Source organism: Chelonia mydas, chromosome 2, assembly GCF_015237465.2.
Source record: "Chelonia mydas isolate rCheMyd1 chromosome 2, rCheMyd1.pri.v2, whole genome shotgun sequence".
NCBI lineage: Eukaryota > Metazoa > Chordata > Testudines > Cheloniidae > Chelonia > Chelonia mydas.
The window spans coordinates 48,053,153-48,175,048 of record NC_057850.1 but is presented as its reverse complement, the minus strand read 5'-3'; the positions used below and the strand labels follow the sequence as shown (position 1 = coordinate 48,175,048).

General features: G+C 42.1%; 2 protein-coding genes and 2 long non-coding RNA genes across 7 annotated transcripts; 2 read left to right on the top strand and 2 right to left on the bottom strand.

The window, feature by feature from the left end:
* The first annotated feature begins 7,321 nt into the window (after positions 1 to 7,321).
* Positions 7,322 to 88,510, top strand: LOC122464435. 3 transcript variants are annotated; one of them, XR_006288453.1, is made up of 2 exons: positions 7,322 to 8,628; positions 79,206 to 88,510. It is a non-coding gene; the product is annotated as an uncharacterized LOC122464435 (long non-coding RNA). The 3 variants fall into 3 exon arrangements; XR_006288452.1 differs by having other exon boundaries at positions 79,088 to 88,510; XR_006288454.1 differs by lacking the exon at positions 79,206 to 88,510 and adding an exon at positions 15,081 to 17,576.
* LOC122464434 lies at positions 16,738 to 21,171 on the bottom strand. The gene is made up of 2 exons (XR_006288451.1): positions 20,127 to 21,171; positions 16,738 to 17,825 (listed from the first exon to the last, which is right to left on the bottom strand). It is a non-coding gene; the product is annotated as an uncharacterized LOC122464434 (long non-coding RNA).
* CA1 (carbonic anhydrase 1) lies at positions 26,552 to 39,323 on the bottom strand. Its single transcript, XM_043539402.1, is given in 10 exon segments — positions 26,552 to 27,128; positions 28,073 to 28,229; positions 29,095 to 29,174; positions 32,024 to 32,119; positions 34,080 to 34,198; positions 35,332 to 35,448; positions 35,451 to 35,505; positions 35,507 to 35,523; positions 35,781 to 35,821; positions 39,178 to 39,323. Coding segments are annotated over 9 exon segments (756 nt in total). The 5' UTR covers positions 35,818 to 35,821; positions 39,178 to 39,323; the 3' UTR covers positions 26,552 to 27,050.
* A 637-nt stretch (positions 88,511 to 89,147) lies between the features above and the next one.
* Positions 89,148 to 118,874, top strand: LOC102941459 (carbonic anhydrase 3). 2 transcript variants are annotated; one of them, XM_037892343.2, is made up of 7 exons: positions 89,148 to 89,420; positions 89,996 to 90,193; positions 103,947 to 104,065; positions 106,447 to 106,539; positions 110,938 to 111,003; positions 111,763 to 111,918; positions 117,741 to 118,874. In XM_037892343.2, the coding sequence occupies exons 1-7, from the start codon at positions 89,378 to 89,380 to the stop codon at positions 117,858 to 117,860; spliced, it is 795 nt and encodes a 264-aa protein (XP_037748271.1). In that variant the 5' UTR covers positions 89,148 to 89,377; the 3' UTR covers positions 117,861 to 118,874. The 2 variants fall into 2 exon arrangements, with proteins under 2 accessions (XP_037748271.1, XP_037748272.1); XM_037892344.2 differs by lacking the exons at positions 89,148 to 89,420; positions 89,996 to 90,193 and adding an exon at positions 96,843 to 98,186.
* Positions 118,875 to 121,896: the final 3,022 nt, after the last annotated feature.

Sequence of the window (121,896 nt, the reverse complement as noted above, 5' to 3'; positions counted from 1 at the left end):
CAAATCCTTGTGAGGGAAGCAAATAGGATTTGGTGCAGGATTTTGACCCCTCATTGAACCTTGGCAAACAGGGCGGAAGGTGATTGTGATGAGAGAAGTGCAGGGAGGAAGTCAGATTAAAGGCCTACAGCTTCAGTGTATCTGGTGAATGGATGAAGAGAGAGACAGTAGATCAGGGTTAGTTATACTAGGGAAGGGATAAATGGTGGTTTTATTATCAATATGAATGTTTTGAATGTGTGATTGAAACAAGTGAGCTTTGGAAATGGTGAGAGTTGGGTGGAAATAAATTAAACATTTAGAAAAATGCAAGGGGAACATAAACGTTATTACACAAAGAAACACTAAGTTAAAAGAACATGATTAAGGTTGCAAAATCAAGCACCTAAAAGTTAGGAAATGCCAGAATTAAGGCTGCACAGTCCCCTGGTGCATGTACATTATGATGACACAATCTTTAATGACATCAGCTCATATTGTGTTTTCCACAGGACTCCTTCCTCCCTCAGTTCACAGAATGGACTGTGCTAATTTAATGAGAAGCTATTCACTATTTTGTTTTATCCTCACTGTTTCATGTGTGGCCCTAGGCCGTGTTTCCTGTTCACTAGTCAAACCTTGCTCTGAAGAAAGAATTAATTTCAGCATGGGCTTTTCTATGACACTCATCACCGCAATATCTAATTCACCTTTGTAACACCTCTGTGAGATGAGGGAGTCGTGGTATTCTTGCTTTACATATGGGAAACTGAGGCACAGACAGATTAAAGTCAAAAGCATGCACTACTATTGTATGACAAATTTGAGGCCTATAGTACCTGACTTTTCAGAATCCTTAGCATTATATAGCTTTCTATGTTCAAAGCGCAGCTCCCATTGACTTCAACTGCAGCTGTGAGTACTCAGCACTTTGGTAAATCAGACCCCAGGGTTCAAAGTTGGACATCCGGAAATTGAGAAGCACACAGTTCATGACCACCCGTGAAAAATTTGGTTTAAGTGACTCACCTAGGAACTCTGTGGCAGAGTCAGGGATAGAATCCAGTTCTCCAGGGCAGCACTGGACTGTCTTAAACACGAGGCCACCTTTTCTCCTCCAGCAATCCCCTGCCTGCCTCACTACATAACTTCCAACGTCTGCAAGAAATGAAGCAAGGATCCTTGTGACAGGCTATCTAGACCCCAACCCAGTCTGGAAGGGGTTAACTTGCAGCCAGAGGCTGCATCTGTACTGGCTGTTAGTCTTGGATGCACAACTTAAAAAGGAGAAAGCACAGCACTTGGGAGGAGGAAGGGTAAAATGCAAACATATTTCTTTCTCTTGGGCTGAGCTGGAAGCCTGACTGGACAGGCCCTTTTGAGCTGTAGCCTGCCTGAACCCCTGCTTAAGGGGAGGATTGTGCCAGCCCCTTGGCTGTGGGGTTGACTGAGGCACGGTAGCCTGTGGTTAGACAGGAAGATGTCTATAGCAGTGGAGGCATGCCTGCAATGAGGTGACAGACAGCTGAGCTGAGCCAGCTGGGTGGAAGGTTAGGTTGTTTACACACTTCTGCTGGACTTTAGTAAAGGACTCTGTGACCCTGGAAGGGGCCTGGTCTCTTCAACCTGTCTTGGCCAGAGGGTCAGGTCACTCCTATGACTGGAGTAGGCCAAAAGACAGTGGGGAAAACTGAGGCAGAGTTGCTGCATCACTACATCTAGCCACAAGAGGGAAGATCTCATTCACCACACAACCTTGATTCCTCCCCAGATCAGGTCCATCTTGTGCAATGATGGAGGCAGAGGGTCCTGTGGAAAGGATAGTATGTGATCATGTAATAGTGTGTCAAATGAATACTCGTAAGAGGGCTGAATTAAAGTTGCACAAGCAACCTTAATTTTGGCATTTCCTAATTTCTGAGTGTTTGACTTTGCCACCATAATTGTCTTTTAATGTAATTTTTTGTAATTTTCATGTGTAATTTTCTAGGTTTTTAAAAATAGCAAACTGATAAAACAGAAATTGCATTATGTGGCTTTTATTTGCACCTTTATCAATCATTAGCACTGACCTCTGCCACTTAAGCTAATGGAGCAACCAATAGCAGTAGTAGGATGTCATCCTCTAAGTGGACTAGCATTAAAGGAGAAAGAGACACATACTTTCCCAATGGGGTTTCATGGATATTTGCTGACAGAAGTGGAATGGTGAGAATTGGGAGTCTTGGGTTCCTTTCCAGGGTTTGGAGGGGTGTGCACTGTAGTGGACACAGATTCTTCTCCTGTTGCCCGCAGGTTTGTCCCCTTCTGCCCCATCCAATCCTGTCTCTTCTCCACCCTGGCTCCTTCCCAATCCCATTCTCTTTATCCACTCAATCTCATTCTCCACTTCTCAGCCTTCTCGTCCCAGTCATATTGCCAGCCAATCCTTGTCTCTCCCTCTGGGCTTGCAGTCTGAGTCTCAATCTCCCCCTCCACTCCCATTCTCTCCTCCCTCCTGCCACCCAGCTCCAGCCACTTGGCCCAGCCATTCCCAGTTCTTCTCCCACACTGCAGGTCCTTGTGAAATCTGTCTGCCCCCCTGCACACCGCAGTTCCCTCCAACACTGGTTCCTAGTCCATGTCTCCAGCCAGTCCCAGTCTCCCGTCCCCCCTCTGCTTCTTGTCTGATCTTGGTGGTCCCCTACACAGCCAACTGGCTGCCAGTCCCGCCTTCTCGCTCTGTTTCCTTTACTAGCTCCCAATCCTGAGCTCTCAGTCTCCAGGTGTTTCGCCTCTCCCCTCAGGTCTCAGTCCCAGCCTCCCTTACTCCCAACTTCCCATCTCAGTCGTCTTGCCCAACCACTCCCAGTCTCCCCTCCCACTGCTAACTCCACGTCTCAGCCTCCCTTCCTCCATGGCTCCCAGTCCTATCATCTCATTTCTTTCAGTCCCAGGCTCCTCCACTTGCTCCAGTCCCAGTCTCATCAGACTCATCCTAATCTACTCCTTTCCCTCCCCCTGGTCTAGCTCTCCTCCCTTCTGCATTCAGAATCAGGCAGTGTCCTCCTCCATGCTGCCTGAGTGCCAGCAGGGGTGCGGGAGGGGCATTGAGAAGCTCCCTGCTGTCAGTTCTAGTTTATGGGCCCAATCAGAATAAATTGCTGTTCTGGAGGGCAGGTGAATGTGTGGGTGATTACAGAGGCCCCACTTTTTTCAGACAACTTTAAGCACCAGGAGCATGGGCAGTATAGTTGCACACAGGAGCTGTGGAAGTGTGGAGGGGGAATGGAGCATACTTAGGCTAGGTCTACAATACCGCGGTAAGTTGACCTACACTCCGCAACTCCAGCTATGTGAATAACATAGCTGTAGTCGACGTACCTTAGGTTGAGTTACCGTGGGGTCTACACCGCAGGGGGTCGATGGGAGAAACTCTCCCGTCAACTTATCTTACTCTTCTTGTCGGGGGTAGAGTACAGGGGTCGACTGGAGAGCGATCTGCTGTCAATTTGGCGGGTCTTCACTAGACCCGCTAAATCGACCGCCGGTGGATCGATCTCAGAGCCTTGATCCCGGCTGTAATGTAGACATAGCCTATGTCACTCTGTGGGACTGGCACACACACACAGTCTGGTCAGTGCTAGGAGTTGTGAGAAGCGCAAGCATGCTCAGTAAGGTCAGAATCTTTGGAAATTTTCACTGCTAAAATCAAAGTCTCTACTGAGCATGTACAAATTGCAATTTCGCAGAAGTTTATCATTTGGCTTGGCAGAATTAAATTTTTATCTTTTTAAAATTTTGATGGATAGTATTGATGCTTATTTTTAAGCATTTTTTATTTTTATCAATTTAAAATTTCACAGTAGCTTTTAATTGATTTAAACTTTCACAGGTCAGGAAGGAGTGGGGAGCTCAGACAATACTTATTAAATGACAGGATACACAGGTTCAAAAAGTTAAAACTATAACTGTTAAAACACAAATTGTTAATATCACATGTAAAAATATATCAAGTAAATATCCTTAATCAACTCTAACAAGTTCTCAAGGAACATTTTTCTTACTTTGCCTATCTGTACATTTTTATTATTATCGGTGAAAATATTTTTTCATCAGTTGGTGGGTGTGTACAGTGATATCAACATTTTTTGACATTTACCAATAAAAATCTAATCCTTCGAAGCCTATCACTTGGCCAGATTTGGAAAGCATTTCAGAGGGATGGCAAAAGGCACATCCCTGACACAAAGGCCACCCTCCTCTTCCACCCCTCTCCCTCAAATTCTCTTCTCCAAAGTATGGGGGTGCTAGAAAAGGTCACCAGATTTTTTTTTAACATGAGCAAAACCGTGTATTTTCCTATAGCCTTGTTCTTGGGAACCGCTGAAATTTTCAGAAAAGAATCAGACTGAGGCAGACTTCTGGCAACTGAAACAGTTTAAAGTTTGGCTAAGTTATAAGCAACTGAAAATAGGGTATTATAATGGGAAGCACTGGACAACATTAATAACTGGCAGGGCTTACTAGCCCTATTTATAATACTTTTCCTTTGGAGTGAGCGTATGTATGTGCATGTGCCCATGTGTGTGTATACACACACAGAGAAAATGAAATTGAACTGGCAATAATAAAAATAGAAAATGAACTAGGAATTAATATGAGAACAGTTACCATAAACTGAATTTAATGGCCAAGGACTAAGGTTACTGACTCTATCATGGACTCTTCTGGGAACTTTCCTTAGCAGGGATTGATCCTTTTTTCTCTGTAGAGACTTGTGCACATACAGCATTATTAGATTCCTGCAATTTGTCCTTTGACAGAATGTTTATTTGTAATTATCCTAAAGTTTTAATGGAAATATTTTTTTTTAAAAAGAGAGAAATGAGGGCTAAAAGGCTAAATCAACAAAAGAGGACAAAACATGGGACAAAACAACTGTTTCATCTTTTCTCCCATTCCTTTGTCTGTTTTTAGACTGTAAGCTCTCCAGGGCCGGACCACTCTTATATGGGCTGTGAATTGATTAGTGCACTTTTAGTAGTAAACTGAATAATAATAGTTATTATTTATTATTGATATTTTGGTAGCATCTAGTAGTCCCAGTCATGGTCCAGTACCCCACTGTGCTAGGTGCTGTATGAACACAGGACAAAAAGAAGGTCCCTAATCAGGTCTGAGTGTATTCTATGATTCCATGTCACATAATCTGCTCTGCCTCCATCCCTTGCCTTGGTATCTAAGTGTTCATTTAAAAAAAATGCTTCTAGGCCTCATGACTGTGAAGAAAACCTTAAAAACACGAAACACATGTAAACCAATGGAGTGCTGTGTTCCTGACTCTGCAGACAGATTGAGACAACAGCTGTGGGAGATGTGAACTGCCTTATTCCTCTCAGTGAGTGTTGACTCTGAAACCTAAAGATGATAATGTAAATGACAACTCAATTAACTATTTCACTGCTGATCACTTTAACAGAAATAGCCAACAAATATACTGTTGCACCCCACAATTCTAAACTGCTGCCCCAATTGGGTAGTTAAATGTCAAAGTAATACCATAGTTATTGAAGTAAGTTGATTATTCAGTATCATATTTAATTAGTCAAAACACTCCATTAAAAATATTTAAATAAAGCTGCTGCAGAATTTCCAGTATATTGTGTCAGTGCCCTGCAGAAACCTAGGATCTTCCTGCATAATTTAGGTCCAGCTTGCCACACAATACATGGACCTTGGTAATAACAAGAACAGAACCGAAGGCTAGGGTAGTTTGTATGGATGTCTGCTGTCGGATATTGAGTCCTTGTTTGAATACTACTCTATTGCAATTAGAATGCATGGATGGATGAATAAATAAACCCTTAAGCTGGAATGATGTAGGTGTACTAGGACATGGGATCAAAGTCATCCTCTCTCCCTGCTGAATCAAAGCCAATGCAAAGAGGAGGTAGCCAACTTACTAGCAACACTGACTGGTGAAGCAGAGGCATTTGTTTTCAAAGTGAAAGATATTTATTCCCTGATAGCATTATATACCTGTGACTTCCTTTCCACTTTACCTTCTGATTGAAATACCAATAGAAGAAACAGATAATTCAAGAACATGTTTGTTTTTCTGATCTGCATTAATACACTACAGTGACAATTACTGGGAGTGGATTGATTGCGGAACAAATTTGTTTTGTGCTTAAGCCAATCAGAAAACACCTTATTTATCAAAATGATACTGTTTTAACTGGCTGTACTTTGACCAAAAGGCTCATTTCTAGTTGTCCAGTTATTTTGATTTGATTGGTAGGCAATGGTTGCAGGCTGTGTAATTGATACTTAATAATTGTTGTTAGTCTTTGAATAGTAGATAGTAAAAATAATACACAGTATTCTCATTAGCAAGGCAAGGCAAGTAATTGAACTTTTCTGTTTGGTCTTCATACATTGACAACATTTGTATAGTTTGTCAGGCCAATAAAGTATTATAAAATTGAACTGAAATTGTACCCCATTGCCTGACCTGTGATGGCATGGGCCTCAGTCCCAGGGTGGGTTTTGGTGCCTGGATATTATAATGATGGTTATGTTAGAATTCATAAGATTTCTTCACCAGGCAGTGTGGAGAATGTTAGGGTATGTGTTGTGTTTATATTATTTTAGGTGTGAGGTATGTGGGAAGTAAAATATTTGGGTAGAGTTCAGGTAGTGGCTTGAAATCTAAAGACTCTGTGAGGCCCATTGGGTTGCTATGAGCCACTCCAGAATGTTGGTTCAAAAGTTCATTGGAGGAGTGAGTGTGGAGAATTGCGAGCTGTAGGTGGTTTGGTCTGGGCTCATGGAAGTTGCCAAGAAGGTTCTCTGGCTCCTGAGACTGTCCATCGGGATCTGGGCTGCTGAGAGGGTGGTGTGGAGACCAGATTAAGAGAACACTGGACTCTGTGGCTTATGGAAAGGAAGCCTAAACTGGGGTATGAAATAAGACTTTGGGGGGCTTGAAAAGGACAGTGGGCACTTTCAGATCAGTACCCGGAGTTAATTCATAGATTTTAATGGAAAATAACAAGTTTATTAATTCAATCTGCAGTGGAGCTGTGGTGAAGGGTGATTTCTGCAGCGGCCTTTGAAGAACACTGACCATACCTATCAGAGACCCCTGCTCCTAAGGCCAAGATCCTTGTAAGACGGAACAGAGGGAAGAGTGCCCTGAGGTAAAATTTCCAAGTGAGAAGCTTGATGATGGCTGCAGGTATCTGAGACTGTCTTGTAGGAAACCCAAGGTCATGACAATGTGGACTGTAAGTTCTTCAGGACAGAGAACATGTCTACTTGTTTGTGGGAAGTGCCTAGCATACTTTCAGGTATTCAAAATTATTATTACTAATAGAACAAGATTTTGCAATCACTCCACACATACACTTGTAGTGGCATGGATCATCATTTTTTTCCATGATAAGGATGGTAATGAATCTGCAAAAAGCATAATAAATAGCTTTATATTAACTCAGTGAATGAGAGACTTCAACTGGGCACAGATGCTTGACAGAGGAGTTGCCATGGAAAAGGAAGAAAAACAATAGGTAATGTGATGAATAGAAGGGGCAGCTCTTAGTCTTTGCCGCCTGTTTCTACCAGTAGGTGTCACTGCAAACAAAGCAGTGTTCAGTGTGTCAGACTCTTAATAGCTGGGAAAACATATGTACTACATTAAGTTTAAACCCATGGGGAGAAAATGGTGTAAAATGATCTAAGGACTAAGGATGTACCAGTGGCTTATTTCCTTTCTAAAAGTGAACTGCAAGACCTTTTAAAAAGAAAGGAACGAATGAGATCTCAGATTGTTAGAAAAATATATGTGCAGATTTGATGGGCTGCATTTTGGGTGATTCTTTGTGCAGAATGCACATGCAACTGCTCACTTACTTTGCACGAGCAATTAGTATCAAATGTTTCCCCAAACAATTGCCCATTTAGACCCCTGACTAGCAGACAAATCCCCAATTGCAGTAAATGCGCAAACACACAAAGTTAGGCAAACAATTGCACACACTTTTGTGTACATGAACCTCCAATCTCTCATTCACAGAATTTGACAGACATTCCAATATAGTTCCTGACAAACCCTAGATAAATGATTCAGACACATCTGGGAGCCCATGCAAAATCATTCAGCTGGGGCGCACGTCTGCAAGACCCTAGATTCAGCAAGCGCACATCTTTTCCATCTGCCACATGCTTATGCCACGCATTTTGCTTGAGCTTGGATACCGTTGCAGCTGAAGGTGGAAGAGAATAAATAATACATCCAAGTTGATGCATGTGATTGTGGAGAGAATTAGTGAAATTGAGGATGGAGGTTTCATTTAAATAAACCTACCATCTTCCTCTGTCTCATGATAAAAGAGGCGCAATCCTACTTCATCAGGAGTCACAAGTTGTTATCATCTCAGCCAGCAGGAAACAGTGTTTATCCAACACCACAAAACACTGGAATATGATTAGTAAACTTAACAATAACATTTGTGTGTGTTCTTGACTTGCAGTTGCAGGTTTGACAGCATTAATTGCAATCCTAAACTCAGGGTTTCATGTTTCCTCTGCAACAGTTGCAAAACCTCAAACAACAAAATCAGAGCATAAAAGGAGACATAAGATCCTGAACTCCAGTATTGACAAGTAAGTGAAAGAAATATTTTCAGATTCTGGGTCTGGTTCTCCTCTTACAAAAGTTTCAGAGTAACAGCCGTGTTAGTCTGTATTCGTAAAAAGAAAAGGAGTACTTGTGGCACCTTAGAGACTAACCAGTTTATTTGAGCATGAGCTTTCGTGAGCTATAGCTCACTTCATCGATGAAGTGAGCTGTAGCTCACGAAAGCTCATGCTCAAATAAACTGGTTAGTCTCTAAGGTGCCACAAGTACTCCTTTTCTTCTTACAAAAGTGTAGCTCCATTGGCTACAGTGAGACTTCTCATGGAGTAAGGTAATGTTCAGAATAAGTGAGGGTGGCAGAATCAGGGCCTTTGAAAGCATACAAAGAACCTCATTCTCCACTCAGTTACATCAATGTAAGTCAGAAATAACTCAATGGAAATCCATGAATTTCAAATGATGTAAAACTTGTTTATTGTGCTCAAAGTGTGTTGTTTTCTTAGACCCAAGTGAGCCATGTTCTCCCCATTTAACCATGAAACTTCATGCCCTAATACCTTGCTTACATCTGTGCAGACCTCTTCAATCAGGTGTCACAGTTATAAGCGGCAAGATGAGGATCTTTCAAGAGCTAATTGAGCAGGAGAAAGAGGGGGAAATTTTGTTTAAAATTTTATCCAGGTTAGCAGAGGCATGATACAACACACCCTTTACAATCAGCAGAGAACACTGAGACTTCTCTCTGTACTGTTCATGGTATCAAATACGTGTGGTGTACACCCTGGAGCACTGCTCAGTCCTGATATCATGAGTGCTCCCACCCTGTAATTAGATGTCTATGTTGCAAAGCTAGATTATTTCCTGGTTTTTGTAGTGTAGAAGTTTTTGGAAAGTAGGCGAAGGGGTATATTGTGTCTCCAATACCCACATGCAGCTGACATAAGGGACCATATCCTCAGCTGCTGTAAATCCATGTAGCTCCATTAACGTCAACAGAACACTGACTAAGGATCTGGACCAAAGAATCTGATGAAGATATTCAGGTGTCCAACTCTTGATCCAAACAGGATGTTCTGTGTAAACGGGTTGGTCAGATGCAAATTGCTGAAAGGAAAAATCTTTACTGGTTCACACGACTCCTTTTTTGAAAGCAAACTGTCCACCTCTATTAACTGAAATGTGAACTGAATGCTTATGAAAGATACGCAAATGTATTTGTACACAGCACACACCTCACTCTATTTGTCATGCCTTTTTTTTTGTTTTTGTTTTTTTGGTGGGTAAATAGAGAAATACAGGTATTTAAGCCTGGGATCTTTTCAGAGCATTACACTCACTTTACAATTAAGAAACCCCAGCTCACTTTTAAACCAGGAGTCAAATATGGACTGGTGAAGGTTTTTCTTCTCAACAGTGGACCTGACAGGGCTGATTATATAAACTCCTGTGTGTTTGAATAGTAAAGAGCTAAGTTTGAGACCTGAATGTCTATTAGACGCTTAGGGTAAAATTCAGATCCAACTGAAGTCATGGGGAGTTTTACCACTGACTTTAGTGGGTCCAGGATTTCACTCTTTATGTCAGCTTCATGTGAGTATTGAGGGCATAATATGGCCAGTAGCCTACATTTGACAAAGCTCTACACTAGAATAATTAGGAACCAATCTGGCTTTGCAAGATGGACTTCTAACTGCATGGCAGGAGCAATTGTGATATCAGGATTAAGAAGCACTCCAGTATGCATATTTCACTCCAGAATGTTCACACCACATATCTGATATTGTTTAAAAAAATACAGAAGTCTCATGAGCATGCCTCAGTGTTCTCTGTTGCCTGATGGGGGGCGGGAGGGGTGGGGCGCATTGCATCAGAATGCTGTATGCATTGTGATGGCTTCTATTGCCACGATATCTATAGCAGATGATGAACAAATTCCCCAAAGGCTGAAAATGCATCAGTATTAAGTCTCTGCTAAACTGACTACTTTTAAAAACAGAATCTTTCTCTCCAACATTATTTATGGATGGGCTTATGGAAGAAGGAAAATGTAATTGCCTCAAATTCTTTTGATTGAAATAGCGATGGCCCAGGCTCTGATTTATTTATACATATTGTGGAAGTATAACATTGTATAAGTATAACATTGTATAAGGGGACATGCTGGATACATTGTATATGAGAGGGCATGCCAAAACATGTTACAAAGTATCTGAGGGAGCACACGTAGGGACAGTTAGCTTTTGAATGGAGAAGCAATTAAGATAGAGCCAGCACATCTAAGAAGCAGGCATCAGAATGGAAGGTGTGAAGGTCAATTAGTTAAGTTAACTGGAAGCTGTTAAAAGAGATTGATAAGGGTGGCAGGTAATTGAAGATACGTGACTGGTCTCAGGGATCTCGAAGGGTGGTGACTAAAATCTTTTTCTTCTTTTGTCTGTAACTTCTCTGTAACTTGTTCTCCAAAAAACTGTATAAATTAAAAGACACAGGCCCCACTCGGGGGCTCACTTCTAAATGTATTAGCAGAGCAGCTTTGCTAATAAAACAGAGTGGTCTGATAAATTGTGAGTCTGAGTCAAACTTTGACAATATGTATTGGATTTGGTCTCTTTGTTATAACTTATTCAGTGCTCTCTGGAGTCAGTGGTAATCTTTCCATCACTTTCAGTGGGCGTTGGATCAGGTCTTTAATGCACAGCTGTCTGAGTGTCAGGAAGTTCTTCTGTACTCATTAACAAGCACTTAACACTTTTATAGTGCTCTAGTTTATAAAGCACCAGCCAAACCTATTCAGCCAGAACACAAAAGCCACTAAAATAAAATACAGGTTTCAGAGTAGCAGCCGTGTTAGTCTGTATTTGCAAAAAGAAAAGGAGTACTTGTGGCACCTTAAAATTTTACATGATTAAAAAAATTCCTGAGTTTTATATCCTTGTTGGTGCCATTTTCTATTGCATTTTCAGAGGTTACACAAAGCCACAGCCTACCATCCATTTTTTACTGGAAGTGCCCAGAGAAACTAGTGGAGAGTTCTTGTTAAAAACCGATGGTCCAGTATAGCCCTTAGAAAGGGATTGTATTCATAATAACACAAAGTTAGGATTCAAGAAAGAAAAATTGGGAGAAATTAGAAATCTGGGGCCAAATTCTGCATACAGCTACATTGATGTAAAATCACAGCAGTTCCATGGACTTCAGAGGAAGTACTCCAGAGTTACACTTGTAACTTCTGTCCATGGGGGGCTCCAACCCTTGCAGAAGAGTTGGAAGAACTTTGGCCAACTAGGGCCCCATAAGACTAATGGGTGACTTCAGGTATATTTAGTGTGTGTTTTAAATATGTTGATTGTTTTTTAATATGTGTTCTCTGTAAGGCTTAAGAATAAATGTGCTTGCTTAGAAAGAGCTGTGGGGTAACACGTAACTTTTGGCAATACACTGTTCATAGCCTTCAGCAGGAAAGCAAAGTACAGGTGCTGGCCATTAGGCAGACTGGCTTGCTGGGGATATCACAGTGTGTGGAAGGGGGCTGAGAAGATTTAAGACCACTTGGTCAGTAGGGAGTGGGACAAGGGTCCCTGTCCAGAGACAGGTCATGGCTGAAGACCTGACTGTGAGCTCCTGGAGCAGACCATGGAGGTGGGGAATATAAGTGCAATTATCCTGAAACTGTGACACTGCCAACCTTAATAGTACCTGAATTCAGTTAAATTGAAATCAGTGGGACTAAAGGAGTAAGATACTACTCATTGTGAGTAAAAAGGTCAGAAAGTGATGCTAAATATTGAATTCATTACTTAAATCTGTCTTTAACAAGAAATAAAGGTGTGGCCCTTAGTGTGGATTTCACCATATACTGCTATGAACAAGTCTGCATTAACAGGTAGATAGGAAAAAATCCATCTCTAACTAGTATGATTTTATAAGTTGGCCCAGGACAGTATGCTAGCTGATGCCAACCAGCTGTCAGCTATGCTCTGAGTGAAATGAACACAGAGCTGCAAGACTAGGCTTTCTTCCGAGCTTTGCAACTGACTCTGTGGCGTTCACCAAGTCCCTCGGGGCCGCCATTTTTAAACCTAGGTGCCCAAAGTTAAGCTCCTGAATCTGTATTTAGGCATTTAAATAGAAACAGCCTGACTTCCATGAGAGCTCAGCCCTACGTTTCGCGTTGAAATCACAGGTTGCTGCAGGTGCTCAGTGTTAGGATATAGATATTCAGGTCTGTCTACAAAGGCCTGTACTTTAAGAATTTAGGTGTATTCTTATCACTTGGCTAGTTCTAGAGGTATAAAAGAAAGAATCAAAATCACTGTCTGCTGGTGTAAGGGCCTTCTCTTACTGTGACAGTCTGAGGCCCTGTTCTCAGGCTAAGGCCTTTGGCTAAGCAGCAGAGGCAGCCATAAGCTAGGAAGTGAACAGTCACATCCTCACATTCCAAACTAGTCACATTGAAATAAGGTGCTATTGGGCTGTTAGGCACTATCAGGACAGGATTGTACTCCTATCACCTCCAGAGAAAGGGAAGTGCCTAGAAAATGTAAACGGAAACTTAGTTTGATAGCATCCTGTCTGGCAAGAACTCACTTATCAATAGCTGGGATGTGAAATCCTCACTTCTGTATTGTTTTGTCATTATAGTTCCCACTTTGCTATTGTTTGTCTGTATAATCTCTGTCTGGTTCTGTGATTGTTCCTGTCTGCTGTATAATTAATTTTGCTGGGTGTAAACTAATTAAGGTGGTGGGATATAATTGGTTACATAGTCATGTTACAATATGTTAGGATTGGTTAGTTAAATTTCAGGAAAATGATTGGTTAAGCTAAGCAGAACTCAAGTTTTACTATATAGTCTGCAGTCAATGAGGAAGTGAGTGGGCGTGGGTGGGACGGGATGGGTGTGTGGGTGGGGGGATGGGAACAGGGAATGGGGGTACGGAAATTGGAATCATGTTTTGCTAAAGAGGGGAAATGGGAACAGGGAATAGGGGTAAGGAAATTGCAATCATGTTTTGCTAAAGGGGGAAATGGGAACAGGGAATAGGGGTAAGGAAATTGCAATCATGTTTTGCTAAAGGGGGAAACGGGAACAGGGAATGGGGGTAAGGAAATTGGATTAATGTTTGGCTAAGGGCAGGAATGGGAACAGGGACACAGGTGTAAGGCTCTGTGGTGTCAGAGCTGGGAAGGAGGATACTAAGGAAGGAAACTGGAATCATGCTTGCTGGAAGTTCACCCCAATAAACATCGAATTGTTTGCACCTTTGGACTTCGGGTATTGTTGCTCTCTGTTCATGCGAGAAGGACCAAGGAAGTAAGTGGGTGAAGGAATAAGCCTCCTAACACTCAGCACTTCTGGGATCAAGGTCATTTCTCTATAAATGACTAAATATAGACTTAGGAGCCTAGTGCTAGGCCCCCAGGTTTGAGAATGTTAGCTTCGCCTCTTGTGCCTTAGTTTTCCCATCTGTAAAGGTAGAATAACGACACATACCCACCTTTGTGCTTTAAGACCTACAAATTAAAAGAGCTGTATAGATGCTAAGTGTGTGATGCCTGTGACCATGGTATAAATACTAATCTGTATTATATAATATAACTACGTTGACCCATCTCTTCCAATCTAAGCTATATTGCTTTGGCAACTGGCCCCACCTGCTGTAGGCTTTTGGAACTGGAGTTCCAGGGACCCTTCTAGAATTAGATCTTCAAGGATTGTGACTTCCTGAGCCAGACGTGTGATCTCCATTCTCCTTTTCTAAATCACATATGCCCAAATGAGTTAAAATGTCACCTGAAGAGAGAATGTACATGTAGCAAATGCATGGGGGCAGGACCATCACAAAAGGATGGGAGGATAGGTCCGGCAGCATTCCTACCAGTAAAACTAGGAGGCCAGGCAGGATACAATGAGAGAAATAGGAAACAATTTTGTGTGGATTGGCAAGCCTTTCTGTTGCAATAAATATCTAAAGCAGGCTGGAGCCCCTCCGCTTGTGACACAGGAATCCAAATTGCAAGTTTTGCCCTGGGTGATGTAATGGAAACTGACCCAATTTGACATTATCTGGCAACCTAGTAAAGATCACAGGTAATAGTAACCACAAAGGGGAAGGCGTTACCCTTAATAATATAAGGAGAGTGACTCTGTTCCAGGTGTGATTGCATTTCTCCTGCATGCTTTTCCTTCAAATAGAAGATATAATTGAGCCATTGTGTAATCAAATCTGATGCCCTTGCAGAAGAAGTAGATAATTCAGCCCAATATGGCCCCTTAAGATAATTGGGAAATAAACTCTTTTCCCTGTCTGATGGTGTAAAGTTAGGCTACTTGTCAAAGCAACTATAATCAGAGACAGAGAGCATGCTCCCTTTAATAAGCCTGGCCAGGGCAGTCGGGGAATGAGCTGATTCATTTTCCAGGAGAAGGATGCCAGTAGAGCCTGATTGTTATGGAAAGCTTTTCTCTCTCTCTCAGCTGAAAATTCAGAGGAAGGACAGCAGTGGTCGCACTGTCTGCTCTTTCTCAGGATGGATCCCTCCTTTTAAGGTACAAGCGGCTTTGCTGGCCCACAGAGGTGTAATTTATTGCTCCTTGTGCCGCTGCTAGTGAAACTCACCTCACACATTTTTCAGGAATCAACTCTAAAAAGTTCCAGCCCAGGACACTGAACAAAGTCTTGTTTGCCATGTTGTGTTGCCTCCTTATGATTATAAGAAAGCGTTATTGTTTTAAAGGGAAATCAAATGAATAGATTCTGCAGCCCCTCCGCCCTCTCCTCTGGAAGCAAACTTGACTGTAGTGAAAGGGTCTTATCACAAGCCACATTACCTACACATTTTTGTAGGTGTTTGTTAAAATATTGGCAGCCCGTCACTGTGTCTTTCGTAGTATTTTTTTATTATTTATTTTATACTAGTTATATTATTAATGAATACAGCAATGCTTTCCAGACAGAATAGGAAGTGAATCTAATAGGCATAAAAAGAGAGTCGGGTGTAGATAGTTTCGCAGCGATGAAAGCTTTTGTTTCAGGATACAAGACCAGGGAAGTGCTGCTGCTCTGACTGATCTCCAGATGTCATTAGCATTCTGAAATTTTGTTAGGTTATGGACTGTCTGGACAATGCTTGCAATGTGAGACCCAGTCGCTGGGTTGGGAGCTTGTTCTCTTTAGGCCCAATCCTGCCAGGTACTGAGTATCCTCGACTTTCACCGAAGTCAGTGGGAACTCAGGGCACTGAGCACCTTGCAGGATCAAGCCTTTTGTTGCCAGTGGGGTGAGCTCTTTAACACTTTTCTGAACAGGAACCGTATTCCTTTGGCAGATTAAGTGTTGTAACCGATAGTCTCTAAAAAAGAGCGTCCTCATACACTGGGGTGACATAAACTAAAGTATGTAGATTTATTTGTCCGGTGGATTTATTATTTTAATACATTTGACTACAGTTACATCTAGTGAACCTGGTTGTACTATCTAGTTTGTGCTTTGAAGTGTTTGATATTATCTGGTATTCATTTAAAGCACTGCAAAAGGACCATTAAGGGGAGGTGGGTGGGAGGCTGGTCACAAAACAGTGAATGATACTGTTTTTTGAGTGGTAATAGTCAGGCAGAAAGAATTGAATAACGTGTAAAGTGACACTTCTTTCTGAATCATTCTCCATAGGATCAGCTGTACCATGCCACATAGTTTTGTGTTAGGTGCTCTTCTCTGCAGGATCCAAACATGGCTTGCTGAGTCTTTTTGCATCAGTGTTATCTAGGTTCTTAATGTAAAAAAATAATAAATACAGGGGGTTACAATACTGGTCATGTAAACTGGGGTTGTGAGTTCAAATCTCCCTGGTTTAACAATTGGAAAAAACTACCAAGGGAAGTGGTGGAATCTCCATCTGTTAAAGTCTTCAAATCAAGACTGGTGCCTTTCGGGAAGATATCCTTAGTTAAACACAAGTTACTGGGCTCAATACAAGAATATCTGGATGAAATTCTAAGTCCTGTGTTATACAGGAGATCAGACTAGATGATCTAATGGTCTCTTCTAGTTTAAAAATCTAGGAATAATAATAATTAGCCAGGCCTTGTGATTTTTGCTTCACATCAAAATGCAGACTGTATCCTGAATCCAAGATGTTTAACCTCAGAAATCACATAATTTTATTAAATTTAATTTGATCCAAACAGAGGTGCTGAGTAAAAATATGCATTTTATGAATTATTACTTATATCACATTAACATCCACAGTGTGTGAGGCACAGTACAGATGTATTAGAAGAAACAGTCTTTGGATTGTAAGATCTTTGGGGCAAAAAGACAGACAAAGAGACTGTGTCAGGAAAAGGGTGCAACATACAAGCAAAGTGGTGAAGGGGAGGACTGGCATAGGTCTTGATCATTTCATGTCTTTTAACATAGGGAATGGATCACTTGATGATTCCTGTTCACTTCATTCCCTCTGGGGAACCTGGCATTGGCCACTGTTGGAAGAAAGGATATTGGGCTAGATGAACCTTTGGTCTGACCCAGTATGGCTGTTCTTAAGTAATAATACATGTTGTTTATGCATACTCTCCCCAATCACCTCTTTACCTAATCTTGATTAGCTAATAATGTGTAGATATCACAGTAGAAGTAAATCTTATTTTGGGATTCAAATAAGGAGAGGTTGAATAAAGATACCTACTTTGTAATCTATGCTTAATGTGTTTTAACTCCTTCAAGTATCAGTAATCTTGGGGTTGTACATTATATGATTGTAAAATATATCTTTATACATCTTGCTATGTTAATTTAATCTCTCAGAATATGATCCCTGGTTTCTGTACATTGCTTTCTTCCTTTGCTATAAAGATAACAGATTGTTATGTCATTGGTGATTGAGGTATTGAGACAGAGTGGTTTGCCATTTGCCAGGTGGATTACATTATCAAGTTCATTTAGTCTGCTTTACATTTTATGAGACCATGTGCTATAACAATTTTTCTGTGTCATTTTTGGTTGTCATCACTAGTTCCTTTCGTTTCCCATTTGGTATTTTCCACCTGTTTTCTTTTGGAAGAATTCACTCGAAGAATCTTCTTAGTGTATGCGCAGTGTGCCTCAGGCAGCACATGACCAGGATTCATCACTGAATTTGGTTCACTGGTTGGATCATTAGCTTTCCTGGTTCAGGCCAGTTTCTGACTGGGAGTGTGATGTGAACACTTATTCATGTCCCCCTGCAAGACCAAGAAAACCAAGAAAAGACAGGATCATGTGATTTGTGTTAGAGATGGGCCTGAAGTGAACAGTGGCTTGAATTTCTCCCGTTTATTATCACATATAGACACACACAGGTCCCCAGCCTGTAACTGGATCCATCTGAGTGGACCGTTGCACTTATGTAGAGCATCTGTGACTTCCATAGAACTCTATATTGTAAAGGTTCACCCACATGGATCCAGTTGCAGGATCAGAGCCAAACTTCAGCAAAAATTGGAATCTGGATATAGATCCAAACTTTACAGCTTGGGCATGTCTCTACCATGAGCCAGAATCACAAGTCCAAATACACCTACATTTTGGGAAAGTTTAAACTGTGATCCAAACTCCATGGCTCTGATCCACATTGAGTTTTTAAGAAGGTAGTCATGTTTATTTCAGGAAAATGGGTGGTAATTTGTAAACAGAGGATGATCAAAACCTCTTTTTATGGTGTGCATTAGGGTTATTTACTGGATTTTTGGATGTCTAAAATATACACCCAGCACAATCCCTGTGTGCATTTATAAAATATAATAAACACCACAAAGTTGTTTTACGATCATGATCCCTTCCTCAAAGGATCAGGTAGGTAATACAGTTAATATGATGGCCTTTCCAGTCTCATTTATTCTGTTAAACAAGCAGATTTATTTTTGGGAGAATTGAAGAGGGTAAGCTAAAATGACATTTGACTGCAAACCCGCCCCCCCCCCAAAACCAGATAGAAATGGAGGGCATTATGTCCTACAGTGTTTGACATGCAGGCTGAGAACAGAGCTAGAAGTGCTTTCTTTTTCTCAGAAGATGTATAATTCATATGACAGAAGAAAGCTAAGCCCTGGTCTACACTAGGACTTTAGGTCGAATTTAGCAGCGTTAAATCGATGTAAACCTGCACCTGTCCACACGATGAAGCCCTTTATTTTGACTTAAAATCAATTTCCTTACTCCACCCCTGACAAGTGGATTAGCGCTTAAATCGGCCTTGCCGGGTCGAATTTGGGGTACTGTGGACACAATTCGACAGTATTGGCCTCCGGGAGTTATCCCAGAGTGCTCCATTGTGACTGCTCTGGACAGCACTCTCAACTCAGATGCACGATTGTTTGCCATTGCTGTGACGCAGGGAGGGGCGACTGACGACACGGCTTACAGGGTTAACTTACAGGGAGCTAAAATCAACAAAGGGGGTGGCTTTACATCAAGGAGTATTTCAGGCAGGACTTCACGGAGGGTTCCAATAAGAAATGGTGCACCTAAGTTATTGTTCTTATTGGAACAAGGAGGTTAGTCTGGCCTCTGATTGATACATGGCTAGATTTACCTCACTGCACCTTCTCTGTGAGTGACTGCAGTGTGACCTAGAGGAATGAGTCCCTAGGGGGGGCTTTGCAAATGAGTACAAAACAAATCTGGTCTATTTCTTGTTTTGATACACTCCATCTATCTTTTACATCTTTGGCTGGCAGCAGACGGTGCAGAAGGACTGCATGCCATCCACATCTCATGGCTGCTCGGCAGAAGATGGTACAATAGGACTGCTAGCCATCCTCATCTCTTGCCTGCCCGGCAAAAGATGATGCAATAGGACTGCTAGCAATCCGTATCACCTGCCTGCTCACCATAAGATGGTTCAGTAGGACTGACTGCAGGACTAAAGAGAATGACTTGATCAAGTCACTCCAAATTTAGTCCCTGCGCCCATGTCTGCCCAGGCGCTCCTGATCGACTTCACACAGGCGACCAGGAGCACCTCGGACATGACGATGATGGCTACCAGTCCTATTGCACCGTCTGCTGCCACAAGGCAATGGGTTAATGCTGCTGTGTAGCAATGCAGTACCGCGTCTGCCAGCACCCAGGAGACATACGGTGACAGTGAGCTGAGCGGGCTCCATGCTTGCCGTGGTATGGCGTCTGCACAGGTAACTCAGGAAAAAAGGCGCGAAACGATTGTCTGCCCTTGCTTTCATGGAGGGAGGGAAGGAACGGGGGCCTGACGATATGTACCCAGAACCACCTGCGACAATGTTTTAGCCCCATCAGGCATTGGGATCTCAACCCAGAATTCCAGTTGAGACTGTGGGAACTGTGGGATAGCTACCCACAGTGCAACACTCCGGAAGTCGACTCTAGCCTCGGTACTGTGGAAGCACTCCGCCGAGTTAATACACTTAGAGCATTTTCTGTGGGGACACACACACTCGAATATATAAAACCGATTTCTAAAAAACCGACTTCTATAAATTCAACCTAATTTCGTAGTGTAGACATACCCTTAGAGGAAGAGCCTTTCTGGTCTTAAGGCCAAGTGAACACTGTTCTTAGAGGTCAGGTCTAGCTAGGGTGATGTTGAAGTTGTTGGTGAATGTCAAAGTAACCGAACAGCAGAGCTACTGTCTTAGTTCAGACAGGAGCAGTCAGTGGAAGATCTCTTACTGCAGCACCCATGCTGAAAATGAAATAAGAAATTTACCTTCATCTCTGTTCTATGTGCAGTTCACAGCTGTTTATTGAATTAAATAGTTATTTCTCTGAGGCAGTGACACACAGTGTGGTTTCAGTAACAGTTACTAAGCCACTTCGTTGTTGTTTATTCAGGTTTGTAGCCAGAAATCTAAGATCCATAATGACTTTGTTTCATTTACAGCAGTTAGTGAAAAGTTAGTAGAATCTGGTGCTGCTAATGAAGGTTATAGAACAATCTGACTGCATGCCAGTTAATCATGTAAAAAGAACAGGAGTACTTGTGGCACCTGAGAGACGAACGAATTTATTTGAGCATAAGCTTTCATGGGCTGCAGCCCACTTCATCGGATGCCACAAGTATTCCTGTTCTTTTTGCGGATACAGACTAACACGGCTGCTACTCTGAAACCAGTTAATCATGTGTTTTCTTACAGGACAAAATGTTGTTGATGAGTATAAACATCTACATCCCAAGAGGATTATTGATTTCCCCTTTTAGATATGTTTTCTGTATCAGGCAACTGATATTATTAGGTTTGTAGAAAGGGGGTTGTATGGGGAGGCAGACATGCTTTTTGTTTTATGACTGTTGATAAAGGGCGGTTCTTATCTCCTAAGGTCTAAGTTGAAGGGTAACATTTTTGTAGTTAGGTGCCTATCCACAGGCTGTGCTCCTTCTTGTTCTGAGCAGCAGGGTGAGCTCCTTGTTTCACTAGATTTAAGTTAAGAAGCTAAGGAGAAAAAAACTTCAAAAACAGACTCCAAAGAGAAACTGCTGAGCTTGAATTAATATGCAAACTAGATACTATTAACTTGGGTTTGAATAGAGACCGGGTGTGGCTGGGTCATTACACAAACTGAATCTATTTCCCCATGTTAAGTATCTTCACACCTTCTTGTCAACTGTCTGAAATGCGCCATCTTGATTATCACTACAAAAGTTTTTTTTCTCCTGCTGATAATAGCTCATCTAACTAATTAGCCTCTCACAGTTTGTATGGCAACTTCCAGTTTATCTGTATGTATATATATATATCTTACTATATGTTCCATTCTATGCATCCGATGATGTGGGCTGTAGCCCACGGAAGCTTATGCTCTAATAAATTTGTTAGTCTCTAAGGTGCCACAAGTCCTCCTGTTCTTTTTTTAAGGGCTGAAAAGACTCTCCAGCCAGGAATGTGGAGCCCCTATTGGATGGAATAACAAAGTGCCTTGGCAGGGTTATTGCACTTCCAGGAATTGAGTTCCAGGAATTCAGTTAGGTGTGGAATCTTGCCTCCTGCCAGACAAGCTCTAAAGCAGGGGTGGGCAAACTTTTTGGCCTGAGGGCCACATTGGGGTTGCGAAACTGTATGGAGGGCTGGGTAGGGAAGGCTGTGCCTCCATATGCAGCCTGGCCCCGCCTCCTATCTGCCCCCTCTCACTTCCCGCCTCCTGACTGCCCCCCTCAGAACTCCCGACCCATCCAACCCCCCCCGCCCCGCTCCCTGTCCCCTGACTGCCCTGACCCTTATCCACACCCCCACCCCCTGATAGGCCCCCCGGGACTCCCACGCCTATCCAACCCCCCCTGTTCCCCGTCCTCTGACTGCCCCCCCCCCAAACCTCTGCCCCATTCAACTGCCCCCTACTCCCTGTCCCCTGACTGCCCCTGGGACCCCCTGCCCCTTATCTAACCCCCCCGCCCCGCCTCCCGCTCCCTTACCATGCTGCTCAGAGAAGCAGGACTGGCAGCCGCGCCACCCAGGCAGAGCCAGCCACACGCCACACTGCCCGGCAGGAGCTCGCAGCCCCACCGCCCAGAGCGCTGGCGGCACAGCGAGCTGAGGCTGCGGAGGAGGGGGGACAGCAGGGGAGGGGCCGGGGGCTAGCCTCCCTGGCCGGGAGCTCAAGGGCCAGGCAGAATGGTCGCGCGGGCTAGATGTGGTCCGCGGGCTGTAGTTTGCTCACCTCTGCTCTAAAGTCTTAGAAGCAGTATTGAAGTAGTGCTTAGAACCCCAATCATAGACCTGGATCTCACTGTACCAGCTGTTAGGATATAGATATTCAGGCCTGTCTGTGAAGGCCTATACGCTAAGAATTTAGGTGTATTCTTATCACTTGGCTAGTTCTAGAGGTATAAAAGAAAGAATCAAAATCACTGTCTGCCAGTGTTAGGTCCTTCTCTTACTGTGACAGTCTGAGGCCCTGTTCTTAGGCTAAGGCCTTTGGCTAAGCAGCAGAGGCAGCCATAAGCTGGGAAGCGAATGGTCACATCTCACATCCTCACATGCCAAACTAGTCACATTGAAATCAGGTGCTATTGGGCTGTTAGGAACACAATCCGTTCCTGATAATGCCTATCGCCTCCAGAGAAAGGGAAGTGCCTAGAAAATGTAAAAGGAAACCTAGTTTGATAGCATCCTGTCTGGCAAGAACTCGCTTATCAATAGCTGGTATGTGAAATCCTCATTTCTGTAAAAAGAAAAGGAGGACTTGTGGCACCTTAGAGACTAACACATTTATTTGAGCATAAGCTTTCGTGAGCTACAGCTCACCTCATTTCTGTGTTTGTTCTATCATTGTAGTCCCCATTTCCCTATTGTTTGTCTGCATAATCTCTGTCCGGTTCTGTGATTGTTCCTGTCTGCTGTATAATTAATTTTGCTGGGTGTAAACTAATTAAGGTGGTGGGATATAATTGGTTAAATAATCATGTTACAATATGTTAGGATTGGTTAGTTAAACTTCAGTAAAATGATTGGTTAAGGTATAGCTAAGCAGAATTCATTTTACTATATAGTCTGCGGTCAATCAGGAAGTGGGTGGGTGGAGGGAATGGGGGTGGGGAAATTGGAATCATGTTTGGCTAAGGGCAGGAATGGGAACAGGGACACAGGTGTAAGGCTCTGTGGTGTCAGAGCTGGGAAGGGGGACACTAAGGAAGGAAACTGGAATCATGCTTGCTGGAAGTTCATCCCAATAAACATCGAATTGTTTGCACTTTTGGACTTTGGGTATTGTTGCTCTCTGTTCATGCGAGAAGGACCAAGGAAGTAAGTGGGTGAAGGAATAAGCCCCCTAACACCAGCCTTTGGTATCTGAGTGCCCAGTGGTTAAGATACACACTTGCTAACCAAAAGAGAACAGATGGACCAAGGAATGTGGACAGTTTACTGACTTCATCATTTTGTCCAATATATACTCCTGGAGGAATTCTCCATTATTGCGCATGTGCAGAATTCGTGTCCCCCACAGATTTCTTTGCTTCCCTGCAAAAAATGACTTTCTGATGGGGAAGCAACAAAAGCAGCCAGGTACCCCTCCCCAGTAGTGCAGGAGCATCGTTTTGGGCACCCGGAGCAGCCGACGGAGAGGTAAATCACTGTGGGGTGGGGGACCAGGGCTGGGGACACCCTGGCTGGTGTCTCCTACCCTGTGCCAGGGTCAGCTGCTAGTCCTGGCTTGGCTGGGCTGGGGGAGGGAGGACATAACTTCCTCTTCTCCTGCAAGGAGTGGCTGGGGCTGCGTCAGATTCACTCCTAGAAATCTCCCCCAGCTGTAGGAAACTCCGCACCCCCAGACCCCCACTTCCTTCCCCCATCGCTCCTTAGCCATGGGAGGAGGGGGTCACTGCACGGGGAGCTGTTCCCACATCTGCCCAACCCCTGTGCATCCAGAACTCCACTGCATCCAGATGCCCCTGCCAAGCCCCACATCCCAGCATCCGGACCCAGCACCCAGACCATCCCCTGCTAAGCCCCCCACACTCGAGCCCCCACCACAATGAGCCCCATTCCTCCTGCACCTGGACTACCCTGATGAGATGCTGCACCCAGACCTCCACCCCTCTGAGCCCTAACCAGCTGCACCCAGACCCCCACCCCACCAAACTCCATCCTCCCTCACCCAGGGTCCCCTGCTGAGCCCCAACCATCTTCACCTGGACCCCCTGAAGAGTCCCATTGCCCTTCACCCAGAACCCCTCAATGAGCCCCTGTGCATCCAAATCCCCGCTGCACCCAGACCCCGCACTGAGACGCCCGCTTGTCCCACACAGAACCCTCTCACCCCACACCTGGATCCCACCCACACTAAGCCCCTCCACACTTGGATCCTGCCAGACTGAGCCTGCCTGCCCACACCTGGTGTGCCTGGTGCAGCGGTGCTAGGGTTGCCAACCCTCCCGGTTTCGCCAGGAATCCCTGGAATCGGGCTCTATCTCCCAGAGGCTGTTGCAGCCAATCTGGGAGATTTCAAAACACTAAAAGTCTGGCAGCACAGCAGGGCTAAGGCAGGCTGCTGCCTGCCCTGGCCCCGTATGGCTCCCGGAAGCAGCCCGCATGTCCCTGCATCTCTTGGGGGGAGGGTAGCAGGAGGGTCTCCACGTACTGCCCTCCCCCAGAGCATTGACTCCGCAGCTCCCATTGGCTGGGAATGAGAGCTGTGGGGGCTGTGCCTCTGGGCAGGGGCAGTGCACGGAGACCCCTTTGGCCCCTGCCACCTACGAGCTGCTGTCAGAGGGATGTGCTGGTTGCTTTCAGGAGCCACCTGAGGTAAGCGCTGCCTGGCCGGAGCTTGCACCCCTCCACCACTCCCACACCCCAACCCCTGCCCCAGCCCCAAACCCTCACCCTGCACCTAAACTCCTTCCCAGAGCCCACACCCCCTCCCACACCCCAACCCCTTGCCCCAGCCCAGAGTCTGCAGCCCGCAAGCAAACTCCCTGCCAGAGCCCATACCCCAAACCTCCTCCTCCACCCAAACTCCCTCCCAGAGTCCACAACCCACCCCTGCCCCAGCCTGCTGAAAGTGAGTGAAGGTGGGGGAGAGTGAGCAATGGAGGGAGGGAGGATGGAGTGAGTGGGGGACGTGGCCTCTGAAAAGGGATAGTGCAGGGCTGTGGCCTTGGGGGCAGGGAGCAGGGCAAGAGTGTTTGGGTTTGCGTGATTAAACAGTTGGCAACCTTAAGAGCGGCAGGGCCCCAGAGTGTTTCTGGGGTGGGGCCAGCCCTTGTTCTGTGTCAGGGTCAGGTGCAGCCTCACTGCTGAGTCCATGTCCTGGAGCTGGGAGAGGGCTGCAGGGTGATCTCCCACCTCTGTGCAGCCAGTGGCCTGTGCTCCCCATTGCCATGCTGGAGCCTCCAAATATATTTATTGACAAATAAAATGTGCAGAATTTTAAAATATTGTGCACAGAATTTTTATTTTTTGCACAGAATTTTTAATTTTTTGGTACAGAAATTCCCTTAGGAATGGATCTAGCAGTTGTATTTAAAGTAATACTGCATTTGAATATGTTTTGAGAAAGTGGTTGAAGAAGACAAGACTATGAAACACATTCCTGTTAGCAGTTACAACTGTTTTTTATTGGTTTTGCTGTGTAATGAAACAAAGGAATACAAATGTTAAAGGAGTAGCTATACATACATTGATTTCTGCTTTAAATATTCTAAAAGATAATGGCTGATATTATGTGAGTCTTCAGCCAATTGTTTGTTATGGCTTAGCAAAACCTATTCAGTACAGTCCTGTTCCATATATGGTCCAAGGTGGATGGTACACAATTACCAATCAAAAGAAATGAGATTCTTGATAGGGAAAGGTTCAAAAATTAACCTATCCATGATTAAATTGAATTCTCTAGCTATTTTTAGCACCCAGCAAGGTTTTCTTTAGTACATATTTGTCTAGATTGGCCATTTATGAATATTATGGCAAGCAAGATTCACAGTTGGTGTAAGTTGACAAAACTCCACTGAATTGAATGAAGCTATGCCTATTCACACCAGCTGGATATCTGGCATCTGTTCTTAAGCATAACCCTGTTCCTTCTACAGTCCCATCCTGTCCTGTTTGGCTCATATGTTGCTACCTTTACTATCGCGCAGCAGTATCTTACTGCAATAGTTTTACTGACTCCACTGGAGCTGTTTGCAGGGTAAAGTACTTGAGTAAAAGTAGCAAAATCTGGCCTTTGTGATGAATTTAGTCTCAACTAGCCTGAGAAGCATGTGACTTAAATCTACACTTAAACTTAGATATTTACAGTGTGAAGGAGAGCTCTTTATCTCACTGACTGCCTTTTTGTTTCAATATTGTCGTAATAAGACAAGTGAAAGTAAAGGAAATAAACAAATGACGTATTTTCCCTTGAAAATAGCAATATTTAGCACTTTTACGGTACTGTTCAGTTACAAAAAACTTTAATAATATCAATTAATAAAATAAAGCACCTACCAGGCAAAAAGGACAAATATATTAATTTTTATTGTGCAAACAATTGACAACAGCTAAAATTTGCATTAACAGAAGTGATGCCTTTGCAAAAATTAACACATATATTTATTATAGTTAAATGAAATCTTTGATTAGTTAGCTAAGCATGAACACTGACTGACTTATTTTATTATATTATTCAAAGCATTTTTTTTGCTATTTATCACCACAATATCTAGGTTATTGAATACATTTAGTAAAAATGTGATTATTCCAAAAATATTTTAAAATACTTAAGGTAAAAGCCACACATTAAAATGCATTTCCTTCACAATGCACAAGAAACATAGATTCATTTCAGTAAATACATTACAATCAATGGCAATAGCATCTGGCAGGATATGAGCATTGTATCTTAAACAGAGATTCACTTTTTAAAATAATTTTTGTGAATTCTTATATGGCCTTTTGTTTAGATATAGAAGTTTTGAGAAAATATTTCACTTCTGACTAATTCTTAATTACCTGGAATTAGGTTCTCACTTTTCTGCCCTTCAATGGCTGGGGAAGCTGGTGATTGGTCAATATGAGGCTGTGGAATTGGGCCAGCTAAATGAGGGGGAAAGGGACACAGTTAGCTTCCAACTTAAATACCATATATTAAAAAGGAGAAGCAATATTTCTTAGGCTGGTTCTATAGTTAATATTTTTTGTGCATGCGCTTAATCCAAAATCTCATAATTAAAAAAAACCCTCAACAAATGGAAATAAAGAGTCCACTGCTATAAGTGGAATTGTGACACCATTAAATTGGAGTAACACAGTGATGAGTCAGGAGCTATACTTTTAGATGACTGTTCGAATGATCTGACCACTTCTTGCATTTTATCACCTTTGTCACTGGCAAGTACAAAAATCTATCAAATATTCAGTGATGACATTGATGCATCTGTGTAATAAATCAGTTTGATACAGAAAACAACTTTCTGTGAGTTCCCCTATCCCCCTGCCCCAATGTGGCAAGCATCCTTTAAAGTTTTAGTTTTAAAATGTTGGTAATTATTAGTTAAAACACAGAAGAGTGCCTTTAAGATCAACTTCCTTATTTAATTCAGATTTGGTTTACAAAACTCCTTTTTAGCCAAAATTGTTTGTACCAAGCTTCTATCAAGCGTACATTCTAATGGCCTAGGTGTCAAGATCCCTTACCATTTATTAAGGGATTATTAATAAATGATGTCACACTGCTTTTTATCTCAAAAGATCCAAAAGCTCTTTACAAAATCATATGCAAAACTTACACAGAAAGGACTTCATTCATACCGACATGTAGCCACCTCTAGAATGATAGATGACAACAGTTTAATGGCATAAAATTATTAAAAAATGTAAGACAGTGAAAAATACCTTATAAGGTTTTTTCATGTCTTATATGTTGAAAATGAAAAAAATAAAAATAAACATAAAATAAATAAATCATAGTGCACAATAAAATTATATTGTTCTCCAGTTTCTCTGTGACGAACAGTCTTGTTTCCTTTGTGGTACTGTACCTGCTCTGAACTGATAGTAATGGGCTCCTTATAGATAATCCAGGTGATGCTCTCAAAAAGGGGAGGATGAGTCAGAGAACCATGATAGGTCCAGTAATCCAAGGATCCAGGAAGTAAGGTTGATGGGTCAAAATTGGTAAATGGAGCTTTTTTTACCCTGGGGAAAATGTGTTTCATTTAATGAGAATGATAGTGAGAGTATACATCAGTCAGATATTGTTTATATAAAAGATGAGAATAAGTGTGGAAATTTTTTGCACCAGAATGAAGAAGGGTTCGTTTTAAAATACAGGTGTTTTCCTATGGGCTCAAACCTGCACGGCGCTGAACACTGTGATCGTGATCCAGCACTTAAGCACATACTTAACATTAAGCAGGAATATTCCTGTTGAATTTAACAGGACCACTTGTATGCTTAAGTGCTTTGCTTGGGACCTGACTGCTGAATTCCTCCCAGGGTCAAATCCATAGCCCTTCGTAAATACTGTGTGGGAAATGTAGCCTGTATCTTAAATACAGAGTATTGAAATTCATAGCCTGTTTTACTTGAACATTTGGACAGCATGTATATATGTGATAGGCTGTAGAGATGAGGCAAAACTAAGTCCAGTCAGTAGTTGGATATATGGTGATAAGTGCTAAAGATAAACTGTACATGGATGGATAGATACTTAAAATAACTTAAATTAATGGGAATTGAGAGCTCTTATCATTTTACAGGAGGCCCTGGCAGCTTAAGTGCTGAGAGTTAAGATTGTAAATTATTCTTTTGCACTTTTATAAAGGTCATAAAGTGTACATCTACTCCTAGACTCAGAAAGGCAATTTAAGCAGGACGTTCAATATTGCCGCTACATGAGCAGCTTGAACCCTGGATTTCTATAACAAGTATACAGATGGAACTGCTATGCAATGCAATCTCATCACATTTCAAACTGGCATAAGGTAAGGAGCACAACTGAGAATTTCCAGAGTGAACTCACTAGATTCTAAATTAATACCCTACTCTAAAGTATTGTGACCGTGCTGTGATGTTTACCTTAGTCTTTATCGAACGTCATGCCTTCACAATTTCCTGCACATGTTCATTAGGGGGACCAACCTGCAAATATAAGCATAGTGAGAAAACTGTTGAATCATAAACATATAACAATTAATTTATATGAACACTGAACCTTCTACTCCAAGATCTGAATATGGTTTAGAAATATAAATTAGTTTAGCCTCACAACCCCACTATAAATTAGCTAAGATTTAGAGCTAAGCAAATCATTCATAAAATCAGATTGACACCTATATTTGTGTGGGGTAAGTAATACTTTACTCCCCAAGTTGTGCCACTGAAATGAGTGGAGCTACTTGGTAGAATAAGCTACTACTCAACGTGAGTAATGGTGTTAGAATCTAGACGTCATTAATAATTTATCTGACAAGCATAACCTCTTGTTATTGTGATTTCCTCAAATTTATTCTTTCTTTGAAAGTATTCAATAAAATGTTTTTGCTAATTTATTTTTTGTGAACTGTTCTTTATGGGGTATTCAGTATTTAAACTGTGTTAATTGGTTGTGAGTGGCCAGATAAATCACACGGTATTGCTTCGTCACTTCAGGCATGGATGCCTATGCATATGAGTTTCATGTTTGTTTTCCAGTAATACCAGCAAGTGACTTTGAAAGTTACTTTCCATGAAAGTTCATGTCAGTAAAAGTTGATCACACAAGTCTGTGTGGGAAGGAAACACAAAACGGCGAGAATTTGACCAAAGTAAATCCTGTTAGCTCTACTAAGTAGGATTATATCCCTTTTCACAGACGAGGAAAGCGAGGCAGGGCATAATTAAGAGATTTTTTTCAAGGTGACCTAAAATGTCTGTGGTAGAGTTGGGAACAGAACCTTGGTTTTCTGATGCCTCCTCCAATATAAGCTGAATACAACTTTGGCTCAGTTATTTTTTTAGATTAACAGCGTGAATTAGTTCAGTTACATTTGAAGTCACACACTTCAATACAACAATAAAAGGAGTACTTGTGGCACCTTAGAGACTAACCAATTTATCTGAGCATAAGCTTTCGTGAGCTACAGCTCACTTCATCGGATGCATACTGTGGAAAGTGTAGAAGATCTTTTTATATATACACAAAGCATGAAAAAATACCTCCTCCCACCCCACTCTCCTGCTGGTAATAGCTTATCTAAAGTGATCACTCTCCTTACAATGTGTATGATAATCAAGGTGGGCCATTTCCAGCACAAATCCAGGGTTTAACAAGAACGTCTGAGGAGGGTGGGGTAGGAAAAAACAAGGGGAAATAGGTTATCGGGAAATAGGAAATAGTTCCCAGAAGTCACCTACTACAGGACAGGCCTAACAAAGAAAATAACAGAACGCCACTAGCCGTCACCTTCAGCCCCCAACTAAAACCCTTCCAACGCATTAAGGATCTACAACCTATCCTGAAGGATGACCCAACACTCTCACAAATCTTGGGAGACAGGCCAGTCCTTGCCTACAGACAGCCCCCCAACCTGAAGCAAATACTCACCAGCAACCACATACCACACAACAGAACCACGAACCCAGGAACCTATCCTTGCAACAAAGCCCGTTGCCAACTGTGCCCACATATCTATTCAGGGGACACCATCACAGGGCCTAAAAACATCAGCCACACTATCAGAGGCTCGTTCACCTGCACATCCACCAATGTGATATATGCCATCATGTGCCAGCAATGCCCCTCTGCCATGTACATTGGTCAAACTGGACAGTCTCTACGTAAAAGAATAAATGGACACAAATCAGATGTCAAGAATTATAACATTCATAAACCAGTCGGAGAACACTTCAATCTCTCTGGTCACGCGATTACAGACATGAAAGTTGCTATATTACAACAAAAAAACTTCAAATCCAGACTCCAGCGAGAAACTGTTGAATTGGAATTCATTTGCAAATTGGATAGAATTAACTTAGGCTTGAATAGAGACTGGGAGTGGCTAAGTCATTATGCAAGGTAACCTATTTCCCCTTGTTTTTTCCTACCTCACCCCTCCTCAGACATTCTTGTTAAACCCTGGATTTGTGCTGGAAATGGCCCACCTTGATTATCATACACATTGTAAGGAGAGTGGTCACTTTAGATAAGCTATTACCAGCAGGAGAGTGGGTTTGTGGGGCGGGGGGTGAGAAAACCTGGATTTGTGCTGGAAATGGCCAACTTGATTATCATACACATTGTAAGGAGAGTGATCACTTTAGATAAGCTATTACCAGCAGGAGAGTGGGGTGGGAGGAGGTATTTTTTCATGCTTTGTGTGTATATAAAAAGATCTTCTACACTTTCCACAGTATGCATCCGATGAAGTGAGCTGTAGCTCACGAAAGCTTATGCTCAAATAAATTGGTTAGTCTCTAAGGTGCCACAAGTACTCCTTTTCTTTTTTGCGAATACAGACTAACACGGCTGTTACTCTGAAACCTGTCAATACAACAATGTCTTCCCATGCTCTGGAAGAGAACATTTTGGAAAACAACACAACATAGACTGCAATAATTTAGGTGTGTCTTGTGTAACTTTACAATAAAAACTATTTATAACTAAAGTAAAATAATAGTAATTAATTGGGAGTAGGCCAAACATTCCGACATATAAAATCAGAGACAATCCATTCAAAGATTCAGCAATATAAAATTGTGGATTCTACAGAGGTAGCATGATAAAAATGAGTTTAATAATGACTTGACCATTTCACTGTTTGGGGTTGAAAAGGTAATCAGACTACTGAAATCGAAGACAAGTCAACAGAGATGTATGTCTCTAAATACAGATAATGTTGTGTTGTCTAGTCTCCTTTACTGAATGGATTCTGTGGATAATAAATAGAACAGTTTTTAAAAGGGGAAACAAAAGAGGTAAAAAGGGGGTTTCACTATGTTGTGTAACTGACCTTCAGAAAAACAGCAATGACTGACAAACCATCAGGCTTATCTGAAGCCTCCGCAAAACTTGAATATTTGTCTGAATTCCAGTGAACCAGGTGAAGCTAAAAAGCAATCAACAGAGAAACAGTTATGAAAGCCAACAACATTAGAGACAAACCAAAGCTACATTCTTAGGGCTTGATCCTGCAATTGGCAGTGTGCACATGAACATCATGGAGTGCCACTGACTTCACTGTGCAGTTTGTTCATGCGCTTTTAACTGCAGGGTTGCGACCTTATATTGTAGGCTGCAGAGCTACAGGCTTTTCCTGTAAAATATAGGGGTATATAAATATCGATAAACCCCAAATAGAAAGGGTAGTTTTCTAACCCAGTCTCTAGCTGCCTTCTGAGAATGCCATTATTACTATTTTTCTTTAAACTTTATTCTTGGAAATACTACTTTCTGGGATGAAACCCTTAGTCATACAGGAGGTTCTTACTCAGAGGCGTATCCTATTGATTGCAATAGAGATAGTGGTGTGATTAACAGAGACAGGCCCTAAGCCTGTGATGTGAGCAGGCATATCTAGAGGACCATACATACTAGAAGTAGATATTTCAGTGGTTTTTCCTTTACATATCAGCTGTAAAGGGGCATGGTACCTTTTGTTCAGCACTAATGTTTTTGCCTATTATACCTTATTATTGAGCATTACACCTTAAAACACATGATGACAATATATTTAGAAATCTGGAAGTCCGGAAAATCATATGCTGAAATTCTTAATTCACCTGAAATTATTTTAGAAATTATTAATATTTAGAAACATTTAGAAGTTCCTCAAGTTAGCAACTATGTAACTATAGCAATCGAAACTAGTTTTATTGGTATAGCAGTTTCCTTCAATAGATCACAAAGAGTGGTACAGCGTATTAAAATGGCAATGGAAGATCACTAAAAGCAGGGGCACATTGCAGAAATTATCATGCAACGCACACAATTTTTAAAGAGGGTGGTTTAAAGAAGTAAAAACGGGAAAGATTTTCCCAGCTATGTTTTTTAAGCTAAATTGCAGTCTTTTTTCAACTGCAACAGCTTAATTTTTTAAAAACTATTTTAAAGGGCTGATGCAAAGTGATCCGTAATACAAATTTTATTTCAGTGTTGTTCAAACGCAGTCCAAGTTCACTATCTAATTATAGCAGGAAGCAGTTCTAAAGGGAGGCCCCTTTCACATCTTGGCTGCATAAATTAGATAGCTCTAGCACCATCAACAGCAGAAAATTTCCTAATAGGAAGAGCCTGTTGGTTGTGAGAGGCACTGCCTACTATACAGACAAATACACCAGTCCATCTCATTAAATTCATATGCAATAATGTTCTGAAATATAAAGATTAGCCAAAGATAACATTGACTAAATTGTTCTTGATATGTTGATAATGAAAAGCAAACAAAAGCAGTCAGTTCAGGAGTGGCTTTCATTTCTTGAAAAGTGGGTCTCAGTTAACAACCTTTCCTTCCTTCCTTTCCTTCCATTATTTTCTTCCAGCTTTGCCCGCTCGTGGCTATTCTCCTTAAGAAGCAACAGAAAGCTACATTCCAGCAACAAGCATTAGACTTGATACTACAAGGTGCTGAGCACCTTCAACTTCCACTGTCTTCAGTGGTGGGTAGGGGTGATCAGGCCCTCTGCAAAGCAGCCAGAGTCTGATTCTGTAAAGGGTTACATGTGCGAGTAGTTAGCTCCATTAATGCCAGTACGAATACTCACAAGAGTGTACACACATGTGTTTGAAGCATTGAGCCCTCTTTTGGTGCTTAAATATGGATTTAGGTGGAGTAAATTCAGGCAACCAAGTTTGAAAATGTTGGCTTCAAGTCCTAAGTTTCTCCTGCAAAATCCCCTTTGCACATGCAGAGCAGGTTGTTGCTTGTGCAAACAAATGTAACTAACCAAGCAGTAAACACAGATACAGATGTTATGTGAAAATTTACATGTGCATATCCATTTTTGAGGGTGACATTTATGACTCAAGCTTTGAAAATGGGACCTTTACTTTTGTTTCATTGACTCTACCTCTGCGGCATATTTTGCTCCGTCCACATTGTGCTCAGAGCCATGGTCCTCAGTTTGGCCACAGTGAAAGTGAAACTGATGCAGCCTGTAGTTTCCAGTCAGAGGTCCACTGGTCACCACTGCACAGAAATGAAATAACTTGTTAAAATCAAGTTCCGAGTCCAGCACAGGCATCACAGCATCCCAAAACTTCCCTACCTACAGGTAGACAATTAGAATATTAGATCTATTATTAGTCTATTTTAACATGTAATTTTCATTTGTAAATTAAAAAAATAAGATTGTGCATGGATTAATGCAAGCCCTTAGAAATAAAAATCTTGATATGTGCATCTTATGGCTTAGTTACAGTAAATCAGCATGCCTGTCAAATTCAGCCCTAACATTTATGTCAACTCAACATGAACAGAGACTATTCATTACTTAAACGAGGAAACAAAAGACAGGGAAACATATAGTAGCAGCAGTTTATTGAATACGGGATTAGGATTCCAAGAGTGTCAGATGGAAACTACCTGTTAGAACACTGAGTTCATTCCGTTCCTAGGGCAGGAGAGAATCCACCACTAGAGGACACAATATTAGCTCTTAAAATTGCTTTTCTGCTCTAGAAGAAAAATCAGTAATATGTACAAGATATTCCGAGTCTAGTATATTAGTTTTTCTCATAATATTTTACAGCTAAGCTTAGATGTTCTTGTTAGTGATGTTGTAGGTCACCATCAATGATACATACATTTCTAACACTGAGTTCAGTGTATTCAGTCCTCCTGGCAGATAGGGTCTGCATTTGCTTAACCATCACACTAAGAATTACTTGTCTGAAGATTCATGCAGAAGATGGTAGTAGTCTTTGCACACCAGAACAAGTAAACAATGCCTCAGCCTCCCTTTTTAAAGCAAAGTTAAATCCATAACTCATATCTGAGTAGAGAATTGTTGCTAGGAAATCCACCAGAAAACAGTCATGATTGTGCATATTTTACTACCTGGAAATGTCCAGTAAATGTGGCAAATTTTAAATTTGCTTGTAACAATGGAACACTTGCCAACAAATCCTAATTTTAAAATGACATATTTCAGATCTTACATGGAGTGTAAAGTTATATCACCACATGGTATAGCATGCTAAATCAGTGAGCACATTTGAACTGGTATTTATGCTGCTGAAAGTCCATTTGCCTTTGTTTCTAGTCAAGGGGGTCAGAAAAAAAAAAGATTAAAATCAAACAAAAAAACTCTGCTCACTAACCTGATCGGTTATCCTTGTCCTCAAAGTTCACATGGAAGGAGTGTCCAACGTTGACAATCTCTTTGCAGATGCTCAAATTCCAGGTGATCTTGAGATGCCCCAGAGATGGATCTTTTTCTTGGTTTTAATGTCAATAGGGGACTGATGGTTTCCATTGGCAATAGGGTATAATTTTGTGCCACTGGTCGGGTCCTAGACAGACATAAATTTATGTTTCATTTAATTCTTAATTACTACTTTATTTTTATATGTTAATACTGAACTGTGGTGTTTTCTTCTTGTATAGCTGTAAAAATAATAGATTAGATCGCTTTAAAATAGCAAGAAATATATCATTCTGTATGGTTTGATCACTGATTTATGTCTCCTTTTATCAAAAAAAGAAAAGAAAGATCCCATCTTGGTCAGTTAAATTAAGGAAAGTTGCTATTAAGGAAAGTTATGGTTACTACTGTTGCCTTGATAACTCCAGTTCAGACTTGCCATGTTCATGCTGAGACTCATCAAGCCCTCGGATCACTACCCCTTCCTGCTTCTCCACGTGGGCACCAATGATACTGCCAAGAATGACCTTGAGCGGATCACTGCAGACTACATGGCTCTGGGAAGAAGGATAAAGGAGTTTGAGGCGCAAGTGGTCTTCTTGTCCATCCTCCCCGTGGAAGGAAAAGGCCTGGGTAGAGACCGTCGAATCGTGGAAGTCAATGAATGGCTACGCCGGTGGTGTCGGAGAGAAGGCTTTGGATTCTTTGACCATGGGATGGTGTTCCAAGAAGGAGTGCTAGGCAGAGACGGGCTCCACCTAACGAAGAGAGGGAAGAGCATCTTCGCAAGCAGGCTGGCTAACCTAGTGAGGAGGGCTTTAAACTAGGCTCACCGGAGGAAGGAGACCAAAGACCTGAGGTAAGTGGGGAAGTGGGATACCGGGAGGAAGCACGAGCAGGAGTGCGTGAGAGGGGAGGGCTCCTGCCTCATACTGAGAAAGAGGGGCGATCAGTGGGTTATCTCAAGTGCCTATACACAAATGCACGAAGCCTGGGAAACAAGCAGGGAGAACTGGAAGTCCTGGCACAGTCAAGGAATTTTGATGTGATTGGAATAACAGAGACTTGGTGGGATAACTCACATGACTGGAGTACTGTCATGGATGGATATAAGCTGTTCAGGAAGGACAGGCAGGGCAGAAAAGGTGGGGGAGTTGCACTGTATGTAAGAGATCAGTATGACTGCTCAGAGCTCAAGTATGAAACTGCAGAAAAACCTGAGAGTCTCTGAATTAAGTTTAGAAGTGTGAGCAACAAGGGTGATGTCGTGGTGGGAGTCTACTATAGACCACCAGACCAGGGGGATGAGGTGGACGAGGCTTTCTTCCGGCAACTCACAGAAGTTACTAGATCGCACGCCCTGGTTCTCATGGGAGACTTCAATTACCCTGATATCTGCTGGGAGAGCAATACAGCTGTGCACAGACAATCCAGGAAGTTTTTGGAAAATGTAGGGGACAACTTCCTGGTGCAAGTGCTGGAGGAACCAACTAGGGGCAGAGCTCTTCTTGACCTGCTGCTCACAAACTGGGAAGAATTAGTAGGGGAAGCTAAAGTGGATGGGAACCTGGGAGGCAGTGACCATGAGATGGTCGAGTTCAGGATCCTGACACAAGGAAGAAAGGAAAGCAGCAGAATATGGACCCTGGACTTCAGAAAAGCAGACTTTGACTCCCTCAGGGAACTGATGGGCAAGATCCCCTGGGAGAATAACATGAGCGGGAAAGGAGTCCAGGAGAGCTGGCTGTATTTTAAAGAATCTTTATTGAGGTTACAGGGACAAACCATCCAGATGTGCAGAAAGAATAGTAAATATGGCAGGTGACCAGCTTGGCTTAACAATGAAATCCTTGCTGATCTTAAATACAAAAAAGAAGCTTACAAGAAGTGGAAGCTTGGACAAATGACCAGGGATGAGTATAAAAATATTGCTTGGGCATGCAGGAGTGATATCAGGAAGGCCAAATCACACCTGGAGTTGCAGCTAGCAAGAGATGTTAAGTGTAACAAGAAGGGTTTCTTCAGGTATGTTAGCAACAAGAAGAAAGTCAAGGAAAGTGTGGGCCCCTTACTGAATGAGGGAGGCAACCTAGTGACAGAGGATGTGGAAAAAGCTAATGTACTCAATGCTTTTTTTGCCTCTGTCTTCACGAACAAGGTCCCAGACTACTGACCTGGGCAGCACAGCATGGGGAGGAGGTGACCAGCCCTCTGTGGAGAAAGAAGTGGTTCGGGACTATTTAGAAAAGTTGGACAAGCACAAGTCCATGGGGCCGGATGTGTTGCATCCTAGCGTGCTAAAGGAGTTGGCAGATGTGATTGCAGAGCCATTGGCCATTGTCTTTGAAAATTCATGGCGACTGGGGGAAGTCCCGGACAACTGGAAAAAGGCTAATGTAGTGCCCATCTTTAAAAAAAGGAAGGAGGATGATCCTGGAAACTACAGGCCAGTCAGCCTCACTTTAGTCCCTGGAAAAATCATGGAGCAGGTCCTCAAGGAATCAATTCTGAAGCACTTAGAGGAGAGGAAAGTGATCAGGAACAGTCAGCATGGATTCACCAAGGGCAAGTCATGCCTGACTAATCTAATTGCCTTCTATGACGAGATAACTGGTTCTGTGGATGAAGGGAAAGCAGTGGACGTGTTGTTCCTTGATTTTAGCAAAGCTTTTGACACTGTCTCCCACAATATTCTTGCCAGCAAGTTAAAGAAGTATGGGCTGGATGAATGGACTATAAGGTGGATAGAAAGTTGGCTAGATTGTCGGGCTCAATGGGTAGTGATCAATGGCTCCATGTCTAGTTGGCAGCCAGTATCAAGTGGAGTGCCCCAAGGGTCGGTCCTGGGGCCGGTTTTGTTCAATATCTTCATAAATGATCTGGAGGATGGTGTGGATTGCACCCTCAGCAAGTTTGCGGATGACACTAAACTGGGAGGAGAGGTAGATACGCTGGAGGGTAGGGATAGGATACAGAGGGACTTAGACAAATTGGAGGATTGGGCCAAAAGGAATCTGATGAGGTTCAACAAGGACAAGTGCAGAGTCCTGCACTTAGGACGGAAGAATCCCATGCACCGCCACAGACTAGGGACCGAATGGCTTGGCAGCAGTTCTGCAGAAAAGGACTGAGGGGTTACAGTGGACGAGAAGCTGGATATGAGTCAACAGTGTGCCCTTGTTGCCAAGAAGACCAATGGCATTTGGGGATGTATAAGTAGGGGCATTGCCAGCAGATCGAGGGACGTGATCGTTCCCCTCTATTCGACACTGGTGAGGCCTCATCTGGAGTACTGTGTCCAGTTTTGGGCCCCACACTACAAGAAGGATGTGGAAAAATTGGAAAGAGTCCAGCGGAGGGCAACAAAAATTATTAGGGGACTGGAACACGTGACTTATGAGGAGAGGCTGGGGGAACTGGGGATGTTTAGACTATGGAAGAGAAGAATGAGGGGGGATTTGATAGCTGCTTTCAACTACCTGAAAGGGGGTTCCAAAGAGGATGGATCTAGACTGTTCTCAGTAGTAGCAGATGACAGAACAAGGAGTAATGGTCTCAAGTTGCAGTGGGGAGATTTAGGTTGGATATTAGGAAAAACTTTTTCACTAGGAGGGTGGTGAAACACTGGAATGTGTTACCTAGGGAGGTGGTGGAATCTCCTTCCTTAGAAGTTTTTAAGGTCAGGCTTGACAAAGCCCTGGCTGGGATGATTTAATTGGGGATCGGTCCTGCTTTGAGCAGGGGGTTGGACTAGATGACCTCCTGAGGTCCCTTCCAACCCTGATATTCTATGATTCTATGATTCTAATTGCAGGATCTTGTCTTCAAAAAGAAATTGGTGATGTCTGTAGTAGCTAATTCTGGGATGAGGTCAGCACTTTGCTTCACCACAGAATTTCTGCCTTACGCTAGGGAATTTATATACATCATCAAGTAAGGGATTTGGTAATACTTTATAATCAGATTTTAGGGAGTCACCTGATCTCATGACATGAGAAACGGTTAAAAAAAGAGGGGGGGGAGAAGGTTGGAAGGAAAAAAAAAGAAGTTTGCAGTTGATTTACCCTAACCATTTTGATTCAGTGAACATGTTATGTACTGTAAGAATCAGATAAGATTTTAAAAGCCAGACCTTTTTATTTGTAGAAATGTTGGCAAAAGGTGTTTGCCACATTAAGCCTCGCCAGCCAAACTTTGCCTTTGATTTCAGTGGGAGCAGTGAGGTGCTCTTCACTTTTGAAAATCCAGGCCACTTATTTAGGTGCCTTATTAGTAACAACTTCAGGCATTCATTTTTAAAATGTTGGCCTTGGTACTTTTGGGTGATGTAAAATAAATACTACAAGCAGTTCTAATATTTTGATGTGTTAATTATAAGGTTAAATACTGGCTTAATATTATTCACAACAATATTCTTCTTAGTAATAATTCAGGTCCAGACCATCCCTGAGGGATCCAAATGTGGCAGGGATGGTGCCAGGCTCCAGCAGATCTGGGGGGATCTGCTAGTTTTGGGGATAGGGTCTGTAGTATTTTCCAGGGAGGGAAGATCCTCACCGAGATATCCTTCCCTAAATCCACTTTTGCATGGATTTTCTGAAAGAAAATCTGTGCCATAACAACCAAGATATTTCTCTGAAGCTTTAATCTAGTCATTAAGGTCGCAATTCAGCATCATATCCCTATTCAGGACAGCACTTAAGCAAATGTTGGCCTGAATCAGGATGGATTTTAAGTGCTTTCCTGAATAGGGGCCTATAGTGTCAACCCACAATTTATCAAGTGGTTTCAGATCCAATAAGAGTGACACTCTTTTTTCAGTAATAAAATATTTGGGCCTGGCCCTGCTTTCCTTACTCAGGCTAAATCAGTTGGATTTTGCTTGAATAAAATTTGCAGAATCTGGCTCTTAAATCCTAGCAGTAGAATTTCATGTATAAGAACTTGAATTTCATAATACCACAATATCATTAAATAGTTGTGCAGTTTTTTTGCCAGCTTTTATTAAGCATAGAAAATCAAGGTAACTATTTCTAGGTAAAATAAGGGTCAACATAACATATTTAAGCATTGCCCTGTCATCCTGAGTTGCAAAAATATGAACCTGTTTACATTTTTCTGTTACTGCTGCAAACCGTTCTTGGTAGTAAACTGCTGATATCAGAATCATGCAGATGTTCACAGCTGAGGTCAGGCACATAAGATACTGCTGTGTTATTTTTATTTCATAGCCTGCAGAATTTGTCACATTGATTCCAAGATTGACTGTGTTGTATATTCTAATATGTGAAAATCAATATAATTCCCTGAGAATAATGGAAGAAATGAAAAAATTCTTCACTTGCACTGTAGCCATAGCATATGATCTTGAAAACTGTATACCACAGTCAGTCAGTCAGATTCAGGGTGCATTGACTTCCATTTCACACTCAAACTCTTCCTCTGTTGCATGTCACCTGCATGCCAATGAGAATTAGGTATATGGAGAGATCTATAGAATCATAGAACATTAGGGTTGGAAGAAATCTCAGGAGGTCATCTATTCCAACCCCCTGCTCAAAGTAGGACCAACTCCAACTAAATCATCCCAGGGCTTTGTCAAGCTGGGCCTTAAAAACCTCTAAGGATGGAGATTCCACCACCTCCCTAGACAGGGCCGTCCATAGGGGGGTGCAGGGCCCAGGGTGGAAGTGACAGATTCGTATCTTCCAGGACCATCTGTGCTGGCCAATTGCACCGGCCCGCGAAGCCCCCCAAACCGTGGGGCTCAGAGCAGTCGCCCTGATTCACCCTAGCCAAAGGATGGCTCTGTCTCTAAGTAACCCATTCCAGTGCTTCACCACCCTCCTAGTGAAATAGTTTTTCCTAATATTCAACCTAGACCTCCCCACTGCAACTTGAGACCATTGCTCCTTGTTCTGTTATCTGCCACTACTGAGAACAGCATAGCTCCATCCTCTTTGTAACCCCCCATCAGGTAGTTGAAGGCTGCTATCAAATCACCCTTCAGTCTTCTCTTCTGCAGACTAAATAAGCCCAGTTCCCTCAGCCTCGCCTCATAAGTCATGTGTCCAAGCCCCCCTGATAATTTTTGTTGCCCTCCGCTGGACTCTCTCCAGTTTGTCCACATCCTTTGTATAGTGGGGGGCCCAAAACTGGATGCAATACTCCAGGTGTGGCCCCACCAGTGCCAAATAGAGGGGAATAATCACTTCCCTCGATCTGCTGGTAATGCTCCTACTGTGGTGACCAGATGTCCCGATTTTATAGGGACAGTCCTGATATTTGGGACTTTTTCTTATATATGCACCTATTACCCCCCACCCCCTGTCCCGATTTTCGCATTTGCTATCTGGTCACCCTAGCTTCTACTAATGCAGCCCAATATGCCGTTAGCCTACTTGGCAACAAGGGCACGCTGCTGGCTCATATCCAGCTTCTCGTCCACTGTAATCCCCAGATCCCTTTCTGCTGAACTGTTGCTTAGCCAGTCGGTCCCCAACCTGTAGCAGTGCATATAGCAAAGCCACTGTACCAAAGGTTGAAAACAAGAGCCTCACTCATAACCTGGTAAGCCATTGAAAAAGCAGACAATCAATTGTATCGTATTCTCTGATCTATCAGTTTCTATGGATGTATCAATGAAATAGGTCCTCTGCTCCAACCAGACATCAGGACAATAAGATATTAAGAAATGAAATAATTAAGAACAGAAGAGATTTGGGTGAAATTATTTGTAATTCCTTAATAGATAAAGAAACAAAATTATTAGGAATAAGAGCAAATAGAAACATAAATCTTACCCTGATGACAGATACAGGGGAAATACAACCTGGAAAAGCATGTTAAGGTATCTTTTACTATATCAGATAATTAACAACAATTTTCTGGCTATGAAAAATATTCTTTCTGTGCGAGGTGAGCATGGCAGAGACTCAGTAAAAAGATCTCCTTAGTGGAGCAGCCGATTTTCAGAGGTATGATCTTTCCATGTCTCATCTGCCAACCTTTGAAGTAATCCTAGAACACCCATTTAATGCCATGGGCCATTCATGACTGACAGGACAACTGGTTTGTCTGTTGAAATCCAAAACAACTGGTTCATATTCCCCCAATTGGTCAACACCCTTTTACACCCTCTCAGTGAACTTCAAAACTTAACTCTAACTCTAGCAGTGTTGTCAACCCTTGCGATTTTATCAGGAGTCTTGTGATATTTGGCGTTCATATTAACCTCCCCTTTGCCCTCCCCCAGTTGCTGGGAATCTCAGCTTTTTTTTTTTTTTAAGTAAGTTTCTAGCCCTTATGGCTACAGAAAAAACCTTTAAAATTTGAAGCAAGTACACACTTAAGTCTCAGAAACCAGAAAGCAAACAACCTCCCTCCCCTCATTTATTATTTTAAAAGAAACTCATGATTTTTAAGCCAACCTCATGATTTTGGGGGATCTCATTAATGATTTTTTAACTCTTGAGGTTGGCGATACTGACCTGCAGCCAAAATGTCGACAAACTGTATTTGATTTAAATCAAAGCCATGGTAATTGTGGAGATGTTGTTAAAGAATTGTTTAAAGACAGGGACTGGTAACAAATTGTTGCTTTTAATTTTATCAAGTTTTCCTGTTTGTTTATTTGTTGGTGATTTTTCCTTATTAGGTAGCCAAAGAACACATAAGAATGCCTGATAACAAACAATGGAGAATACTTTCTGATAGGTTATTCGCACCACCATGTTCCCTTAGGAAAATCTATGGCAAAGGGTCTACAAAAAATAATGACAAATGAAGCTTTTTTGCAGACAGAGGCACTACCTTGGAACACAGATAACTAACAACTAGAGTAAGTGTAGCTCTGCCACAAGCCATGTGTATGTGATGCACCAGGAACAGTGCAGGGAAAAAACTGCCTGAAAGGCACATTTCCCTCCCTGCTTCCACCTTGCTCTGGGCAGAGGGTAGTAATTTTCTCCTGGCCTTTCTCCAAGAATTTAAAGATGACACCATCCCAAAACAGCCTGTGTTAGCCCATATGTCAGGGAGGGAGAACCAAAGTTCTACACTTTCCCTTGTGCTTTTCACCCACCTGCTCCAGGGAGAGAAAGTAGCAGAAACAGTTTCTGCTTACCCGTGCACATGTGGACCCATGGTCCATTTAGCTTACACAGGAGTACAAGGGGAGTTCTTATTCTCTGTGAAGCCCTGAGTACGGACACAGTCTAACTCACAATCTAAGCCAAAAACTATTTATAATAATGATGACAGGGATGTGAGTAATGAGATTTGAATTAAAGGGACAGTGCCACATACTTTACCCAAATTAAAAAGGTTTTACAAAAGTTAATATTGATTGAAATAATAATTTTGTAAAAATTACATAATTTAAATAATATACCTTTAAACATATATTTTTTTAAAGAAGCTGTTTTGTGTTTTCACATGTTATCCTGCAGTGTTCGCTGTCCAAATGTTGCAGTATTGTACTATTACATGAAAATCAGAAAAAGAAATTGAGAAGAAACTGGTTACAAATAAATGGAGAACTACAAAGAGTACAAGCAGCATAAATAGTGAAAAGTGCATTCAATTTTGTAACTTCTTTCAAAGTATAGAATCTATGGTAACTTCAGTGAGGACTGGGTCAGATCTGCAGGATTTTGTCTATTGTTTTTATAACCTGATAATAATGATAATTTATGGAGCAACTGAAAGCCACTTACAATTCCACTAGAAAAAATAGCCAGCAGTAGGACAAGAAGAAAATATAATAGAAAAAATAGCATTTGTGAAAATGGTTCTCTCTCTTAATGCAGACAAGTTGTCAGGTGTTTAAAGGCAATCTTTGAAAAAGGTATGGGGCACAAAAAGCTAAGAACCACTATTCCTAGGGAGCTTTCTAGAACACAAGCTTAGATTCCCTCCACACAAATTAATACCTCAACATTTGGGCCTATTTCTACTGTCCAGGGAACCTGTTAGCACCTTTCCAGCAAACTATGATTTAAGAAATATGACATCTTGGCAAAAAACCCATTGATAGCAGCAGAAGCAGACCCATGCTACCCAGACCAGTGTGGACAAGGTCTTAATGGCTAAGACCTTGATCCTGCAAACAATTATGCATGTGTTTAACTACAGTATATCTGTATGATTGACTTTGATGGGACATTCACATACATAAAATTAGACGTGCATATGTGCTTGTAGGGCTGGGACTTAGTAGCATAAAAATTAGTTTAAAATAGTATAGTACTAAGTGGAGTGGCCCCTTCATGTACTGGTTAAAAAAAAACACCAAATATTTTTTGTGAGAAATTGCCACAAAAAAATCTTCATTGAAATTACAAAAAGTCTTCACCAGCTCTTGTATTAAGTTTAATTTTTGTTTATATTTACAATATGATAACACTTTATTATTATTTGTAGTGTTCTGATCAAAATACATAGGTGACGTCAGATGATCCTTCCTTTAGAGCAACTCGAGAATGGCAAGGTGGCAGAAACTTTAGATCCCCTTCTGTAATGTGGCACATGCTCCTACCCCATTAGTGTCAATGGAAGTTAACTTTCACTGAAGCTGGATCAGGCCCTGTTAAAGCATCTGACACTACCTGATCCTGCAAAGCACTAAGTGCCCCCTGCGAAGTGCTGCCATATCCTCACCTTTCACTGACTCTCTGGGCCAGACTTTGGTGGGAGTTAAGGGCACGCAGCATATTTCAGTATTGAACCCAATGCTGTGGGGAAAGAGAGGCACCCTGTTAAAAAATAAAATGTATCTATGAATAATAAAACAAGCCACAATGAAAATATGTATAGAGTCAAATCCTGCACCTCTTTCCGAAAGGAAACCTACTGACTTTACTAGGGAGCTTTGCTTGTGTAAGGACAGCAGCATTAGACCCTTATTATCTGGGCATTTAACTGCAAGAGCTCAGCAAGTTATTGACTCTCTTCATTTTTATTTAGTGGGACACATAGAGAATATTGAACCACCCATGATTCCCTGTTCTGTTGGTGTGTCCCTCACTGGACAGCCAGAATTTGAAGCAAAGGAAAATAAATCATGTGTAAAAATAGTAAGCATTCATTCATTTGTCTGACTAGATTTTTTACTGGCCACATGGTATTCCATTTATTTTCTAGCAAACAGCAACATGATATAATGTGCACCTCTTATCTCTTTTATGGAATTTATTGAATTTAACCTGAACATATTTAAATGCTACAGCAGGTTTCATATAGAAGAAAACAACATAATATGACACACATGGCATAGGAGTCAATACATATGTTTTATTTCATTCAGTGCAAATAACTACACCGATGTGACATTAAAGCATCCACATTAGAATGCATAGGATGATTCTTCCTCTCCAGTGTCCCTTAATTCTACAGAGCATGGGGCCTTTCTATAGAATTAGTGGGTGTTAAATTTATAACAAGTAAAAAGGAAATACTCACACCAGGCCAAATATTATTTGCACTTCTTCATGAGACTTCAGTGAGGGGTAACATGCGTGGTAAATTAAGCATGATTTGGCCAACAGAACGTATACAGCCTATATGAAAGTCAGTGCTAAAGGAGTTTATATAAATAATTACTTTTATGGCTAAGAATAACACTTGTAGTTAAGGAAACTTCAATGTGTAAGCAGATTGCTGCATGTGCCAGGAAGGATATTGCCCCTCATATACAGTGCCAGATAATTAGTCAGGTCACAGGTGTTTTAATCTTCTTCAGAAGCCTCCGGCATTGGCCACAGCTTGAGGCAGGACATCTGTCTTGAAGGACAAATGGAGACATCCAGTATGGCAAATCCTATGTTAGTTTGCCACATTATGAGGCAGACTCTGAAAATTGGTGCTTTAAAGTTTTTCAGCAGCAAACTCTGCCCCCTGCTGCTTGCTTGAATTGTGTGAAATACTGGCAATAAAATGTTGTATGTATCTGTTTTCAAGTCCCTGAAACATCTGTGAAATGGAAGCAATCCTATGACATTTCTAATATTATTTTGGGGTATAATTTTACATGGAAAATATTGATATTATGATGTCTGCAAAAATTTCACAGCATGTTTTCATGTTTCTTTTTCACATTTTAAGCTATATCTGTTCGTTGTGATTGGTCACCAAAGTCCTATTACTTTTTTAGTGGGGAGGATCCTTTTTGGTTGAGCCTACAGATCAGCAAGAACAATTATGAAAGTTTTTTGTCAGTGAGAGGACTGGAAATTGTGTGCTGTCTGTGAGATAATCCCAAAAGCGAATCCATTGCATCAAACAATAGTGGGAACAAAGATATATATATCTATGGTATTTAGAAGGAAATCTGTGTGTATGTGTGCTTTTCTGGGCCATTATTTCATGAATGCCTGCTTAAGCCTTGTCTCAAGCTAGACCTAGAAATACCATTTCAGTCAGGCCACTTTGCCTTTAATATTTATTTGCTGTACCTTTTAATTACATTGCCCATATTAGTTTCATTCACCAAGTACAGTGTCTGTTTGTGTGTTAGAGATGGAGCAATAGAGATTCCTATTGTAAACTGTCTTAAATTTTTCAAACTTCGACAAAAAAGCCCCCAAAAGTATTTCCCTGCAGAAAGATCTGTTGTAAATGAGGTTTAGAATGAGAGTGTTATTTCAACCTTAACTATAGCATTGCTATGTTAGAGGTCAATTTTTCTTTTTATACTGGCGTAGTACTGAAAAAATAAATCAACATGGAGTGTATGTTTTGTGTTACAACTGCACAGTGCAAGTGCCTGCATATGTGCACGCACATGTGTGTGCATTGGGCAGATTGAATTCATGCCATCTGTAGAGAGATTATCAATCCTAGTGATGTTGTCCGTTTCAAATACGGGAATCTCTGAAACTTGTAATATCTCTACACATGTAATGAACTATTAAAGTGCATCCACTGTGCACATCTGATTGTATGTATGAAGGGTGTGTTGGTGAAGGGCACAAACCAGGCACTCTGGCAGTACTGTTCCTCTTATGCTGGCGCTCATTCAAAATCTATTAATTTGGAACATGGCAACAGTAATCTAAGAATCACCATTAGTTAATAAATAAAAATAGCTGCTGGAATTCAAAGCAGTTCATGAGGACAGCACCAGCACTAAATCATCTCTGCCATTTGCAGAAGATACCCCATCCAGCTCTATTTGTGTCTGACCAAAATGTAGTTCTATTTACTGTTTTTGCAAATATGGCACTGATAGACAGCTTACTGCTGTGTGCATACCAATATGCAGGAATGTGATGAACTATTAGGAATTAATGCAATACAAATAGTTGGAAGGAAATGAAGGCATTCATTGGTTCTCTCTCAGTTTAAGAATTGTCTCCACCATTGGAGGTAGATAATGTAAGGCCCTGTAATTAATGCATAGCAAACCAAGGGCTAAACATTGCATATAAGAGATACAGCAACTTTTAATCTTTTAAATCACTGCATCTGTTGCTTTCTCATGGCAACAGTGGGTCTGGTGGAGTTCTGGCAATCTGGATATGCCCAAGCCGGTATGTCAGCCAGATCATGCCAGAAATGAAGACTACTTGTCTTCCCCAGAGTGTTGCAGTTACCAGAAATTGAAAATGGTATGAAGCCTTCCCATCTTGAAATCGCATTTTGTGCCGCCAAGTTATGCTGCTTTGCTCACAGACTTAAAAGAAATCAACTCAGAGGAGCTGGCAGGGGATCACAGAATCTTGTAAGTTTTCAGCCCTTTTCCTTGTGTAGATAGCCTTGAAATGATGTAAAGGGACGAAAGGAGCAAACTACAGACTTCAAACTTCAGCAGTAGGAGCCAGGGTGTATGTATCGGCCCGGGGAGAGATGAAAGATCCTACCCCCCTCTTCCTTTTAGTGTAAAATAAGTCAGTTAACTTTGAGGTGTGTCTGGAAATATCATCTCTCTAGGCCTCCCCCAAAACCTCAGACTACCCTTGTGCCTAACGGGGTAATGATGCTGGATAGGAATCAGTGCTGTTTGTGGTAGGGTGGGATTATTTTGAAGGCCAGTTCCAAAATGCCAGCTCTGCTAACATTTTCAGACCTCTCTAAGGCTGGGCCTGAGCCAGCTGCCTCAAACTCACACAGCTACTAAGATGCAGGTTTGTGCTCACTATTGTTGTGGCCACAGCAGTTGCTGCAAGAGGAACATCCTTCCTGCACTGCCCACCTGTAACCACCAGTGGTAATACAACAGGAATGCAGTGGGCAGCCTCTCACTGCACCTGACCACCGTGCCAGTGGGGCACAGAAATGAGGACCAGATGTGCTGCCAAGCTGCTGTTGCACTGAGGAGGAGCCAGGCAGTTGCTCCTGCTATGCTTGCCTCTCTCCCTGCCCGGTCCCAGCTAGAAGCTGAAGAGCTTTTATGGGAGGGAGATTGAAGCCCAGTTTCTACCCTTATCCTAACACCCTGGGGAGATCCCTTTCCCCTGCCTAACCTCCTCCTCCATCTAGGGAGACATCCCCACTTTCAGAACCCAAAGGGGATTCGTTCACCTTACAGCAAGGGACACACTCCCCAACCATCCCGCAGCAATTTGCACACGACAGCCAACCTGCAGCTGTGAGAAGCGGCCCAATGTGGGACCCTGACACAGCAGAGCTATCAGGTCTCACAAGAATCCAGACGTTGGGTGTTTCTCTGCATTTTATCCCAATTTCACATTGTCTGTGCAGTTTCCCTCATACAACCAGTGAAATAGTTGCATGCAAATTAGCTGTAGAGTAAGAGTGGTGATTAGTTGAGTTACTTTTGATATCACAGTGGTCTAGAACACTTGGCATGGCATGGGTACATGTCTTACTGCAGCTGTACTCTGCACAGGTGTAATTCATAAAGTCAAAATGGCTGGGAATTTAAAAATTGGATGGTAACAGACTGTGAATCCCAGTGGTGATTCAAACTGCTGATATTCCGACAAGAAGAGCCCTCAGCCAAGCTCGTAGCTGTTTCCATTGCTTCACAATGACCCTGCAGTGATATTCCTGGAATTTTATTAGATAGAGGGCTCCTAATTCCCATTACTCCCAAAAGGATAGAAGCCACACAATACCCTCAGTAAAGAGCTCAATCTCCTGTGCTCTGTGGTTTGGTAATTGATCCGGAGACTATGAGTATGTCTACACTGTGAAATTAGGTCGATTTTATAGAAGTCAATCTTTAGAAAGCTATTTTATACAGTCGATTGTGTATGTCCCCACTAAGCGCATTAAGTATGTGGAGTGCGTCCTCACTACTGTGGCTAGCATCGACTCACAGAGCGGTGCACTGTGGGAAGCTATCCCACAGTTCCCGCAGTCTCCGCTGCCCATTGGAATTCTGGGTTAAGCTCCCAATGCCTGATGTGGCAAAAACGTTGTCACGGGTAGTTCTGGGTACATGTCGTCAGTCTCCCCTTCTTCTCTCCCTTCCTCCCTCCCTCCATGAAAGCAACTGCAGACAATCATTTCACGCCTTTTTTCCTGGGTTACCCGTGCAGATGCCATAGCACGGCAAGCATGGAGCCCACCGGTGCTGTTGCGAGCATTGTAAACACCTCGCGCATTATACTGCAGTATGTGCAGAATCTGGCTAAGAGACAGCAGCACGAGGACGATTGTGAGGAAGACATGGACATGGACATTCCTGAAAGCATGGGATGTGTCAATTGGGACATCATGGCGGCAGTGGGGCTGGTTCATATAGTGGAACGCCGATTCTGGGCCCAGCAAACAAGCACAGACTGGTGGGACCTCATAGGCTTGCAGGTTTGGGATAATTCCCAGTGGCTGCGAAACTTTTGCATGCTTAAGGCCGCTTTCCTGGAACTCTGTGAGTTGCTTTCCCACACCCTGAAGTGCAGGAATACCAAGATGAGAGCTGCCCTGACAGTTGAGAAGCGAGTGGCGATAGCCCTGTGGAAGCTTGCAACGCCTGACTGCTATTGGTCAGTTGGGAATCAATTTGGAGTGGGAAAGTCTACTGTGGGGACTGCTGTGATCCAAGTAGCCAATGCAAACATTGACATTCTGTTATCAAGGGTAGTGACTCTGGGAAATGTGCAGGTCATAGTGGATGACTTTGCTGCAATGGGTTTCCCTAACTGTGGTGAGGCGATAGACGGAATGCATATCCCTATCTTGGCACCGGACCACCCTTCCAACGAGTACATAAACCGCACGGGGTACTTCTCAATGGTGCTGCAAGCACTGGTGGATCACAAGGGACGTTTCCCCGACATCATCATGGGATGGCTGGGAAAGGTGCATGACTCGCATCTTTAGGAACTCCAAGCTGTTTGAGCAGCTGCAAGAAGGGACTCACTTCCCAGACCAGAAAATTACTGTTGGGGATGTTGAAATGCCAATAGTTATCCTTGGGGACCCAGCCTACCCCTTGCTCCCATGGCTCATGAAGCCGTACACAGGCAGCCTGGACAATAGTAAGGAGCAGTTCAACTATAGGCTAAGGAAGTGCAGAATGGTGGTAGAATGTGCCTTTGGACATTTAAAAGCTTGCTGGGGCTGTTTGCTGACTAGGTAAGACCTCAGCGCAACCAATATTCCCATTGTTATTGCTGCTTGCTGTGTGCTCCATAATATCTGTGAGAGTAAGGGGGAGACGTTTATGGTGGGTGGGAGGTTGAGGCAAATCGCCTGGCTGCCAATTTTGAGCAGCCAGACAGCAGGGCAATTAGAACAGCACAGATAGGCGCGCTGCACATCAGAGAGGCTTTGAAAACCAGTTTCATGACTGGCCAGGCTACGGTGTGACAGTTGTGTGTGTTTCTCCTTGCTGCAAACCCACCCCCTTTGTTGATTTTAATTCCCTGTAAGCCAACCACCCTCCCCACTTCGATCACAGCTGGCAAAGGAAATAAAGTCACGATTGTTTTGAAACCATGCATTCTTTCTTTATTAATTAAAAAAAAAGGGAGATAACTGATAAGGTAGCCCGGGTGGGGTGGGGGAGGAGGCAAGGACAAGGCCACATTGCTTATTGTAGCCACACTACAAATGAAAACTTTTTGAATGCCAGCCTTCTGTTGCTTGGGCCATCCTCTGGAGTGGAGTGGCTGGGTGCCCAGAGCCTCCCCCCGCTGCATTCTTGGGCATCTGGGTGAGGAGGATATGGAACTTGGGGAGGAGGGCAGGCAGTTGTACAGTGGATGCAGCGGGGGTCTGTGCTCTTGTTGGCTTTCCTGCAGCACCACCAGATGCCTGAGCATGTCTGTTTTCTCCCCCATTAGCCTCAGCATTGCATCCTGCCTCTTCTCATCATGCTCACTTAATGCTTTCCTGGCCTCTGCCACTGAATGCTTCCATGCATTAAGCTGTGCCCTATCAGTGCGTGAGGACTCCATGAGCTTGGAAAACATTTCATCGCGAGTGCATTTTTTTCACCTTCTAATCTGCTATAACCTCAGAGACGGAGATGATGGGGGGGGCCATAGAAACATTTGCACCTGCGGGTGGATAAAAAGGGAGAGTAAAATTTAAGATGATACATTTCTGAGAACAAAAGGGAGACTCTTTCACAGTGAATCAAGCAATTCACAGCAGACAGCACATGTGCTTTAGGTACAAGGTCCCATTTTGCCTTTTATCTTGAGCGCCTGCCGGTATGGTGACACATCACACACGGCTGGGCAACAGAATTCGGTTTCCAGGCAGCCATGGTAAGCCAAAGGGTACCTGGGTTTGGCTTCTAACGCCTTCATAACATGTGGGAATGTTTTCAAACTGCAGCGCCCTCCTTTCCCATAGCAAGCAATGCCGGTTGGGTTTGCCATTTAAAAGGAAGGGGCTGTGGTTTTTGGGTGGATATGCAGCACACATCTCCCCCCACTACTCCACGTGGCTATTTGGGATGAACCCTTCACCCTTCCCCCTGCTGTGTGGCTATTCTCAGGAATGATCTCTTTTAGCCAAACGCAAACGGCTCAGCATGAATGGGGTCCTTTTACTGTTCCCTTACAAAAATGTCCCGTATTTCAACCAGGTGACCATGAATGATATCACTCTCCTGAGGCTAACACAGAAAGATATAGCCTGAATGTTGCTTGAATGTGATCAAAACCCAGGACCATTCACTGCCATGCTTTGTGCTGCAATGATCCAGACTACTTGCTACTGGCTTGCCATGATAAAGTGTCCTACTGTGGAGGAAGAAATAAGGCAGCCCTCCCCAGAAACCTTCTGCAAAGGCTTTCAGAGTACTTCCAGGAGAGCTTCATGGAGATGTCCCTGGAGGATTCCCGCTCCATCCCCAGACACGTTAGCAGACTTTTCCAGTAGCTGTGCTGGCCACGAATGCATCCCAAGTCTTCAGGGCAAATCAGACATTAAACACTATTGCTTTTAAACCCTGTACTGTAGTTACAAATGTGCACTCACCAGAGCTGCCTTCTCCGCCTTCAGGGTCGGGGATCCTGCCTTGGGAGGGTATTGGCTTCAGGGTGATGAAAAGGTCCTAGCTGCCAGGGAGAACAGATTCACCACTTGCCTGCTGCACATTCTCCTCCTCCTCCTCTTCCTCATCCACAAAATCCTCATCTGTGTTGTGTAAGACTCCCCCCTTGCAGGTGTCCACAGACAGTGGTGTGGTTGTGGTAGGTTTCCCCAATAGAATGCCATGCAGCTGATCATAGAAGTGGCATGTATAGGGCTCTGATCCAGAGCTACAGTTTGCCTCTTTTGTCTTTTGGTAGGTTTTGCTGAGCTCCTTGACTTTCATGCGGCACTGCTGTGTGTCCCGGTTGTAGCATCTCTCCACCATGCCCTGTGCGATTTTGGCATATATATTAGCATTTCTTCTTTTTGATCGGAGTTCTGCCTGCACAGATTCTTCTCTCCATACAGCAATCAGATCCAGTGTCTCCCATTCACTGCATGCTGGAGCTCATTCGCGATTCTGGGGGGACTTCATGGTCACCTCTGCTGCTGAGCTGGCCACGCTGACCAAACAGGGAATGAAATTCAAAAGTTCCCGGGGCTTTTCCTGTGTACCTGGCTAATGCATCGGAGTTGAAAGTGCTGTCCAGAGCGGTCACACTGGAGCACTCTGGGATAGCTCCTGGAGGCCAATAACATTGATTTGCGTCTGCACTACCCCAAATTCGACCCAGCCAGGTCGATTTTAGCGCTACTCCCCTCGCCGGGGAGGAGTACAGAAGTCGATGTTAAGAGCCCTTTAGGTCGACGGAAGGGGGTCGCTTGTGTAGACGCAGTCATTATAAAATGGACCTAACGCGGCTACATTCGAGCGAACCCCATAGTGTAGACCAGGGCAATGAGGGAGTAGGGGGATGTAAGATACACAAAGGAGAATGGAGGAGGTGTGGGTGAATATGGGGTGTTGGAGGAGACTGAGAAGTGCAGAGGAAGTTGAGGGGAAGTGGAGGGATACGTGAGGGCAAGTGAATGTAGTGGGATAGGGAGTCCTTTCTTCAAAAAAGTGCAGAATATGTACAGGCCTCAGGGGTCTTGACAAATTGCCTAACGTGGCCCTCAGTGTTGCACAGTTTATGTATCTCTGTTATAGATATAAATGGAAATAATTTTTTACTCTTGTTAGCAATTAGCAATTTAATTTCTTAGTGGTAGTAAATGAACAGGCCTGTCTGTAAGTAATTGATAGTAATACAGAATAATTGCTAGAAATCAAATACTAATGGAGAGAGTGTGGGGCCCTAGTTCTTCCTTGTCTCTGTACTTACCTAGTATTACCTGCTACCTCTCAGCTCACCACAGCAGTCTGCAAGTTTCTGCCCTCCCTCTTCTGCACAAGATGGACGATTTAGGATTCTGCAGGATTGAGGTGTCCAGCTGTTGCATTTGTGTTAAAGCCTGATCTGGCTTTTTGAATTCCTGCCGGAGATGCTGGTTTTGTCCAGTCTGGTGCTCCCAGTTTCAGAGGTTTTCTTTTCCCTCAACCTTTTCTCTGTTACCTCAGGTTGATTTTGTTTTAAGGTCATGAACTGGAGCTGGTCACTTCCTGGACCTCAATATAGTGGAAGGCTTTCTATATTGTCATTGCCCTATGGACAGTAGGCATTTAATCTTCAGAATCTGCAGGAATAGTCTATTTAGCCAGTATATTCTCTCTTTAAGTGGCCAAATATAGAGAGAATGAATTTATTTATTCCAACCAGTGCTCCTCAAGTCACAACTCCTCTGATTCTCCCTAAATGTGTACCAAAAACTGGGGAGAAGCCAGAATGGATTCATTCATGAAGACATTGCTAATTGAACACTTCAGTTTAGTTTGTGCTTTGTTCAATACACTTTACAGACATAAAACCATTTTTATGTGCTAATCACAGAGAAATAGAGGCTGGGTTGAAATGTCTTTGAAAATATGACCTCAGATGCCCTCACAGGGGCATCTAAGGGCCTGTTTTGAGGATGAGCCCAATGCAGGTGAAGAGATTGAGGAAGATCAGGTATGAGGAGGGAGACCTGCTGACTTCTTGGCTAGTTCCCTGATATAGGAAATCATCCCTTTTGAACTACATGCTCAGTGTTCATGGACCTTAGTGGGACTTAAGCATGTACTTAAATGTTGTCCTAAATTGGGATGGACTTAAACATTTACATATGTGCTTTCCTGAATTGGGACCCATATGAATAACCTCCAGCTTTGTTCATTGACATTTCATGGGCATGGACTAAGGTACATGAAAGTACTGGATCTAAAACCCAAGTTAATTCTGAAAGGACTGAAGTTAGATGTGTCTCGTTCTCACACCTCTAATACCTGCTTCAGCATCAGTGAACCACAACTCCTTTGAAAGCAAGAGGAGAAATTTCACCAGACACACAAGTTAGGCTAAGAACAGAAAGATGATCCTCAGACAGAAGCAAGATTTTCAGGCCCAACTTGAAGACACTGATTACATCACTTCCCTTATCTCTGACTCTCTAGCACTCAGCACTAAGAATTATATTTTGAGAACAGCTTCTAAGAAAAGAATCTCTCACTTTTCTCCTTTGCTCTTCCCATTTGTCATTAATTCAGTTCCTTTTATTGTGTGAGTCATGTTACAGATCTGGTCCATAGTTTGGAAGTTTTGTCTAAAATTTTACTATTCCTTTCCTTGTCATCAAGAAAAATATTAATTCTAGGTAAGAATTATTTTGGGATCCCAAAAGTATCTAGATTTCAGTTCACCAATATCCCATAGTTGCTTATTTCCTGTACTTCTTATTTGTATTTGTTTTCTGTAACCAGGCATAAAAGTTGACAGATTCAGATATATGATTCAAAGCCATAGGCACCATCTGTGGAGCTTTGGACGTTGTTGCAGGATAGCTAGCAGATTTTGCAAGATTTTAATTAAAGCTTACATGCACAGATTGTGAGGATGGTTGCATTTTCTAAGGCTACTCTCTGAACAACTATCCATGGAAGAGTCAATAAATAAAACCGCAAATGGTCCAGAATTTATGTCTTTGCTTTTTAAGAGTAATGAGTGGTATTGAGGACTATAGATGTAACCAAAACAGGGAATCCAAGAAGTAAATATATTAGATTTCACAGAACAAAGGGAAATCTCAAATATTTACAGAATAGGGCTAATTTTGAATTGAGAGGGACTTTGTAGGCTGTAATCAGCTGATGCTTCCTACAAAGCACAATCATATTGTTACTTTATTCCATTCCTCAGTCCAACACCAGAGTGAGCTCTTATGTCATGTAATTTATATTAGTACAAATAAGGATATAAAACTTAAAACCAAACAATGTGCTCTGGTGTTATTTTAGATTGGCATTTTTGTTGGTTGACTGAAACAAAGAATCTTCTTTTAACGATGCCTTGATTTATGCGGGATTGTTTACCTCTGCACTTGGAATAGAATAATGACTTGGCACGGAAATGTTTGTTTTCTGCTTATATTATTTTTATATACATGTTTGCAGATGATACTTTTTTATTAAATGTTTCAGCCTGTATGGTGAGTTACTAAAAACAGCTTAATCTGAAAGTACAGTGATTGCTCAAGAAGACAGTTCTCTGACTCTTTTATTTAAAAAAGAGATTTATCAGCCCTCTCAGAGATGGTCTCTTTCTGTTTCATTATTATTTACTATTTATTATTTATCATAATTATTATTTTCTATTTGATGGCGGCTGGCAGTGTACTTGGCGCTGCACAGATCACTGGAGAGACATCATCCCTGTCCCCAAGGAGCTTCCAATCTAAACAGACAAACAACTGACATTGTGAACAAAGGGTGGGTTGGATTCATTACATAAAGGTCCAGCAGGCTTGTGGTGTGGCAACTGACAGGCATTTCTTTGAATGGTGGATTAACCCTGAGAGGCCTCACAGAAGAAGTACTGATATTCATAATGAGGTATTACAGAAGATCAGATAGATGCCTGCCAAACAAGGATAGGGAGCTTGTTCCAGCTGTCAAGGACAGCATGAAAGAATTCACCAATATGAAAGTGGGAGAAGAATACAGAGGGAGCAATTAGCTATGAGCAGGGATCCTAGATATCCTTTTGCAATGGAAAAACATGGAATTTACGTTTTTACAGAGAATCTTAGGTTTTACATTTTGTGAAAAAATAAAAACACATATTAGCTATTAATTAAATTTTATAGTGTCACTTATTCAATGTGCGCAACTGCCCCTTCTTGTGGTTAATTTTTGAATGCACTTTAAATTTACATAGCTAAACATACTCCTATAAACTGCTTCTGGCGTATAAAGGTTACTAAATGGTATATAGGGATTCGTGTTTTAATGCATCTTAAATTTCACTTCAGCCTCCATTTGTGAGCGATTAAAGTTATGAAAAGATGCCGACAACTTTAAAAATCACCCCTAAAGACTGTGTCACTGATTTTGCCAAGGACAAATTTCACATTGATGGTAATGTGCTGTTCTGTATCGTATGCAGCAAGGCTGTCGATTACTTTTGAAGATAGAGAGTTGTAGAATACATGAAAAGTGCTAAACACTGGTAGACTTTGAACTTGCTTAAAAATTGTAAATTTATCAATAAAACATTGTGTTCAACTGATTACTATATATATATATTATGCCTCGGGAAACTAAAGTTCAGTGTTTCATTTTAATCACACAAAAACGCAGATTTTTGTCTTTTTTATCGGAGAATTTTGTTTTTTTTTTAATCACAGAAAACTAGGATAGCCGGTCATGAGGTATGTATGGAGTGAAGAGTGTTAGCTAGGATGGACCAGGATGGGTTCTCAGGAAATAATTTTTTGCACCAAATGATTTTCTTCATAATCTTGTAATTTAACTTTCTATTCAGTAAACAAAGCAAAAATATTGTCGGTACAGTATGTTGCAGGACATGATTACACAGGAATCATTAACACAGTGATTGATCCAGCCATTTACAACTAGCTTAGTACTGTTCAAATATTTTCAGTCTTTCTTCTTTTAAAGAAGAAGCTGGGAAACCTTAAATAGAACTGAAAAGGGGGGCCAAAAAAGCAGGACTTTGATAAGAGAGAAAATTATATAGTGTTTGTAGACCACTGAGTATGACAATAAGAACTAAAGATAAAATTCTCCTTTCAGATTCTGATGGCTGATATGAACTCCAATGTTCTGCACTTCCTTCATGTGCAGAACAGAGTCTATCAGAGTCAGGATCTCCTTTTTGGATCAGAGAGGAGATTTTGCCTTCTGGGAGGTAGAGTACAGCTAGGGGGATTGTCTGGAGGGTCTGGGTGAGATGTTCTTTATCCTCTAGGGCACAAGTAGATGAATAAAGGGCATCAGTACTGTATTTGAGAGGGATACACTGGTAGCCATTTCAAATGTTGTAAAGGATTCTGGGACTTTTTTTGGATAACAATATATTTTGAGGCCCCTTCTAAGCTGCAAATACAATAATGGCCAAGGACTTGTCTAGAACTCAGTTGCCCTCTAACTTGATTACAGACATGATTCTTATTTGTAGTGTAGACTGGACCTTAACTGTGTTTTGTAAAAAGGCTAAAGCTTTGAACTGACATGTCTTGAAATTAGTACAATAATTGACTTGTCCTAGAAGTAGCTTTCCAGGCATCCTGTGATTAGGCAGCATTGAAATTTTCTCCTGTATTTATATGTGCTTTATATTTACATGTATTTCACCCTTTCCTTTCCATTTGATGGCTACTCACTTCTACAACAGAAGCCAAGTGGAGCTAGCGAACAGGAGCGGCTAATAGGGGAGTTTTGCGAGGGAATTCTCCAGGGGCGAGTGTGAGCAGGGGTCAGAACTCAACATTCTTTAAACTTAAAAGCCAAAAATACCCCCTTGATATAAACAAAACAACAACAAAAGAACCAGCTGCAGGAGTAAAAAGAGAATGCAGGCAGAAGTCCAGCAACATAGTTGGGGCTACCCAGTTTATTGCACCCAATGCAGCATGTATGATTACCTGACCGGTGGGCAGGTGGCATATGTGTGCATTTGGTGCAAGGAGCTCCTGGCTCTCAGAGACTGTGTACGGGCTTTGGAGACCAGAGTGGCTGAACTGGAGAAGCTGAGGGAGACAGAGAGGTACATAGATGGGACTTTCCAGGACACAGTAGAATGGTCCCACCCCCGGTCTGACAGCCTCTGTGCTGTTGAGGAGGATGAAAGTCCCAGGGAAGGAAAACATCCAACTGGAGCAGAAGGAAATGATCCCACAGTTGGGACCCTCTTTCCAGATGATGTTGAGGTATCCTCTTGTGCTGAGGATACCTCTCCAGGGGAGGGAATTCCAGTTATTACAAAGACATAGCTATTAGTCCTTCAGTCCCTGGAAAAGTCATGGAGCAGGTCCTCAAGGAATCAATTTTGAAGCACTTAGAGGAGAGGAAAATGATCAGGAACAGTCAGCATGGATTCACCAAGGGCAAGTCATGCCTGACTAACCAAATTTCCTTCTATGATGAGATAACCTGCTCTGTGGATGAGGGGACTTTAGCAAAGCAAAGCTTTTGATACGGTCTCCCCCAGTATCAAAAGCTTTGCCAGCAAGTTAAAGAACTATGGACTGGATGAATGGACTATAAGGTAGATAGAAAGCTGGCTATATCATCAGGCTCAAAGTGTAGTGATCAATGGTTCCATGTCTAGTTGGCAGCCAGTATCAAGTGGAGTGCCCCAAGGGTTGGTCCTGGGGCCGATTTTGTTCAATACCTTCATCTGGAGGATGGTGTGGATTGCACCCTCAGCAAGTTTGCAGATGACACTAAACTGGGAGGAGTGGTAGATACGCTGGAGGATAGGGATAGGATACAGAGGGACCTAGACAAATTAGAGGATTGGGCCAAAAGAAATCTGATGAGGTTCAACAAGGACAAGTGCAGAGTCCTGCACTTAGGACGGAAGAATCCCATGCACGGCTACAGACTAGGGACCGAATGGCTAGGCAGCAGTTCTGCGGAAAAGGACCACCCACCTTATAGTGCAGCAGTTATGCACTATAAGGTGGGTAGAAAGCTGGCTAGATTGTCGGGCTCAACGGATAGTGATCAATGGCTCCATGTCTAGTTGGCAGCCGGTGTCAAGTGGAGTGCCCCAGGGGTCGGTCCTGGGGCCGGTTTTGTTCAATATCTTCATAAATGATCTGGAGGATGGTGTGGATTGCACTCTCAGCAAATTTGCGGATGATACTAAACTGGGAGGAGTGGTAGATACGCTGGAGGGGAGGGATAGGATACAGAAGGACCTAGACAAATTGGAGGATTGGGCCAAAAGAAATCTGATGAGGTTCAATAAGGATAAGTGCAGGGTCCTGCACTTAGGATGGAAGAATCCAATGCACCGCTACAGACTAGGGACCGAATGGCTAGGCAGCAGTTCTGCGGAAAAGGACCTAGGGGTGACAGTGGACGAGAAGCTGGATATGAGTCAGCAGTGTGCCCTTGTTGCCAAGAAGGCCAATGGCATTTTGGGATGTATAAGTAGGGGCATAGCGAGCAGATCGAGGGACGTGATCGTTCCCCTCTATTCGACACTGGTGAGGCCTCATCTGGAGTACTGTGTCCAGTTTTGGGCCCCACACTACAGGAAGGATGTGGATAAATTGGAGAGAGTCCAGCGAAGGGCAACAAAAATGATTAGGGGTCTAGAGCACATGACTTATGAGGAGAGGCTGAGGGAGCTGGGATTGTTTAGTCTGCAGAAGAGAAGAATGAGGGGGGATTTGATAGCTGCTTTCAACTACCTGAAAGGGGGTTCCAAAGAGGATGGCTCTAGACTGTTCTCAATGGTAGCAGATGACAGAACGAGGAGTAATGGTCTCAAGTTGCAATGGGGGAGGTTTAGATTGGATATTAGGAAAAACTTTTTCACTAAGAGGGTGGTGAAACACTGGAATGCGTTACCTAGGGAGGTGGTAGAATCTCCTTCCTTAGAGGTTTTTAAGGTCAGGCTTGACAAAGCCCTGGCTGGGATGATTTAACTGGGAATTGGTCCTGCTTCGAGCAGGGGGTTGGACTAGATGACCTTCTGGGGTCCCTTCCAACCCTGATATTCTATGATTCTATGATTCTATGATTCTATTCGGCATTGGTGAGGCCTCATCTGGAGTACTGTGTCCAGTTTTTGGCCCCACACTACAAAAAGGATGTGGAAAAATTGGAAAGAGTCCAGCGGAGGACAACAAAAATGATTAGGGGGCTGGAGCACATGATTTATGAGGAGAGGCTGAGGGAACTGGGATTATTTAGTCTGCAGAAGAGAAGAATGAGGGGGGATTTGATAGCTGCTTTCAACTACCTGAAAGGGGGTTCCAAAGAGGATGGCTCTAGACTGTTCTCAATGGTAGCAGATGACAGAACGAGGAGTAATGGTCTCAAGTTGCAATGGGGGAGGTTTAGATTGGATATTAGGAAAAACTTTTTCACTAAGAGGGTGGTGAAACACTGGAATGCGTTACCTAGGGAGGTGGTAGAATCTCCTTCCTTAGAGGTTTTTAAGGTCAGGCTTGACAAAGCCCTGGCTGGGATGATTTAACTGGGAATTGGTCCTGCTTCGAGCAGGGGGTTGGACTAGATGACCTTCTGGGGTCCCTTCCAACCCTGATATTCTATGATTCTATGATTCTATGATTCTATTCGGCATTGGTGAGGCCTCATCTGGAGTACTGTGTCCAGTTTTTGGCCCCACACTACAAAAAGGATGTGGAAAAATTGGAAAGAGTCCAGCGGAGGACAACAAAAATGATTAGGGGGCTGGAGCACATGATTTATGAGGAGAGGCTGAGGGAACTGGGATTATTTAGTCTGCAGAAGAGAAGAATGAGGGGGGATTTGATAGCTGCTTTCAACTACCTGAAAGGGGGTTCCAAAGAGGATGGCTCTAGACTGTTCTCAATGGTAGCAGATGACAGAACGAGGAGTAATGGTCTCAAGTTGCAATGGGGGAGGTTTAGGTTGAATATTAGGAAAAACTTTTTCACTAGGAGGGTGGTGAAACACTGGAATGCGTTATCTAGGAAGGTGATGGAATCACCTTTCTTAGAAGTTTTTAAGGTCAGGCTTGACAAAGCCCTGGCTGGGATGATTTAGTGGGGGACCGGTCCTGCTTTGTGCAGGGGGTTGGACTAGATGACCTCCTGAGGTCCTTTCCAACCCTGATATTATATGATTCTATGATTAGTAACCGGTGATTTGATCATTAGAAACATAGATAGCTGGGTTTGAAATGACTGGGAGAGCCGCATGGTGACTTGCCTGCCTGGTGCGAAGATTGTGGATCTCTTGAGACATCTAGATAGACTTATGTGTAGTGCTGGGAAGAAGCCGGTGGTCATGGTACTTGTAGGTACCAATGACATAGGGAAGGATATGAGAAAGGTCCTGGAGGGCAAATTTAGGCTGCTAGGTAAGAGATTGAAGTCCAGGACCTCCATGGTAGCATTCTCTGAGATGCTCCCAGTTCCATGCACAGGGCCAGTTAGACTGGCAGACCTGCAGGGTCTCAATGCGTGGATGAGACAATGGTGTAGGGAGGAGGGTTTTAGATTTATTAGGAACTGGGGAAACTTTTGGGAAAGGGAGAGCCTATACAGGAAGGATGGGCTCCACCTAAACCTAAATGGAAACAAATTGCTGGCACTTAACATTAAAAAGGTCGTATAGCAGTTTTTAAACTAAGGGCTGGGGGAAGCCAACAGGTGCAGAAGACCACATGGTTTTGACATCCCTTAGAGGAGGATCTATTAATAGAGAATCTCTATGTCCTAGTGAGGACAAGAGGATGGAAAATGATAAAATACAGGCAGGGTCTGATCAGAAACAGTCAAATAAAAAAGAATCCCATTCAACTATATCATGTAATGGCAGACAGCTAAAAGGAGACAAGTTTTCAAAGTGTTTATATACCAATGCTAGAAGTCTAAATAATAAAATGGGTGAACTAGAGTGCCTCATATTAAATGAGGATATTGATATAATAGGCATCACAGAAACTTGGTGGAATGAGGATAATCAAAGGGATATAGTAATACCAGGGTACCCAATATATCGGAAGGACAGAACAGGTCGTGCTGGTGGGGGAGTGGCATTATATGTGAAAGAAAGTGTAGAATCAAATGAAGTAAAAATCGTAAATGAATCAAACTGTACCATAGAATCTCTATGGATAGAAATTCCATGCTCTAATAATAAGAATATAGCGGTAGGGATATATTACCGACCACCTGACCAGGATGGTGATAGTGACTGTGAAATGCTCAGGGAAATTAGAGAGGCTATTAAAATAAAAAACTTAATAATAGTAATGGGGGATTTCAATTATCCCCATATTGACTGGATACATGTCACCTTAGGAGGGGATGCAGAGATAAAGTTTCTTGGCACTTTAGATGATTGCTTCTTGGAGCAGCTAGTCCTGGAACCCACCAGAGGAGAGGCAATTCTTGATTTAGTCCTAAGTGGAGCACAGGATCTGGTCCAAGAGGTGAATATAGCTGGACCTCTTGGTAATAGTGACCATAATATAATTAAATTTAATATCCCTGTGGCAGGAAAAACAACCACAGCAGCCCAACAATGTAGCATTTAATTTCAGAAAGGGGAACTACACAACAATGAGGAGGTTAGTTAAACAGAAATTGAAGGGTACAGTGCCAAAAGTTAAATCTCTGCAAGTTGTGTGGAAATTTTTAGAGACTCAACTTAAAATGTACACCCCAAATTAAAAAAAATAGTAAGAAAACCAAAAAAGAGCCACCGTGGCTAAACAACAAAGTAAAAGAAGCAGTGAGAGGCAAAAAGGCATCCTTTAAAAAGTGGAAGTTAAATCCTAGTGAGGAAAATAGAAAGGAGTATAAACACTGGCAAATGAAGTATAAAAATACAATTAGGAAGGCCAAAAAAAGAATTTGAGGAACAGTTAGCCAAAGACTCAAAAAGTGGTAGCAATTTTTTTTTAAGTACATCAGAAGCAGAAAGCCTGCTAAACAACCAGTGGAGCCAGTGGATGATTGAGGTGTTAAAGGAGCACTTAAGGCCGTTGCAGAGAAACCAAATGAATTCTTTGCATCGGTCTTCATGGCTGAGGATGTGAGGGAGATTCCCAAACCTGAGCCATTCTTTTTAGATGACAGATCTGAGGAACTGTCCCAGACTGAGGTATCATTAGAAGAGGTTTTGGAACAAATTGATAAATTAAACAGCAATAAGTCACCAGGACCAGATGGTATTCACCCAAGAGTTCTGAAGGAACTCAAATGTGGAATGGCAGAACTACTAACTGTCGTCTGTAACCTATCATTTAAATCAGCTTCTGTACCAGATGACTGGAGGATAGCTAATGTGATGCCAATTTTTAAAAAGGGCTCCAGAGGTGATCCCGGCAATTACAGGCCCTTAAGCCTGACTTCAGTACTGGACATACTGGGTGAAACTATAATAAAGAACTATATTGTCAGACACATAGATGAACATAATTTGTTGGGGAAGAGTCAACATGGTTTTAGTAAAGGGAAATCATGCCTTACCAATCTACTAGAATTCTTTGAGGGGGTCAGCAAGTATGTGGACCAAGGGGATCCAGTGGATATAGTGTACTTAGATTTTCAGAAAGCCTTAAACAAGGTCCATCACCAAAGGGCCTTATGCAGAGTAAGCTGCCACAGGGTAAGAGGGAAGGTGCTCTCATGGATTGGTAACTGGTTAAAAGATAGGAAACAAAGGGTAGGTATAAATGGTCAGTTTTCAGAATGGAGATAGGTAAATAGTGGTGTCCCCCAGGGGACTGTACTGGGCCCAGTACTATTCAATATATTCATAAAATGATCTGGAAAAAAGGGTAAACAGTGAGGTGGCAAATTTTGCAGATGATACAAAATAACTAAGATAGTTAAGACCCAGGCAGACTGCGAAGAGCTACAAAAGGATTTCTCAAAACTGTGTGATTGGACAACAAAATGGCAGATGAAATTAAATATTGATAAATGCAAAGTAATGCACATTGGAAAGCATAATCCCAACTATACATATACAAAGATGGGGTCTAAATGAGCTGTTACCACTCAAGAAAGAGATCTTGGAGTCATTGTGGATTGTTCTCTGAAAACATCCACTCACTATGCAGCGACAGTCAAAAAAGTGAACAGAATGCTGGGAATAATTAAGAAAGAGATAGGCAATAGGACAGAAAATATTATGTAGATATCACCTAAAGAAAGTTCTGGTCTGTCCTCCCTTGGAGTTGGTCACGATAACCTCAGATTCATCAGACAGTAGATGGGGAACTCACTTGGGGTCTCTGACAGTTCAAGATTAGGAAAGTCAGTCCATCTTGGACACTATCTAATGGAGTCGTTCTCAAAGCCAGTCCGCCGCTTGTTCAGGGAAAGCCCCTGGCACGCCGGACAGGTTTGTTTACCTGTCGCAGCCGCAGGCTTCGGCTGATCGCGGCTCCCGCTGGCCGCAGTTTGCTGCTCCAGGCCAATGGGGGCTGCGGGAAGGGCGGCCAGCATGTCCTTTGGCCTGCGCCACTTCCAGCAGCCCCCATTGGCCTGGAGCGGTGAACTGTGGCCAGTGGGAGCCGTGATCGGCCGAACCTGAGGACACAGCAGGTAAACAAACCGGTCCAGCACGCCAGGGGCTTTCCCTGAACAAGTGGCGGATTGGCTTTGAGAACCACTGATCTAATGCATTAGTGAGAGGGCCTTCTATATACTTTCCCTCCTTTACCATTAATTCGAAGGTGGTGAGGAAGATAAGACAGGACAAGGTGAGGCTGATTCTGGTTGCACCAGCCTGGTGAGAAAGCAATGGTATATGGACCTGCTTCAGCTGTAAGAGGGGATGTACAAACTGCTTCCCTTGTCTCTGGACCTGTTGCCTTAGCAACATGTCAGAATTCTTCATCCAGATCCCCACTCTCTTCATCTGACAGTCTGGGCTATCGGACTCGGACTAACATTGAATAGTTCTGTTCTTTGTTGGTTCAGAATGTACGGCTTACCTCTAGAAAACATTACAAGGAAATGTTAACAATGACTACATCTTTGGATTCTGGGAAAATCTGAGTCACAAGATACAGCTTCTATTCCTTGTGTTTTGGAATATTTGATGTATCTAAAGTCTGAGGGGTTATATAATTCCTCTCTGACAACCCTCTCAGCTTATTTCGTTTTGACTGATGGCAGATCATTATTTGTGCATCTCATGGTTAGAAGCTTTCTGAAGGGTGTAATGGGGGTGCACCTTTGCTCCTGTTTTTTTTTCCTGCAGAAACTGCACAGATTCTGCTCGTTGTGCATTCACAATGTCATTTATTTTGAGTTCCCTCCACCAATATCACTGCAGTCCCCATGCAAGTCTATTTATAATATCTTCTGTGCTTTTGGCCCTCTCATCAGGACCTGAGGGGAACACAGATCTCCCTTCCCTGTGTGACCGGATTCAACTAGCTCTGTTTCTTTTTTTCTGTCAGTCTCTCTCCCATGACAACTTCCTTCCTGTACCCCCATATCAGATTTAGGTTGATAGCTAATTGGCTCTTTATTCCACCAAACCCAACAGCCTGATTATCTAATTACCTCAATCAGCTTTCTCTGGGGAACTAATTGGCCTCCAAGTGATCACCATACATGCTCACCTGTTCACTCCATGCACTATCTAACACAGGGGTTCTTAACCTTTTTCGTTCTCAAGCTCTCCCGCCACCCCTTCCCCCCTCCCCCGTGATGGGTTGGATCACAGAAATCTCATGGGAGCTGCCACCTGATGTGCCAAGACTACTTCTGCTCCTGCTTTCCTGCCCTTGCAGCTTAGGACTTCAGTGCCCTGCCTGGTTTGAGCCAGACCCGCCAGCCTGCTGCAAACCCAGACCCAGGTCTGAACCACATCACCTAACAGTTGTAGGCTTAACTGAAAGCAATTTAAGAAGTGTTCCTGCCTTTAACACTCAAATGCCCAACTCCCATTGGGGTCCAAACCCTAAATAAATCTATTTTACCTTGTAGAAGTTTTATAAACTCATAAATTGTTCACCCTCTATAACACTGATAGAAAGATATGCACAGCTGTTTACGCCCCCCCCCCCCAACCCAGTTATTAATACATATTCTGGGTTAATTAATAAGTAAAAAGAGATTTTATTAAATACAGAAGGTAGGATTTAAGTGGTTCCAGGAAGTAACAGACAGAACAAAGTGAATTACCAAGCAAAATAAAATAAAACATGCAAGTCTATATCTAATCAAACTGAATACAGGTAAAACCTCACCAGTTACAATAAGTTCTACAGTAAGTGGTAGAATCTCCTTCCTTAGAAGTCTTTAAGGTCAGGCTTGACAAAGCCCTGGCTGGGATGATTTAATTGGGGATTGGTCCTGCTTTGAGCAGGGGGTTGGACTAGATGACCTCCTGAGGTCCCTTCCAACTCTGATATTCTATGATTCTATGATTCTCTTTTACAGACTAGTCTCCTTCCAGTCTGGGTCCAGCAATCACTCACACCCCCTGTAGTTACTGTCCTTTGTTCCAGTTTCTTTCAGGTATCTTTAGGGGGTGAGACGCTCTCTCTTTAGCCAGCTGAAGACAAAATGGAGGGGGTCTCCCAGGGGTTTAAATAGACTTTATCTTGTGGGTGGAGACCCTCTCCTCTCTCCTATGCAAAGTCGAGCTACAAAATGGAGTTTTGGAGTCATCTGGACAAGTCACATGTCCACGCATGACTGAGCTCCTTACCAGCCAAACCACATTCCTGGGAAAGCCCAGATGTGGATTGGCATCTCCAAGTTCATTGTTGGCTTAAGGGCTTCTTGATTGGGCACTTACTGAGAATAGTCTTTTCTCAGGAAGCTGACCAACTGCTTCACTAAAACCTACTCAGAATCTAACAAGTATGCAGCCAATATTCGTAACTTTGAATACAAAAATGATACATGCATACAAATAGGATTAATAGATTCAGTAGATCATAACCTTTACAGAGATATGTTACATGGCATATATAGCATAAAACACATTCTAGTTATGTCATATATACATTCATAAGTATATTTCCATAAAGTCTTTTGGGGGGCACCGTCATCCCCCCCACACATGCAATAAAAAATCCACAGCCCCCCTGTGCCACAACAACTGCTTTTCTGCACACAAGAGCCAGGGCCAGCACTGAGGATAGCAAGCAGTTGCCTGGGGCCCCATGTAACAGGGGCCCCCACAAAGCTACATTGCTCAGGCTTTGGCTTCAACCCCAGGGGGTGGGGCTTTGGCTTTCTGCCCTGGGCCCCAGTGAGTATAATTCTGGCCCTGCTTGCTGGACCGCCTGAAACCTGCTTGTGGCCCCCTAGCGGGCCCTGGACCCCTGGTTGAGAACTACTGATCTAACATACATTCTCCCCTGCTTAAGAGATCCAGTTCCAGTGAGTGATCTTAATTTGGTTTTATCTATGTTTATGAAGCCACCTTTTGAATCATTGGCATAGCATACTTTATTTTAATAATCTATTAAGACTTTGATTATTGTAGTCATCAGATAGCCAGAAGACTGAGTGATTTGTATGCATTTATGCAAGACCTGCCTTTTGCTATTTTTTTCAAAAAATAAGGGGGTTCTCAGACCTAATCCCAGGTTTTTACTCAAAATAGTGTCTGTGTTTCACATCAGCCAAACAATAACTTTACCAGTGTTCTTTCCAAAGTCACATGCTAATAAAGGGGAATCTGCTTTCCATACTTTATTTGCTAGAAGGGTTTTAGCATATTATTCAAATCGAACTAAAGATTTTAGGAAGTCTCCAAGGTTATTTGTTTGTTAGACTAAGAATCATATGGGGTATAATGTACCTGCTCATGTTATTTACAGATGGGTAAAACAATGTATCCTTGAATGTTATAAATTAGCAGCAGTTCCTGTACCTTCTGGCTTAAGATCTCATTCCTTTAGGGCAGTGTCAGTGTCTTTGACTTGTCTTAAACATATTCCTACTGGGAAAATCTGAAAGGCTGCTTGGAAGTCACTTTATGTTTACTAAACATATGCTTTGGATTTGGCTTCTAGAGGGGATGCTAGGTTTGGTAGAGTTGTGTTTAAGTCACTGTTTGATTAGGAGCCTGTTCCCAACTCCTGAGTTTTTCAGAACTGCTTGCCAAACTGGCCGTATATTGGAATATGTAAAGCCACTTGAAGACAAAATGAAGGTTACTTACTTATAGCTGGAGTTCTTCAAGGTGGCACTGCATATTCACACCCACCCGCTCTCCCCTCTTTCTCAGAGTCCTATCTTAGTTTTCTTTGGGTCAGCTTTGAAAGGAACTGAGGCAGCAGAAGGCACAGCACCCCCTTATATTACCTTGCCATCAGAGCATTTATGAATACTGAGGGGCTGGTGTGCGCTCCCCAATGGGCACTGCTTGGAGAAAGTTCCTTTGTTAGTCAGCACTGGTCGGTGCATTACCCATAAGTGTGATTATGCAGAGTCATCTGGAAGGACTCTGGTCACAGGTAAGTAGCCTTCATATTTGAAAGATGGAGCTTTGAGGCAGAGATATACACAAAAGTTGTTCAGATGCCCAAAGCTGCAGAGAAGAATACTCACCAGCAGTTGTGATATTGTCTGCAGGACTGGCAAGTATTGTGCATCTGGTGTGAGACTCATACATTAAGCAGCCCTGTCGCACCTGCCCACATCCCATCTGCAAGCATTTGCATTAAGCAGAACTGTGGATCGGCAGCTTCTCCTAGCCACCATAAGCCACCATGGGGCCAGACTAAAAGTGGCCTCAGCTTCCCTTGCTGCCAGAAAAGCTCAACTGTAATGCAACATTTGTTTGTAGGGGTTGTATCTAATTTTACACTTGATATCTAAGATCCTCAGATTTAATGTTTTGTTTGAACACAAGTCTTATATCCATTTGCATGCAGAAAGAACTATATTTTCCTCACACACTTGTCTGCAGGTGCCCAAGTGGCTTTTGGGTGTGCAAATTTATGTTGCTAGAGCCTGAAGGATGGTCCAGCTGGGGTCCTGGGTGCTGTTCTTATAGAATCATAGTATAAAGTGATAGAAGCTAGAGATGGAAAAATCATCTAGTTCATCTCTCTGCCAATGCAGGACTATTCCCTATTGTATTTCTACTAGTGCTTTGTTCAGCCTAACATTAAATGTCAAAGGGAGAAGGGACACATGTTACTTAACCACCATTTTATTCCTAAATATCCCTCTTCTCCATTCAGATAGCATTTTTTTGGCTAGCGTCATAAGACTGAAGTTAATGCCCATGTGTAATTTGTAGACAAGGAAAGATATTAAAGTACCATGTACCTCTCTTCTTTCATAGCCCAAGTGTTGTTTTCTTTTTAATGGTCCTGGCTTCCACATGTAAATCCCAAACGTTATAAGCTTTTATTCTGTAAAGTTTCCTGTCTCTCCAATGAGAGAGTATCAAGAAAGCAAATATTTTCCTCAGTCTCAGCGGAGCTCAACATGGCTATATGCATCTACAGCATCTCTAAATTTATAGCTAAACAAATGCTACTGGCCCTGGAAAAAACAAAGGAAAGTTGCTGACTTGTTGCCCAACAATGTGTGTAAGATCTATAATTGAAACACTGATTTCATGGCAGCTGTAGTAAAAGGTACAGTGGTGTAAGATCAGAAAGAATGCCTTCTATGCCTAATGTCATGGAATACTTTGCTGTACTTTCTGCTAAGTAGCTATATAAAAAAGTCATGCAGCTAAAGCCTATTGCATATGAAATTGAGGGTTTAGAAAATGGCCAGTTAGAAGTGCACAGATGAAAAATTATTAGTGAAGATGGTTATGCAAAATCAAAGACTGAGACTTGTCAACACAGAAGTACCAGTATATATTTCAGGTTCCTGCCAATGTAATGAAATAGCTACCTTTATCTACAACCCAGCACATGATCTGTAGACCATTGCACCACAAGAAAACAATAAGCTATTTGAGAGTTACTGAACCTTGTAGATTTTTATAGTTGATCAACTTTAAGTCCTGCCATATGGGTGTTCCAGTACTAAATAATTGATTCTTAGCACTTATGCATCTCCTGTCATGTGTAAAGCAGTTTTACAGCTGTTATCTAATTAATTCACAATGGTCCTGTGAAATAGGTAAAAAATTATTATCTTCCTTCTACAGGTAGAGGATCTGAGGCACAAAAGAGATTGAGTGATTTGCCCAAATCCTCAGAGGATGTCAGTGTTGGAACTAGGAGTACTTGTGGCACCTTAGAGACTAACAAATTTATTTGGGCATAAGCTTTCGTGGGCTAAAATCCACTTCATCGGATACATGCAGTGGAAAATACAGTACGAAGATATATATACACAGAGAACATGAACAAATGTTCATGAACAACTATAACGAGACTAATCAATTAAGATGAGTTATTATCATCAGGAGAAAAAAAACTGTAGTAGTGATAATCAGAATGGCCCATTTCAAACAGTTGACAAGAAGGTGTGAGTAACAGTAGGGGAAAAATAGCATGGGGAAATAGTTTTTACTTTGTGTAATGACCACTGGGATTAGAAGTGAGGGGTGCTGGTTTTCTGTTCATGCCCAAATCACTAGCTTGTTCCTTTCTGTATAATTATGATGTACTGGGGGAAATCATTGACATCTGCATGGGGTGTTGCTGAAGTGTGAGTAATATATTCTGCAGTAGTCTAAAGGTATTAGCTTTGATTGCTTTAAGATTTTTTACAGGTTTTTCCTCCTTCAGGATTCTTAATTTATTTGTATGTGTTTTTTTTTAATTTCTCCATTCCAATTTAGCACATTTTTAAAGTAGTGAAACAAGAATCAGTAAGGTCTTGTCTAGATTACATTTTATTCAGTTTCTAACTAGTTTTAAAATGGTCAACTCAATGCATAACTCATGTCCTCAAAATTCCCATCCATAACAGTGTAGCTGATCTTACTGTAGAGCAGGGCATGATTGTCAGAAGCAGTCTAGAATGGGTATTTTACTGTGTAGAAAGCAGTGTCTAGCCATGTTCACGTAACTGTGTGAGCCAGTCCTCCTGCTTCCCAGATCTCTCTGGCAGGTCATCAGAAAGTGTATTGTGTCATCAGCTGTACAAAGTAATCTGTATTCAGGTCCTTCTAAAACTCTAACTCCTCCCAACTATCCCACAGCATAATACTGCCTATGTAACAAGGAAGTGGTGTGTTGATTCAAAATGCCAACAACTTGTTTCTGACAGCCATAGCAAGGCACAGGGAGCACCTGAGCATCCATTTTTGCTGGTAGATAAACTGTTGTGCTAGCAACTATCTGGAACCACCTGTCTAAAAATGTCTAAGCCATCAGTGTGCACCAAGTCTGATAGTATCACGATAGTATTGCTTGCTTTCCAGATCAAGGAGAGTAACAAGCAGATCTGAGCTCCACAAAGTGAAATCAGCAGCAGATTTCTGTCACCAAAAGTGACTTTAACTAAAGCATCAACCAATGCCTCATAAAAATCAACATAATTCAAGTTCAGTATCACTGCGTGAAAGACCACAGCCAAGAGTTCAGCCAGGGACCATTTGCCCCTTTTATGAAGAACTGAGCAGGATTCTCTGCACCAGATTTACCTCTGACACTCTTTACACTGTCAAGGGTTTTGTTCCCCTTCTCCTCTGATAAGGGGGATGATGATGACGACTGGGAGGAAGAAAAGGTGTCCACAGCCATAACAGATATCATGATGTTTATTATGGCTGTGAGTGGGGAGGTATAGGAACTGGGGTGTGGAGTGCTGAAGTTTGGGGTTCGTGATAGCTCTTGGGACTATCGATAGAGGCACTCACAGGACAACAACGTAAGTACCTAGTCTGACATATTCATTGCTCATTAATATTGCACTACCACATCCAAACTCTAAGTCCTGTCACTGTTGCCATTGCACAAGTAGAAGCATCAGCTAATAACAGAGGGAGTGTGTTGATGTCATTCCTTGGCATGCTGCTGCTTATTCTAATTTTCCTATTCCTGTAACTCTGTACAAATGCAGCACAAAGAGTAACACCAGTCCCTGCCCCCAGCTATAGTGTCTAGCACAAATTTCCTAGCTCCACATTGATTCAGCACATCAAGACCATCCATACTGTTTGTTCTTATTGCAACCTGCAATTAGGAAGTGTGGTGATGCACTCAGAAAATACTCACTTCCCGTTGTCTGGAACAACTATGATGGCATCCAAATCCAACAAATTTAAAATCACTAAAGCGTCAAAAAGTTAATCAGTATCCTTATGCCTTCTGGGCTCAATCCTGTAAGGTTCTGAGTATTTTGGTCCACTCCCCAAAGTACTTCACACCCTTCACTTTAAGCATGTGGGTAGTCCCATTGAAATTGCAATATTTACAGTGACAGACTGTGTTTGAATGACAGGTGTCCGCTGAAACTTGCTGCCCAGAGAGGTGACAGGGAAATAAACATGTATGAAAATGATTGAATGTAGGTGTCTGCCTCTTGTGTCTGATATCACAGGGTCACATTTGAGGTTAGATAAAGGTCAAAGACAATGTTGATAGACTTTTCCCCTTCTCAGACAAATTAGTAGGGCTGCCCTGTTTTTGGTGTGTTGCAAACTTCCGTTGAACATGTGTTGCATATTGTTATCTTGCTCCACCCAAAATTCTGCAACCTTCACAGAAAGAGAAATGCACTGATAGGCTGGTAGGTATCTAAGACAAACCTGCATTCGCAGCTGGTAGCCAGGAGCAAGTGCCAAGCCCCAGTCCTTTGTGTGTTTGTGTGTATGATGCGCTAAATAATCTTTAGGGAAAGAAAAACTCAAGATGGAAGGAGTTTTTCCAGGATAATCGATATAAAAGGAGGGGCTGGAAGGATGACAAAATGGTGTCCTTCACAGAACAAGAGGATAAAATGTGCAGAAAGGAAAAGTGGATAGAAGAAATGTGGATAGAAGAAAAAAAACCTAGGAGGATAGAGATGAGGGAGAGAACAGACAGCAAAAATGGCTGTGCTCGACTAGTCAAACCACGTTAATTGTTATTCCTCTGGCATGTAATAAGACAGTTAAATTAGACATGGCTACATATATAATGCAGATATGCCCTAAAATCCACAACCTAATCCTGCTCTCAGTTACATTGGAATAAATTGGTAGTAATTCCTTTGACATCAGTGTATTTACACAAATGTAAACTCTGGAGAAACTAGGAGAATGATCTTTGCAACAGCATTATGAATGGATATCAGAGGAGCAAGATTACATTTAGACATAGCCTGAATGTGAGGATTTTGAGAAAAGTATGAAGTAAAGATGATGCCCAGATTATGGGGCTGGGTGAGCAGCAGGATTGGAGATTTTGTCCACAGTAATCAAGAAAGGAGGCTGGGAGGATGCTTTAAGAGGTGGGGGAGGGGGGGAAAGGGGTGAAGATTAAGAACTCTGAATTAACCATGTTGAGCTTGAGACATCCATAGGTCATCCATGGGAATGTGTCAGAGATAAGCAGAGATTTAGCCTGGACAGAAAGAGACACGTCTGGAGGAGAGTGAGAGAGAGAGAGATGCGAGTTGTCAGCATAGAGTTGAATTTGTGTTTGCGGATGAGATTACCCAGAGATAAAGTGTAGAGGGGGAAGAAAACATGACCAAGGACAGAGCCATGTGCAGCCCGCACAGAAAGTTAGAGGGGGAATGAGTATCCTCTAAAGGACATGGTGAAGAAGTGATTAGAGACGCACTGGTCTCCAGCTGAATCTGGAGACAGACATTTGTGGATATCGGTTAAGGGAAAATATCTCATGTGCATGTGTGGGGTGTCAGGCATTTCATGGGAAAGGGGTGTCCCATAAATAGGGAGCATGTATGGAGTGTGAATCTCTTAAAGGTTACTCATTGAGGAGCATTTGTCTCCCAGGGAGAATGTATAGGAAGTGTGTCTCCTAGAAGGAGATTTTAGGGGACCACAACTACCTTCCAACCATAATATTGTTCTCTCTAGAGAGCATGGTGACAGCCAGCCACCATCAGCCTCCCCATATATATTTTAGCTAGAGCAGAAGCTGGGGTTTGCTTCACCTCACATGTATCTCGTTTGGATTTTGTTGTGATACACTTTGTACAACCTTCCCTTTATTGAGGTACTCCCTTTTCATTTACTATCCCCTTATTGAGGTGGTTGGCAAAGGCAAAAGTTTCTAATCTGATGTATCAGTAGATATGCTGCAAAGTAAGATTTTTTCCCTATATTTCCACATGGATAATGTCATCAGTGTGTTTTGACAGCTCTGTCTCCATATTTTATTAGTCTTTCTGGCCTTAGTTGAATGTTTCTGTGATTTGATTTGAACTGTTCTCACTTATTTGAATGTTCTTGTCAGACTGTAGTGTTCAAGGTCAATAAGAGACATAAAGTTGTACCTTGCGAGAGAAGAGTTGCCAGTCTGCTGGAATTTCAGAGCAGACGCCTGGAGCTTATAAAAGGTCAGATTTTCATTCTTGGATTATTTGGAGTCATACTTGGAGTCAGACTGTGCCAGAGTGTATAAAAGTAGATAGCTCAGCTCGGATTTTCATTCTTGAATAGAGATTTGGATTTCAGTGTGCGTGTCATGCAGGCAAATCCCAATGACAAATGTATAACAGTCACCTACTTACAGAGATTATGCTGTTCAGTGTATCAAATCTGGAAGCTGTGCCTTAAATGGATAAAAATGTTATGCTGTAGAAGTCCCATATGTATTAACTGATTCATTGATTAGATGTATACATTGATTCTGATGTTCTCGTTATTATATGCTCATTTAATCAAATTTCACCAGGAAAACTCTCTTATTTTGCCTCCTAGTTGCTCATGCTAAATAAACTCTGCAGTTTATTTTTTTCATGCTAGTTTACATTTCATTGAGTACAAATTAACGTAGGTGATGGACTGGTTACTGAACTATAGCATAACTATGATGGGATTTGGCATGTCCGCTGCTGTGTACTGGGTTGACAGTATATCACTATATGCCTACTGAAATAAAAAGGGATAGAAAAGGTCTGTCTAAGCTTTGTCTATGTGTGGTAGATTCTGCTGTTTGTCAAAAAATGTAAATAAGCTGGCAAATCTCTGTGTGTTATGAAGGCGGCAGAACCTATCACCATATACTGCCCTTTTTGGTTTGGCAGCTCTTCCTACAAAGATCTGATTGTTAATGGGATTTCCATCCACGCCTACCATGCTTTCCATATCCAGGCATGCATCTCAGTGAAGTGAAAGACGGTGACAATCTCGCTCTTTGGCTGTGACATGCCTCCTAACTATGGCATTCCTCAATCAAAAACGCAATGTAACATGCCTTTCTCAAACTGCCAGGCATGCTGTGTGCAACATGCCACGAACTGTCGCAGTCCCACTCCTATTTTGCGTAATCATTTTCTATTCTGTTGTATTCTTTTCTCTCACAAAAGCTGTTACATAAAAAGGATATTTTATATTTGCAATGTGTTTCGAATAATTATGCCCGGATTATTTTATAAGAATATTGGGCTATCATCTGCACTGTAGTACAGTCACTTTGCACCAGTTCATGGTGCAAAATAGCCTTAAAACTAGTATGGCTGATCATGCAAGGCAAGCTCACACCAGTGTAAAGGGATCCTCAAATGGTATACAGGCAGTGTAGTAACTCTTATGCCTCCCCTCTCCTTGCTGCTACAAGGGGTGTAGCCAAGACTTCTCTGTAAATCAACCATCCTCAGCTGCCATGTTGGCCCCTGGAAGCTGTTGGCAATTGACATAAATTTGATCCGAGCAGCCTTTCTTCTGTTTTAATTTATGCCCAGGGACTGGCACAGCATGCAATTGGCTCATGATTGGTGGAGTGTTAAAGCCACCTTTGCACATCCCCTCTCCTCTAGTTGCACTGTGTTCTTTTTGGGTGTAGCCAAGAATCAGGGCCAATATCCATATTGTGTCAAATCCTGTTCACTTTGCTCAAGTGAAAAGCCCCACTGTCCTCAGCTGGGCTACCTGCATGAGAAAGGTGAGCAGGATTTTGCCTATTGCATCTCTCCTAGAGGAGAAAGTTGCATGTTGATTCAAAATCCACCAGCAAGTGTTTCACATCCATGCACTGTTAACTAGTGCTGGCTCTTCTGTTTGGATTTTTCACTTAGATGACAGTTGTGCAAAATCCCTTTTTGACTAGGAGTGTGAGGAGGCTACCATGTGTTATTTATTCCAATAAGCTCTTGAAATATATTGCAGTCCTGAAATGGATTCCTCATATTAAGCCATAAGTGTATATATAACTAGAATGTAGCTAAAACCTCTCCACTTTGGCCAAACTATACCCCATCTTGTTTTTCCTGAAACACAGGAGTGGATGATGTGTGTGTTTGTCTGACCTACTGTATCACACTTTATGGGTGACTGTAGTATTGTAGCAGAGAAGCAGTTTAGCACGAAGGCTTGTGTTAGCATCTAATAATGTACCCAGATTATTCTACCTATTTATGTTTACATGTACAGATATGAGAGCAGAATTGAGCCATCTGTCAATAATCTTCTCAGAGACAGTACATAATTAGCTTTCTTTTTAAAAATATCAGTTTTCAATATCAGTTTGTATTTGGAATATTTTATTGAATTAAGTCTTTCAACTAAAAATGGAGAGCAGATTTATCGACTTGTTAACTCATATTTATATTTTATCATCATTGTACTGACTGTGTTTTGCAGTAAATATGTAAAGATGGGTTATAAGAAGCTATATATTCTATATTTAGCATTTATTCATCCTACAATTTATCTGGTACCCTGTTTGTTTCTTATTTTAAAAACAAAATAGAAATAAGTAGAGCATTCTCCTCTCAGCAAGTAAAATCGTAGATAATAACCTTGCCAACATTCTTTAAACCACATCAGTAGTAATACTGCTGAAATATGTGGTAGTCTTGGCTCTATTTAATTACTTCCACAGTTTTCCTCTCCTACTTCCACTTTCCTGCTTCCTATCCCATTTTGTCATTGTAGCAAATTTGACCTTTCTGGTGAAACAGAAGTTTATCTGTGACCAAAGTCCATCTGTTACAGTGCTATCATTCAGCATTACTGTATGCACATATGTTCTCTAGGAGTAAACATGGCTTTCTAATTAAGGCACTGGACTGGGACTCAGGAGATCTGTGTTTGGTAACCTGCTCTTCCACAGACTTCCTGTGTAACCATGGGCAAATTCATATTTTCAAAAGCACCTAAGTGATTTAAGTATTTAGCTACACAAATCTCATTAGGCATTTTTAAAAATCCCACCTTTAACCTTTCTGTGTCTTATTTCCCCATCCGTAAAATGGTCCATTTACTAATGGTTGTGATATGCCCAGATACTTCAGTGATTTAGGAGTGTGAGGTGGTTTTCATATACCTACATAGTTACAGGTTCTTAAGTCACTTTGCAGTGATTTAAGCTTGTTTTGCTGACCATTGATATTTTATTTCTTCTGGAAACTGCCCTGTTGGATAGTGCATTGATGTAAGCAGTGGAGCGGTTTAACAGAATAAATATTTGCTGCACACAGTTGTAAATTCATTAGGTATTTATCTTTTGCTTAAGCTTCCAAGGCTGGTCATTTCTTAACCAAACAATGATGGCTGCTGGAATATCTTAATTTCATGACTTGCAGAAAATGTTTGCCCGCAAGAAAAAGGGGAAGGGGACAAGATGGATCTTGAGTTGACAAATAATCCATGACAAGTTTGTGAACCAAAAAGGTCCTTTGTTGCCAATATCCGAAGAAGGGATATTTGGAGAGAGGGCCAAAAACATTTTAGTATGACTATTTGTTGAGCCAACTAAAGGTATCACATTCTCTAGTTTGCCCAATTTGTTTCATGATGCAATGCAAAGGCAAAAGGGTGACAAAAATTAGTCAAAACTATACAATGTGAGACAGCTTACCGGTTGTGACTGATTCCACATAACTTTTTTTTTACTGATGCTACATTTGTAACTAACCTGTGCTGAAATATTACAGTCTTCTGTAGTTCACAGTGAATTTATTTTGTTTGTTCAATGGAATCAGGTAGAGTTCACTAGAAAGCTATAATTGTGAAGGTTTTCCTGTGGTTTGTAGGAATTCTTAATGGAAGTGATTGCTCTTTTTTTTTTTTAAATGAAATGGAAGAAAACAATTCAGAAAAAGAGTTGGTGTGACTCTTCTTTTTGTAGTAAAAATGTATCCCTTATTTCCATAAATGGCTCTATTATGTGTTCTTTTTCTGTGTGAAGTAGATTAAATGTGCCTCTCAGCAAGACTGCTAAAGCCACCTGTTTATAATGACCAGACAACTATGAGCTGCTCCAAATGGAATTTGATGATCTCATAAATGTTTCTGTCTCTCAATAGGTGAGGAAGAAACCATTTCTGAGGGATTAACGCCTGTGCTAAGATTTATGAATTAAAATTGCAGTAGGGGTCAGTTTTATATGCATGTGCTAAAAACAACATTAACTGATGGCATGTAATAAAGGGTAAGATTATACCAGCGATTCCTTTGTGAAACTGAAAACATGTATTTCTCTTTTTCAATACTGAGTTTTCAAATCATTGCCATATATTTTGCTGCATCTAGTACTGTTAAAGGAACGCACAAAGAATGAGATTCTTTAGATGCCACTCCTATAATGATCTGATCTTTCTAGCTCAATAGTACCAGGAGTTGATGCTTCTCCTGTGACATTTTCATAATAGGAATCACCAAAGCAGTATAAATTGTCAGCAGAGGACCAAATCCCATCAATGTGAAATGTATGAAGTGAAGGTAATAATACATTTATATCAGGACAACTATCCTTTACTAATTAATCAAAGTAATGTGAGGACTCCTAGGTTAATGCTCATGCACAGTCTGAGTCAGGAATTGGGATGAATTTATATAGCCACATGATCCCATGTTAAAACTCTTTACAGGCTGCAATTTGACCCTCCAACCTGGCTGAACAATGCTTTGATAGCCTCTTACTCATGTTCTCAATCAAACATAGTAGTGGGAAAATTCTGAGGCCAGAGATGAAAGGGTCTGAGCAGCTGTTTTGTTGGGCTCATTTCTGATCTCTGTGGAAAAAAAAGTGAGTAACTTGGAATATTACGTGAATCTTTGCACTCTATAAGGGCAACATAACTTACACGTACTCCTTTGTTTGTTTTGGCAGCAGGGTGGGTGAAGATCTGGCTGTGAACAGGGTTTCCATGTCTTTGCTACTGCTAAATATAATCCTCATATACCTAGGAAAACATATGGCTTTCTACTTAGGCATTTTTGGGCTTGCTTCACTTAGGTGCCTAATTGATACTTTATGTGCCTGAATCCCAGAATCAGGTCCCACTGGGATTCACAAGACCCTCACTTAGCTGTTGCCATACCTTGTTGGTGCTTAAACTCAATCAGTATCTACATTTTTGCAATAAAAGTTCCCTAGGCACCTATGTTTCTGCTTCCGCTGATGCACGCTTTAGCCTTAGTCTACATGTCTGGACGCCAGAACCCGCAGGTGATATGCAAACTGGGGGAAGATAGGCATTCCTAACTCACCCTGCAAGGCCAAATCCACTAGGTGTGCTGAGAGCTACTGCCACCTCTCAGGTGAGTGCCCTAACCAGTAGGCTATGGGATAGTCTGATATCAGGCTACTCTGTTAAAGTTCTTCCCCTGTGACTAAATAATGAAAGAGTCATTGGAGCAGGGGAACTGGATCCCAGGTTTCCCCACATGTAGGGTGACCAGATGTCCCGATTTTATTTGGACTGTCCTAATTTTTGGGTCTTTTTCTTATATAGACTCCTATTACCCCCCACTGCCTGTCCCGATTTTTCACATTTGCTGTCTGGTCACCCTACCCACATGCATGCTCTAATGATAGAGTCATTCGCATGCTCGCTCACTCTGGCCTCCTCCTCATTTCCCCAGCTTTTTTCAGAAACAGTGTAGTCACCTAATGCCAAGAGAGGGTTTGCAGCTGAGAATCTCAGGCAGAAGAGGTGCCTCCCTACAGCCCAGACTTGGGCACTGAAATGCCTGAGATGGGCAAGTCTTAGGACATACCCCCGGCTTTGGCATAGCCCACGGGCTAACTTAGGCAGAAAGCCACTTGGCTTGCTGGTTTTTGTGAGTCTCTCCCCATTCATTACACCGGGAGCCTAGGCACCTAATTCAGTCTTTGTGAATCTAGCCATTTGTGCCTACTCTGTGTCTTTTTCTCACTGGCCAATCTGGTATGAGCTTTCTGGCTCTTTTTCATGGTTCTGTCACAGTCCTCATTCTAACATTGATTAGCATTACTGAGAAAAATATCTATCCACAACGATAGAGTCTAAACAGCACATGTGTGAGAAGGAAATACACCCTTCCAACTTTGATCTCTTAGCCAGCAATATCCCTTGGTCACTTGCATTGGAATTCTTAGTGTACTTGTCCAAATTAGACCGCTGGCTCCTGGATTAGGGATCTTGTCTTTCATGTGTCTGTACAGGGAGGTGTATATTTATGGTGTACTTTAAATAATGAAGAAGAGAGGCAACATACAGAAATGATATTCTGCTAATCAATCAATGACAGTACTAATTTTGGGTCCCCTGAGCAAAGTGCAAATAAAAGGATTTTTGCAGAGGTGCTATGTGAGGGCTGATATGAATGGAATCCTCCTCTGCTGTCTGGTGGTGGTCTGTGAAACATAAGCAGTCTCTGTACCCACTGACCCCATCACCACCAACATGACAGGGGTTTTGGTCAGTGGATCTTCATAGCTGTAGATCCAATCTCCTGCCACACCCCCATACTCAGACTGTCCTGTGCACTGCTATGGAGGGTGCACTTCTTATGGACATGTAAGGGCTGTGAATTCCTTCTGTGAAGCCTCTTCACAGCCTGCCCCATCACTCCCCATGGCAGTCAGTTCTAATACTTTGTGGTCCTTGTGTGGCTGCACAAGTAGGAGCAGGATATGTCTCATAGATCTGAAAGCACGCAGATGAACAGTTTATTTGCATGTAAACATCTATTCCCAAGGTACCTTCTAATAAAGACCATGCCCAACATGATCAAGTGAGCTCACCTCAAAAGGAAGTGTGAACATTGTAAGAGATACAAATAGATTGGGAGTTGGGACCATTGTTATGGTTTATGTAGGGAGATTTCTCCATTAGTTTCAGCTTTTATGTATGGTTTCAGAGTAGTAGCCATAGTAGTCTGTATCAGCAAAAACAACGAGGAGTCCTTGTGGCACCTTAGAGACTAACAAATTTATTTGGGCATACACTTTTGTGGGCTAAAACCCACTTCATCAGATGCATGGAGTGAAAAATACAGTAAGCAGTATATATATTACAGCACATGAAAAGATGGAAGTTGCCTTACCAAGTGGCAGGTCACTGCTAACGAGCCCAACCTTGATTGAATTGACCTCATTAGCACTGACACCTGACTTGGTAAGGCAACTCCCATCTTTTCATGTGCTGTAATATATATACTACTTACTGTATTTTTCACTCCATTCATCTGACGAAGTCAGTTTTAGCCCACAAAAGCTTATGCCCAAATAAATTTGTTAGTCTCTAAGGTGCCACAAGGACTCCTCGTTGTTTTAGCTTTTGTACATGTGTATTTTGGTACTCACCTGAATATTTCTGGCAAGGCAATTAGGACTGATGGCTAGGGAAAAATACTGGCTTTCCCTGTAGTCAGTTGCACTTTATTCCAAACTGTTCTGATACCCTTCAGTTTTATCTGTTCCCAGTTGACTGAATACTCACCTTAAACTGTACAATTCAAGGTCAACGTGAGACACAAAGCTCTACCTTTGCAGAGAAGAGCTGCCAGTATGCTGGAATTTAAGAGCAGACACATCCAAAGTTTATAAAAGCAAACAGCTTAGATCAGATTTTCATTCCTGGATTATTCTGAGTCAAACTGTGCCAGAGTTTATAAAAGCAGATAGCTCAGCTCACATTTTCATTCTTGTATTGAGACTTGGATTTCAGTGTGCATGCCATGTCAGTGAATGCCTGTTGCAAAAATATAGTAGTCAACTAGTTAGAGAAATTATGGGGTGCAATGTGTTGAATTCCTATGTGGTTGTTTTAAAGGACAGAAATGACCTGTAATGTTTTTTTAACTTCACCTTTGATATAGGGATCCAGACTCCACAGGAAAGATACACAGCTGAATATTTGTCTCACTGAAATTGCAACAAAATTGCAACACTGAGGGGAAACTATCTATGCAGTGACTTGTGTTGAGCTCAATGCCAAAAACTTTGTAATGTGTGCATAGACTGATAGACTTGAAGGCCAGAAGGGATGCATCTATCTAATCTAATTTATCAATATTTATAGAGCCCCATTGCCATGTTATTTATGGGCTTGATCCAAAACTCATTAAAATCCCAGGGAATCTTTCTATTGACTTCAATGGGCTTTGTATCATGCCCTAGGTGTTACACGTGGCAGAATCTGATCCTTAGTAACTATTGATATCCATAAGATACTGGGATTTTCTTTTCTGATGTGTGTTTCTTTCCAGATTGTTTTTCATTTTACCTTTGTACTTATTTTTTTAAAAAATACCCCTTTTCAGACATTGTTTAATATTTAGCAATGAACAGGCTTAATTGATTCTCGATGGGCTTTTTAACACTATTGATACCTTAGTATTATCCCAAACAATAGTTAAAGGGTCAACTTTTATGAACATTTGTCTAGGTATGTGCCATCAGTATAACATCCTGCCTCAACTACTGCATTCTCCAGCTTCACGCTCTCTCTCATCTGTCTTTCTTCTGAGTCATTTATGCTTCTGGCAAGCTTATATTGGTCTCCTATTGTTCTATGTCTTCTTCCTTCTTCTTAACTTTCAAAGCACTCTATAACTTAGGCCCTGCCTACTTTTCCACTCTTGTTTTCTTCTAAACCACTTTCCACCCCATGTGGTCCATCCAACCATCTCTCCTGATTGCTCCCTTTGGGTGACATTTTCAAAAATACTTAAAGGCCAGATATTCAAAGATATTTAGGCACTTAAAAATGCAGATCAGCACCTCATGAGATATTCAAAAGCATATATGCAGGTTAGGCACCTAAATCCCATTAATTTAAATATTTAAGTGCTTTTTTAATATCTCACAAGATGCCTATCTGCATCTTTAGGAGCCTAGATACGTTTGATCTATCCCTAAGTGATTTAGGTGCCTGTGTCCTGATTTCAAAAGTGACTTAGGAACCTAAGTCCCATTGACTTTGACTTTCAGTGAGACTTAGGGCATATCCAGTGCATGACTCTTTTATGTGGGGAGGCTTGCGTGAGTGCTGGAAGCCCCCTAGAAGTAGGGGGACACCAACACCTGGACTGTGGTCCCATCCCCACCCGGCCTCTTCCCCTGAGGCCCTGCCCCCACCCGGCCTCTTCCCCAAGGCCCCACCCTCACTTCACCTATTCCCCCGAGGCCCCACCCTCAATCTGCCTCTTCCCCAGAGGCCCCCTGCCCACAGCTCACTCCTCTCCATCCCTTATCTCCCAGTCACTCACCCTTAAGACAGGAAAAAAGGGGGAGGGCATAGTCCTCCCACTTTTAAAAGTGGGGGGGAGCAAGACCCCCTCACTTTTAAAAGTGAGAGGGGGCCTTGCCCCCCCCCCCCCCCGCCATTCTGGTACCCCTTAGCTGAGTTGCTCTGGCATCAGCCTGCACAGCCTCTCACTGGCTGGCCCAGCTGTGGGACTCCTTTTCCTGCTGTGCGTGCTGATGCCAGAGACACTCAGCTAAGGGGTGCCAGAACAGGGGAGGGCATGGCTATCCCACTTTTAAATGCTATCCCATTCTTTTCCTGACTTAAGGGCAAGCGACAGGAGGGGGAGGGGGTGGAGAGGAGCAAGCAATGAGCCTCAGGGGAAGAGGCGAAGCATAGGAGGGGCCCTGAGGCAGAGCACAGGTAGGGCCACAGTTTGGGCCCCAGTGGCCTTCCCACTTCTAGGGAGCTTCCAGCAGCGGGGTTCCAAAGGCAGTGGGCTGGCATGCCTCCATAAGGCGGTAACCCATGCCCGCATCTGGCATTTCTTGCCCCCTGCATGGCCAGCCTTTTATGGGGAGGCTAAGCCTCCCCAAGCCTCTTATACATGCCACTCACGACTTAGGGTATGTCTACACATGGGTAAACAATCTGTGGTTGTCCAAAGTCAGCTGACTTGGGCTCACAGGGCTCAGGCTCCAGGGCTGAAAAAGCCCTGTGTAGACATTCGGGCTTGGATTGAAGCTTGAGCTCTGAGACCCTGCATGAGTGGAGGGTCCCAGAGGTCAGGATCCTGCCCAAGCCCAAACATCTAAACAGCAATTTTTAGCCCCACAGCCTGAGCCCAGCGACCCCAAGTCAGCTGACCCATGCCAGCCCGTGTAGATGTACTCGTAGAGCCTAAGTGCCCAAGTCACTTTTAAAAATGAGATTTAAGCTTCTAAGTCACTTAAATGCTTTTGAAAATAAAGCCTTTGTCTCTTTTTGTTATTCCTAATTCTGTACATTATTTCTTGCTCCTCTTATGCTTGGGGCAGCTTTCTAAGTAGTGCATGTCATGTTCTCTTCCTCTCCTTCAACAAATTTGGGAAAATTAACCTGTACTGTGAAGCACTGTGGCTGTAAAGACCATCCACCTCTTTCTGTTTTTCCACTGTTGCATTTGTACTTTTAGACTGGAAAATATTTGAGAAAAGGTTCTGTCATTGTGTAGCATCAAGCAGTTGTAAAGCATTGTGGACATACACGCTGCTGTATAGGTAGTATTAATAAATTCTCTATTAGGCATATTTTCTTTTTGAAAAAAAATGCTTAATCTTACTAATTCTGAGAGGTACTTTCTCCAAAAGAAAAATCATCCATAAATGAAGAGCATATGTGCAGTACCATTTATGAGACACCTTTCCAATCCCCACTATCAGACATATTGCCTTTTATGGTGATCCACTGCTAATGAGTTCATTATATAAAAACAATACGGCCCTTGAAAGTAAGAGGCAACATATTGAAACTAGAAGGGAATCCTTTTTAATATAAGTATATATAAATTGTGAAATTTGCTTCTACACAATGTTACTCAGCCAAATAGCTTAGTAGGGTTTTCAAAAGGACTCTCATGAATAAACATAGCATCTGCTGTAATGTTATCTGGGATTTTTTTTAAAAGTATTTATTTTTATTTGTCAATACCAATACAGAGCACCTGCCAAACAGCAGTAGGTATTACACCATATAAAACCTATTTCAAATGCAAAACATACAAGAAGCCAGTACAATCAGCCCAGCCTCAGAAATAAATAAATCAGCCAGTTGGAGCAACTGAACAAACAAATCCACTCATCCCATATCAGAGTCCCTTCTTCATTTGTCCGCCCATGCTCCAAATCCCTGAGAAAACAGGTTCTGCAATGTGCCCTCAAGGCCAACAGATTTGGACTCTTTTAGGCTGTGAATGGTGGAGGAAATTAATTCCAAAGTCAAGGGCCCTGCTTGGAGAATAAATTAATATTTTAATTAAAGACAGAAGGGATTATTGTGATTATGTAGTCTGACCTCCTGTATATCACAGGCTTCCATGAATTAATTCCTGTTTAAATTCAAACATCCAATCTTGATTTAAAAATTTTCAGAGATGGAGAATCCACTACAATTCCTGGTAAATTGTTCCAGTGGTTAACTCTCACTCTTAAAAATTTACATCTTAGTTTTAGTCTGAATTTGCATAGCTTCAATGTCCAGCCATTGGGTCTTGTTATTCCTTTGCCTGCTAGACTAAAGATCCCTCTATTATTAAATTTCTGCTCCTCATATAAACACTTATAGATTGTGATCAGATAGCCCCTTAATCTTCCTTTGGTTAAACTAAACAGGTTGAGCTCCTTGAATCTATCACTATAAGGGATGTTTTCCAGTCCTTTCATCATTCTCATGACTCTTCTCTGAACCCTCTCCAATTTATCAACATCTTCCTTGAACTGTGGAAACAGTACCGGACACAGTATTCTGGTAGTGGTTATACCAATGCCAAATACAGAGTTCATATAACCTCCCTACTCCTATTCAGTATTTCCCTGTTTACACATCCAAGGATCGCATTAGGCCTTCTGGCTGCAGTGTCATACTGAGAGCTCATGTTCAGCTGATTATCCACCATGACCACTTTTTAATCCATCTAATGCTTACCATAGTGATTTTGTATTGTTCCAGTTGCTTAATCAACATGTTGTGCAGTGCCAAATCAAATGCCTTACAGAAGTCTATGTACATCACATCAACACTAATTGTAATCAAACTTGTAATCTCCTCAAAATGATATCAAGTTACTTTGACAAGATCTATTTTCTATAAACCCAGGTTAATTGACATTAATTATATTACCTTCCTTTAATATAATATACAATAACTCCCTGCTTAGTGAAGTCAAAATGAACAAAACCAAATCTGCATTTGATTTGAGAGCAAGGATTTTCTTATTTGGAGTTCTTGGAGACTACCTTCGTATAGCATAATGATTTTGCAGCTTAATAGGATTCCTCTTTATAGGAAGTAGCTCCTTTAAAATAATCTAAGAAAGTGGATATTCACTCCCAATGTTGCCTTTGTGCAGTTAGGCTGTTTGTGAAGCCAATGGGATGCTGTAGAGTTTATGCAGGGATTAAAGCAAACTCATCCTTGGCGGAACTCCAAACCCAGAATTAAGTTGAACACAATGTGGGGAAAAAATGTTGCTGAAACTGTGTCTCCCTGAGATAATATTCCTGTCTGGGCCCTCCTAATGTTGCAAACTGGCTCTCCAGGAGCCATCTTCATACTGCATATATCCATATTTTCTCCGGCTATCGGAACCCAGAGAGGAATGGGAGCAGCTGTCAAATATGATAAAACATGAGCAGTGGCACCCTAAGTTTTATGCTGTGAAGAAGTTATTAGCATGGAGCAGCTTCTATATGTCAGCCTGCACAGCAGACAGCTGCAGTGCTGTGACAGTGTCTACTCAATGTGACATATCAATAATCTGCATTTTTTCAACCTGGCCAAAGAATTTGACCAATTCACCTTGACAGCAGGGGTAGGGGTGGGAATCAAGATTTTTTTTTTTTCAAGAATGGAAACCAATCAGTTTGTGCTTCCCACATATATTTTTAAATCCTTCAGTAATGAAAATGATTTCTACCATGTCACATGCACGCAGAGACAGCGGAAGGAGGAGACAGTAGCTTTGTTAAGAAGTCTGTTTCCTTTCTCAAATTCCCTCTGGAATTTTTTCCACAAGATCACTATAAGGAACAAATTTAGATTGTCCCTGATTCTAACAGACTATTCTCACCTGATGAATTTTAAAACAATTTTGGAAACTGATTGCTTTTAAAAAAAATGAGCACAACATTTAATAATTAATGGTGAAATGTGAAACATTGACTAAGAACCATGAAATAGAGACTATCAGTTAAAACCCGTCTAATGAATTATGGGGGCTCTGCACTGCCCCTGGTACATTTACTGAGATTTTAATTTATTTGTAGGATGGGTTTAAATTGATTGGAATCACTAGGGTACAAAGGAGGAGAGCTGTACTTTTGAAATGTAAATAAATGCCACAGAGATTCCAGCCCAGTCCCCCTGTTTGCAATGCACTTCACATTTAAATAACTTGAGAAAACAAAAACCACCGCCACTATGGACAATTTTGTGACCACCTTCTACTGCAAAGGAGTGGTATAAGATACATGGTTCAATATAAGTTAGTCTCTCTTCCCACACCCACAGCCCTGTGCAATGATTTGTGTAACGCCCCGAAGTCACAAGTTTAACACGCCGTGAAGAGAAATCTTGGTCCCAGGCAGGGACCCAGCAAGGGGTGCGAGGCCCGGTACCGCCAGCACGCTGAGCCCGCCATTCCTGGCCCGGGCTACCAGCCCACCCTTTGTGGGGCACAGGGACAATTCCAAGTGAAAAATCGATCACAGGAGTCTGCTCAGCGGCCAGCGGGGTCCTTTGATGTCTCAGCACAGGGCAGCACGAAGAGTGTCTGGTTAGAATGTGACCCGCCGCTGAGCATCCGCTGTACCTGCCCCCCCGTCCCCAGACCCCCCCCCCCCCGCGAGTGGGGACAGGATCACAGAAACTCCTCGTTCAATTACAAATACAAACTAACGATCCCGGGGGGCTGCAGCCCCGAGCCGGGGCTGACGCAGCGGGAAGCGGCGCAGGCAGGGGAGGAGCTCTGCGGGGGCCAGCCTGCCAGGTGCGAAGCAGACGGGCAGGGGAGCGGGGCAGAGGCGGCGGAGGGCGCGGGGGGGGGGGCAGCAGGGGAGTCCAGGGGATCGCTCTCTCCGCCCCCTGCGCGCCGGCCAGGCGCCCCCGCCCCCTCAGTCCCTCTCCCACCCCCCCCCGACCGGCCTCAACGGGGGCTCGGAGTTGGCGGGAGCCTATAAAAGCCCCTGGCGGAGCCGGCGCCACCGTCCTGCAGGAGCCGGCCGGAGCAGCCCGGGCACAGAGTGCGGAGACCCCGCGCCGAGAGCATGGCCCAGCAATCCTGTCAGTGGGGCTATGACAGTGACAACGGTGAGTGGGGCAGGGCGAGCCCCGCAGCCTCCCCTGGGGCGGGAGCCTGCAGCGCTCGCGGCCAGCCCGGGCTGCGCTGTCAGCGCATCTGTCCGGCCCCGCCGCTCTGGCAGACGCTGCAAGGGCTGAGACTGGGGCGGGCTGGGTGGGGGCTGGCTCCTGGCTCCTGCAACTTCTGCTGCCATGATAATAAATCTGGGCACAACTTTACCGCCAGGTCAACCCACGTTCCCCGTCCGATCTCCACCCTCACCCGGAAAGTGGATCTTGGACAGCTCCTGGAGCGCGGCGATCCAGGCGGCTGACTCCAGCTCCCCGCCTGGGCGGGGCGGGGCGGGCCTGTGGCTCGGCGGCATATTCACCTGCAAAAACAGTTTCTTAAAAGGAGTCACGCCCAATGGTTCAAATGCCTCTGTCTGAAAACCAAAAGGAGGGGAAAGATCCACAGTGAAGGGCAAAGCTGTGAGGCGATGTATGAATAAAGTGTAACATTGATTGTATTTGTATTAAACAGATGTCAAGTTTATACCTAAATGGAAGAGATTTTCATGTCACTCCTTTGCATTTCTTCCTAGGACCTGAGCACTGGCACAAATATTACCCTATTGCCAAAGGAGACCACCAGTCACCTATTGAAATCAATTCCAAAGAGGTCCAGCATGACCCCTCTTTACCCCCTTGGTTTGTTGGTTATGATCCCGGTGCAGCGAAGACCATACTGAACAATGGGAGAACCTGCAGAGTTGTGTTTGATGACACCTTTGATAGATCAGGTCAGTTTTAGTTTTATCTTAAGAAGTTATTCTGAATTAGTTAATGGTTGGAAAGTGCTTGGAAGACACCTATGCTCTGCTTTATTTATTACTGCTGAAGGATTTGGCCTTGCACACACCAGCACAGAAGGCCACATTAGGGATGGAATGGGGATAGACCATGATCTGCATTTGAGAGGATCCAGTTGCCCCAGTACTCAACACAACTCTGGCAGGGAGACTGTGACTGCTATAGCAGCCCCCAGGTGCAGTCTCACATGGTGGGGGAGGGGGAGTGATGGAGGGAGAGGCTGCAGCAGACATGCAGTCTTGGCCCTGGGCTGGAGGGTGGATTTCACCTCCCCAGTCACACTGCACTCCACCTACATGGAGTCCAATTCCTCAGGCTTTCTGTGAGAGGAGTGAATTTTACCCAAAAGGCTTTGAGGTACACAGCTAGAATGCCTATGTAAAAGCAAGGTATCATTTCTGAATAGTGTAATCATACTATTTTGGATAAAGCAATGTAGCTATATAGATAAACCCCAAATCCTGCTGTCCTTGCTCAAACAAAGCTCCCATTGACATTAATGAAATTTTTGCCTGTTAGGACTAGGATTAGGCCTCTAATATTTCTGCTAAATGAGACCTCAGGTACAAAAGGCCGAGAAATTTCAGCTTATAATGAGCTTCTTTAAAGCAAACATTAACTCTGTTATCATTACTCTTATTAACCTGTCCACGTACACTTCACAAATGCATGCACTATGCTGCATATTTACTATGTGGCTCTTAAGGGTTAGAATGGCGAGACATTTTGACTAAATATACTGATGCTGCTTAGCAAGTGCTAGAAGTATTTAGCATCTGTTGACTTAACCACTGAAATTTCATACTGGTACTGTAGGCTGCACTTCCTATGAAAAAGTAACTGGCAAGAAGCTGTGAAATTTCTTCACTACTGCATTAAAAAGGAAATCAGATGAATAATATTGCAACTCTAATTCTTGCATCTCTAGAAATCAAATGATTCTAAACTTGCTTCCATCTTTGCAAAGCTTTTAGTGCATAATCCTGAATGCAGACTAGCAATAATTGCCAAGATGCCTCAAGCAGCTTTGGAAAAGATATACAATATTTGGACCCAAGGCTACAGTCTTTGTACTTGTGTGTAAGGTCTGCAGGATTTTGGCATATATTTGTAATATGTGCAGTGCCAAGCTACAGCAAGGAAAAACAAATGTGTACATTTTATGTAGTGAAAGACCAGTCAAAAAACACAACATATGGTGTTATTTCTGAACTACACAGGAAACTTCAACTACTACTGCTGCATTGTTAGTAGGGATAGTCATAATTTGTAAGAATAATTTTGCTAATAGACTCAATGTTCTTAAATATTTAAGTGTGTGCATCTTAATTTTGATTTTCGTTCATTTTTGATGGGTTAATGAAAACAAATCCAAAGTCAAAATATGTACAAGCTGAGTTATCCAATAAAATAAAATAAAAAAAAAACAGAAACACTGACTGGGAATGGTTGCCGGATTTTGATTCGTTCTCTCGCAAAATAGAAAACAAATCTACTTCCCTAAGATCACTTAGCATTTCTTTCTAATATGTTATTTATTTATTTGCATTAGATTAATTTTGGTGGCATTTGCATTGGAATTCTATTCTTGATAAGCCACATCAAGTTACATCATTAAAGAGCTGTAGCTGGAGTATATTGAAAGACCTCCATAACCACTGCTGATCATGCTGATCATGTTTGTCTCATTTTTCCTTTTGCTTCCGATCCATATGTTGCATCCACTTGTTATTGTCTCTCATTTCATATTTGGATTACAAACTCTTCAGGGCTCTTTATTTATGTATTTGTACAGTGTCTAGTACTGCCTGGCCTTGATCCATTACTGAAGCCCATAGGCAATACTGTCATACAAATAAATACTATTAATAATAATTAACAATAACCTTAGGTAAAATATGAAATGCCTAACCACAATGCCCAAAATAATAATATGATATTTACACTATAAATAAATTCAAATAACAACATTTAGATATTATTCCATTTTCTTAAAGTTTCCAGCAAATATGACCATGCCTATATCTATGACCATTTATAGCCACACATAAGTGGTATGTGATGGAGCTATCTGTGGTATATATTTCAGGACCATGCAATACATCACAGAGACATGTAATAAAGTGCATTTATGATGCATCTTTTAGCACCTCACCTGCATTATGCCATCTCTGCCAGCAATACTTCTAACATTCCAGTTTCTGAGCAGCTTCTTAAAAGCCCAAACTGCTAGAGACAGGCAGCTGTGGAAGATGTGTGTCCAGTAGTACTCATAGATTAACTAGATTCCTAGGCCAGAAGGGCCCACTGTGATCATCTAGTCTTACATGTTGTATATCATGGGCTATAGAACATCCCCAAAATAATTCCTAGAGCAGATCTTTTAGAAAAACATCCAGTCTGGATTTAAAAATTGTCAGTGAGGGAGACTCCACCAGGATCATTCGTAAATTGCTCCAATAGTTAATTATCCTTACTGTTACAATTTACACCTTATTTCCAATCTGAATTTGTTTAGCTTCAACTCCCAGCCATTGGATCATGTTATACCTTTCTCTACTAGATTGAAGAGCCCATTATCAAGTATCTGTTTCCCATGTAGGTACATACAGACTGTGATCAAGTCACTCCTTAACCTTCTGTTTGTTAATCTTAATAATTTAGCTCCTGGAGTCTATCATTGTAAGGCATTTTTGCTAATCCTTTAATCATTCTCTGAGTTCTCTTCTTTGAACCCTCTCCAATTTATCAACATCCTTCTTGAACTGTGGACACCAGAACTGGACATGGTATTCCAGCATTGGTTATATACATTTTCTTGGAAATAGACCCTGATTCTTCCAAGGTTGGAGCTATCCCAGGAAGGCACCAGTGTCTCTCCTCATGTGCAAATTCTCTGGCCATCTGCACTCCCACCCTCCTGCTGTTGACTTTCTGTCAGCTGCAGGAGAAGAGCATGGAGCTGACAGTTCAGACACACTTTGCTGCAAGCCTCCCCTGTGTTCATGCAGGACCTTCTACTTCCGCATTACAGCCTTTCATAGGCATGTTTCTCTTTGGAAGTAGTCCATGCATAAACCTGATAACTGAATTTTAAAGTAAAAATTGTATATGCACGCATTTCACAAAGAACATTTTATTTATGAACTTTTGATGAATAAATGTTCATTTGTTAGCTTCTGAGATAGAAACAATGAGGACAAATAATAATTAAAAACTCTGCTTTTAACTGGAAAAAATGTCTAGCCTAAGCATGGCTTTTATTTTGGTCTAATCCTACTTAAATTTAGAGTGTTACACAAAGCCATCTGTAAATTAGAGAGAACCAAAAATCCAAAAATATTCTTTTTAAGTTCTGCACTCTATTCTAGACCCACACCTCACATTACAGGAAGACAGCATTGTCTGTTGTTAACTAGGAAACTGTGCTAGAAGACTTTCCAGCTCTGCCACTGATTTGCTGTCTGACTTTAGGTAAGTCATTTAGCCTTTGTCTCAGTTTCCCCATAGGTAAAAGTGAAATAGGGGTCCTTCAGAGGATCCTTCTCATCTGCTTTCCAATTTTTGGTGGGTGTTCCACTGGCCTATGTCCTTGGTCCTCTTCTCTTCTCCTTCTACATCTTATCCACAGTTAATCTCATCAATAAACATCAATTCAACTTCCATCTCTATGCCGATGACTCACAGATCTTCTTCCCTTCTCCTGACCAGACTAAAATCTTGGCCTGTCGTTCTAAAAACTCGTGAATTCATATTCATTAGCTCAAACTCAACATGGCTAAAACAGAGCTACTAATCTCCCCCTCCCCCCCCATTCCCTATTACCTCCTTTCTCAATCAGTGTGGACAACATCATCATCTTGCCGGTCATTCAGACACATAACCTGGGCTTCATCTTTGATTCAGACCTCTGTCTAGGTCTTCACATCCAGGCTAGGTCTAAATCTTGCCAGTTCTTCCTGCATAACATCTCTAAGATACAGTCTTTCTTATCCATCCACACAGCTAAAACACTCATCCAAGCTCTCATCATCTCATGTATCGATTACCTCAACATTCTTCTCTCTGGCCTTTACAAATGCACTCTTGCCCTACTCATATCCATTCAGAATGCTGCAGCAAAGATTGTTTTCCTAGACTGTTGCTTTAATCATGTCTCCCTTCTCTTTGTATCCTTTCACTGGCTCCCCCTTCTCTATCTCATTAAGTATAATCTTGTCTTAACTTTCAAGGCCTTTCATGACCTAATCCCACTGTACCTATTGTAGTAGGAAGAGAGCCTGAGACATAAACCCTTGTATCAGGTGCCTGGTATGAGGCAGGACCTGCTCACAGAATCTGGCAAGAACAGGGCTGATATTGCAAAAATACACACTCCTAAGAAGTGCTAGTCACAGAGTACTCACGCAAACACATACGGATGTCAAGTGGTATCAAAACATCCCAATATCAAGTATGGTACAAAAACATTCCTCAAGGATAACAGGAACACACTGATAAGGTCAGGATGACAGTATGTAATAGAGATGTTTTGATAAAACCAACATGTACAAGGTGATAAGTGATAAGTAGTCACGTCAGGGGGCAGTAACTAGAGTAACTATGTTAGAGGGACAGTACTAACTTGTTTGTATTGGGATATAAAGATGTATCTCAAAGGGAGTATCTTTGTCTGGCCTAAGGAGGAATGGAAAGTCCCGCCATTCACTGAGCTGGTCCATTATTATGGGCATACACGTATTAATGGTTTGGTAGAATCTGTGGGATACTAGTACTGTACTTCATTGACAATAAACCTGGCCGGGTGCCTTCATCCCTTAATGGATCTTATGGTCATTGAGAGGTTCGCTCAATGTCTGCCATGCCAGCTGTCTGCGCAGGGCTGGGGCAGCACACAAAGGGAACACACACACACAGCCAAACATCTATCAGCATCTAACCACACCTATTATCTCTCTTTCACTATCAAGCTGTCGATACTTGCTACCAAATGGCTGAGACACCAGCCTCCATTTCCCTCTTGTTTAGTTTTTAAACAAGCACTTTCATACTTTCTCCCATGCTGCCCCTCATGCTTAAGAGGCGCTCCCCATAAACATTCGCAAAGCTAATTCATTATCCACCTTCAAAACACTCCTCCAAACTCTTCTTTGATGTGATGAGTACCAAAAACTTGACGCCGGTTAGTCTGCTGGTATGCTGACACCACTGTCTATCACCAATATTGTCTCATGGTTTCCTTGTATTCCCCCATCTGTCTGCATCTATCTGTTGTCTCTTGTCATACTTAGATTGAAAGCTCCTTGGGGACAGGGACCGTCTTTTTGTTCTGTGTTTGTACAGTGCTTAGCCAGGTGCATGACTAGGGTTCCTAGTAATTACAGTAATTACAGGTAAATACTTATTTATCTTTGCATAACACTTTGAGATTCTTCTATAAAAGGCTTTATCTAACTGCAAATTATTTATGATGATTTATTTATGTATTACTGAAGTCAGTAAGACTTACAAGAATTACACAGCTAAAGCCCAGTACAATGCCTGCCTTATGTATGCCAGTGGATATGGCACATGCCAACTAAAGACAAACAGCAAAGTTAAGCCTTTCACTTTGTGCTTGGCACATCTTTTATCCGTAGATATTCCAGCATGTCTGGTATTTAGCATTAATTTGAGACCAGCAGTGCTTATGTACAAGAGGATTTAAGAATTGTATTAATGTTAACTTTGAACCTCTATGATATTGTTGGAGGTCAGAACTTCAGTGCTCTTCAGACCCGGTCTTCTGGAACTGTGATAGTGGTTTGGGTTATCAGCTTTCTGCCTCTGGAGTCATGGGCTGCATTCTTCATTTAGGTCAAACATGAAAATGAATTTGGGAGCTTATTTTATATCAGTGTCTGTTCAAAACAGGCCCAGAATTGAAAGACTAGGGTGATTTGTGTAGTAAGTCAGGATTAATGTATGCTGGAAAATGGTATGAGAGGCCCACTCTTTATTCTTCAGTATAGACAGTGCCATTTGTTCCTAAAGAACACCAAATTCACATACAAATAAACCTCTTATTTCTTTTGAGTGTTATCTTCTCCTTTTAACAGTTATTTAGATAGAGAATTCCATTTTAAAATGTCAACAATGTAACCACGTGTTGAAGACCTTTCAGAAAAGTGCTTACCTGACTTAATTAGCCACAATGACTGTGGATATACTGATATCTTCTGTTGAGCAATTGCTTATTTATTTATGGATTTTATAATGTATGATTGACATAATGAGCTGTAACATTTGCTCACGATATTGTCTCTTTGTTTTCTTGTAAAGCAACATTTTCTATCTCAAGGAATAATGCCCCATTATGTTCCCCTGTGGGTTATCACCTGGCCTTGTAGATCAGGCAACAGGTGAGTGTTTTAAGACATGTTTGCAAGGACAAACCCTCCTTATGTCTATAAACAGGACTGACCTTCTGTGCCAAACTGATTTTTGTCACCTGACCCTCAGTGAGACAAGCCACATGGAGGAGTCTCTGCTCACCTTAGTTGCATCCGCCTGCGCAGCATTGACCGTCACTGGCTATGCCTGCCTCACTGACTTCACTGAAGGCTGAAAAACTGCACTGTTTTGATCCAAGCTCAGCCTCTTGCTAGTCAGAAAACAATTCCATGATGGATAACCATGAGGAGTGCAGGCCACTCTATCAGGCGTCTATCTCTGCACACCCAATTACAGGCCACACATTGTGACAGAGGCATCTTTTAAATAGGTGCTGCAAACACTAAATCTCAGGAAGCATCTTGGACTGTCTTCTCTCATTCATTGAATATTTATTCCTGTGGTGCCCAAAGGCCATATCCAAGATCAGGGCTGTACTGTGCTAGGCAGTTTACAAATACACAGAGTAAGAACCAGTCACTGACCAACGGGATGAGAGCTTGTTTTCACAAGGGTCCTCTCAGAACCAAAATGCTGCAAGTACTTTCCCCACTGAACCCTCCTGGGCTGTTTCACCCCTAGAGAGATGCACCCAAATGGCTTAGTCCATGTTGCTTGAGCCCAGCAACAGCAAACCTGAAGCTAAACAATGTGGCTAAAATGTTACTTCCTGAAGAATGGACTGTGGGAAATTCCCAGAATCCAAAACTGATACATAAGGCCAGACACCCAGCTGCTTAAAGAGGGCAAGACACTCTTGAAGTGGACATCTCCGCCAACAGAAATGCTGGATGCCGAAACATCAAGAGAAAGCCTGTGAGCTACATTATTAAGCCTTTGCTTGCCATTTTCTGCAATCCCAGCTCAGAGACCATTAAAAGAAGCTGAGAGATATTGTTGGGATTTCAATCTAGACTGTTCGGAGACCCTCAGTTTAGCTGAGGCTTTTGTTCAATTTTAATTTCCCAGAAAAGTGTTTCCCATTAGGACAAAATAAATTCAAAGCTTAGGGACAAAGGAATTGTGTGCATTATGTGCACTGAGGTGGAGAGGAATATTGTGGGTTCCCAGCTGTCCTTGCATTCAATATGACATTGCCCAGAGCTAGCACAGACGATGGGAAAGTGGGACATTCTCTTGGAAGAGGAGGCTCCATTACGTTAGCCCAACTAGCAGGCCAGACTCACTGCTGGGTTAATAGTGCCCATGTAGAGTAAATATTAGAGATCTCATGGGTAGGAAAAGTGCCACCCAAACCACTTGTGGTCCCTAATTGGACCATTCAGTGTTCCTAAGGCATAGTAATAGTGAAGTTTAAGAACAGAGGAGACACCGTCAGCTCTTTGGCTGGGATAGTCAACCTTAAGACAAGCAGGAAGAAGACCAAGAGGATGCAGTATCCAGCCTGTAAAAGAATTTTCAACTTTCACTTATCTGCTCCATCTCAAGGCAAGACTATTCACCAACTGGGAGATGTGAGATCTGGGAAAGGTAAGCAGAGTTTTCTTACTGACTTACAGGATAAGAGATTGAAACTGGCAGAGTCCTTTAAATGCAACCACTCTACATTTACTTGCAGAGATTCTTTTCAAAAACCAAAGCAGACATTATCAAAGGCAGGAATACTAGGGTTTTGTGTTTGAACTTGGAAAAGGTTCAATCTTCTCCTGTTAATGCTGTGATAGACAACAGGCAGGCTAAAATTATAGTTCAGCTCTAATCCAGTGCAGGGGGACCCCATTTTATATATAAACGTAGAGCTATTACTCTAGTGTGGTGGGGTGTACTTGCCCTGCACTGGAAAAGAAGAGGTTAACCCCACACTCTGGGCAGAGGAAGCCATGCCTCCTCACCCTTGCTGGGCATGCTCCAACTGCTGCTTCCGTATAAAAGGGAGCAGCCCAGCTCATTGTAGGCTGACCGTCAGAGAAGAATGACACACCTTGCAGGCTGCAGCCCCAGGAGCAGATGGAACCCTAGACTGCGGGAGCCAGATGTGCTGAGACCCAAGCAGATGCTCAGATACCTGTGGTTGCCCATGGGAGCCCCGAGCCACCGGGAGCAGTGCAGGCTGAGGAACCCAAAGATCTTGAAGACATCCAGACCACAGAATCAGGGAGAATGGTAGGAAGTAGTCATGGGGAACCTGACAATGGACAATGAACCGGATTTTGAGTCAGCGTGTTTAGGCCAGATCCCTGCTGACTCAGTGGCATGCATACTTGCCACTACCAAGGCCCTGGGCTGGGACCCGGTGGAGAGGGAGGGTCTGGGTCCCCTTACCCTGGCCGCCAACCTCCCCGCCCCAGGTGGTGTCCCACTTCCCCAACTCTGACCATTAGCCCGCATAGCCCTGCTAATGAGGGCAATCTTATTGACTCTGACTAGTAGGCCACACAACTGTGTTGAGAAGGTCAGCTGTACTGATTGTGGCCATTAGGCTGTACAGTCCTAGTGAGAAGACGATTGTATTGACACTGGCCAGTAGGCCATACAGCCCGAGTGAGAGGGTGAGTGTATTGACTCTTGCCACTAGTCCATATAACCGTGCCGAGGAGGTCAGCCATACTGACTGTGGCCACTAGGCCATATGGCCCGAGTGAGAGGGCAATTATATTGACTCTGGCCATTAGACTGCATTGCCCTGATGTCAAGGGTGATCATATTGACTCTGGCCAATAGGCCATACTGCCCCGATGATAAGGGCAACCACTTTGACTCTGGCCATTGGGACATTCTGCCCTGAGGCTAAGGGCAGGCAGACGGACTTAACTGCAGAGCTGTGACACCCTTGCCCCACCCCAGAAGAGGGACAGGGCATACTTGCCCCGCGACACCTAGTCTTAGTAGAAAAAATTATAGAAAGCCCAGTATTTTAGGGCTTAGAAGTACTGCCAAAGGAAAACTCTCATGGTGGCTGGATAAACTCTAGAAGATATCATTCAATCTTGCATTCAATGTCCTTGCAATTTTTTATGAGTGCCCATCTATTTCTCAGGCTTCAGAGTAGTGGTCAATCTGAAAGACTTTAAATTCATGGTTTAAAAATGGTATTTTTGACGAAATAACAGATTTAAATACAATCCTTGTCTTCATTCCTATGCATCCAAACTACTGGGAAATCTCAAGGCTCTGCTGGCAATTTTGTATCAGTGAAATGTAATGGTGTTTGGTCTATGTGTTGCTCTGAACATGTTTACCATGGGGTCAGGATTAGTTATTCATCTTTCAAAGCCTCTGGGAGTGAAGATTATATATATGTATAGCTAGATTGTGCAAACTTTATTCAGGGATAACTTTCCCCACACATATAATCCCATTAATGTCGTAGGATCTATTCACAGTCTGGTCCTTAGACAATATGTTGAATATGGCAAGTCAGAAGAGTTCTTAAAATGGCATATTTTGCCCACACTATATCTGTTAAGCCTCCTTAAGGGTCTTTCTAGCTAAGAGATGGAAAACAACTATAGGAACAAATGGTCAATTTTTCAAAATGTCAAAAGGTTACCAGTGGGGTGTCCCAAGGTTCTGTACTAGGACCAGGGTTATTTAATCGGGAAGAGGGAGTGAACAGTGAGGTGAAAAATTTTGCAGAAAGCTATTTCAATTAGCAGAGACTAGAGAAGACTGTGAGAAACTTCAGAGGGACCTAATAAAGCTAGAAGAATATAGAGCATGATGGCAGTTGAAATTTACTTGGAAAGTGCAATATGACTAGATGATCATGATGGTCCTTTCTGACTTTAAAGTCTATGAGTCGATTGATTCACATTATTGGTTCTAAATTAAAACCTGGGCATCATTGTGGACAGCGCAATGAAAACCTCTGCTCAGTATGTAGCAGCAATCAAAATCAGCATGCAAAATATGAGGGGATGTAACAGGAATTTGTTGGAAAATAATATTGGAGATATTATGACTGGTCTATTACTTAGAAATAGTAGAAATTGGATCAGCATGGATGACCACCATCCATAAAATCTGGAAATAAAATCTGGAAACTTTAACTGCTCAACATATTCCAGGGTCAGAGAATGTGGTGGTAAATCTTATCTTTGGAAGGAAGCACCATTGAACCCTGAAACATTCCTCATCTATGGGAGACACAAAACTTTGAGATTCTGAAGATTCCAATGCAAAAATACAGGAAGCATACATTTTCCATTCCTTGGACAGGCACAGAACTTCTCCACCTGTTTCCCCCACATTCCAGTACTCCAAAAAGTTAAGGATTCTCCATGATCAGATACCTGCTGCCAGGGAATCATTGCATTCTGGAGGATTTCAGGTGCATGCCATCACATTCTTGCTTTCAGGTGGGAAAAGTGCAACCGACATAACCTAAAATAGGGATCTTGTTTTGTGGGCAAAATCAAACACAGAAGGTAAAAACACCCTTGTGATATTGTCTTATTAACTAGATATAGTCAGAAGGGACTTTTACTAGCACTGCCAAAATATGTACTGTTGCCTCTGTTTTCCCTGAAGTAAGTAGGACCAGAGAATTCGGAATGCTGACCTCCCAAGCCAAATCAATACAGCTTAAATATAAAATATTGTGGGATGCAAATGTTTTACTAAATCGCTTAGCCTCTGTGGACAAATTCTAATGGAATATCAGAAACTCATCTGCAAAACTGCCATATCTCGTACTGTTGTATTTGTCCAATCAGAGGGTAGAATTGCATTTCCTAAAAATGAAGGCACCTTTGAAGAAGCAATATCTCAAAGGTTGTGAATTTCTTCAGTCTTGGAGAACTATGACCCAGAAGGCTTGTTCTCTGTTCTGCTTCATCTGATCATGGATGATAGAATTCAGAAGTCTCTGTCCCCTCCCGCTTAAAGAAGTACATTGGAAAGTCTCTGGATAGAAGGGATTGAGTAGACATCTTTTTTTGTTACAGTTGCAGGACCCTGAAAGCCAGTTGGTCTAATGCAATCAAAGCTAGTCAAGAAAACCACAGATTTCGCTGTGTCTCCTTTTGGGCCCACTCACAGAGAGGAACATCAGCAGCAGTGGGGATGTGACATCTCCAGAGAATTGTCCATAGCTCACTGGTTTGATGACAGAACCTTTATAAAATATTACTGGAGACCTTCATATGTGAACATATTCAGCTTGGCAGTTTTGAATCTCAAGTACTAGAAAATTGAAATAATGTGGCATTATTCCATATGTATAAAAACAAGTTGCCTTTGATTTTAACAACAGGAAATTCTGTTTGAGGGGAATAGTAGCATATCATTTCCCCCACATCCCCAAATACTATATCAAGAGAGATGTGTATATGCTTCTTTCCCAACCTTTGGTCACATGCATTGTACTTAATCCTCTCATCCTTTCTGAGTGAAAGTAAATCTTACCCCTTTCATTTCTCCCTCTTCAAGAAGAGGACAGTTTCAAAGAATTTTGTTCCAGTCCATAAGCTGAAACAAAATAAAGATGATTTTTTTATTACTTTTGAGCCATATCTCCTCTGTGGACTTCATCTTTATTTTTTAGCCCTTGGAATTTGGACCAAGTGTTTGAGAAAGGTATGTCTTATAGATTTCATCAATTTTTACCTAATTAGAATATGGAAGAGAGGTATTTACATCAGAGACCGTCTATAAATAAAGAGTCTGTTTATACCCTCATTATGTGCTTTTGTGTGTTTGTACCATATTTCTAAACAAACATAAAAGAAAAAGCCTTTCCCCTCATTGAGAGTATAGTCTTTCTGGTTCAAAATCAGTTATGCTCAAGTTAAGCCCTATTTACAGTTGAGAGAAGCAATGAGTTTTTTGGCATCAGGTTTTACAGCCTCACCTGGTGAAAGGATTACCAATGACTGGTGATCACTCACAAGTGAAAATAACGTAAGGTAGTGGGGCAGAAAAGTGTGTGAACAGTGTTCCCACACTTTTGACCTCACATGCATTGTATATGCAAAGTCACGCCACATGGAGGACATCATTTTATACAGAAACGTGCAGAGATAGGGGGTTGATACTGGCGGGGCAGGATACACTGGTAGAGGTGGAGTACCTGACCTTAAAAAATCAAGGTTGTACCCCATTGACCTTCAAACAGGATTACTGGTTTTATAAATCTGTTTTAGTGGAGAATTGATAACCTTGACAGCTGCTATTGATCCCACTGACAAACTGCCTACAGTATTACATGTCTGAGAGACCACGTGAAAGGAAGATGGCCTCCTTCTGTATCCTTCAGATACTTTCTTTCTAGGACATTTCAGAAAAGAGCTGGGCATGGACTTACTCCTGGTCTTTTCAGATCCAGGAATGTAATTGTCTTTACCTGGTATGCCTTTACCATACGGACCCAATCCCATGATGTGTGGATCCCTTGCTGAAGCTGTTTGAGCACCTTTAACTTCCATGAAAGTCAATGGCTATTGACGATGCTCAGAGCCTGCAAGGATCAGTCCTAAGCTAATAGTCAGAAAGTGTGTAATTCATGATGCTATCATAAAATACACTTACCTTGTTCTTTGTGGTCTACAATGTAAAACCTTCCTATTGCTTGGAATAATGACTCATTATTATGGCTCCGCTGGTGGCAATGTTGCCACGGGTATTACACATACTGAAATTTTTCAGAGAATAAGGTTTGTCCACTTTTTAGCTCATCTGTTTTTACCTTTTTCTTCTGCTCTTTCTTCAGGAAATAGACCTTTCCCTAGAGATAACAGACTACACTGCAAACATTGCTTGCAACATAGTTTAAAAAGCAATGACAGTACTGGATCATAGGCAGGGCTTGTAGCACTTCATGGCACTAGTAGGGTAGGTGTAGTACTGCGTGGCCCCTCTAGGCCAGTTTCACAGAGATTCCCATTAAATCCTCAGCATAAAATTGTGAATTCCATAACAGGACATTCACTGGCGAATGGTGAGCCATCCTGAGCACCCATCCTCCCCAAACTGTCATACATTCTGCCGTGAGGGGAATGGGATGTGTTCTACAACTGGCATCCCATTCTGTGGTTTTACCCTGATTCATGGTAATTTCTATAGCTCTGAAATCAAATAGTGCTATATAGCCCAGTGATAGGTAGATACAGGCCTAATCATGCAAGGTGCTGAGTGCCCTCAACTCCCACTGAAATCAGCTGGAATTGCTGTAGGTGCTCAACACCTTCAAAATGTTGGACTCCTCTGTGGTAATTGTATACGCTTATACTTTGAATCAAAGCTTCTTTGAAAAGGTCTGTACCTAATGTTAATGTGGATTGTCAATTGCAGTGCTGCGAGGTGGACCACTCCCAGGACCCTACAGGCTGCGGCAGTTCCACTTTCATTGGGGTTCTTCTGATGACCATGGCTCTGAGCACATTGTAGATGGAGTGAAATGTGCAGCAGAGGTGGGACCAGTTTTTCTATATACTAGCGCACTGGGCAATTGGGCAACACTAACCGCTTTCCTTTTCAAGTATTTATTTATATTTATTGATTTTGTATGAACTATGTTATTGCTGTGACTATTCAAAAATGTGACCTGGGGTGAATCATTTCTGCCAACGAACACAGCTTTTCATAACAAAAATACAACTCCCCTTGCCTGCCCCTACCAAAACTGTAAATTTTTGTAAATATGCCTCAACCTTAAATTCACCATTTTCAGAGAGATCTTTTTGCAGCAAACACAACTTTGGTTGAAGTATTTTATTTTTTCTCAAACTTATTATAATATATTTTTTGCTGGTTTTATTGGTCATTAGGAGTTTTTGGTATATAATTAATTATTTATAAAAATAAAGTCCCAGGATTTATTTTTTTCACACGCATTACCAATGGGGGGAAAAAGGTTATAACAAGGACATTTCAATTAGTTTAAAACTGTTGTGTTTGAGAATATCCTTTAGAGCAGTGTTTCCCAACCTTGGGACACCGCTTGTTCAGGGAAAGCCCTTGGCAGGCCGGGCCAGTTTGTCTACCTGCCGCGTCCGCAGGTTTGGCCGATCGCGGCTCCCACTGGCTGCGGTTTGCCGCTGCAGGCCAATGGGGGCTGCGGGAAGCGACGCCGGCCGGTACGTCCCTCAGCCCGTGCTGCTTCCCACAGCCCCCATTGGCCTTCAGTGGCGAACCGCAGCCAGTGGGAGCCGCGATTGGCCGAACCTGAGAACGTGGCAGGTAAACAAACCAGCCTGGCTTGCCAGGGTCTTTCGCTGAACAAGCGGCATCCCAAGTTTGGGAAACACTGCTCTAGATTTTAAAATATCTGTTTTAAAAATCTATCAGTGTATTGTCAAGAATTGTTTTAAATAAATATTTGCTGCTTTTTTGATGTAAACGCACAAACTACTATGGGCCAAACTCTCTGTAGTTAATGGCTGAGTTTGACCCAGTGTGTATTCGGTGTGGGCTTAAGCTCTGATAGCAATAAATTAATAACAAATTCTGCCTTCTTTCCACATCCTACATGGGAGGAAGTGTAAATTTCAAACTACCATGGAAACACCATGTTTTCTCTCTATCAGGAGCCGTGCAGCAGCCTGCTAGTGTTCCTCCCAACTCTGCAAGCCCGTACATGTCACATGTACCTACTGTACAGAGATATACCATGGCTTTGCACCAACTCCCATCCAGAAGAAATGGTGGCAGACAAGATGCATATCAGAGACGCCCTGGCCCAAAACTTTGTGTGGGGGCTGTGGGTGATTTTCCTCTTTCCTCCCTTTGCCTAGTAGCATCTACCATGGTCCAGCTCCATGGGTATCCCAGTTTCTACTAGTGGATTGAGTGGGAGCATTCTGTCCCCCAAACCTCTGTTTTTAGTTCCATCAAGAAAAGTCTTTTTACTTTGCCTTTGTTTGCGGGACTAAGATTTAACCCCTAGGCCTTTATACAGAGGAGAAACAATATATGGAGTGAATAATGCTTTGCTAGAATACAAGTGGAGGCTGTGGGCCATGTTGCTTTTATCCTAAACAACGATGCGCGTAACAACAGAGGAGTAAATAAAGAGCAATATATTATATGCCGCATTCAGGAAGAGTGCTATTTTTTAAAATATGAGTGTACATTAGCTAAATTTAATGAAACTGCTGGATAATCTCATTGTGAATGAAGTTATACCACATTCGTATTATATGAAGATATGTCCAGATTCTGCATATATTCAGATACCATGGTGATGGCCATGTTATTAGAAGCTAAATAAATAGATAGCAGTCCTCTGGAAGAATAAATAAAACATTATGAAAAATTTCCTTAACATTTAGTATTGTAGATAGTAGAGATGAGAAAGAACTACAGGGTCACCTGGTCCATTCACTATCAGGTCAGGGGAGTGGGATGGAGAGTAGAGCAAGAACAGCAGAACCATGGTTTATAAAGCACAAATACATTTCAATTTTTTAAAAGAATTTCTTTAACCTGAAAATACAATTGAGATTAAACACATCAATGGATAACTTCTGCATTGCATGTGTGCATGTTACATGCATTTGTAAGCATCTCCTCTATTACGTTATTTGATTAATTTCAAGCAAGTTTTGTATTTTTATGCTTCATTTAAAACCAAAGTAGTTGACAAACAGTTGTTGCAAAAAACACAAGCATGTGGAAGAGCCGTAGAAGCAATAGGACATATTTATACATATTTTCATTTGGAGGCCAAGTTCTGCATTCCCTGTGCATTCAAAACTCTTTCAGCAGGATGTACAAGGAATGCAGGACCTGGCCTGTGATGGCATTTTATTGCATAACAGTATTTGTAACATTTACATTTCTTTGGTTCAAGCTTCATATGGTACACTGGAATCCGAAATATAGTAATTTTGCTGGAGCTTTGAAACAACCTGATGGCGTGGCTGTTGTGGGCATTTTTCTGAAAGTAAGTTTGGAAGTGTTCATTCTTTATGCTGTTGCATATCTGTATTCTTCGCTAATTGCAGGGGAAAAAGTTCCTGTTGTACTTACTTCTCAGCCATATATCTCATTAGAGAATAATATTCAGAATGATGCATACATTGGGATTAGGATGTGCCTGGATCCATAGAAATTTATTGCACTCACACCCATAAAACAGACTTTTAGCACCATCCCTAACATTCAGTAGTGTGTGTCATACATGTACCTGAATAGGAGTCATTTTATCTGCAGTCTGTACCTGTTGCTACATCCACAACACTGAGACTATGTTTTGATGGGGAGTGAGGGAACCCAGGTTGCATTTTCTCCTCCTCTCTGGGTGCAGTATCAATGGCAGGTATCTGCTCAGTAGCAATCAGCTGTGCAGTGTTACTCACTGAATGATTTCCATGACAGAGATCTCTCTCAAAGAATCTGCCTTAATCTTACCCTGACAAAAACCAGGGTCACTTCTTCCACTGTTCATGGCAGCCTGTCCCACAGCCACCCCCATCAACAGAGCTTTTCATCCTACCTCAGCAATATACACAATGATTTCTCATTAAGTTTATATAGGGATCATGAGAAAAGCTTTCTCACTGTTCAGGTCCAAAGTTTTAGTCACAGATTCTAAGCCTAGAAGGGACCACTGTGATTATGTAGTCTCGCCTCCTTTGTAACATAGGCCAGAGAACTTCCCTGAAATAATTCCTGTTTGAACTAGAACATATATTTTAGGGAAAAAATCTAATCATGATTTTAAAATTGCCTGTGATGAAGAATTTGCCACAACCTTTGCTAAATTGTTTCAATGGTTAATCACCCTCACTGTTAAAAATGTATGCCTTATTATTTGTAGTCTGATTTTCTCTAGCTTCAACTTCCAACCATTCAAACTTGTTGTGCCTTTGTCTGCTAGACTGAGGATCCCATTCTCAAATATTTGTTCCCCATGTAGATACTTGTAGTCTATAATCAAGTCACCCCTTCATTTTCTGTTTGTTAAACTAAATAGATTGAGCTCCTTGGATCTACCACTATAAAGCAAGTTTTCCAATCCTTTAATCATTCTTGTGGCTTTGCTCTGAACCCTCTTCAATTCATCGACAACCTTCTTGAATTGTGAATACCAGACACAGTATTCTAGCAGTAGTCTCACGAGTGCTAAATACAGAGGTAATATAACCTCCCTTTGATTACATGAGATCGCTCTGTTTATGCATTAAAGGATTGCATTAGCCCTTTTGGTCAGAGAGTCACCCTCTTGTTTAGCTGATTATCAGCCATGTCCCACAAATATTTCTCAGGACCGAGGTCTGTAAACATGGCCTACATTCTTTGTTTCCAGATGTATGACTTTACATTTGGATATTGTTTGCTTGTGCCCAATTTAGCAAGCGATCCAGATTACTCTTTATCAGTGACCTGTCCTCTTCTTTATTTTCCACTCTTCCTGTGTTTGTGCAAACTCTAAATTTTATCAGTGATGATTTTATGTTTTCTTCCAGGTCATTGATACAAATTTTAAATAGTGTGGGGCCAAGAACGAATCCCTGCAGGACCCCACTAGAAATACACCTGTTTGATGATAGGTTTCAGAGTAGCAGCCGTGTTAGCCTGGGAATGGATGTGTCATTACACAAAGTAAAACTATTTCCCCATGCTTATTCCCCCCCCCCCCCACTGCTCCTTGGAGGTTCCTGTTAACTGCTGGAAATGGCCCACCTTGATTATCACTACAAAAGGTTTTCTCTCCCCCGCTCTCCTGCTGGTAATAGCTCATCTTAAGTGATCACTCTCCTTACAGTGTGTATGATAACACCCATTTTTTCATGTTCTGTGTGTATATAAATCTCCTCATTGTATTTTCCACTGAATGTATCCAATGAAGTGAGCTGTAGCTCACGAAAGCTTATGCTCAGATAAATTGGTTAGTCTCTAAGGTGCCACTAGTACTTCTTTTCTGTTTGATGATGATTTTATGTTTACAGTTACATTTTGAGACCTGTTTCAGAGTAGCAGTTGTGTTAAAAAGAAAAGGGGTACTTGTGGCACCTTAGAGACTTTCCACTGTATGCATCTGATGAAGTGAGCTGTAGCTCACCAAAGCTTATGCTCTAATAAATTTGTTAGTCTCTAAGGTGCCACAAGTACTCCTTTTCTTTTTATTTTGAGACCTGTCAGTTAGCCAGCTTTTAATACATTTATTATACACTATGCTGATTTTGTATCATTTTAGTATCTTAATCAAATTCCCACTGGGAACCAAGTTCAATGCCTTGCAGAAGTCTAAGTATGTTACATCAACTCCATTACTTTTACCAGCCAAACTTGTAATATTATCAAAAAAGATATCAAGTTAGTTTGACAGGTCTATTTTCCATGAACCCATGTTGATGGTCTTAATTATATTAATTTCCTTAAGTCTTTATTAATCAAGTTCCATATCAGCTGTTCCATTATTTTACTCGGGATCAATGCCAGGCTAACAGGCCTATCATCATCTGGGTTGTCCTGTTTATCCTTTTTAAATATTGGCACAACACTAGTTCAGCCCAATGCAGAAATGGGATCCCACCATGAAGGTTGGATTTGGTCCAGATTCAAACTATCTTCAAATTCTGGAATTAGATCCAGCATTTTGGTTTAGGCACTTCTCTAATACTAATAGACACAAGCTCAAAGTCCTTACTGAAGTCTGTCTTTCAGCAGGCAAAACTCAGTTGGTATGTCTACACTGCAGTATAAAACCAGGGTCTGAACTCATGCTGAATCCTCATCCCCCTACACGCAAATTGTGCCAACCTAGGGCTCAGACCCAGGATCCCTGGATGGAGGGTCTGAGCCTGATTCAAGGTGGGACCCAAGTTCAAGCCCTATTGTTTTTCAGTGTAGATGCAGCCCCACTGGACTTGAGCTCTGGGAGTCTGCCAGAAGTATTCCACAATCCCAATGGCTGGCTGGCTTTGTCCTCGGGACAGTCAAGTTTTCCCACACTGCACCACAAACAAAGGACCAGAGTGGCCACATTTTGGGAAGGCGCTGGGAAGTCTGGAATATGTGTGGTTGGACTCGTATCCACATAATGCAGTGTAGACACTGGAGCTCCAGGTTGGGACCCAGAGTTCAACAATTCCTGTCCTGGGGTTACAAGTGAGTGTAGATGCTCAAGACCTATGTTAACAATCCCAGGGTCTGCTAACTAGAATTCTGCTAACACTGGGCTTACATCGCAGTGTAGAAATAACTAGTGGGTTGAATAGTAGTTGAGTAGTGAAAATTCCTCAGATATTTTACATCTGTCATGATTTTTCTTTCTCATTTGGCTTTTAGTGTCCATGATGAGAATGAGCATTGGTTATTAGCAGAGGTAGCAGTAGCACAGCGTGCAGTTCTCCACACGTCTCTGGAAATGCACCTTGAGTCCGACCATCAGCAACGCTCACGTATTAGAAGGCTGAGACACTTCTCAGTATTTCATTTTGTTGCTATCAAAACATTTTGAGTTTTTCAGTTCAGTCAAAACTATTCAGCAATTCACTGAAGATATTTCATTCAGTTCTAGTGATAGTAGAGTGAGTCATGGTGTCTTCTCTGATGCTATACTTCAATGGATGTTTGGTTTATGTGAAGCCTGCAGAACAAGGCCCAAGAGGAGGTAGTTTAAGAAGGGCAAATTTACATTACTGGTGACATGAACCATGTTATAACCCATTCTTCCAGAGATGAGAAGCTTCTTTAGTGTTAGACTATGCTGCTATCCTCTTCTGAAGTATCAGAAGGCATAATGTAGTATTTCTTTACACTTCTTTACGTGAGATCAGATCCTTTGCAAAGATATCCGCATTCCACTTCTATTTTCCCTGCGTACTCAGTTTAGCATGTAGTTTTATTCTTTACTAAAGTCAGGCTACTGCATAAGGGCTAAAGCATGCATTTGGTAGGAAAATTACCACCAACTTGTATATATATATGTTAAAGAAACTATACATTTTCTCTTTGTTATAAGTAAAAATTGTGTGAGATGTGAAACTAATTTAGTTCTAATCATCAGAATTTCTTCTTTTGCATCCCACCCTGTCCCCACTCAAATCAGTGGGAATTATACTAGCCACTTCAACTGGAGCATGACTGAGCTTTGTAGGTAGTTTTAGCAAACACTGCTGTAATGAAAAATCAAGCAATTTATTCTAATATTATTCTGGGTGTTTTTTCCCTCCATCAGGAGTAACGTTTTGTTGTTTTTCAGTACAAAATGGTCAGAGAATGTTAATTGGCAGAGGGATGGGTCAAGTAGCATTTTTCATGCAGTCGTGAGATATGAAGGAAAACAAATTCAGCTGGCATATCTACTGTTCAATTTATGCTTTCTGCATTACAGGTTGGAAAAACTCCCAAACCAGAGATGAAGAGAATTCTTGAAGAAATAGATAATATTAAGACAAAGGTAACAAAATAGCTTTTATTTTATTAAGTTAACTGGGTAGCTTCAGTAGCAAGAACCAGAAGGCCAGATTTGCTAGTCTGCTCTGGCTGCTTTGCATTATTCCAGCAACACATAGCAGCCAGAGCATTCTGGTGACTATGGCCCAGAATATCTTCTCTTCTTTAAGGAGAAATATAATTCCTCCTCTCACTTCTCTAAGGTCCCCCATTGACTTCAATGGGCTTTCCATCAGCCCCTAAATACACAGTTGCCAGGCAGCCCTCACTAATATCAGCACAAATATCATTGCAAATCCTATCCTAAACTGTTTTTCAAATTAATTAATTACCTAAGGGCTTATATAGACAGAACTCCCACAGAAGGGATCTTAGTTTGCATAAGAATTACAGTATCAGAAAGCTTATGCCCAAATAAATCTGTTAATCTTTAAGGTGCCACCAGACTCCTTGTTAGTCACAATTGTTAGGTAACAGTACATTATGGTGACAAGAGTTTCTGAGAAGTTACAATACTTAGGTACATCAGTGGACTCTTTGATAAAGTGCATCTTATTTTATTTCTTTGGGAAATCTCAGCCTTGGACTAGTGGTCATTTCTAGAAAAGTAAGTTACAGGGCAAATGTTTGAAAGGAGGAGGTCAGCCTCTTACATGATATTGGACATTTCATTAATTCTTCCATGGAAACTCAACTCTCTTTTTAAGCAAGCTCGGTGTCTCCATTAGTGTTATTAAAGAGATTTCTGTTTTGTTTATTTAAGGGGAAAGAAGCTCCTTTTCCAAACTTTGATCCATCAATTCTTTTCCCTAAATCTCGGGACTATTGGACCTACCATGGCTCCTTCACTACACCTCCTTGTGAAGAGTGCATTACCTGGATTCTTCTGAGGGAGCCTATTGAAGTCAGCCCAGACCAGGTAAACTTCAGCTGGACATTAACCTCCCTATTGTCATCGTTCTTTCACAATTTGAGATTATTTATTTACACATCATCCTGACCTTACTCTTTCAATAAGGAAAACTCCCACTGGAATCAGTGGGAAATTGCATGAATAAAGACTGAGTTAAAACAGAGTGAAAGCTGAATTTCAGGATTGGGCTCTTCTATTAGAAACTACTCAGTTGGCTTCATTAGGAACACCATTGGGACTCTGAAAATTGCTGCATAGGACTCCAGGTTTCCCTGGGCTTGCCACCACATATAGCCACCCAACCCACGAGCCCCACATCCCAGTCTCTGTATAATTCTAGTGCCAGCAGGTGGCAGCAGAGACTGAAATCCCTAGCTATCTTCCTCATTTTGAAAATTGTTTGTTCCTCCTTTTGGCTTCCTACACCATGTCAGTGGGAGGGTTCAGGTCACCAGACACCATTGAGTTTCATAAATCAGGCTGGGGGATGGGGGTGCTCAGAGGGAGGCAGTGGGTGACTAGGAAGTGAATGTGAGAGTTTGGGGCTATGTGGAGGTGATCTGATTGTAGGCAGGGTACAAGGGAGTTCTCACCACATTGGCCAAGGAGGAGTGGTAGCTCTGCCTTTCCTCTCTGTCTGCTCTCTCCTTACTTTAACCCATGAGTGTAGTAGATGGAGCTGGATGTGACATGCACACATTACTTCACATAGGAACTTAGAATCATAGAATAGAATATCAGGGTTGGAAGGGGCTCAGGAGGTCATCTAGTCCAACCCCCTGCTCAAAGCAGGACCAATCCCCCACTAAATCATCCCAGCCAGGGCTTTGTCAAGCCTGACCTTAAAAACCTCTAACGAAGGAGATTCCACCACCTCCCTAGGTAAGGCATTCCAGTGCTTCACCACCCTCCTAGTAAAATAGTTTTTCCTAATATCCAACCTAAACCTCCCAGACTGCAACTTGAGACCATTACTCCTTGTTCTGTCATCTGCTACCACTGAGAACAGTCTAGTCTAGTCTTTGGAACCCCCTTTCACGTAGTTGAAAGCAGTTATCAAATCCCGCCCCCCACCATTCTTCTCTTCTGCAGACTCAAATATCCCAGTCCTCTCAGCCTCTCCTCATAAATCATGTGTCCAGCCCCCTAATCATTTTTGTTACCCTCCGCTGGACTCTTTCCAGTTTTTCCACATCCTTCTTGTAGTGTGGGGCCCAAAACTGGACACAGTACTCCAGATGAGGCCTCACCAATGCCAAATAGAGGGGAATGATCACATCCCTCGATCTGCTGGCAATGCTCCTACTTATACAGCGCAAAATGCCGTTAGCCTTCTTGGCAAAAAGGGCACACTGTTGACTCATATCCAGCTTCTCGTCCACTGTAACCCCTAGGTCCTTTTCTGTGGAACTGTTGCCTAGCCACTGGGTCCCTAGTCTGTAGCAGTGCATGGGATTCTTCTGTCCTTGCAAAACCAAAACCTGCGCTGCTCATACACCAAGCTTATCAAAATTTAAGCCACTAACCTAGATACTTCTGCGGTGTGATAAATCAGCGGAACATTTGATGCATGTAACAAAAGTTATAGTTATGTATGTTTAAACCATTTAAATTCTAAGGGGTTTTTCAGTTAGAGCTGGTTGGAAAAAATGCAATGAAACTTTTTATTGGAATTTGCCATTTTGTTGAAATCTAAACAAATGGCAGAGACGGTTTGATTTTGATGAAGTTTTGACAGAACCCAGGCAGGGTTCCCAAGGAATCCTGCCTGCCTCACAGGTTTCAAACCCTGCTTGGTTTTCAGCCAGATTGCCTGCCTGGCTTTTTGGCAGCCTGCCTGGCTACCTGCTGGAGAGCCCAGTTCCTCAGTAGCCTGCCTAGAGGGCCTTACTGGGAACTAAGAGCCTGGGATAATGGGAGACCTGGCTTGCAGCCCACAGCTCCTCGAAAGCCCAGGGTCCACTGCTGTGGGACAACCCAACAAATAGATCACCTCAGGATCTTTGGCCCCTGGGCAGCATCCCAAAGGGGCATTCCCTTTCTCAGAGAATTTTTAAATTTTTGGTTTTCATTCCAAATTTGAACTAAACCAAATTTCAAAATATCTCCATGAAATGCCCACCTCTATAACTCCCTCTAACTTCCATCTTTCAGGCAGAAAATTTCCCAGGTCTGATGTCTATTCGCGTTGATTTTTTTTTCCTTTTGAAAATTTGAGCAAAATCACCAATTATACTTGAATGAAGACTGAGTAAAAAAAAAAAAATTTTACTGTGGAGTGCAATGAATGAGGCACGATGAGCAAGACTAATAATAAATAGTCAACCAGTGTCTCATGCAGTATGCACTGAATGAAGCAGGGGTTCCTATGATCATCTAATTGAAAACTGTATCATAATGCAACCTTACGTTTGGCATTTCTTAGGGATTCATTTTACAGCCATAATGTTCTTTTAATTTAGTTTTTATTTAATATTTCAAAAGATTCTTCCCTAAAATCCATTTTATTTGAAACACTAATTTCAAAAGAACAGTGACCTGCCCCACACATTCTAGGTGGCAGTGTGTAACAAAGGTGATTGCAAAACTTGCATTAATTTCTATGTAAAAAGTACATTTCTGGAAATGTTCTTGGCTAAATTTTAGTAGATAGAAGTGGTAACTTTGGGTGACCTTCATTTCTCTGAGCTGAACGCTTCATACCCAAGATGATGGTCTTTGAGGAGAAATAAATATATTTGTACATTTCCATCCCCTGCCCCAGCACTTAAATGGTAGAAATCTGATAAAATTGACCAATGATCATTTTGGTGATCTCACGTTTAAAGATCAGTTTTCTAATCTAGGATTGTTCCTATACTCAGCAGTCCACAATGTAGCTAGAGTCTTGAAATTTGGAACACTCATAAATAGGAAATTCAAGGAGTCAGTGAGTGACATGTTACACAGGTACGTATTAGATTATACATATGTATTTACATATGTATAACTTCTCATCCTAGAATCTCAAGGTGCTTTTTCAATATGGCACAAATAAGCCAGTGCCGGCATCTTTGACACTGCATATAGATTCTGGTTGGCATTAGCATATCACACAACAATTTGATTTCCAAATTCTGACCTGATACTTTTGTGGCTGCTTATTATATGAAAAATGGACTAAGCGGAGTACAGTGAGATTGCGAGAACTGAGGGGCTGACTTGAACCTTAGTCCCAAAGGTTAAAGTTAACACAAGCTCCTGCATGACTATATTAACATAGCTCATCGCTGCATTTTCATAGCTCATTCAAATACAGAGCTGATCTGGAGGTCACGTCCCTATTTTTCCCTATTTATACCAAAATATAAAGGTATTAGATATTTGAAAGCTTCTCCTTGCATGCAAAATGCAAATTGGCTCTGGTCAGCTTTCCTGGCTCAACAACACAAGTTTGGTTAGAGCCTCATTACTGACTCAGGTATTTACATTACATTTATTTGGAACTCCGATGAAGGCATAGCTATTAGTGAACAGCTCTGTGTTGCATCAGCGATAAAAATATCAACTTTCTCTTCTTCTCCCACTTTAAGGGTTGATCTTAGTGTGAAATTCATTTAGAATGCAACAATTATGTGCTGAATCATTGATCAACTCCATCTGATGTGTTTCTGATCACTGCTGTATTCAGACAACGCTCTTCTTTCTAAATAGTGCCAGTAGCAGGTTTTAGGCATGGCATTAATTGTTCTCCCAGTAGCCAGCAGGGCCTGTGTGTAACCTGCAAGGGAGCACCTTGATCGGTTCATCCAGAGAGTCTGATCATTTCAAAAAGTGGATAATTAGTACTTGTAGCCATGCTTTGTTGCTTATTTGGGGTTATGCTGTTTTACAGACGGAATTATTAGTAGTAATATTTGTAGTAATGCCAAGGAGCCCCAGTCATGGACCAAGGCCCCACTGTGCTGGGCGCAGTACAAACACTGAACAAAATGAAAATCCCTGCCCCAAAGAGCTGACAGTATAAGTGACATCACCTGAGAGAAGTTCACAGGATCAGACCCTTAAAGATCTCTAATCCTAGAAGCCTGCTAACATTCAGACTTGCTGACAGTAATGTTGTAAGTGCTAATCCCTTTGACAGAGTGGCCAAGATTGTTCTCCTTCTGTATGGCTGGGACACTGAGGGCCGAATTGTCCAGTGTGCAACTGGTGCACCTGGAAAGATGTGCTCACTCCATACGCATTAGGCTGTGAGCCATTACCTAGTCCATTCTTTGTTATTATATTATTTCTACAACACTCTTGGCATGCCTGGAACTTTACAGAAAATGCACAGACAAACACCCATTGGTGCACTCCAGTGTGGCGGGGGAGGTACAGCAGGAGCGAGTTCCTTTGAAAGTAGGGCCCTCTGGCTGCAGAGCAAGAGAACGTTCTCAAGTCCTGAAGAGCACTTGGAAAATGCGGCTTGTGGCATCACAGAAAGAGAGGTTAACCCTGGATTTTTAATTTTTTCAGCAGAAAAGAAACAAACTGAAGGTCCTGCTCCTAACCCATCCAAAGCATTGCAGGAGGCAGCATCCTGCTTAACAATATTGCTGCCACTAGTACCGGGTCTTCCTACTATACCACAGCAGGATATAGCCTGTGCCTCAGCTTGTTACTGAAGCAAAGGATTTGTTGGAAAATCCAGCCCTAAGGGCTTCTCACAAGGGACCAGATCCTGACACATCCCTTGCAACTGCTGAGAGCTCTATTGCTAAGACAAAATGGTGCAGTTCTTGTGCTGAAAGGGAGGGGATAGGATTTGGGGCCCCTGCATAGGTGGTCCACACCCCTTGCATGTCATAGTACTCTGCAAACCAGTGCTCCCTGCACCCCATCACGTTGAACCTGGGGGCAAGACTGAGCTGGAGAATACAGACGTGGAACTGGATTTATCCACTGTATCTGTCTGTCTGTCCATCTATCTACAGTCGATATTTATATAGTTTTGCTGTAGTATCTAGGCAATGGGTCCCCAGGCTATTTTATCCCATTAAATGGTTCCCAAACTTGGTTCGCGGCTAGTGCAGGGTAAGCCCCTGGCAAGCCACGAGACACTTTGTTTACCTGAGCGTCCGCAGGTACTCAGTGGCCGCAGTTCACTGTTCCTGGCCAATGGGAACTGCGGGAAGTGGCACAGGCTGGGCTGGGCAGATTTCTCATAGAATGCAAAACACATGCCTCTGTTCTCTAAAATAGAATTACATTCCTCCATTGGAACAAAACCTTGTTAAACCACTCTTGCTTTTTTGCCAGCTTAAAAGACAGCCTTACATTCTGAACACAGGATACAGTGAGCCATGAGGTCCATGATGCATTTGTTATTATGTTTCAGATTAAAAATCCAGCTGATGAACTTTTCACTGCCTTTTGAAAATATTAACTAAATACTCTGCAGGCAAGCTGTCACCATGATTTCTGTCATCCTTTATACTCTTACTCTGCCTTCCTGATCATGAAGGGTAATTTCCATTGCAGTTCTACAGCACAAGGGGCACGCAAGGGCTGCCTATCCGTTGCGCACCACAGAGCTCCTCAGTGCGAGGATGTGTGGAGATGGGGCATAAAGAGGCCAGGCATGCTCAGAGGATCCTCTGCTATAGAGATTGACTGTGTAAGGATCCCCAGAGGCTATTCCAGCCATTAGGCTGCAGTAGTCTCCATGCAGTGGCTCCTGTGACTTTGTAGGGAGATTCCTCCCAACACCCAGCAGTTGGCCCAGCTTGTTGGTCTAGGCCTTACGCCCTGAATTTACCCCTAAGTGGATTCCATGTTGACATTTTAATTTTGCTTTCTTGCAGATGGCAAAGCTCCGTAGCCTTTCCATCAATGCTGAGACAGAACCTGCTCGTCCCATGGTGGATAATTGGCGCCCTCCTCAGCCTGTGAAAGGAAGGGTGGTGAAAGCCTCTTTCCAATAAAATCTGTACTAAAACTGGGTGTCTTCGAGTGAGGAAATTCCTACATCTCAAAGCCTAGTTAGCTTTGTGCTCTCTACTGCTCTTCCTCTGGAGGCACATCTGTTTCTGATTCTGAAATGCTGAGTAATGAAATGTCGTGGATCAATTAATCTAATTTTGAGAAGTCAAAAATTACGTGAGGCAAACTCTAACCTTAACGTGAAAATGTGGAATCTGTGTTTGGATCTCAATAACAACTGTGTTAGCTTTAGCAGTAATATTTTTATGGATATTTCTAAGGGAGAAAAACGGTATAATTACCAATGGCTAGAAAAGGCATTTTCCCACTATCCTTATGTTCTTTAGTGCTCATCTTTTTCAAGACTATAGAAGTTTCCAACTAAGAAACAATGTCATCTTAATTTAAAATGGGCAATATGGTCAAATTCTATTATCAGTTGTACTAATATAATCCAGTGGGAACTCCTGTGTGTAACTGAGGGCAGAGTTTTGGCCTTTGTATTCATGTAGAACTGTTGAGAGTACAAAGACTCACTAAATTCCCATAGATAATTAAAGCAAGTTAAGATTTTAACAAACTGAAAGGTTAATATTGTACAGTTTTATTGTGAAAATTGAAATCCAGGTGTTAGATCAAACTAAGAGTAGAGAATTTGTAGGCCTTCTTGATGGACGAAACTGGATAGATTCTGTAGAAAGCCCTTTAGCATCCTAAGTGTTATTTCACTTCCATTTTTAATACTATAACATTTTACTTATATGTCTCAAGGCCAAATTTTGTCCTCATGCACATATGCATTTGAGCCTGATGTCACTGACATTTGTGTGCAAGTATCTGAGACCAGAACTTAATTGAATATCTAAAAGCAATTGACGGCTGTGTTCTCCTCCTTTGCTGTTGGACTCGTCTTATGGTAGCAAAAGCAATGAAACAGGACTGCATGACTGCAGTTGAAGTAACAGCACCACTTCTGTCTTAGGACAACCAACACTAATAAATACTCTTAAATAAGAGATCCTGGTTTTGGTTTTATTTCTAATGTTGGGTGACAGGAAAAATAACAGACACAAATTTAACAGGAAGACTTGGCAATGTCTTCCATAATACATTTGTTATGGGTTCATGTGAGCCACTGGAGCAACTCACAAGCAAACTCTTTGTAACTTTACATCAGTCAAATTGATATTCAACTCAAGGTGGCCATCTGGGCTTTACATTCCACAAAGTAAACAAAAATAGGCTTTGGCTGAACAAGCTGGCTTTTGGAGTTAAGATAGGAAAGATAATTCCTCCAGCTTCAGACAGAATTGCCTCTTGGATGAAGTAGCCAAGCCAGTTTACAGTGCCATCAGGCCTGATTGGCTTTTGTCTGCTCCCAGTCCTTCCAGCTGATGGAGGATCAGTTCTCACTGGTTCCCTCCATGGCTGATGCTGGATGGCCTCCCTAAGAAGTTCCTGGAGATCTAACTTCTCTGCCATTATTTTCCCCAAAAGGATGCTTTCTCCTTTGGGCATGGCTTCCAGCAGAGGGTAGCAAAAGCCTGGTACAACCCCTCACAACATTTCTGTATAACTTAGAAATGGATGAAGACTGTAGTACCCAACCCATTTAGCTATTTGCTTGAACTGGAAGATACAGACATGTATCTTTATGACTCCCGATAGCATCTCAAAGATGTGGTACTTCATCAGGGCATCACCAATTGGTACTTGCCCCACACTGATATCATTTGGGGGCCTCTGCTTCCAAGAAAATCCTCATTCCTAATAACATTTACTTCTCGTTTGGACGTATACTATCCTTGATCCTACCTAACTCATATATTAAGAAGTATTCTGCCTGAACTTTTCTGAACTGATCTGGTTCATTTCTAATAATGTACATGAACTCTAGTTTTCTGCAAGGAAACACATAGTACAGTTGGGTCACTTTGAAATTTCCTCTTATCCATTACTTCACCTCTGTACTTCGCAGCACAATAACCTGAAAGTTTAAGAATGGAATTAGCAGCTACATTGCCCTGAGGACTTAGAATGATATTCAGTAGTCCTGTGAAGTGGAAGTCCTGAGGACATAGAATGATATTCAGTAGTCTGTGAGGTGGAAGTCAAGTCAGGTAATAGATTCCAATGAGCCTGAAGAAAAGCTGGTTGGTCTGTGCTAATTACGTCTCTTGGAACCAACAGGACCGGAACTTCCATTATTAGTGCTAATGCAAAATGCCTTTTTCTGTCCTCATACCCCATACCTGCAGGGGTAATAGAACAGTGCAGGATATATTTTCACTTTGTTAGCATCTATTTAGGTGCACTATTATGCATCTGTGTAGTTGTGCAATTCAATATAACAAGGAAACATTCAACAATGTTAGGGTGGAACAAGCCAGCATGAGCCAAGAAAGTCTCATGGGAATAACATGAATCTGTCTTTATTTAATTCATGATATTGTGAAGAAAGGATCATTTTGGGCAGAGTAGGTCAACTTAGCAGTGACCTTAATGTCAGGGTCCAAAGAAATTTGGGGTACCATTAGCAATTGGCTGAAATTTTCACTCCAGTGCACCATGCACTTTGCTTCTATATTGATTATCTGACCAGAACTGGAGTAGACCATTCTAAGTGAATGACCTTTCTCGTCAGCAGTGAGATTGTGCAAATGTTTATAGAGAAGGGTATGTCATTCCTGGCAGAAGCTTCCTTAAGTGTGATGGCTTTGGCTTCCATTGCAGCTCTGCAGTGGGCATGTATTGTTATATTATGAGCAACATTCAGCTTATGATTCATGGCTATATCATCTCTCAAATGAGCTGTGCAACCCTCCTTCCTTTCTTTCTTGTATCCCAAGCACTGTGACAATTCTAACATTTTGATTCAACTGAATTTGGCTCAGTCATGCATTTTGCTGTGGCCTTCTGAATGATGTCACATAACTTGTACCCAGTGTTCAATGGATCGCTGAATACACAATGTTTATTCATTTGCTGAAAGTAACACTCATGACTTAGTAAGTTTGTACTTCCTGCCTTTACATGCAGTGGCCTTTTGGGGAAGGGGATCAAAATTGAAACTCTTAACCCCTATCCATAAAAAGGGTTAAACCATCACTGTTTAAGGCCAGTGTGTTTTCTGTTGCAAAGGCAGAAATGCCAAATATACATAGCCTTTCAGTGGTCTATACCAGGATGCCATATATCCAGCTATGCTGATCTTCCCTTAAAAGATGGATCTGTGGTGCACAGTGCAGTCTCTTGTGTTTTGACACTTTAAACAAATGTAAAGGAAGAGCCTTGCCCTTGTCAAATTCACTTGCATTCCTCTCCATGTGCAGAGGCTTACATGTGAGATAAGGAACCAAGACGCAACCTGAAATGATGCAGGATTACTTCTTTAAGACAAATAATACTTACTATAACCTCAGTGTCATTTATCAGTAATAAAAGCCAATCAAACACCCAGTTTGTATGTGATGGACTGGTCAAAATTTAGTCCAGACTGAAAGAACTGAGTAGAATAGTAATGAATAATAAATTTGCCAAAAAATGCATTTTTCAGAGCACCGAAACAGTTCATGAATTCAGGTAACAAAACTGGAAAAAAGATTTGGAAATGTCTTAACGTTTTGTTTCGTTTCAGTATTCAGTTTTGAACTGACATTTTTCAATGAAAAGTAATTTCAGATGGATATTTCTGAAATGAAATGGTGTTTCAAATTAGCATTCTAAAAGTTTTGTTTGATCTGCATGAAAAAAATTGGGGTTTTGCATTTTGGTAAGAAAAGACTGAGAACATTCAGTTTCAGTTCAAAATGAAGCAATTTTTCCCCCAGAGTGTTCAGTTCAGCCACCAAACCAAAACAATCAATTATTAGCTCAACTCTAGTTTATTTCCCTCCCATACCCGCCATACCCTCAGAGCTGCAGTACTGTGATTAAATACACTAGCATACAGTTGGCCCTGTAAAAAACCGAAACTTTTATGTGCTGTTTGGTTGAATTTCACCCACAGTGCCTGTGTTTTTCAGCATTCAGGGAACA

Bases quoted from the DNA above. Each gene is read 5' to 3' on its own strand.
- LOC102941459 (XM_037892343.2), top strand. From the start codon at position 89,378: ATGGCCCAGCAATCCTGTCAGTGGGGCTATGACAGTGACAACG. The intron at 89,421-89,995 runs GTGAGTGGGGCA...ATTTCTTCCTAG, and splicing joins GGGCTATGACAGTGACAACG to GACCTGAGCACTGGCACAAA. The intron at 111,919-117,740 runs GTAAACTTCAGC...GCTTTCTTGCAG, and splicing joins TTGAAGTCAGCCCAGACCAG to ATGGCAAAGCTCCGTAGCCT.